At 37.2% G+C, this 144,179-nt stretch overlaps 3 protein-coding genes across 9 annotated transcripts; 2 read left to right on the top strand and 1 right to left on the bottom strand.

The window, feature by feature from the left end:
• The first annotated feature begins 13,625 nt into the window (after positions 1–13,625).
• Positions 13,626–71,495, top strand: DMXL2 (Dmx like 2). Of its 7 annotated transcripts, none has more exons than XM_059824037.1 (44): positions 13,626–13,712; positions 22,516–22,641; positions 24,326–24,397; positions 25,115–25,193; positions 25,834–25,990; positions 26,950–27,016; positions 28,907–29,085; positions 29,805–29,988; positions 31,012–31,186; positions 31,959–32,192; positions 33,306–33,583; positions 33,767–34,463; positions 36,260–36,381; positions 37,446–37,535; positions 38,868–38,985; positions 39,745–39,864; positions 40,335–40,562; positions 41,279–42,958; positions 43,284–43,394; positions 44,158–44,327; positions 45,670–45,767; positions 45,928–46,093; positions 47,078–47,342; positions 48,094–49,193; positions 50,266–50,457; positions 52,066–52,142; positions 52,819–52,946; positions 53,626–53,874; positions 55,481–55,662; positions 56,897–57,027; positions 57,976–58,061; positions 58,311–58,512; positions 59,588–59,705; positions 60,517–60,579; positions 60,975–61,061; positions 61,139–61,260; positions 62,021–62,159; positions 62,748–62,808; positions 62,895–63,022; positions 65,084–65,161; positions 65,779–65,870; positions 66,465–66,517; positions 68,657–68,874; positions 70,015–71,495. In XM_059824037.1, exons 1-44 carry the CDS (start codon positions 13,626–13,628, stop codon positions 70,222–70,224), a joined length of 9,219 nt encoding a protein of 3,072 aa, XP_059680020.1. In that variant the 3' UTR covers positions 70,225–71,495. The 7 variants fall into 7 exon arrangements, with proteins under 7 accessions (XP_059680020.1, XP_059680019.1, XP_059680022.1 ...); XM_059824036.1 differs by having other exon boundaries at positions 52,816–52,946; XM_059824039.1 differs by lacking the exon at positions 60,517–60,579.
• A 2,202-nt stretch (positions 71,496–73,697) lies between these two features.
• Positions 73,698–96,321, bottom strand: GLDN (gliomedin). Its single transcript, XM_059824043.1, has 10 exons — positions 96,007–96,321; positions 90,301–90,352; positions 87,977–87,994; positions 86,713–86,820; positions 84,344–84,490; positions 83,632–83,757; positions 78,581–78,661; positions 78,374–78,499; positions 77,555–77,705; positions 73,698–74,157 (listed from the first exon to the last, which is right to left on the bottom strand). The coding sequence occupies exons 1-10, from the start codon at positions 96,319–96,321 to the stop codon at positions 73,698–73,700; spliced, it is 1,584 nt and encodes a 527-aa protein (XP_059680026.1).
• A 31,551-nt stretch (positions 96,322–127,872) lies between these two features.
• On the top strand, positions 127,873–143,074 carry LOC104256103 (aromatase). The gene is made up of 9 exons (XM_009810413.2): positions 127,873–128,237; positions 129,930–130,080; positions 132,675–132,829; positions 134,691–134,867; positions 135,590–135,704; positions 137,214–137,328; positions 137,988–138,150; positions 139,618–139,859; positions 142,823–143,074. Exons 1-9 carry the CDS (start codon positions 128,093–128,095, stop codon positions 143,072–143,074), a joined length of 1,515 nt encoding a protein of 504 aa, XP_009808715.1. The 5' UTR covers positions 127,873–128,092.
• Positions 143,075–144,179: the final 1,105 nt, after the last annotated feature.

The raw sequence follows: 144,179 nt of genomic DNA, 5'->3' as shown, positions 1-144,179 counted from the left end.
ATCTTGTCCCCAAAGAGTTATTTGAAGAAAAGAATCCAACATTTTTCCAGCTTCCCCTCACCCCTTCTTTTTGTTTCTTCTACTAGATATCCTATTCCTGGGCTAATCTTCCTACTGCTTGTTCTAAAATGGGGAGGAGAGAATTTAATGAAAGTGCAAATTGATTTCTGCTTTGATCAGGTAGGGTAAACACAAGGTAAAGAAAAATGTAGTGAATAATTTTCATATTTTTGAGTAGATATTTCAGGTTTTTGAAATAGCAAATTTAACGTCTGCTGAACCCTGAGCTGGAACTACAAGCAAAAACAATTTACAATTGCATCTTATTATGCAAAGTAACCAGGCTGAAAAGTAGTGTCATGAGAAGTTTCCTTTATGTCCAGCGACACATCTGGTGAGACCAGTGGTGGTTTCTACCACTGACTGGACTAACGAGTCTGAAGCTCCTCAGTTGCCATGACAAACATTTTACCAAATGACTCACAGAACTTTCTCACAGCTAACACCATTTGGCAGAGTTCTGAAATGCTGGTGGTCATATTACCTTAAAGATGCAATTCTTTCTAAATATAGCAGCACAGACTATTTCCCTTCCCACTACATCCAGGTAGCAACTGAAGAAATTTTTGACACATGGACAAACAACACTCAAAAAATACTTGTATATTTGTGCTCTTTTCTGCAGTAACTGCTCTGTCCTCCCAAATTAAAAAAAAAAAAAACCAAACCTGAACCCAAAACATAACAACTTAATCACGCTGCCTGTGCTGGCTTGTCATTTTTTCTCCTACTCCCATCTGTTCCGTTTCTCTCCGCTGGAAACAAGAGAAAAAGCCAGCAACATTCAACCACTCTGTTCTCTGGAAGCTGGAGCAGTCAAGAGACCAAAGTTTAGAAATGGACCCATATTGTAAATATGTTTTTTTAGAATGCATTGGCAATTTATGTATATTGCATATATGTCTTATCCACACATATATGCATGTAACAGGATAATTTCCTTAGGCCTTTGGGGTCTATACAGCAAAATACATAAACTCTCTCACCTCTTTTCCCCGTTAAAAAAAATTCTTAAAGTCGCTTTCAGTCTCTGCAGTTGGAACTGGAAAGGATTCTTAGTGCTTTTGCAGCATCAGCTCCCCGGTTTCCCAAGTTACCCACCTTAGGTGGTGGTGGTAGGGAAATCACAATTCAAGCAGCTCAGTGTCCAATACTGCCAAATACTTAAAAGAATTATTACTTCAACATTTCTTTATTTGAGTTTTTGAATTCCTGCTTCATAGTTGTTCTGGTTTATATTTTTTTTCAATAAAATCTGCAGAATTGAACAGAACAAGGATTCTGGTCAACAGCCAGCTCTATAAATTAATCAGAGTTCTTTACTTCATTAGAACAACTGCACAGATGGACACTTAACACAGGTGCTAGAAGTCTAAGCACCCAAGCATCAAATTAAGCTGTATAAACCATAATAAATGACTATATAACTAGATTGCAAAGTAGCTTATTTGTATCTACTGCATTTCTTGGTCATGGCAGGACCAAATAATCCAGTCATTTGCAATGCTGACCCATTTCTCTTAGGCACCTCTCCTTTTCAAAGTTTTATTTATTTATTTAGAGCCAAGACATAATGGGAATAATTAATCATTGTGCTGGCACTGAGCCCGGTTCAAGAACCAAATGGAGAGCACTTGGCTGCTCTTGAGCCTGCCAGCGTTACTTTGGCTCTTTGATACAAAGCATGCCAAATTCAAGGTTGACCTAACCCACTACTCACAGCAACAGCTGAGGTGTGCTGTGGTGCTACTGGTAAAAAGCAGTTGGAGTTCAGCCTGGATGTATCCTGCTCCAGGGATCCCCAGAGAGGAGAGGCAGAAGGTAAGAGGTAGCAACTACTGTTCTTTAGCTAAGTGAAAGCTGATGACTCCAGAACAGGTTAATGAGGCACAAAGAGGTGTTGGGATAGAGAAAACTGGAGACTATTTGAACATCAGAATATGCTGCTTACAGATCCCATATGCTGTACATAAGATCTTTTAGTATGGTTCAGTAATAGAGCACAGCTGGTGTCCAAACATCTATTTGCAGATGGGAAAATAGTCAAAAGATGGTGAATGGTCCTACTCGTACTTGCTATTACACGGCTGGTCTTCTTAATAAAAACTTGTATTTAAGACCAGCTGACCTTACCTTTACAATATAGTATCTGATACTAAAGGCTGGCAGTCTGAGACCCTATACAAACAGACTACCCCACAGCTTTGGTTGGGCTGCACGGTCCGTACTAAAAATAAAACTGTTTTAAAACAGGTTAATTGGCCAAGAATAATGACAAACCTCCATCAGTAACAAATGTGGCAGTGATTGTGATCATTCTATTTGATCTGCTTAAATCCAAAAATCAAAATATATGTACTGTCTGATAAATATGACTACAAGGTCATTGTGAAATGATCCCTTTTGGGTACATTATCAATAAGATACAAAAAAAATATCATATGATCCAAATAACAGACTGCTTGTCCTGCTACCTTAATCACTGGGTTTATATATTTGCTGGAATAGCAAAGCAAAACAAAAAATGTTGATCAGATGCAGGAGAAAATATTATTTCCATAGCTAAGGCTCCTTTACTTAAATTTATAACATCCATGGAAATGTCAAAATATTAAGAATAAAGACACTTGACCTGAATTCAGAGAAAATAAATATCCAGAGAAAAAAAAACAAAAGCAAGTTTTTCCACAAGCTTTAACATAGGGAAAATTATACAAATTTCTGCTCCTCTCAGTGCAGCAAACCTTTGTGAACAGATGGTAGCAGATCTGTGTGGTGCAGTGGGCAGCATTTCCATATCACGCTGCTGGCAGATATCACCATCATTTAACTTGTTTACTCTTGTGCACACGCTCAGAACACATGTACGCATTGCTGACCTGTCAGAGGTGTTTGGCACATACGACTCAACTCAATAGTAACAAGTGCTCAATACTAGCTTCTCCTTATATTGTACACAATGAACAGCTACTTTTTTATTACTCCTTCAACAACTACAAAGTTTACATTTCCCTCTGTTGTTTCAGGCAAAAGCAGATAACACCAATTCACCCATTCTAATTTAGCCAAAAGAAACTGAAGTCGAGGCAGGTCAAGAAACCAGCTGCCACATGCATTTGACTGGTAGCACTAGAGGACCCCGCTTCTGTGAGATGTTACATGAGCAGTGGATCAAATGAAGCCTGCCCATGGGCTGCCACTTCCTCAGTCCCCTTCTTACCGCCCTGCCATGTCCCTTGTGACATCAACCTTCTCTTTAACACCATCAGTTCCTTCCTCTAACCAAAGGTACCGCCATCCATTTTCCTTCTGTGCCAAACAAGTCAGAACTTTCCGCCTCTCACTGCAGCTTTTCCATCAGTGGGGCCTAATTAAAGTCTCCTCTACCCTGTCAAGAATTTCCATAGTATGTACAAGGGACTTCAGCACTTGATTAAACTGAGTTAGGAAATTCAAGAGTTTGGGGAGATGGAGGGGAAAAAAAAAAATGACAGGAAAGGAGAAACTGGAGGTTGGGGGTTGGGCACAAGCTAAGAAAGCACAACAAAACCCCAAAGAAATATACACAAATTAAAGAAAACTTGAAATACTCTTCCCACCAGCCAAGTCACTGGCAAAAACTATTTGTTTATTTAGGCCCAAATTTCACCTTTTATATTGACTTAATTTCAGGTATATGACTGGATAGCCTGAGTGCAGTTTCAGTGAATTTGTTGCATAGCATAATTAATCACGGCTAGCATTCAGTTCATTTCTCACATCCTGTTTGCAGCTGTAGGAACCAAGAGAAAGTTTTTCATAAGCATACATCTTTATTACAATCTCAGAACAGCCTGCAAGATCAGAAGATACAGTTCACATCCCAGAATGATCCTAGAAATTCTCAATGCTATATAAGGAGTCAAGCAAATTTCACTTTAACACATACTGCAGAATTCTGCAGATAAGTTTGAAGACTAATCCACATGTTTCTTACCAATATGTTGACATATGAGTCAACAATTCTTAACTGTCTCTGCATGGAGAATCTCCACAGTTAGAAACCTGTACAGGCTTCTCAGGTTCTTTGGAGAGAAGGTAGAAAGAACTGAGTTGTTCTTTGTACCTTCTGGTACCTTTGTATAATCTTCTGGGAAATATTCTTAGTTTATTGTCAAAGTAACTTGCTTTTTATTATTATGATTAATACAAATCCCACAAAAGAGTAAGTCAGTCACCAGTTCAAAACTATGAAGTCCATAGAGCTTTGCAGATCACGTGTCACCCTTAGACCTACTGCTACCTCTGAGAAACCTTACAAGTCGCACGATTTATTTTAGCAACTGAATATACAGACAGCACTTTGCTCTGGAAATATGCTCCTTAGATGCCACTTCCAGAATTCACAAATATATAGTGCATATACCTTAAATATTAATGCTCTTCATGTATTACTGCAAGAAATTTTCAAAGGCTCTTCTATGGACACAAATTATGAGCAGGTGTTAAACCAAGAAACCTCTGCTGAAGTTCAGTGAATTCCATGGCAGTTATGGCTCACTAACTCCCCCAAGCAAAGATCACAAACCTCTGCCCTCCTGAAAAAGAAATTAGGATAGCAACAGTTTCAGATAAAATACTCTATGACTAAATGGGCTCAGTGAGAAAGGGTATCTGGAGGTCTCAGTTACAGGGCTTTTTAGTACTTTGAAAAAGAAAAAAACACAACACCAAACCACAGAAACAACATCAATCAAGATACCAACCTCAGTTACAAGCTCCCTAGGACATACATTAACGATCTTCCATGTCTGCTGTCAAAAGAGCAAAGAAAAGTAAAATCCCTCTGAGTAAGTCTCTAAGCGCTCTGAGTAAACTGCCCACTTGTGACTTCAGCTACTAGCACATATACAGAAGTAGCATCTAGAAGTCCCATTCATCAGAAGTCATTGAGTCAAACATCAAGCAAATATATCACTTCTTTTCCTAATCAGACAATTCACAATTGACACTGAACACAAGACTCTATGCCTCTAAAATGTTTTTTATCTAAAAAATTCTAAATATTATAATTTGACATTTCTTTCATTAAGAAAATGCCAGTAATTCAAACCTAACTCACTGAAAGACTGCTTATTGGTATTACTGTTGCTTACTACCTCCTAAAGTTTACTTCATGAAGACTTTTTTAAAATGGATAAAAACCAGCTGAATTAATATTCAGTGGAACTGATTCCAATTAATTTAGTTTTCAGCTGAAGAAGCATACCAGTTCTTTGCTTCTTAGGGCTGCAAGGCAGCCAAATTGGAGGTACTTGAAAAAAAATTTTAAAATCCTTAAAAAGAATTTTGAAAAAAAAATTTCCATTTCACAGAACATTTTGCATTTTCAACTTCTTACTCTGATTGATATGGGGGGGAAGAACATCAGACTCTCATACAGTCCCAGTTAGTACTAAATATGTACTCTGTTCTATATCCCCAGCTTTTAAAAAGTCAGTTAGACATGAGAACCTCCCTCAAGTTTTAAAAACAAATTTCATCACTAAGCAGAGTTGGTGAGAGATGCCTCAGAGCTATGTTAGTAAGAAGGAATATTGATAACCATTTTACTTCATTTCAAATGGTTCATATCTGTCCTGACAGGCTCATTTGAAATGCATAAAGCAAATTAAATACTTGTGGTCCCCAAATTACCCACAGTAAACACATTCGTACTGCCTAAGCCATAGCCCATATAGATACATTGCACTACGTTGTTCTCAACACAATGTCATTGGGTTAATTAGCAATGGTTCAGCTCAAGTGTCAACAAGGCCACAAAGTTTATGCTATAGACATGAGTACTTAAGAGTTAATGATTAGACCCTCAAAAAATTACCAAACCAAATTAAACCCCAGCAGTTGACACACAGTACATCAACTACACTGAATCGCGACATGTCGCACAAGAGACAAATTCAGAGTCTTACTTTACACACCTCTTTTCATAATGTATTCCCTGTACAGAAAAGAAACTAGTAAGATGTTCCAGAAGGCAGTCTGAAAGACCTAGCTAGGTACTCTACATGAGCTGTTGCTCACATATGCTCTTCAGAGGCTCTGCTGAGCATATAAAGAAAAAAAACAGTGTGACTACTATTTCCACTCCTCTTCCTCACCCTTTGCAAATATACATTTAGATTGAAAGATAGTGTTTATTGTTTTTTAATATTGCAAACAGAAGAAAATAAGAGGTTCAATGTGACTTTCAAAAGCTAAATCCATAAATGATTGCATACTTTATTTGCATCTGCAGTTCAAAGGAAGCAAAAGTGACAGCTATAATGTTGAGCTCGGTTATTTTTACTTACAACTTAAAAACCCATACTACAATCTTTTGAAGCATAGATAATATTACAATAAGCTTAAGGTAATTAAGGTCTTACCAAAAGCCAGTGAGTCTTAAGAATATGTTGGTTTAGGATACATTCAGGTACCTGTAGAAGATAAGTTAGGCAAAATGACACAGCATGTAACATGCGGATGCACATGTTGTTTTAAAAGTAGTCTACGTAAGTGCCAGTAAAATTCAAGGGTACCACATGGAAAGCAAAATGAAAATAACACAAGAGAAAAATTATTCTCTTACAGATTCTTTTTCTTAGAAGAAGAATAATAGCTGTCTTATAAAGTTAGGATGTATTAGTGACAAGGCACCTTGAAGTTGAAGAAATACACAGTACCAGAGCTACTGAGAAAGCAACAAAAACCTAAGCTGATGACAAGCTTTTCAAATGTCAGTTCAAAATATTTTGGTTTAAGTTCCCCGAAAGGGCTTTTAGTTCAAGTCTTCCTCAGCCTTCACTGTAGAACTGTTCCTGTGGTGCTTATAAAACGGTCGGTGTTGAAGATCTGGTCTGTGCCTGAAAACACTGTCATCAGAAGTTCATAATAAGAATCTTCTTCTGGTGTCCTCCAGTTCCTGGATATGAGCCTGTGCTATAAATAACCCCATGCAACACCTTTAATTATGTCCTTAAGGAGAGAAATGTCTGCCTTTGAGAGCTGCAGAATTGAAATCTTTGCTGCAGCACAATATGACTCAGTATGCATCTGAAAGTTGTTTTGGTTTTTTTTTTCCTCAATAAAAGATGACCAGGAGAAATTCCCAGAACATCTTTCATACACTCCTAGTGCCATCGGAACACTCAGTATTATACAGAATGCTTGTTCATGTGTCAGGAAAGTTATTTGTGTGCAATTGACAATAAAATAATTTGTCATTCTGTTAAATCATCATTTAGAGTAGAAGTTAAGGAACATGTACTTAGAATTAATTGCATGTGGTCATTTGTGACTTCACTAGAGGGATTCTATTTTCCAGATGCTTGAAAGACACAGAAAGGCAAGATACACAGATGATCAGAACTGCAGGAGTAAAAAGTATTAATTCTTCCATCTGAAAAAAAAATATTTCTATTCAAACAACAGTGCCTTCTACCATATATTAGGATCCAGACACTAAGAAAATTATTCTGAACACGTTTGTTCACTAAAAGTTCCACTAAGTTTCTGTATAGCATAAGCATTTAGCAGAGAGCACACAGAGTAAGTTCAGCCAATTGAACTAGTTAATACTTAATCCTATGTCATTAAAGTCCAATGTCATGCCACATATCACTACTAGGAGTAATTTATGTTTATTCTGTCTCTGCTTTCTTAGCATCTGTGGTGGTGCATTCCTTCCTCCTCTCCTCCTGGACCACTCTACAATCTCAGGAATTCCAGCTAGGCCTTGGTCTTTGTGCAATGAGTTGGGCAGTTAAGTGTCCCTTGACCCTACCAGGGACTCTTGCATGACTAAGGTGGGGAGCAGCACTGACCATACCAAGCACTCCTCTTATCTGGCCAAGGCATGTAATGAGAGTGGGAATAATCAGTCATCGCCTGACAGCCCTGGAACCATACTTACCTGGATGTAGTCTAAGTGAAACAGTACCATTTTTACTGAAATTCCAGTAATTTGCGATGACTAAAGCCAATCATCTTGCGAACCTGTACACAGTGGTCCTAAGTGAGGCCCTTTGAGCTCTCCTGGATCACAGCAGGCTGCGACCAACATTTCTCTCTGAGTGGGACACCTCTCGGAATTTGTGAACTCTCCAGCTTGAGAAGTTTGGAGGACTGCCAGTGAAAGCTGATGATGGGACCTGGGCTGAAACCCTTTCCTCCTCAAGGCTCAACCCTCACATGTTGAGAAATGCAGAGACAGTGGAAGTGAATATTTCATGGAACTCAAGGGGAATTTTGAACAGGTATACCTTTGTTCATAAAAATATGTGTGAATCAATTTGAGTACCTGATAGCAAGTATAGTATAAATATTACCATTTCAAATCTGATTAAGCCATTGTTGTGATTGTAGTAAATTCTACTAACTAATCAAATGTCAAACTAATCCATGCTCAAGTGCTGGTGATCTACCTTAAACTGTGAATGAACCTTATATGTATTTAGCAGCAATCTAATCCTTTAGATATAAAACATTGACCAAGTCTGGGACTAGGAGTAGACCCAGCTGGTCTCTGAATCTCGTGACTCAACAGGAGGATTTCTTTGTTCCTTGTACTGTTTCCTTTAGACATGAACCATTGACCAAGTCTGAGACTAAGTCTGGATTCAACCACACCTAAACTCCTCTTTGAGAAGTTCAGAAAGCAAGGGGGTCCATTCTCAACCTCGTGACTCAATGGGAGGGTCCTCTTTACCCTTTTGTTTCTTTGGTCTTTCTGAATAAGTCATTCTGATTTGATTTTCCTTTGTATGTTTTAATAAGTAATAGAGTGAACCTCACCATCGAATTCTGTTAAGTCGCATTTTTATAAATTTCTGTTAAAATCACTTTTATCAATACCCTTGATAGATTCTTTAAGTGGCCTAAACCATTCATTTGTGACAGCATTAAGTACTTACAACTGAATAATCACAAAACAACTCAGTCGTTTCTTAGAAAAATCCTACCCCACTCCCCAAAAACTCTATCAGTCTGGAACTGCCATTGTGATTAGACAGACTAGTAAGAAAACAAAAGCCTTGAAGCTTCTGAAGAGAATTAAGAGACAGCACTCCTAGACATAGCCTTCTCATTAGTCATTGAAAAAGTCAGCAGCTTCAAATAAGTGCCTTAACTCCTCTGTGCTGTTTAAACTATCCATCCTTTTCCCTACCCCACCATTTAATGGATTAGAATTTTTAATCATCAGTTCTTTCCTCCACAAGTACCTGACTGTGGTTTAAAAGAATTCTTGAAAAGTCTCATTTTTGTTGCAATTTTTAATGCTATTGGTTTTTATTTTTTTTATTCTTTAAAATTGGAAGTGTGGGTGATTACTCTACAGGACAGTCAGGGTCCAGACAGCGGGAAATGTTTAGACACCTATGCACTGCCAAAACTGTTCAGCATTTAGATACCCTTGGGGAAGAAAGGCTGTCAGTTTCCTTGAACATGATCTTTTAAAAACATCCAAGCAAAAATTGTGCTGTAGCAAGGTCTTTTCAGGCATGTAGAAGTGACCATCCTTCACATGTGAATGCCTTTGAGATCTTCTATAGAAAAACACAATGAACAACACTTTACAAATTAAGATTGTTACAGGGGCAATCTTGTTCTATCAGTAATAACAAAGGTAGAAAAAACACATTACAGTTCAGAAATTAATAGTAGAGAACAGGTGTTGCGTCTTATGGATTGAAACACATGATTTTCTCCAAGCTAAATTAACAGCTGAATTTGAGTTATAGAGAAATCAAGCAAGTAGCTTTTCTTCAGGGAAGAACACAATTTATTCAAGAACACAGTGAAGATTTGAGACAATCATCATGAATCACAAGGAAAATATTCACAGAATTATAAAAGCATTGTGCTCAGAAGCAATCTGTTTCTTGTGGAAAGGTAAAGGCCTTCAGGAGCACAGAAAACTTGACAGAGTGGTCAAAACAGGGTGTGTTCTTCAGGTTTCAAGATACCAAGGCTGGTGTGCAGCATTTCACCTTTGAAATAAAAGGCAGTCCAGCATAGGTATTTATCTTGTATGATGCCTCTTAGAGTTTTGCTTTCTTTCCCTAGGTTATGTGCAGCACATTTCTTTTGCATGTACTTTGCTGTGTAAATGTCACAGTATAGTCTTTTGAATTTTCTCCCTTCCCATGAAACACTCCACCTTTTGCCAAAAGGCAAAAATTCTTCTATCTTTTACCACTAAGCAAAACTAAAAAAAAAAAAAATAGTTGGATTTGTTATATGTAATCATGTTTTTTATATCAAAACATGGTATTTCCTTCTGATTATTTTATATAATACCACCTTCTTTTGCCAAGTGAAAATACTTCCTCCTACAGCAAATGGAACCAAGTTATTTCTCCATAGCATTTGTGTAGTTCAGTGTCTTTTTTTCTAAATTTGGACCTCTTTCCTTTGCCTCCCTCTCTTTTTGGAAGCAGCAGAAAAGAAAATGAAAGTCTCAACCTTTGAACAGCTATAGATTTATTCTTTCTTTCCTTTCTCTGTAGTGGGAGAAGCAGAAGGCAAACTAGTACAGTCATGCTCATGTATGATGCAGACAAGGTCTTGAGAGGTCATCTAATCCATCCTGCTAGACTGAACCAAGAGCAAAGTACCCTCAACATTCCTAATATGTTCTTAAAACTCCACCTAAGGCAGCTCCAACTGCATCTTATTAGCATAAATTAAACAGACCTTTTGGTTCTATACAGCAGCCACTCTCTTGAGGTAATAGAACTTCCCCTCCCACAACTCAAATTAACTTCAAGCCAAAGCAGGGAATTCCTGGGCAAACAGGCTCCAGCAGAGGTACAGCAGGTACTTTTTCCTCAGTGTTAGGAAGAAAAGAAAGTAATTGAACAAAGCAACAAAGTAGTCAGGAATGAAAGGAAAAATGAAGGGAATGAAGGCCCCTCAGATTTTTTATACATATATATAAAAGAGAGAAAGAGAGAGATTGCTTCATGCTCTTAGGCATAGAAATCACTGTTACATGCACTGAAAATTACGTCTGTGTGAGGTATTTAAGTGACTAATAAGAAGAATTAATTAAGGTAAATAAAGCAATCTGTCAGCAAAAGTCAGGTGAAAGTATTTGTTTTCAGGAAGAATGTGAAGGCCTTATCTGCAGATACTTGCAGAATTATTCTTGCCCAAAGCGCTAAGCACAGAGCTGACCATGTCTATAGGTTTCTAAAGTCAAAGACTGTGAAAAGTTTCTTACCAACCCAAGCAATAAGATGGAAGTCTTTCTATCAGTTGGTATGCCCAAGTCTTACTCTGATTAGGTAACAGAAGACTGGGCTGAAAACCAAAACTCTTCCTCATCATGTCTGTTACCCAGGAGGATTGAACTGATCCTGCAGGTACTCTGCTTTCACTTAAGACTTTTTGCCATCAAAACCAGATAGAAAGGAAAATGCTTTCCTTTAGACCATACTGTTCTCCTATCATCCTACTTAATATTATGACTGCCTGTGCCAATTCAAAAGCCAGCTGTCTTTTCAGACATTAGTTGGACTTTGTTCCACTGATTTAAAAAAAACAACAACCAAACAAACAAAAAACCCCACACTGCTTTTGCCTCTAAGTCTTGTTGCATGCATTTGAAAAAAACCCAAAATTAAAATCAGTTGTAAGTTAGCATACGTTTTACATGGAAGAGCCTTCAATCAGAAAAGTTATGGGATAGTAAGTATCAGTGGAAGCATATAAACATTACATAGTTGTGTCATATGTAACCAGGTCAACTGAAGATCAAAATGTTTTTTCCCCCCCTTTCACCCCAGCTAGAGATACTATTCCTTTTAAAAAGAGATTGCCTTTAACAAGCGTGGGAGTAGATAAAATCTTAAGTGTTATGATAACAATGTTTTTTCCATTCAAAGATAATTTGATTATGTTCTTCATTTACCTCTACATTCCAAGTAAACTCATTTATTCAGTAAGAGATGTACACTTTCAAGAAGCAGTATAAGGCAAGAGAAATCTTGCAGTCCTGCCTCAGGCAAAATGGCCACAAACTTTAAAGGAGATTGAGCTTTGCAGTTTCAATCATTATCACCAGTAGTACAACTGCAAGACTACCATATTGACCTAGTAAAAGAAAATGGAGAATTTGCCTTATATCACAACACACTGTATACAGAGTATTTTTTTTCCCTTTCAGAGTTTAGAATCCCTTCCAACCAACTTTCAGGGTCCAGCCTTCTTCACACCTCTGAGACAGAAAAGGATAGGCACATTTAAAGGCTTTTGGTTTCAACAGTGTTTGGCAGTTATTACAAACAAAGCAGCAAAAGCCTCACCGTATTTTCTGTGAGGTCACGTAACGTGCATATAATGCAACCAAACACCTTAATCAAACAATGTGGTCCCCCATCTCATATTGTCCTGTTAGAATCAAGTACTGGTAATTTTCTCACCAACCTCCTGTAGATGTATACTACAACGACCATGAAGCACTGTCTCTTTCTCTCTGACACAAAGCAGTTCTGACGTGTAATGTTGGCCCTGTTCTTGAATCAATAACTAAGTATAACCCCTCAAAGATCAACTATGGGCTGCACAGCCAGCACACTGGTCAGCTGCTGCTGGTGGGCTCCGTGTACCCGCTGTAGGCAGTATCACTGGCAGCTATAGGGACGGTCATGGATTCCCGAGAACTTCACAAGCTCTTTGAGATAGGACCAACCGTGAGGATCGTTAATGGAAAAAAAAAAAACCACCCAAACCAAACCTCAGAAGCACTATATATAACTAATAAAAGGCCGAAGTGCGAGACGGGCAGCACACTGCCCGCACCTGCGGCGCACAGAGCACCTGGCCAGCTGAGGACACCCCCTCACAGCCCGCCGTGCTGGCGCGGCTCGCCGGTGCAGCTGCGGACTTCCAGCCTTTCCTTTAACGGGAGACACTTCCCCCTCAGCACACTTACCGCTCCTGATTCGGGAGACACGCCTCCCCAGTCCGCCTCACGGCCGGAACGCTGCAGCAGCAGATAAATCCCCCCCCGCCCAACTCCTCTTTCTCCTCCCTCCCTCCCCCGTGAGGCGCCCTGCCAACGTCTCACCTCGAGGTGTCAGCCAAGCGCACCGCATCCCCCGGCTCCTCAGCCGTCCCTCCCTTTTCTCTTTTAAACTTAGCGCTCTTCTCTTCCCCCGCTACGCTGCCCGCCTCAGGCTGCCGGCTGCGGGGAGCAGCCGGGCCGACCCCCGCGCACTGACAGGCTGGGCTGTGCCGCCCCCCCGCCCTTTAACTGCCTCGCCGGCGCGCGCACAGCGGCTCTCATCAACGGCCGCTGCTCGCGCAGAGGCGGTGCCTGCGCGTGCCTCAGCCGATTCAGGCGCTGCCGAGCGCGTGCGCCGCCTCCCCTCCCTCCCTCCCTCCCTCGCGCGCGCGCTCGCGGCGGCAGCACGCAGGGCCTCGGCCCGCGAGGCGGGCGGGAGCGCGGAGCCATCCGGGTCTCGTCCGCTCGTTGCCGGCGGAGGCGGCGGTCGCGGCGCTGCCGTCTCCAGGAGAGCGGGGGGTGGGGGGGTGCCGCGATGCATCTCCACCAGGTGCTCACCGGGGCCGTCAACCCCGGGGACAACTGCTACTCGGTGGGCAGCGTTGAGGACATCCCCTTCACGGTAATGGTGGCGATGCGAGGGGAGAGGCGGGGGCGGCTGGGCTGAGGCGGGTGGGGGAAGGGGAGGGTGTTTTGTAGGCCCGAGGAGAGCGGTGGGAGGGGATGGAGGGGATTAACCTGCCGGGGCGGGGGGGTACGGGCAGGGTGTTTTGCGGGCCCTCGTCCCGGGGCCAGAAATACCGGGGTAGTTAAGGCGGGGATTACGAGCGGGGGCCGCGGGGCGGGGCGGTGAGGTGAGGGCGCGTGGGTGGGAGCCGGCATGTTTGCAGGTGGGGTGGGAGCGCTCCTCTGGGGCATGGGGGCGCTCCCGGGCAGCACCGGCCGGGAGAAGCCAGGCCTGGCCCCGCCGCGGAGCGTCGCCGCCTTCCACGTCCTTCGCGAGGGATCTCGCCGCTCGCTCTTCCCGGGGTGCAGCTGCGGATGGAGGCTGGGATCCGCGGAGGCACCCCTCACCTCTAGCGAGTCCTCCGTGGATCGCTGAATTCGGGCAGGGAGCCAGGGAAACCCCCAAATTGTGCGTCCCCAAATTTTGTTGGGTGGTTTTTCTGTGTGTGTGCGCGTATGTGCTCCTGCAAGGAGAAAATAGTCTGTTGCACCAGGCTTCTTAAGAAGCCTATCCACTATTGATGAGCGTTTGGCTTCAATTACTGTGGTTAATAAACCGCAAATTTGTCAAATGCACCCCTTCAACTAGAGGAGAACATAAATGGAAAGAGACACACTAAGTAAATTTCAAGAGTCCAGTAGTTCATATAACAAAACCTGTTTATCATCCACAGGCTATTTTTGTCAATTCTAATGTCAATTTCCACTTCTTTAGCTTATTATATGCTCTGATTTTAATGAGTGATCAGCTTCTGCAGTGTTTTGCATACTATCATCTAATCAGTATGTTATTATTTGGGAATAAATAGTCTCATTAGATTCTGTATTAACATTTACAAGATTATATGCCAGGCACAAACCAAGTCCAAGCTAAATGATACAGAGCATCATTTTTAGTCTAAGATAACTGTCAGCAGACTTGTCAAACATTTAAAGCTTACTTGAGATTATCACAGATGTCTGATTTCAGTAATGAATGCTTGAAAGTCTTAAGAAATAAAAGGTGCCATGTCTGTCTTTATTTTCCTTGTTCTGCTGCTACGCAGCCATACTGCTATTAAAGGGACCTCTGTTACTTTTGATATTTGAGAGTTGTTTACTCATTCATATTCTAATGTGTTTCTTTTTACTGTGACAGTTTGAAAAGTCAATCAACTGGTATTATAAAAGACAACTTCATGCTAATTCTCATAATAGTTTTGATAACATAAAAAATTAATAACAATATGTATTATGCTTTATACAAGACTTTTCCAAGAACAAAAGTCACGTTTCACAAAAAAATGCAGAATCATTTGGTAGCATGTTAACTATGGAACTGCATAGATACAACAGATCTCACTGTCTTCTCTGGCTGCTGCATCCAATCTTTTATAATACAGTAAAGATAAGTATGTATCTTTTGGCCTTCCACAGCTGTAACTTTCTTCCCTTTTTCTCCTTTCTCTGTATTCATGGTATTATTTCCTGCTGTTCTAGGCCTTGATCCTATAGTAAATGGCATAGTTAAAAATACCTGCTTGCAAACAGTTTGGAGTCTTGTATCCAGATTCTTAGGAAATTAATCACCCTTGTGACTCTCAGTAGCATCATAGTCTACCATCCAGTGCAGCTGTCACTTTTGGTAGTGCCTAACCTTAAATTCTGTTGGTCAACATCAGTAACACTGTATTGACATAGGTCTGTCCCCCCGAACCATTAAGCTGTTTGGAGTCATAACTTTAACTCAGATCCTGAAGCAGGATTTGCAGTTTAGGCAAGAGATTATGTGTATTCGTGACAGAGCCTGACTCTGTAGACATGCTCTTAAGACCCAATACCTGTCAGCCTCTTGAACACAGCAGAAGCAGAGCAGTAAAAGGCAAGAGGTTAAGGGAGATCTACACAGTATGTGCTGTACTATATGAATCTATATGGAGTTAGGCTGTGGCAGAGGAGCCATTGTTTGTGTGCACGTGTGCTTGCTTATGTTTTGGTTGATGTTAGGGCATTCGTTTAAGATGTGTGAAAACTAGTTCAAAATTGCTACAACTGATTCATCATAAGGACTTGAAAATACGGCTTTTTTGTGTGCAGAAATGTATCATTCATGTTCAAGTTACTCCACTTAACAGTAGAATAATGGCTTGGGTACTTGTATATATGTATTCATTAGTTAATAGTTTTGGAGCTATTTCCTTTTTTTTTTTTTTTTTTGAGGAAGAGGAGGAGAAATGTCCTCTTAAGATGATCTTGCTTTAGATGCCAGCAGTCTTAGGATTCTGAGAGAAGGAACACATTTTCTTCTGATGTGATTAGGGATGTTGAAACTCTCAGGTTCTTTTTCATCCTTCTTTTCCTCTGTGGTTTGCTCTTGGCTTGTTTATATGACCCCTTGCTGGGGATAAGGGTAAGCTTTTAATTTCCAAGTCAGTGTAGCTAGAGCTAAGATGCTAACATGTTCTGCCTCAACTGTACTTTTTTAAAGCTTTCATGAAAGTCATCTAGTTATTCTGAGAATAAGAAAGGGAAAAGAAATTATTTTGCCATTAATTTTTCTTTACCTGCTAAAAAACAAGTATTAGTGACTCCATAAAGCAAAACAAATCCAAAGAAACAGAGACAAGATCAGACAGTTGCTGTAGGTTGGCTACAAAGGGTTTGTCAGTCCTTTATCTGAAAAGTGCATGGTGTTCTTTCCTCCCTACGCTCCCACATCTGCCTGCAGAAATCCTGACATATATCTAGCATTTCCCAAATAAGGGATGAAGCACAGAGATATTTGGTTAGCAAACTGGCTTGTAGATGTTGTAGCTGTATTGCGCCCAGTCTAGTAGAACAGGTAATACCCAGGGAAAACTTTTTGTAGGGTGATTAGAAGCAAAATAGTTTCATAATGCTGTTTTCTACCAGCCAGTCTCCTCAGTCTCCCTTTACTTGAGCTTGAAAAAGGACACTGCATAAGTAAAGGGTTTAAGTACTAAATGACAGAAGTTCTGGTTTTGTCATTTCTGGTAATAATTCTGTGCACTGTTCAACTTGCTGTTCCTTCACGTTCTCATTTCAGCAAATATTGTTAACCGTGTTTCACAAATGAGTTTACAGAAGGTCAGAGTTGAGCTTTATACAGAAGGGCCTTACAGCACAGACCTTGCCTAGGCAGAAGGTCTGTATGTTATTTGAACCTCATTGTGTAACAGGCAGCTAATAAGTTTTTAAAGGTAGTAAACTGCATTTTTCAAACCATGGTTGATTTAACTTAGTTTTTGTTGTTAAGCAGCTGTTTCATGTTAAGCCAATTTCAGTCACGGACTTTAATTCTGAGTGGGATTTATGTTACCAACCTGACTTTCCATGATGTGGAAGTAAGGTGGTTTCAAATAAAGAAGACGAGCTGTTCTGATTCTGGTTATATGGCTTCTGCCCTTTGTCCAAGCTCAGGGTTGGTTTTTTCCCCCCAAAACTCTGAACAGAATGTAGTTGTTTCTGAGGTCAGTCTAGGTTTAAAAAAAAAAAAAAAAATACCTAAAGGCTAGATTCTATAAGTAGAAAAATTCCAAGCTCTGGCTAGTGTAATACAAACATAAGATAATGAATATTTACTTCTTGCAAGAGGTGTCACTAAATGCACAAAATACAGAATTCTAAACATTATTAATGAAAACCCAGAATATCAGATTTTAGGCGTATCTGTACATAAGAACTTTTCTGATCGAAGTGAAAAAAATTTAATTTATTATTTGTCATTTTTGAAAAGAACAAGCTGCTTGGCATCTTCCATGCCAGTACTGACAGCTGGCCTGGAACTGTGTGTAATGAATTTCAGAAGCTGTCGCAGATGAAGGTCTCCCACACCCATGTAAACTTTTTTTTACCTCATTGAAAACAGCAAAATCTTAATCTACGCCATTATGTCCACAAGATACAGCAACTGAGAATAGGTTTCCTCTGCTCTATAGGGTTCTACTCTACTTCATCCTTCTTGAAAAATTACTTGTTAAAACTCATTTGCAAATCCCTCTCAGTTATTTATTACTACTTACATAGACTTATATGTTCTCCAGTGTGTCATGTTTATGTGAACTGGACGCTTAACATCTGAATCCTTACTATGTCCTTTTTTCTCTGAAGCTCTGTGTGTAAGCATATTGTAAAGTATTTAATCATGAATTTGTCTCAAATGTCAATTTAGGAAAGCCTGTTCTATAGGCCACAGGCTAGTAGTGGGTTGGGTTTTTTTCAGTTATTTTGCTAGTTTGCATTAAGTGTATTGTAATTCTACTAGTACTTAACTGGGGGAGGAGGGAAGTGTAAATGTTGTGTCTGTTGATGGGAGTTTGGAAATGTTTCAGAATTCAGGTGTCCTCATCACTAATAGGAAGGTGGAGGAGTTTCTGCATCTTATATGTTTACTATCCATAGCCAAAAACTTAAGGATAAGTGTTGTTATTCTGGAAGAGTACTATAAGGCCAACACAGGCTTTAATTCAGGTTTTAATACAAATTTTAACTAATTTATGTAATTTTAGAAGTTTATGAAAATTTTTTTTAATACCACTGCGGGCTGATTCTGTTTCTTCCATATCATTTACTAGCTTGAAATGCCCCTGTACCCCTAATAGTACACACTAGAGCTTGAGGACTTCTGGTCTATTTCACTTATGCCAAATTTGTAGAGTTGCGCATTATAGAAAGAGAAGAATCAATTTTTATACAGAGAAAAACATTCATATAAAGAAAAACCAAGGTGAGAATGTGAGGGAATAATTGTTTCCCTGTCTGTTAGTTCCAATGTTCAACATTAAAATTAGAGAACCAAACCAGCAAATACGGGCAGCTGAAAGAGAGATGTACGTGTTACTTTCGTATTATCTGAAAATTGAGGATATAGCATAAACTCTTACAGTAGGACAGAATGTCCTACTTCTGTCTGGTGCTCCTGCATTCAATTAAAGCTTTGTCATTGTTCATTTCAGTGTTCCCAGATCTTGACAGTTAAAGCAGACATTGGCAAACTACAGCTTATTAGTTGCTTATGGATCCTGCAAGTCATCCTTGCATTCTGACGGTTTTGCAACTCCATTTAATTTTCTCTTTGAAGTTATCAGTGACATTAGAAATGGAGGTTGGCAGATAGTCCATGTGGGTGGTTTTTACTGCATTTGTTTCATTCACTGACTGCTTATAATTCTGTTTATTTAAGACCTCTGTGCTGGTCTCATCCATTACAGTATCTCAGCATCTTATTTTCCATCTTTCCTTTCTGTATGGCTTATAAATTTTCCATTCCTTTTATCAGGCTATACAGATCATTAGTCTGTTGCCACAAATGTTGTGGCCACTGTTATTCTGGCAGGAGAGACCTGTGGTGGCTTGAATGATCTCCCTGAAGATGTTGTCAGCTGAATCCTTAAGGAACTACTGATGATACATATGATACTTCCCTATTCTTTGACAACATAGGGTGCTTCTACTGCATTACCAGCTTAAGGAGTGAAAGGACAAAATAAAAAGAGGATTTAAAAGAAGTGTATTCTGTTCAAGTATAAACTTGTTAATGTATTGAGTGTATTAGAAAAGCCTCATAAAAGTATTCAAATGGAAAAATTCTATTTAGACGTATAATGTGAAATATGGAAATATCTTTCAGTACAGGAAAGTATATTGACCTTTTCTGTTTTGAGACATTTGGAGACTATAAATGTGAAAAAGTGAACACTTCTTTTGAAATGAGGGGACACATTTTCTCAAAGATGGGGTTATAGTAAATGTACTTCTTAAAGTAAATTTAAGATTTAAGGTAAATATACTTTAATACACTTTCAAGAAATGAGAGATGTTCTCAGAATAAATTTTCACTGAGAAAATGACCCCAGAACCAAGAGGTAGCTCTTGCTCAAAGAACCTAGAGCTGAAGGCTGATACCCTGCTGTTGGGAATGTGGTCCAGCTAAGGTCTCTAATGGACTAGATCCTCTCTGTTGGCACAGGACACTTAGGTGTGCTGAGTCACTTGTTGGTGCAGTGCCAAATAGAGGCAAAGAGTAGGAAGGATATGGGTGACAGTAATAAGATTTCACTGAGGAAAGAGATCTCTACATCTTGATGATTCTTTAAGAAAAAACAAATTTTCTGTTGTAAACCACCCTTTAAATTCACAACCATCTTTCACTTAACTTTGTAAATACATGCTAAATAGTATGATTAGCCAGAAAAATACTGTTTTGTTGCTATAATAAGAAGTGCGGATAGGGGACAGGAGAAAGAGAAACTAAAACATTTAAAAAGGAAGGCACTGAATTCTTTTGCTTCACAGAGTCAACAGGCATACCCAAGTATAAAATATTTTGTTTCATGCATTATCAACTATACACACACATACAAACGTGCATTTTTAAGAACAGTAAGCATAAGGAAATTAAAGCTGAGAAGTCTTTTCCTTTCCCTGTATCATATCTGAGGCACATGTCCATATCTCCTGCTAACAGGATTGCAACTAGTGATAAATCATGTTTAATTTAGTTTGAAATTTGCAAATCAAGTTATCAATACTGACAATGAAAAAATGCGGTATCCAAAAGGTTTAAGTCCTTGTTTGAAGTGGATCAGTACCTTTTTTTACTGTATTAGATAACAATTTAAATCATGTCTTTTAGTAGGTTTGTATGAGTAGTTATGAGACAGACTGTTGAAAAGAAGGTGAGTCTTTCAATATTTTCTGTTTTAATTGCTCGTCCTTTGAAGTAAATAGTAGGCAAATCAATTGCTTGTGAACATTAGAATTCTGAATAAATTACTGGAACAAGAGGACCTACTTTTATTTTCCTGTCTACTTAGGGGCATTCACATCCTGGTCTCCATCCTCTTCCTGCCTACTTGTGAACATTTGCTGGCCTGTCCAGCATTCCACACTGCTGGTGGAGTTTGTTTTGCAACAAATTGTGATATAAAAAATAGGAAAACAACAAAACTTATCTCAGAATCTCATCTTTCTTTCTCTTACTTTCTGGAAATAATCCTATTCCATTTTATTAATAACTTACTCCCTTCCAGACTGGGTCTAATAATTGCATAGCTTAGTCATCAGGGAGCTATGATATTGTTACATAGATAAAATCCCTCAAACAACCTTTTAGTAGATGGTTTTTCTTCCCCTCTTCTGCTTACATTGCAAGTTACTCCAGTATCAGTTCCTCAGAGCTTCCCAGAAAAACGGCTGTGGGCTTGAGGACCCAGACAACACTGTGTCACTTTATTTTTGTGAGAGGACCTTGGAAATCTTTTAGATGATATATGTTTTGTACAGAGTTTTCATTTTTGTGTGTGCAATTGTATGATGTGTTAATTTCTGAGGCCTGAGTTTCTGCTTTGCTGCTTGTATTGCTTTCATTCCTTTCTTCTTTTTAGCAGTGACTGTTACTTTCACTAAATTAAGCCTTTTTCTTCAGACTTTCTCACTTGTTGCTCCTTCCGAGGAGGATCAGAATAGAGGATCTAGACATAGAAGGTCATGAGACCTAAATTGTCCGTTCTAATTCCAGTCGTTATCTTGCACTATTATCTTAGCATGCCCATCAATGGGCATTGATCTTGTAAATCTATAGAAATACTCACAACTTCTCATACACTTCTCAAAAATAATACAGGTAGCCTTTAAACTGATTGACCTCAAAGAAGACGGCTAGGACTCAGCAATTTGGAAATTATTGTGAAAGAAACAGGGGACAAGTTAAAATGACAAAGTAACTTTGTACCATCTGAAATTGACTATTGAGGACTTGCACACTCTGCTTAATTCAGCGGTTGTAATGCCTGCTCTATTGGAATATGTGGAAAACTTACTTTAAGGAAAGAGACTTCTAGCTATAACTGCTTACTTTAAAAAGGCTTATTGGTAGATTGATGCTAGGGAGGGATTTCTGTGCCTGGGTGTGGGAGTTGAGCGGAACGGATCATCTGGAGTGATTAAACTTTTTAGAATACTCTGGCACACTAGGACAGGTGAAAGGTTGGCAGACAAATATATATTTATCCTGCCAATAAAAAGTGCTGCAACCTATCATTGTTTTATAACTTATTATTAAACACATTATTTAGACTGCAGTGTGTATTGCACAAGATACAATATATCCAAGACAAATCTTTGTTGTTTTACAGTCTTATAGTAATGTGCACTTCTTAAAACTCAGAAAAGCCCAGATATTGGATTCTTATAGAAAAGACTCACTTAATATTCTTTAAAAAAATAAGGGGGAGGGCATGACACACACATATGTAAGAAATTTATATGCAAATTCAGTAAGTGCACCTGAATAGTAAACTCTTGGCTGCCTTGCTCTAAGAGGCAACAAGAATTAGAAGGGAGAAAAAAAAACAACTAAAACCTAAAATAACTCCACAAAACAAACAAAAGTGGAAGTACACACAGAGCTTAAGTTCTAGAGTAAGTTTCGGGTTTGTTTTGGGGTTGTTTTTTGTTACTGTTTCTGTTTGTTGTGATTTAAACCCTGGAAGATGTAAGGTCTCGTTTGCTACTTTGTTTTCACTTGTTGCTTATTCTGATGGTGCTACTGAATTGGCGAGGAATAAACCCGCTACATAATACCATCTTGTTTCAATGGAGATTTTCACAGCTCTCTCAAAAACCTAAGTCATCTAATAAGTATTCAGTTAGTTTTTAAAATACATTTTTAATTGTATTTCTTTTTAAAAATATTTCAGGCATATGGCTCTGGTTGTGACATTGTTATTCTGGCAAATGACTTTGAATGTGTGCAGATTATTCCTGGTGCTAAACATGGAAACATCCAGGTCAGTTGTGTGGAGTGCTCCCAACGACAAGGCAGGGTAAGGATTTTAATGAATTTGTGTAGAACTTTAAAAAAATTGGAATACTCTAAATGAAATAATTAAACAGCAACATAATACATCAATGGTATTAACTGATCTGTAACTTTGAGTAACACCTATTGTGTTACTCAGAGAATTGTTTCAATGTAATAGTAATTTATTTGGGGGGGGGGGGGAAGGGGCAGCAGGACGCATCTTGTTACAATGGCTTTTATTCCTTTCCAGGACCTGCAATAACTGGTATCACAAAATGTGGAAATATATATTAGTTACAGTATAGTATCAGAACTGGAATGGTACTAAAATTATTGTTGTTGTCTCCATTATTGTATGCTTTCATGTAGCTAAAGAAGACATGGATAAATCATTCATGTATACATACATATACACACATATGTGCATATGTGTTTTTGTGTGTCCTGCAAAGTAATGAATTAGAAATACTTAATTTTTCAGAAAAGCTAGGAATGTTCAATGTGTTTAGAAGTGCTGCAGTATAAGCTGTCATAACTGCATGGCCCCTTGACTGGCTATGTGGTTTTATTTTCAATCCCTAAACAATGCTAAAGAGAGAGTTTAGATTGCTGAGAAAAAACTACTTTCTATGAGTTATGGTAGTGCACTGAGCAAATTTTGTTTGTCAGTTGTCACTGCCTACTAATATTAGCTAGTTAAAAATTGGTTGCAGTATTGAGAAAACCCTAGTTAGGATTCAGGCAGGTTTAGCTGGCAAGGCCCCTGCACTGCAGCAGTGCCATCCCAGGAGGACTGGAAGAGAGATTCCAGCTGCACAGATGGCCCCCGCAAGATCACCATGAACCCCTGAGTGGTTCTGCATTCAGGACTCTGAACTCACGGGTCTGTTCTTTTCTTTGGAAGAGTGTTTTTGCAACCTTCCCCCCACTCCCCTCCCCCCAAAGAGGAAATAAGATTTCATAATAAATGTCGTGAAACTTTTACATCATTTCTGTATTGAGGAAACCAGATCCTGAATGGGAAGAACTTAAACAGTTTCTCTTTTAAAAATCTTTTAAGGAAGAAAAAGGAATTTTAAAGATAGTCAGAAGTACTCATGAGTATTAGGAACATGACCAGATAAATTCCTAACAAAGACCATTTTGTGTATGGAGTTTTCTGTGGAATAAGTGGGTGAAAGAGATTGAGGTGTAAGTGCTTCAGTTTTTATTTACCATTTGTCTTCCCTCAAAATGTATTTAACTGCTCAAAATAGAACTACATTTCCTCCTGTTTGTTGTAATTATTATTTAGTGGTACAAAATGGAATCTGGGAACACACTGAGACCCAGACACTAATAATTAATTTATTAGTTAGCTGTGACGTAGACAGAATGTGCGCATAAGTAGTGAAGGCATCAGCTTTTCCTTGTGCATTAACAGTAGTTACCCTGGAAGAATATATTCGATCTGATTGACAGTGTTTATCCCACTGAACAAGTTAAAATCTTAAAGATGGACTTGTTCAGAAGTATGTATTTCTCAACTTCCTTAAGAAGGTATACCTACAACACAATTAATGACATTTGTATTAATTTCACTTTTGTTGAACAATGGCACATAGAAGAGGTACTGGAAATTCTTTAGCTACTTTGGAATACTGAGGAGTGGTTACAGTTATCTCCTAACCTTACATTCTGCGTCTTTAATTTTGTTTTTTTTCCAGATTGCAGCATCATATGGAAATGCTGTTTGTATTTTTGAACCACTTGGTATAAATTCTCATAAAAGAAATTGTGTAAGTATGTATTTCATGATTGCAATTTGGTTTAGGTTCTTAGAAGAGGCAAAAAAGTCTGTCTGCCAGTTGTTGTTATTATTATTATTATATTACATTGGCACACAAAAGACAAATGGATAAACGTTTTCCAGCATCCATAATAAAATTGGATGGGTAGAATTTTCCACTGCATGAATTGAACTGGGGACTGCGCTCCTCCTAATTTCACAACAACATCTTGTTCTTGAATCTCATACTAGAATGACATGGTGACAACTTGGTGTTTCTTTAACGTCAAGAGGTTGTCAGATCTATGGTACAGAAGTATGACTTAGACTTGTATACGTGTACCCAGGCTTGTTTTAACAGCACAGCCATGGCCGAGCACACGAGCATTAAATATGTTCTCAAGCAGGTTTCACAGTCTTTGTTGCATCTCTACTGCCATCCCTTATGTTGTTTTAAAGGTATGACCTAACTAGTTTAAAGTAATCTACAGATATATTTGTATGTGTGACAGGTCCAGATCTGCTTCACTGGGCGCTCTGTGATGCATTTAATTTTTATAAAACAATTAAAGAAATTATTAAAACTAGATTCAGCAATCTACCACTGGGCCCTGAATGTTTTTGAAACAGGCTTAATAGAAATTTCATAGAGAAAGAAAGAAATAACAATATCTTTGTATTTTGCTGTTGATGTGGGAATTAATCCTTTACTATTTTTAAACTACAGCAACTAAAGTGTCAGTGGCTTAAAACTGGGCAATTCTTCCTCAGTTCTATGACTTACAACCTGGCATGGGATCCTCAAGGTAATGTGAAGTTTGTGAAGTATTTGTCCAACATTTGTAGTTAGGAGAACTTGAACACAAATTATTTTTATTGTAATAAAGTGAGAGCATGAATATGGAAATTTTAGATTATGTGTTCTCAGGCAGTGTTGCGTAAAACATGAGTCTACAGTTAGCATTTGTGAAGATTCTGTGCCAAGCATTTGAGTCTCTTATGTGAGATCTTAGTTTGGGAATCAAAGTGTTAAGTTGCTACCTGACTTAAGTTACCACTAATAATCATTTAAATAGAATTTTATCACAATTAAAGTCAGCAATGTACCTGGACACAGATATTTATAAGATGTCTAACAATGTGTGTTTATTTGAGATGTCAATGGCTATTTAGCATCTGCAACATTCATTATTAAATATGATTTATTATCTGAAGTCACCAAAAAAGCCTTGATGTTCTTTCTTAAAAGGTATTATGAATTCAATATGTTTTAATAAAAACAGCTGTATAATATGATTGAATATCCTATCATATTTGAAATGGACTTTATAAAGTTGAGTTTTCAACCTGTTTTGTATAATTCTCAACAAAATATGATGACAGGCTTAATATTTCAATCTACATGCATGATCTTGGTTTCATAGCTTTGATATTACCCACTTTCAGGTAATAGGCTGCTGACAGCAACTGACTTTTTGCAACTGTGGGCCCCTCCATCTAGTGACATTCTAGAAGAAGATGAAGATGATGATCCTGACAATCAGATCAAAGATGATAAAGTTGTCCCAGTACTAAATGACTGGAAATGTGTCTGGCAGTGCAGGTGAGTAAGATAATTTCTATTTTAAGACAAATTGCAGTGCCACGTGATATATCAACCCTATCTTCTCTTCAAAATGTATTTTAAAATGTGCTTTTAAATCAGCTTAAAATACCATAAATAGCATAAAATGCAAACAGTGTAAGTTACTCCAAATAAAAATTCCTCACTTTTTCAAGTGACCTATCACCAGATAACCTAGTCAAAGCCTCACCCAAACTATAGCTCTGGCAATGTATCAAAATTGTCCCCATTTTCTCATCTTTGAAAGTAGTGCTGAGATATTGGCTGAGAGTGAACAGAGGATCAGTAGCAGGCAGATGTGCTACACTGATAAAGATGAGAGCTGCTTGCTGAATCTTAGGAATAGGGTCCTGAAACTCTTTCTACGCAGTTCTATTTGAGATCCATGTTACAAAAGTGCTTCATGATCAGCCATTTCTATATATATGCAGACTTGGGAAGCAGCTGCCTATGAACCTGTTTTCTCTTGACTTTTTTGAAGCCATTTTAGATTTTGTGCCCACAAAGTACTGTATAGGCTGCTTTCCTCTTTCAGACAGCTGTAGTCACAGACAAATAGTATCACAAATTATCTAACAGATCTTCCCTTTCATTTCTTCCTACTATTTGTCTTGGTTTCACTGGGAGTAGAGGAGCAGGTGGGACAAATTTCACATCTGTGATGTCATCAGATCTAGCCTAGGCTTGCCGTACTTAAAACAATTTATTTTATGGGCTGGTTTTCTGTAAAACTGTGAAAATACTAAATATTTTGTTTCATTGTAGCAAATACTTTTTATGCCTCTGCTATTTCTAAAGTATGCTTAAAACAACAGCTATAAAATATTAATACATTTCATTTAAATAATGAACAGTAATACTTAATCAACTGAATACATATGAAATAATACTATAGAATAAATAGACTTTACTTACAACTTTACTCTCATGTTCTTTAGGACTGCAGTATCAGTACATTTGATGGCATGGTCTCCTGATGGTGAATACTTTGCAACAGCTGGGAAGGTAAGGACAAAAAGAGAATAATTAAATAAGTGTTTGCAATGTTTTGCATTTGTTTGACAAAAGTAAATAAGTAATATAGAATAGTCCTGGACCATACATTCTATTGTAGTCTGAGCTAAGTTAAATTATCATCTCATGTATAATGCTGTCTTTTTGTGTAATTCCATGAATTTTAGCAACAAAAAATTGGATTTAGCTATGTACTCTTACTGAATACTTGAGAATCAACCTGGAAATACAGTGACAATGATACAGACTTGTGTGTGTGTATATATATATATTTTTTAGATAAAGTATACTTAGATGAACTTTCAGATATGCATAAACATTTTTCTATTTCTGCTGGAAATAATGAGGATAAATATTAGATTGTTATGACAGAACACATACACATTTAAACTGGTAGGATATGTACATCTGAGAGGATAAATTAGAAAATATGTTCTATTCAGTGAATTCTGGGCTCAGTTATCAGTTCTTAACATCTGTTTCACTTTGGCATATTTTTTGTCAAATTGCTATTCAAGCTAAGTTTTCAATTAATAAATCTCTTTAATGTCACCCTCTCATTTGAGTGATTCCCTTTGGTTTTCAAGTCTGGATAGGTAAGCATTCATTGCTTGCACTTAACGTTGGTTGAACAATGAGATGAATTTTAGGAACTTTTGTTTTCTTACACTTACTAAAGAGGACAAACGAATTGTGAGCTGCATTGTTTTATGGCTAAAAACATACTTACAACACCTTAATAAATATTACATTTAGAATCATAGTGGTTAGAAAATTATCAAAAGATGTGCTTCATTCCATATTTCTATTTCCCATTAATATACTTTTATATAACTAAGAATTTGACTAAGTAGATGAGGCAGATGGTTCCAGAAGTCATTTTCTGTCTGTAGGACAGCTCTTAGTTGTTTCATGAGATACACAGCTTTGATCATGATTCTTAACAGGGTTGCCTGTCAGACTTTGTTCTTGCATAATCTGTGGTCAGATACTGTACTTTTTGATGCTTGTCAGGAAATACTATCTTTTATCTACACTCTCAGAGGTTTGTAATTTATTAATTTATTTACTTTATTATGTATCTCCACTCCAGCAGCAATTCCTGAAATCCAAGGATGTGGCATCCAGCTGTGTGCAATGTACTGTTGTCATACTAGTAATGTTGTCCTTAGCTCACATCAGTATAGTCATACTCCACCTATAGTCATACTCTCACTTACCAGTGTTTGTAGTATTGCTGTATTAGCGTTTCAGTTTTGTTTCTATTAATTAAGTTAGTGGTGCCCAACCATTCAAACCAGGAAGGTAGCATAGGTTGTGCTGGTGGAGGGGAAGGTTGTAATATGCATCTACTCCTCTATTGTGTGTCTGTGCTCAGTAGGTACAATGCTTTCCGTGAGAGTCAGGCTTCCTGTGCATGGGAACCAACAGGGACTTACAGCATGACTTGTCTCAGTGGAGAAACTGACTCTTAATGAGCTTAATATTGTAGTGTGAGTGGCAGCCTATTTCTGGCTTCTATCTTTGCAGGGAAATGGACATGGGATTTAAGCATGTGCACATGCTATGCAGAAAACGCATAGAGAACCAAGAGGAAAGTAGGGGGGCAACTGGACTGGAAGAAAAATTCTTATGGGCGTGGAGTGTTGCTAGCAGAATATGAATATTTCTTCAGTCCTGTAACTCATTCCAGGATGACCATCAATGAAATAGGTGGTCTCAGAAATGGGTTGTCTGAAAAACTGCAAATAGTCCTGGGCCACAGATCAAGTTTTCATGAAAGATACCAGAACAGCAGTTTCCTTATTATTTGGGATTTTCTTTTTGTGACATTTTTAATTATAGCTAGCTAACCCCATGGTTTTTTACTGCTTTACCTAGGATGACTGCCTCTTAAAGGTTTGGTATCCTATGACTGGTTGGAAGTCATCTCTTCTGCCCCAAGAGAATGAAGAAAAGAAAAAGTGCTATGGGGTTGTCCACTTCTCATTTGTTTATTTGGCACATCCTCGAGCAGTGACAGGATTTTCATGGCGTAACATTAGCAAGTACATGCCCAGGTTCGAAAGTTTTCTTTTTAAAAAAAAAAAAACAAGCAAGCCTTTTACCAAGTATTTTTAAACACTCTGCTTAAAGAATGGCCATCAAGAACATGATTAGACTTCTCTGCTTATGCTTTCAAGAAATAAAACATATCAACATCTTCCCATAAGCTTCTGTATTACCTAGTACAACAATGATAGTCATGTTAACAGGTGAGATTTATTCTAAAATATGGTCTAAATTCCAGTGCCTTCTCAAGTTGTTCCAGGAGGCATAGATGTAAGGCTTTGTCTTCGCCAAATGGTGCTATGACATTGGAAATAAAATATTTATTTAAATAATTAGTGTTTAGTAAGCATTTTTCTGCACCTTGTTGTATATACTGGTGTTTAATTAGTTGTTCAATTTCACTTTTCATTATTTAGTAAAATTTATGCATTGTTGACATAGTCCAGTAAGTCAGATAGTTTAGGCAGTTTCATAACTGCAGTTTTATAATAACTGTTACATTTATCAAATAATAACCATTCCATGTTTACATGCACTTTTGCCAATAATCTATGGGTTTATCAGCATGCCAAAAATCACTACTCATTTAAAACCTTTAGTTAGGGGAGAGGCAGAAATTTGGATCAAACAATACCTACCAAATACTTGTGTACTCCCCTAATTTCTGCTGTGTCTGTATAACTAATTTAATTACATTGGGTAGTAACCTTGATACATCTATTGTTAGGGGTTTGGTCTGTAATGTGTTACTCACATCATGTCTTGATGGCATCTGTCGGCTGTGGGCAGAGACGTTGTTACCAGAAGATACTCTTCTCGGTGAGCAGATCTGTGAAACTAGCACTTCCAGCATTAGCAGCACCATCTCTCAATCTGGAAAGCAAAAGGACAAAATACAGCATGCACTAGAGGTACAAGTAAATACTTATTTTGTCAATTTTTTTTATTTCAAGATTCTTAAAACTTAAATATTTAAAGGATGTAGAACTCTGAGAATGCGTATTATCTACTTCCTATAAGCATAACAGAATAGTCTGAATTATTTCATATCAGTTTTTGAAGGCTATTACTAAATACTGAAGAATTCAGAGATCTTGCAACTCTGCACCCAAGCTCCGTGTTCTTAAAACACAATCTAATGTTTCTATAGCTAACTAATAGTGATGGGAAGAGACAATGTTTAATATGGAATAGTAAGTGGTGTTTTAATTCTGATTGGCTCTGAAAGTCTGTAATTATAAAAACAGTAGAAGCAGTAAATAAACTATTTTAATTTCTAGTTATCTGATTTGATAATTGCATTTCCAAAAGGTGGTATTATGGGGCTCTACATTTCAGTGGCAGTCGTATCAAGTCTATTAAGTTTACAGTAAGAGAAAACCTATCAATATAAAAACAGGAAAACAAAACAAAAAAACCCAACCACCCCACCACTCATTTGTAGACTATTACAATCAGACCAAGTTTTTTTCTTACGTATCATGACCATCAACAAATAGGGAGAGTGAAACCAAGTATGCTTTGGGCTGCTGAATCAGTTGTGCTTTCCACGGGCTCTCAGCAATTTTCAGTTACACAAAAATATTTAGTTATAAAATTATATTGCAAAGGTTACTGCAAAATTTTTGTAATATTACTTATGAACGTTATGCAAAATAGTATGTATTTTTATGTTGTTGCTGGAGCAGATATTAAAGGAACTTTCAGAAGACTGTTAGAAGAACTTTGCCATTTGCCAAAACTAATGTACATAAGTGTTACTACTAATGTACATAAGTGTTACTAATCTCTGTTGAAATCTATTTAAAATAATCCTTTTGAAATTAGTCTTCTTACATAGAAGGAAGTTAAAAAGCTTTAGGCTTTATGTAAGTGTGAATTATTACCTTACAGTTTTTTAGTATTTCTTAATTTATTTTTTATAACTATACCAGACAATCCACCATTTGAAAAATATGAGAAAAGGACAAAGGAGATCTTCAGTTCTTGTTACCCACACAGATGTATTGCCAGATCAACAGGGTACTCATGAAGTTCAGCGTCACATTTCACATCACGCAAATGCACTTTGTCACTTCCATATAGCAGCCAGCATCAACCCTACTACAGGTGAAATACAACAATTTATTAAACTGTAATAATATATTTGCACAAAATGAAAAAAATAAAGGGGGTTAAGATGCACATTCTTTGCTTTGCCTAATTGAATATGGGGAATCTGTAGGAAGACTGTTGCTTCACAAGTCTCTTATGTGGCATAGAGTTTTGTAAGACAAATGAGGCTGAATTTATTCTGAATACCTTCAGCACTTTTAAAAGCCAATTAAAATCACTTTGCGCATCAGAAAGCAAAAGAAACCTAAATTTCAAGTCTGCTTGACATTTGATTGTTGGGCTTTGGGAGGCAATGGTATATGATGAATAGAGTATTTGCATCCTACAGAATATATAGTGAATGAAAAAAAGCTCTACCAGATTTTTTGGCAGGATACCAGCTTCTTTTTATAGAATAATGCAGAATATTTTAAACAAGGAAAATATTAAAGAGCAATCATGTGCCTTACCTAAAATTTGTACATGAAATGACAACACTGCAACATATGAAACTGAGCAATTAGAACTGTTGAGTATCGTTTATCATTCACATAAGAATCAATTTTCATGTAAGTTTATTGATATTAAAATATCTTCACTTTTTTTATTACAACTGCATGTAGAAACTTAATCTGCATCTTACCTTTTCTAATCTTACAGGGACAAATTATGTTCTACCCATAATAAGTAAAGTGTCTTAATTAAGAAATCTCTGTGTGTATGTACATATATATAAAAATATAAGCAGTTTAATACAGCTTTTTTGTTTGTTTAAAAATGTCCACAGATATTCCGTCAGTCTTGGCCGGAACAGCTTTTAATATAGATGAAGGAAATGGAGGCTTCGTTGTTCACTGGTTGAATAACAAAGAATTTAATTTCACATCCTCTATTGAAGTATTTATGCAGCATCTAAGAAAAATTTCTGAACAACAACTAGAACAAGATTTTGATGTTGAGGTTGAAGAGGAAGAAGAAATGGAAGAAAAAGAGAGAGGTTTACACATGAAATTAGATCATGGTTAGTAATACTGAGATACGGAACACAAGAATTATTTTGAAGCACATTAATGCAACAATTAATGCAGTTATTCAGCACAAGAATTATAAGTGCTAACATTTTATCATTAAAATAAATATACATTTACAGCTGAAATTTCGGCTGCTGTAATTGTAGGCGTGAAAAATTCGATGATGTACTACTCTCTGTTGGAATGCAATAGTGATATACACAGTGAAAAAGAAAGGTAGCTTTTGTCTTTCATTTCCGTTTTGGATATATTCCACTGAGCTATGAAATTATGACTAAGACCTGCTCTCTATTTACCTTACAATCTGATTGTCAGTAATGACGTACGAATTTATGACAAGCTTTCAGAAGTGTTGGACATAGCTCCATTTTAATGCAACTGCACTGTTTCCAGTACTGGTAAGATTTACATCTTAAACCTTAGATCACCTGATGATCCCAACTGTAGCTGTTCACAAAGGAACAGAGACACATATTTTGAAATTAATGATGGAATATATGTCCTAACAGAAATACTTTACATTGCTGTGGGAGAGTCACTTAGCCAGTAAGAATGTGTAAAAATCAAAATCTGTCTACAGAAACCAGTAAGACCAATTTGTGACAGTAAACTGATGATACATTGTGTCATCTATAATGCTTAGGTTCTTAAAATCTAGGTTACCAATGCAGTAAACTGTGTGATAATTCTTACTGAACATGCAATACATACTACTTCATCAATGATCATATACCATATATTTAATGATTACCTTCTAAATACAAAAAAACCCCCATGTTAATTTGGAACGAGCATTCATATAAAATGTGTGGGTTTATATAGCTGACCAGAATAATCTTAGGCAGGGTGTTACTCTAAGTATCTGGATTTCTACAGTTATATTTATTACTACTTGTATTGCATAGTTAGAAGCAATAGTCAAAGGCCAGAGCCTCATATTTATGTACAGACAGACCAAAGAAATATATTTCTACCCTCAATGTGCATGACTGTTCTTATCAGATAGTACTATTAGCAGATTAAAAATATTGTGTTGTTTTGAATAGAAACTGATAGGGAAATCTTTGCAATGGATAAAATGGCACATTTCTTTTCTGTTGCAGACTTGTCTATAGATAGAGAATCAGAGACAGGGACTGGTACAGGCTCTTCAGAACATGAAGATGGAGAAAGAGAGGGGAGCCCCAAAACATCTCTACTAGCAGGCCCATGCATGCCTCTTCCAACAGTTTTGTTAGATCGGAAAATTGAGTTGCTTCTAACTGAATGGAACAGAAATCCAGATATGCTTTTTACTATCCATCCTATCGATGGTACCTTTTTGGTGTGGCATGTGAAATATTTAGATGAATACACTCCAGGCATCTTTCGACAAGTTCAGGTATTGTATATTTGAAATTGGTATATTATTTATGATCTTAATCAACAATCATTGAGTCCTTTCTTTTGTATCTGAACATCAGTATGAATTTAACTTTAAATACTTCCTGTGAAACAGCTAACATTTATTCAGACTTAAATTGGGTTGTTATATTCTAATTTTTCTTCTTTTTTGTTTTTTTAGGTTTCGTTTTCTTCTAGGATTCCTGTTGCATTTCCTTCAGGAGATGCTAGTTCCCTTAGCAAAAATATTATGATGTATGCTTGCCCTGTCTTTGTAAAAGATAACAGTAATGCTGTACATCAGAAGACAATGGACTTTCCAGATAAGACTCTAGCAAATAAACGACCAAGCTTTGCCCAGGACAGTGCAAATGTGAATATAATTTCCCCCATAGTAATGATGATTTCCAAACATATAGATGGCTCTCTAAATCAGTGGGCAGTTACTTTTGCTGATAAATCAGCTTTCACTACTGTGCTAACTGTATCACATAAATTTAGGTACTGTGGTCACCGTTTTCATCTCAATGATCTAGCTTGCCATTCTGTTTTACCATTACTGCTAACATCTTCTCATCATAATGCTCTATTAACTCCTGAATCAGACAGTTCCTGGGACTCTGACAGGATAAACAGAAGAATGGATCCTATTAAACATGTGAAAGGTTCTTCTAGACAGCAACTTAAAAATGCAGCAACCCGTACATTCCATGACCCAAATGCAATCTATAGTGAGCTCATTCTGTGGCGTGTAGACCCTATAGGACCTTTGTCATACACTGGAGGAGTATCTGAACTGGCTCGAATTAACTCTCTTCATACCTCTGCTTTCTCTAATGTGGCCTGGCTTCCAACACTTATTCCCAGCTATTGCCTTGGTGAGTATACTTAGCACATTTCCATATAGACTTAACACTGCGAGTCATAGAATTAATTTGTTAAAATAAATTACTGTTGTGTTTGGAGTATATTTATATTAACTTTTCAGCAATTTTCTTGTATTATGCAAATTAAGCATTTTTATTTCATTTGAGGCTAAGCTATTTCAAAACATTTCATCTGGTATGAGTATGTCTGTAGTTACTGTGGATCAGCTGACATTCAGTAACTTCTTTGTATGAGTAAGCAATCATCACTCTCACAAAGAACATGACAGTCCCTTTCCTCAGTGCTTCACTGAGTGGTCTCTGCATTGACATGGTGTTAATAATGCACATGTTCTGATAACTTAGGCTTCTGGGTTGTTGGCCACATAGAGCTGCAGGAGGCAGTGGTAGGTTGAACAGAACTAGTATTTGGACCACTTGAACATCTGAATTATTAGGAAAGATTTTCAGCCAAAAATTACAATATCAAAATCTTTTAGCATGATGGCGAAGAACTCTGCTTAGAAGATCCTGAAACAGTAATGAAATTCTTCAGGCCATCAGTAGTTTACAAAAGCCCAGTTAGAGCAGAGAATATTTTTTAAGAAATAGACTACATTAACTTTACAGAACTGCAAACAATACTTTTTCAGACATCAGGCGGTACAACATCTGATGTGTAATGCCCTAGGACAATTCTTTAGTTTTTGTATTTAATTTTAGGGCTTTCTAGTGCAGTTAGCAAAATTGTGTCTACAAATGTTACTCTATTTAGCCACTCAGATACTTATTTTTGAATTATCATAAAGATGCTGTTGTATTAGTTGTTATCTTTGTATACAGTACTAAAAATGTCATTTGTGCTGTGGATGTAACATTAAATTTTATACTAATAATGCCAGGTTATTTTATTATGCTAAGGCCAGTCTGACCTTTGCAATGATTAAACGGGTGTCAAAGATTCTGTACAACCTCAAAAATCCTAAATATGCTTAATAAATGCATAACATATCTTTGATATAAAATAAAATAAATCCATTTTCTCTGCTCACATAGTAACATTCTGTTCTGTCTGAATCCCACAGTCTTCTAAACACAAATAACTAGCTGCTTCCCTCTTATAATGTAAGAGGAAAACATATATCAGAATAGAAAACCTTATGTCAAGCCTGTTCTATATACTGTAGAGAAGCAAAAAAGACACTCTGTTACAGTTTTTCATTCACAACTGCAGATATATTTCTCCCTCCACTTTTATATCTGCACTTTTAACTGGAGGGTAGAAAGGAATATTCATAGAGGTTAATTTTATCCAAAGAGCCTAGAGACAGTAAACAAGGAAAAAAGCTATAGCTAATATAGCTTTTCTGAACAGTTTGCCTTAGACTACTACTCTAAATTGTCTCTGACAAGCTAGGGAAGCTAGACTTAGCCCTTCCGAGCACTTCCTTAGAGGTGGCAGTGAAGAGAACATAACCATTTTAAGGAATGACAGCGTTCCCTTAGGTGTACTGCATACTGGGTTTTGCATGTGTAAACGATGTTTGTAAACATATATGAATTCTGCTTAAATCATTCAACTTTTATAAGGAGTTTCAGTTACATAAATGAGCAGAAAGGGAGTTATTTCAAAGTTCAAATAATGGTGTTTTAAGGCGTGCATTGGCTTGGGTTTTTTGCTTCAGTACTCTATGAAAATTATATTAGAAACATATTCAAATATTGTGAAGTGGATTGTAATAGACTACCTGATACCATTTGACTGCCATTTTTTTCTTTAACTATTAAATTTTTGTGTTTTCTATTAGGTACATACTGCAACTCTGCTAGTGCTTGCTTTGTTGCATCTGATGGCAAAAACCTGAGACTTTATCAAGCTGTTGTAGATGCACGAAAACTTCTAGATGAATTATCAGACCCTGAATCATCGGTAAGTTTTATGTAGCAATGGTTTGAAAGTATTAAAATAAAACTAATTAATGTAACTTTTTTTTTCCCCTCCAGTGGTTTGTCTTCACTTAGTTCTGTATAATTTTGTGCCATTCCATGTATAGGATCTTATTCATTATACCTTCCATAATTACATGTTTTACAGCTGTCTGTAAACATTAGCAGACAGAAATGCAGCTATTACTACTAAAAGTGGCTGGACTGAAACAAAATTTCCCTGACAAGTTTCTGCAACCTGTAGCAGGTGGGGAAGGGAAAAATAGGATTTCTTTCTTTGTTTTCCCAAAAGAGGGGTGTCAATAGCAAGTGGGAAGGTGAAGACAAAAGAGCAAGACTTAAGTGGATACACCTATGTTACATGTATACATGAGGAAGGGCAGAGACAGTGCAATAGCAGGTTATTGCTAAGGGTAATATTAGCTCTTACTTTTTCTGTAATAAGCAATTTTTTCATCCTTTTTTATCTTTCATTTCTGTGACTTTAAGCAAAGTAAAGCCTGACCTTGCACTGTTATTGTATAAAGAAGCACATCTTTCCTTTTTTTCCATTATTCTGTTACTTTATAAACTGTCCTGCGAGATAGAGCGTATTCAGGTCAGTCTGAGGAATCTGTTCTAGGAGCAATGATTGAGAACATTCCAGGAAAAAAATCAATAGAGGCTTCGGCTTATATATAAGGTGTACTGATTCATTTTTTTACATGTTGTGACAAAATCTGAAGCTTTAAACAAAAGTGAAGCAGTGTATTTGAGTTTCTCATGGCACAGATACTAAGTTATGTTATGAAAGGATAAATCTTCAAATAAACAACACATAACAACATAAAAACTGGTGTGCTATCGCCATGAATAGCTGCAGACTCACAACAGTGCAAAGGTCTTGATAAACACATTATTCATAAGTGCCAAAATGAAAACAGGAAGAAGTCTGTTACAGTTTATGCCAACAAGGAAAATTAAAGCATCAGTTTATTGTAAATGACGGCAATTTCCTTCAGTCTGATGGAAAAATATACTAACTCTTCTTATTTTGCTCTGTTTCAGAAACTTATTGGGGAAGTGTTTAACATTGTGAGCCAACAATCTACTGCTCGACCAGGATGCATTATTGAACTCGATGCAATAACTAACAAAGTAAATAAATGGTTAACTCTTTAAGGGTATCACATAAAGGTGTTTAATAGCTTTGTTAATTAACATAATCTGTTGAAAATAGGTAAAAGAGATGGCATTTCTCTATGGTGATGACTGCCTTGAATTTTTGTGAATATTAAGATACCTTGAATGTTTTAGTCAGACCACTTTCTTTTAGCTGTTAGGAGCTCAAAGCCTGTTGTTAGAGTGTAACAATATTTTCTAAGCATAAATCTTGATGAAAACAAAACTTAACTAAAGACTGGTTTACAAACCATCATAATTTGAAGGACAAAAAATAAAAATCCCCCCCAAACCTAAACAAACAAAAAGATGAACCCCAAACCTAAAAACTAGACCTAACTATTCCAAAATGTAGGAATCATAGCCAGGTATGACTTTAATTTTTTTTGTCTGTTAACAAATACAGCTATACATTTCAATCAATGAGGAGGTAGTATAATTACACCTTGTTCTTACTCACAGTTATTTTGATCATACATGTTCCAGTGCTGTTTTCTGTTAGGAAGCAGCCTGGGAAAACAGTGTGTTTTACCATTTCTTAATTAGACATCTGGATGTTTTTGACATATATAAAGAAATATTTCTTTATTTGTCAATAAATTTCCATGGTTTTTCAGTATTAATCACATAGGAACTTCAATTTTAAGTTCAGATTTACAAAATATTTTTCTAGAATTTTTATAGATGACTACTCTCTTTCCATGTTTCTCTGGAAAAAGAGGGTGTTTTGCAACATGAAAACTTTGCCATCGCTGTCTTTGGGAGACATATTTTTCATTGCCTGCAGGAAAGGATTTCACTGCCAGCAGCCTCCTTTGTAGAGAGGTGGAGGTACTGCAAAGAAATCTGTTGCTGTCGGGAAGGAGAGATAACCAAGAGAAGGAAAATCTGCAGTTCATTCCCTTTTTTAGATTTCCCAAGCAATTCACTGCAGACATGTCTTCCCACTGAAGAGGAATAAAAGTCTAAGAGTTTTTGCCACTGTCATTTATTCAACACCTAAAGAAATAAAAACTAATCAGATAATAATTCATCTGTCAATAACTGCCACAAAAATGTTATTACAGAATTTGTCTAGCATGGTAGATCTCAGTGAAATTATTTCAATATACAAACAATAGGTTCTAGAATATGCTGTTCTTAATGTAAGAAGAAAATGTTTATTTTTTCTGATGCATTAAAATAGTTTTCAACATTATAAAAGAAAGTGATCCTCATCAGTAGCTAGATTGCACAAAAGAAATAATTGCATTAGTACAAAATGTTGCTGTACTGTTCCGGAAGCGTAACTATTGCTTAATGTTTCAGTGTGGCTCAAACACACAATTGCTTCATGTTTTTCAAGAAGACTTCATTTTGGGTTACAAACCACATAAGGAAGATGTGGAAGAGAAGGAAACTGAGATATTTTTCCAGCCATCACAAGGTATAGCATAAAAATAACTAATATGAATGAAGTAGGTACCAAAAATGTTCTTAAAGAATACTGAAATCTAGCTGGCATATGCTAGTTTCCTTTTTAATGAGAATCTGTAGAATTAAGTAAAATGGCTGTTTCATGTTGCTCCTATGAATTGCTGTTTACATGGTAATGTTATTAAACAAAGGCATTCTAATTTGCTTAAAGTGAAACATTTTAACTTATATGACAAAGTCCATTTTTCAAAATGCCATATGTTTATATATAAAAATGTGTACAAAATAGAACAGAAGTGTATTTTCTGCATCAGTATGTGGTTCTAGGTGATAAGGTGAATATATCTGACTTCCAAGTTAATACAATAGAAAGTAACTGGGAATTTGGTAGTAGACTTAAAACTTTAAAAGAAAAATGAAGAAAGCAGGCAGGTGGAAAAGAGTGTGTACAATCTAGCAAAATAGTTCAAACTGATTGGGAAGGCAAATATATCTAATAAATTAGATTTGCCACTAGTATTCATGTTGTCTGTAAGTCAGCCTCCCTCTCTATTGTCATAATTCTTCTGTAGCCATGAGCAAACAAAATGTCGATTAAAAAAAGGTTATTAATGGTACTTTTGAATATTTTGTTTTATAATCAAGCAATTTCTTTCAAAGAGGAAAACAGGTTTTTTAGTATCAATAATTTTTAGAGAGTCTTCTGTTATTGAAAATTATTTATGTTGAACATAAACTTCATGATAGTGATAATATGTTTAAATTACAGGGTATCGTCCACCACCTTTCTCAGAAAAGTTCTATCTAGTAGTAATTGAAAAAGATAGTAATGGCTGCTCTGTTCTTCAGATGTGGCATCTTCATCTCAAATCTGTGCAAGCCTGTTTGGGTGAGTGAGTCTAATTTTCTTAGAGACAGACATTTCTTTCATATTATTTAAAATAAAACTTAAAGCTTGGTGGTTTATTTTAAAACAAATTGTGTCATCTTTGTCAAGCAGAAGCCTCAAAGTCAGGAATCTTCGGAATAATTTATTAATGCAATAGAAGCAGTAAGATTCCTTACAAACATTGGTTGCATTCTACACCAATAGCAATATAAAAATTTGTTTATAGGGTGAGTAATATACTTAAGCACTGGATTCTTTATTTTAAACTATCAGTATTTCAGAATGTTATGGGTATCTTAAAACAAATAGTCACAGCATGCAATAAAACTAATGCAGCCTCCACACATCATATAATTATTTTCTGTGTAACTTAAGCACTGCTAAAAAAATAGATCTGATTATAGGATATTTATGCCTTGTCCTACTTATAACCAAATTTTTTAACACTGTTGGCAATTTTTTTTATATAGCAAAATCAACTGAAGCTACTTTATCAGAGAATAAGCTTAATGTACCTGAGCAAAAGACTGTGGATTCTTCTCCAGATATATCACCTGGCATAAGTCCCATTCCACGATCTTCATCAATTGCTAATCTTCAGACTGCTAGTAAACTCATTCTGAGCTCCAAACTTGTGTATAGCCAACCTCTGGATCTTCCTGTTGGTGTAGAAGTAATAAGAGCAACTCCTTCAGCAGGTAAACTGAACATTTTTTTTCTATCCAGTTGCTCCACTAGTTTACCTCCTAGTTTATAGGATTGTATCTCCTCAGCCTATCACAATCTGATTTACTGATACAGGGAACATGGGACTACAAAGGCTCTCTCAAATAATTGTGTCCATGTCATGTTACCCTTTCATAAATGTATCGAGTCCCTACAGGAAAGCTGTTCCTGAAACTTACTGCTCTAATAGTTGGAAACTTAACTTCTAGTCTTAATTTATTAATAAACAATTTATACCCGCTTGTTCATCTGCCAGCATTAATGTGTTGGGTATATAGTGCTTTTTCTGCCTGATGCACCTATACCTTCTTCTGTTTGTCTGCGTCTCTCCGGTCTACCCCCCTCAGGTTTCATTTTGGTAGGCTATATGAACCTAATCTTAACTTCCTTCATCTTATCTGATTAAGGCTTTGTATTCCTCACATTATTCTAACAACCCTTCTCTGAATTAGTTCAGTTCCAGCTTACCTTCTTTGAATAGTGACCAGAAATGCAGATGATTAGTAATGTTCAATCTGCAAGACTGTTATCAGTCTTAATACATTTGCCCTTACCAAACTCCAAATTAGAAAAATAATACCAGGTTGTAAAGTTCTCTATCAGTAGTTAGACAGCGTTATGTCAGCCTTATTCATACAGGCATTCTACTTTATATTACTAAAAGTAAATATGTTTGTTCTAATTTCAGGTCACCTGAGTTCTTCATCAATATACCCAGTCTGTCTTGCACCTTATTTAATAGTAACATCATGTTCAGACAACAGAGTGCGGTTCTGGAGATGTACTGTAGAGACAGACCTAAACAGCAAAAATGAAGAAAGGGAAACATACCATTGGAGAAAATGGCCTTTAATGAATGATGAGGGAGAAGACAACAGCAGTACAGTGAGCATAGTAGGAAGGCCAGTTGCCGTTAGCTGTTCTTACACAGGACGTCTTGCAGTAGCATACAAACAACCCATACAGCATAATGGTTTTGTTTCCAAAGAATTTTCCATGCATGTTTGTATACTTGAATGTGAGTCTACTGGAGGATCAGAATGGGTTTTGGAACAGACAATTCACCTGGATGATTTAGTTAAGGTTGGAAATGTACTTGATTCAAGGGTCAGTGTAGATAGTAATTTATTTGTTTACAGTAAATCAGATGCTTTTTTGAATAAGGACAAATACCTGGTGCCCAATATCAAGCATTTGGTACATTTGGACTGGGTATCAAAAGAAGATGGTTCACATATATTGACAGTTGGAGTTGGTGCCAACATCTTCATGTACGGAAGACTTTCGGGAATTGTAACAGATCAAATTAGCAGCAAAGAAGGAGTAGCTGTCATTACTTTACCACTAGGTGGTAGCATAAAACAAGGTATAAAGTCAAAGTGGGTGTTGCTTAGATCAATTGATTTGCTGTCATCTGTAGATGGCACGCCTTCACTGCCTGTTTCTCTGTCCTGGGTGAGAGATGGTATACTGGTAGTGGGAATGGACTGTGAAATGCATGTTTATGCCCAGTGGAAACATGCTGTCAAGTTTGGTGATGGAGAAAGTGATGTTTTTACTACTGAAGACTCAACAACACAAGATCCACTCAAAACAAGCTTGATAGCGAAGAAGACCAGTGTAATTGATGGGGCAGGTATTGTGGACGATGTTTTTGGCACTCCAACTGTAATTCAGGATGGTGGCCTTTTTGAAGCTGCTCATGTTCTTTCACCTACTCTACCCCAGTATCATCCAACCCAATTATTAGAACTTATGGATCTGGGTAAAGTTCGCCGAGCCAAAGCCATTCTATCACATTTAGTTAAATGTATTGCAGGAGAAGTTGCAATAGTTAAAGACACGGAAGCTGGAGAAGGAACTGGTCCTAAACGCCATCTTTCTCGCACCATTAGTGTAAGTGGTAGTACTGCAAAGGATACCATCACAGCTGGAAAAGATGGTACACGAGACTACACAGAGATAGACTCAATTCCCCCACTGCCATTGTATGCGCTGCTTGCTGCAGATCAAGATGCCACTTATGTTTCTGAAGAAACTCCTAAAATACCTCAGGGCTCTAAAGATCATGCTAAGAGAAAAACAGAGGATCAGTACTCAGATCTATTCCAGATTCAGCCTGTTACAACTGAAGACTTTATTGATTTCGAGCCTGAAAAGAAGGAGAGTAAATCCAAAGTTATCAATCTGTCACAATACGGTCCGACTTACTTTGGCCGAGAACATGCTAGTGTCCTTTCAAGCCACCTGATGCACTCAAGTCTGCCAGGCCTCACTCGACTGGAGCAGATGTTCCTTGTAGCTTTGGCAGACACTGTAGCCACGACAAGCACTGAACTAGATGAGAACAGAGATAAGAATTACTCAGGTAATATTGTTATTATGATATATTATTGAATTAACATTCTTGTTCTTCTCAGCAAAGGGGAACTTAGTCCTTGGGTATTTTGGGATAACAAAGCTGAAATTTAGCATCAGTCATTCAGACTAGATACAGTAAGAAAGAAAAACACTTAAATATACTCTGCTTATATTAACACTCTACTTATATTTCATACATAATAAATAACTTGTAGTTCAGGTTCTCAGCAAGTTTAGAAACATACATTCCTCACACGCTGTATATGATAAGCTGTATATATGCCTCTTGTAGTCACCTGCACATTCAAAAGTCAGTATTGTATATTTCACAGGAAGAGATACCTTAGATGAATGTGGCTTACGATATTTGTTGGCTATGCGCTTGCACACCTGCCTTCTGACATCACTCCCACCTCTGTATCGAGTTCAGCTGCTTCACCAAGGTAATGCTTAGCGTAAAGTATTGCTTTCATTTGATCCACTTGAGCTGACAGGATCTGGTCATGTTTGATTTATAGTATTGTGATATTTCTTTTATCTGCATAGTCATTTTAGATTTTATCTATTCCATTAAGGCCCTTATCTTGCAAAGGCTTAGTATAGGCTTCCCTACATGCACTGTGAATAGCAAAAAAAGTATAGCTCTGGAACAGAAGAAAGATTCTGCCAATTCAGACTGAGGCACGAGTAAGTTCTCCAACCAGATAACATATGGATGGAACATACATATTTCATTGTTTCTGCTGGAGGAATGAAGATATTGCTTTACATGAGCATGGCTATATCTTACCTTAAAGATTATTTTATTGGTTTCATCACAGCATGTTTTTTCCCTTGCTCAATGTGAGTAAACGCTGTTGTGAAATACAGGAAAGAAAAGGAGGTACCACCTAAACAGCAGACAGGAGGGTTTCTGGCCCAGAATGGGTCTGCCTCTGTGATAACAGGGTATTTTTCCTTCAGTCTTTCACCATATAACTCTAGTACATATATGAATGGGGTACTGAAAAGTGATGGAAGAAGCACTGAGGAGAGGACATCCCTAGTGAGCAAAAAGATATTTCAGCTGTTCCTTTAGCAGCTTTACTTCCTGTTGAAGGAAACAGTCTCTCTCGGATCTACCTAACTCTTGGGTTGGAGATCCCACTTTGCATCTCTGACGTACTCCATTTGCTTATTAACAAGTCTTAATCTTCTGAATTTTAGGCCTATCTACTTGCCATTTTGCATGGGCTTTTCATTCTGAGGCTGAGGAGGAGTTGATCAATATGATTCCTGCTATCCAGAAAGGAGACCCACAGTGGTCTGAATTAAGAGCCATGGGTATTGGTTGGTGGGTCAGGAATATCAACACACTCCGAAGGTGCATTGAGAAGGTACTTTTTATTGCTTACAAATTATACTTACATGCTGTTAGGTATGCCTTAACAGATACGCACGGTGACTTGTATATAGCAGATTCCTTTATACTCCAGCCCAGCCAGGAGACTGCATAACTAGTTTTTTCTATGCCAACTGATGTTGGCAGTCCTGGCTTACAAATCTCGTTATTCAATAGTAAGATATAATACAATTGGTCTAGGGAAAAGCCATTTCTGAAGCACCTAATTTCTCTCCCCACATATTTTACAGTATGTTAAAGATCATACTAAGTACTCTATTTTAGGAAGAATCTTGTTTTCAATTATGTGAGACAGTATGTATCTGTAGATTAAACAGCAAATTATGTTTTGAGTTCAGTGGTGGGTTTTATTTAAGAAGTAAATATATCTAAAAATATTAGTCAATAAAAACTATATAAAGCGTCTGTTTGCAAATTTTGTATTTTTTATAATGGAGTACTATAGAACATAAAAGATCTGAACTGCAAATAAATGCAGGTTTTATTCTTCTGAAGAGTCGCAAAATAACAGTTTTATAGAAATATGCACCTGTACTATGTAAAAACAAAATAACACCAAATCTCATTTGCACGCAGAGTTTTCTTATGGGAGGTCTAATAATGGATAAAATGCAATATACTTTTGAGATAATATCTAAAACTGTTTCCCATAGTTAACAATGAGATTTAAATCCTTGCTTTAATAAGAATTTCAGCTTTCTTGTAACTTGAAGTTTGATAGATTTGAATAATTACTAGCATTTGCTTTGAATACAACAAATAATGCAATCTCTGAAATGTCTGTGGAAAGAAGTACTTACTAGTTTACTAAATTTCCAAGTCATCTGTTGTAAAAATACATTTTAAAAAGTTACAGGATACTCAAAGAATCCAGGAGGAAAACTTAATTATCCTAGTACTCCAAATCAAATGCAATTATATCTGAGTCCTATACAAAAACCAAGCAGTGCTCATTAAAGAAATACTTGCATTAGCTTAAGTATATGTAAATAATGGATTGCAAGAGGAATTTCACGTAATAGTATGAGTTACTGTAACACTTTTAAAGAAAAGATTTTTATTTGCACATTTGTAATGTCCCACTGTAGTTGAGAGAGAGGTTAATATCTGCACTAGTGCTGTTTTTTCTGACCCTTAAGAACATTTACAGTGTAATGAGAGCTGTCACATGAGTAAAACATTCTGATAGAAATTACTGTTGCTCTGTAGAAATAATCCAGTCACCTAGACCATCCTCCCTGACAGAGAACATATGTTATTTAGCTAAAAGCAGCCTTTATATTTTCAGTAATAATAGTAGATTTTGTTTACTACAGGTTGCAAAAGCTTCATTCCAGAGGAATAATGATGCCTTAGATGCTGCACTTTTTTACCTTGCCATGAAGAAAAAGGCAGTGGTGTGGGGTCTGTTTAGGTGAGTTCTGCTATCTGTAAGTTTGATTAAACCTTAATTGAACCAGGAATGCAAAGCAGAACTCATTCAAGATTAGAGTTTAATTTAAAGTGATGTTGTTTAAGTCTGTATGCTAAGGTTATATAATAAGTAGTTGTATACATTGCATTTCTTTATGCAGGTCCCAGCATGATGAAAAGATGACTGCCTTTTTCAGCCACAACTTCCGTGAAGATAGATGGCGCAAAGCTGCTTTAAAAAACGCTTTTGCTTTGTTGGGAAAACAACGCTTTGAACAATCAGCTGCATTTTTCTTGCTAGCAGGTTCACTGAAAGATGCTATAGAGGTATCCACTTTTGAGAAATTAAGTTTCAGTTTCTAATTTGACCTACGTAACTGCATCCTTACAAGCTGTTCTCTGCTGATGTTTTCACAAAATGTGGCAGCACAAATAGTATGGTATGTCCACACATGACCCCGTTGTGCCCTGCAGACATACCATTTACCTCCATACTACTGTGAAAAGCAGCTTGGAAGCTGATCTGAAGGCCAGAATAATTGTTCAGATGCATCAGTGCCCAGTGGAAGCACTCTTGGAAATACCAGTCATGACCCTTCTGGCAAAACTTTGTTTGATCAGCACAGTTAAGTTGTAGCACTCTGTTGAGCCTCCAGCTATTCTCCATGACCTATTGTTACAACATTAAGTAAAAAAAGAAGTCAGAGTTCTCTTCTGAAGCAGCCCTAGGATCCCTTTTTATTGGAGCTGTGATGTTGCCTGCCACAAGCGAGGTCAGAGCTGTAAGCAGGATCATAACCTAAGCAGTGCTTCTCAGGAGAGAATGAGAATTAGAGAACCTTTAGTTATCCTGCCTATTTATATGCAGTATGTTTGTCTTTAGCTGAAAATATAAAGGATTTTCCTCAGAGATATAATCCTGCAGATGAGACAGTGTGAAGAATATCTTACCAGTGTTGTATTGACATTCAAGTTCAAAGTTATGTTTATTCTACTAGGTAGACTAAAACCAAACATCTTTATCTTTACTTCTGCCATATTAATTTCTGACATGCTGATATACTGCTATGCATATCATAATTCCTGAAATAGAAGAAAGTACCCCCTTCCCAAACACAGAAGACAATATGTTACTTAGATATATATCACTTACCACATTTTTGACCCAAAGATGAATATATACTTTAAAGAACAGATAAGATGAGAAAAAAATTGTCTGTTCTGTAAACATATATTGCTATTCACTTCATTGTGATTTTAAGGAACTACCTTTCCCTCATAAAGCAACCTTTTCCCCATTTCTTATCGTAGGTGTGCCTTGAGAAAATGGAAGACATCCAGTTGGCTATGGTTATTGCTCGTTTATATGAATCAGAGTTTGAAACCTCTGTCACATACACCTCCATTCTTTATGAAAAGATTTTGGGTTGCAGTAAGGATGGAGCTGGGTTCAGCTGTACTAAATTGCATTCTGATCCATTTCTGAGAAGCATTGCATACTGGATAATGAAAGATTATACTAGAGCACTGGACACGTTATTGGAACAAACACCTAAAGATGATGATGAAAACCCAGGTAAGGGAAAAACATTAGTCCGATGGGATAAACTTATTAAGACAAAGTAGAGAAGGAAAAATACTTTCTGTATATGTATGCAGTCCCTTTCCTGAGATGCCATTATGCTGAAATCATTAATTGGCTTATGTACTGGCCTGCTCAATTTCTACTTCTTCTTTAAAAAAAAAAAAAAAAAAAAAAAAATTTTCCATTTTCTTCCAAGCACTTGTCTCCAACGCCCCAATACTGAACTTAGTTCTGCTGTCAGATAAGCTCAGAAGGGCCTTCTTTGTTTGGTACTTCCCTACAGTACCTCTCTACTACTGAATGCTGGCTAGTCTTTATTCCAATGGATGTAAATTCTCATTCTTGCTTCTAGGAATTAGCAGTGTTCTAGCAGGATTTCCTATCCTGTCTCTTCTGAGATTAATGTAAGTGACAGGTGGCTACATAGGTTTCTGTGGCATATTCCCTCCCTTGGGGAAATCTCTACCTGGCTGATCATCTAAGGTTTTTTTTAGGCTTATCTGAGTGGAATATAACAGTGAGGCAAATGAGAGAATTTAATATCTTTCTACTCATCCAGCTAATACCTTTAATCTTTTTGTGGGGAATAAGTAATTATTTCATTTTGGTTTGGCAACTAGACCCAAAACTGCCTTTGTTTTTGTGTTTTGACAAATCTCTGTAATGCAGGAAATACTGCAAAACAGAATAATACCATTTTAAAGCCATTTTCAATAGATGTCGTATCTGTTTAATTCCTTAGTTATCGTCAAGTCATGCAATCCTGTGGTATTCAGTTTTTACAATTATCTTCGGACCCACCCATTGCTCATCCGAAGATACTTCAGCTCGCCAGAAGGGACTTTGGCCACCTTAGGTCTAAAAACTGAGAAAAGCTTTGTTGATAAAATTAATCTTATAGAAAGAAAATTATTCTTCACTACTGCAAATGCTCATTTTAAAGTGGGCTGCCCTGTACTAGCTCTTGAAGTCCTTTCCAAAATTCCTAAAGTAAGAAAAAAGTCTACTGTAGCTGCAGAGAAAGATTCATCTAGTCCTCCAATACAGGCTGGTGTTTCAGATTCCAAAGCTCTAAGAGATGGTGCTGGAAGTGGTGATACAGACTGGTCAAAGCCAATTTCGACTTCCTTTGCTTTGGAGAATACTGTTGAATCTTCAGCACAATTTGACTGGAGTCAACCAGCAGTAAAATTTGATGATGAGCCACTTACTCTTGATTGGGGTGAAGACAAAAATGGGTCAGACGAGGAGGACAAGGATGTTGGTATAATGATGAAAAACTCAAAATCTGATTCTAAGAATGAAGAAGATGACGAAAGAACCTCAGACACTAACATCCCACAAACACCACATGGGGAGATTTGTGATGCAGGAGACACTGAGGTTGATGTTATTGCTGAACAACTGAAGTTCAGAGCCTGTTTGAAGATACTTATGACTGAACTGAGGACTTTGGCTACAGGTTATGAAGTAGATGGAGGAAAGCTAAGATTTCAGCTGTACAACTGGCTTGAAAAAGAGATTGCTGCTATGCATGAAATATGCAACCATGATGCAGGGGGCAAAGACTATTGTAAAACATATACCAAAGTAAATGGGGATCTACTTGATCACGATGATATTATGGATAAGCCAGATATTTGTTCGTATGAACGGCACCAGATAGAAAGACGTAGGTTACAAGCAAAACGAGAACATGCTGAAAGACGAAAGTGGTGGCTGCAGAAGAACCAAGCTCTTCTAAGAGTTTTTCTGAGTTATTGTAGTCTTCATGGGGCACAAGGTGGTGGTTTAGCATCTGTAAGAATGGAGCTGAAGTTCTTGCTGCAAGAGTCACAGCAGGTAAAACAAATTCAACTAATTTCTATTCACAGTGAACAGTTCTAGGCTGCCAGTTTTGTCAAATGCTTAAGTTTGTGCCTAGATAGATGCTTATGTTCTGCAAGTCTAATGGTCAAGATTGTTTTAATGTTCTTGGAGAAAGAACGTGGTATTTAAGTGTGCTGCTTTTCCACATCCTGATTATTTGGTTCTTAAGAATCTGTCATATAACACTGAGGATTTGGCTACCTATAATTATGGAATATAAATGTTGCTGTTTATATTATAGCTGCAGCATTATATGTGTGTTCCAATGAAATTATAATTTTGATCACAATATTCTGGGTACCTACATAATAAATTAAATTCACAGTTGCTGAAATACGACAAAATCTCATTCCCTACGCCTCTGCAAATCATGCAAGGGAGCTACAAGGAATGGGATCTTAGCTGCCAGGCTCAATAAATACTACGAAGTCAGACAGGGTAGTGCTCCCTTTTACTATAGTATGGCATTTTCTACATTTATTTCATACAAAAAGAGATATTTTCCAGCAAATGTTAATGACTAACCTGAGCTGCAGCAGATAATCTGATACTAGGCAAGTCATTTAACTTGCTCTACTCCTAGATTTCTCACATTTCAAATAGGAGCACTAGTGTTTTGGTGGTACTAGGCTTAGCACATACTTGTAAGAATAAATAAAAATTCTGTTTATTGAGAAACTCAGGTTAGTGCAAATTTGACTTTTGTTATTAAACTCAGACCACTTATGCTACTACAAGTACATTTTTAGTTAGTGTTTCTTAATAGACAATCCCAACACTTCCTAATGAACTACAGAAAAATACTCTTCCTGTACTAAATCAAAAAGTATTCCAACAAACTTGGCTATGAGGTCTGATGCATGTTATTATAGTAAAGAAGAACTTACTTTTGACATCAGTCACAGTAAAATCTTGTCTGTACTGGGTAGACAGCAGTGGAAGAGGATAAAGAACCCTGGAAAAACATTTAAGATGTAAAATTATCATTTCTTAAATTGTTTTTCTCAAAGCAATGATTTTAAATACAATCTTTTCTTTTAAACAGGAAACTACTGTAAAACAACTTCAGTCTCCACTTCCATTACCCACAACACTACCGTTGCTTTCTGCAAGCATAGCATCCACAAAAACTGTGATAGCTAATCCTGTGCTGTATTTAAACAACCACATCCATGATATTCTTTACACTATTGTGCAGATGAAATCACCACCACATCCTAATATTGAAGATGTCAAGGTAATAAAAAGATTTCAGGAAATGCTAAATGATTTTTTATAAAATGGGGCGTGAGCATGTGAAAAATGGGGTGTTTGAGTTAACTTTTCAACACTTACCCTTTCTCAGTACTGATCTTCTGCCTTAAGTCTGGTGAACTGAAAATGATGGTTAACCACTTGCTCTCTGACATCTTTTTGAATCTGGTTAATTCCCTTTCATCCAAATTCTGGTCATTCTCAGGAAACTTCCAAATGTGAATGTTCACTAAAATACTGAATTCTTGGCTCTTAAAACAACGTGATCATGTAACTTAACTCATTATTATCATTCTGGTCAAATTCTATAGGGAGATTAAGGAAAGTAGAGATGGGAGACTGTAAGTTACGTTATAACATTCTATTAACATAGATATTATAAACCTTACCGTAGCGTGAATTTCCTCAAGTGTACTGGTTTTTAAGGAATTGTGGTGAATTACTTTATCTGACTCCATACTCGGGGGTGAATAAATTCTGTTCAGATTCAGTAAATAGAGTAGGGAAAAAAGCCAAAGAGCCTGAGACTATGACACAGTTAATTAGTAAGAAGTTAAATCATTATTTTGTATGTTTAGATTAGTATTCATATTCATTAAATTAATTCAAATTGCTATCGACTAAATGGAAGTAGGGAAAAATCAGGTAACTAAATGGGTTGTCCCACTGCAAGGCAGTTAAGGTCTAAAACTGTAACCCAAGCTCATTTACATCTCATTTTCTCATATCAGTTTACTCCTTTTCCGTCCTGCATTATGCTACAGCAAGCACCCTTTCCTACTCTAAAAACTCACACTTGACATGCATTTTCTTTTAAAAGAGAATTCAGAAAGAAGAGCTGACACTTCCTAACTGGAAAACAACTACTTAGATAATTCACAGCTTTAATCTAAGGTCTAGCATTTGATTAAATGGAAATATGGTAGGAAAAGATGGAAATTAACACAGGGTGGGTTTAAAAAAGTTTACATCCTTAATAGTTTGACAGCACCATTTTCTTCAAACCGTCGATTTCATTGGACTTTCCAAGAAATACTTGCATTTATTCTGTTTAAGAACTGGAGCGTTTCTGTTGCGTTGTAAGACAATAACAGAGAATTATTCTTGTAACTCCTGGAGACTTCTGGAAACTTATAAGCACATAACTGAGGTAAAAAAGAGATTATATATAAAAAAATCATACAATGATCGCACAAATTTGTATTTTATGCATATTGAGCAACTACTACTACATCGAACTGTGATGTTATATAGTACGGCTTCCAGGATACATTCTATCAAATTCATTATCATAACAGGACATACTTAATCACTTATTCATTGCGGCAGTTCTATATTAGAATAAAGTTAATTGTCTTGACTTAATATTAGAAGGTTTTGACTGCAAATCAAATGATCTTGAACAAGCAGCTGTGGTTTTCAAAGTACTGTATTGTAAACTTAAAGTAACGTTCAGTGACTATTTCCTGCACTTGGTTTAAAACTAGGACATTCCTACATAACACATTTCCAATGCTGTTTAGAAAGAATTGTAGTTTACTCACCTTTTATATATAACTTCTGTAGAGCTTATTGGTTCTTTTTATTTTAGGTGTACACACTTCATTCTTTAGCAGCTTCACTTTCTGCATCCATTTATCAAGCACTATGTGACAGCCACAGCTACAGGTAAAAACAGAAGTTTTCTTACAGTCCTACATTTGGAGTATACTTTATGTATCCAAAGTGGAATTTCTTCATGCATGTGTCTAAAAAAGGGATTAAATATCTGTGTATGAGTATAGATAATTATACAGTGTACACATTGCTAGCTTTGATGTGCCAGATCAGTTTTACACAGATAAAATAAAACCAATCATTCAGATTTTTCCAAGAAATAGTGGGAAAATCTGGTGTCACTCTCACTTGGGATGCTTCTGAAAAATATTTGAGTGCTGTTTTCCACAGCACATTCATTGCTGAATAGGGGTGCAGGGGAAACATTTGAGCCTAACTGAAGTCAGGTTTCAGGCAGTTTATATTCCAAACTGGGACTGGAAGTGAATGCTGTAAAAACATTTAAAAAAAATTCTTCAGAACAAATATATTATTAAAATTTTTGAAAAAGCCTTTTTCATATCTGGAGCTACGCACATAACATTAAAATTGACAATGCTACATGGAATCATTTCAATTTTTAATGAAAAAAATACCATGAAATTCTAAAATTATTGACTTAGTCCTATAGAATTTTACATGTTGCATTTTCTGATTAAAATGAGAAGCATGTATATATACTATAGTTTATTACAAAAATATTCCAAAATCCTTTCTCATCAGAAAAAAATTAATTTGTATTTAGCAGTCAAACAGAAGCAAATCAGTTTACAGGGATGGTTTATCAAGGACTGCTTTTGAGTGATCGACGCAGACTGAGGACAGAAAGTATTGAAGAGCATGCAACTCCAAACTCATCACCTGCTCAGTGGCCTGGTGAGACAAAAATAAGGTTTACTTTTAGCACCTCTGGACCAGCTCCACATTTCAAAATTATTTCACTGTCCTGTAATATGATGGCTGAAATGATGGATGATCAATGAAGGATAAATGTTTCTGATTTATTTCTCAAATTAATAACAGCCTTTAACTTTTTCACGTATCGAAACAAATAAAAATAAACATTCCATATGGCAAACATCTTGCTTGAAGAGACTACGAGCTTTAGGATAAACTCAATTAGCTGATAATTTGTCATCCTAAAATGTTTTCCTCCAGTCTGCCTCACCCTCTAGCAAAGCTATTTCTGTTAGCTGTTTCTACAGTACTGTCTTACATCTATGCTTTGGTATAGCTATCAAAACAACTACTCCCAATGTACGAGCATAAATTTAGTATTTTGAGGCCAACTGTGGAAACAGTGCAGAAATTTCATAGGCAAGCTGAACTGCCCATAATATTTGCAGAGAAGTACAATGCAGAAGTCCCAGACCCAAGAAGGCTTTTTTTAATTTTGACCTTTATGATTTTAAGAAAAATATTAATAGTATGTTTCATCTGAATAGAAGTAACATGTGGCTATGTATATGTTTAACATAAATTATAGAGGTGAAACATTTCCTTTTTTTCCATTTGTACTCGCACTCATTTAACTTTTCCTCTTTTCTCTTTGCAGGTGTAAGTTCACTTATAAATCTGTTAAGTTCAGCTCAGGATGAAGATCAACCAAAGTTAAACATCTTACTTTGTGAAGCTGTTGTAGCTGTCTACCTGAGTCTCCTTATACACGCCCTTGCAACCAATTCATGTAATGAATTATTTCGACTAGCAGCCCATCCTTTGAACAGTCGAATGTGGGCTGCTGTTTTTGGTGGAGGAGTGAAACTTCTTGTAAAACCTCGAAGGCAGTCAGAAAATATTCCAGGTACTTTGTTCTCTAAAGGTCATACTAATGATTTGAATTTTATACCTTTTAGTAACATAGTAGGAGAGATTTCCTTCCTTTTAAAGACAAAAACCAAGCAAGCAGAATTTAAGTATCTACTGGCAAGAAAACTGTTATATTAATTAAAAAGCAGAAAAAAAATTAGTCTGCAGTTGTCCTTTGTAATGGCACCCAGCACATTTTGAATTTGCCATAAAAACTGTACAGTTATTATATTGCTAATATTACTATTAGCTGCTTGCTTATAACACTTTTCAGGACTTTCAATCATTATTTTTCAGTGAAAAAACAGATGGTATAAATTAGTGTTAATACCTATGCTTTTCTGTATGTGGGAGATGAGTGTTATTGTTTAATAACTGCAGTAAACTGAAAACAGTATTTCTGAAACCAATTTCTATTGCAAGATATGATTTCACCTTGCACAAGACCACAGAGAAGAAGTATCAACTTTGCCTGTCAGAAAAGTAGTTCATGCATATGTAAGCTCCAACTAAAACCAGGAATTTTGCAAAGACAAATGAGCGTGTCTTAATATACTACATGAGGAAAAGCAAAAGTGGAGGTTGAATTCAGGCTCTGGAGACAAAGGCAAATACAACCATTTGTCATAGACTTCACACTGCAACAATACTGAAAATCACGTCACATAGACTTTCAAAACAACGATAAGCTTGAAACTTATGCAAAAACTAGATGTTCCGTATCTGAAATATAAAACAAAACAGTAATAAGGCAATGCACCATTATAAGTATGCACAACAGATATTTGTCATTCATGGAATAACTTAAGCTCATTTAGGGCAGTTATTTTCACAAGATGTTAATATGAATAACTTTTTATAAAGTCATGTCTTCATTTGAGATGTATTTTGTTTTCCTTTAACCTACAAGCTGCTACAGCTTCTGATGGTTCAGAGGATGGTAATGAAGGTTTGTAAAAACTTGCAGTGTAGATGAATGTTAGTAGTGGCTTTTTAAAACAAAAAGTTTTTAAATATCTAGCTCCTTTGTAATAAAGTAAGTGTGATCTTCAATGTTTCCTGGCCAATAACACTTTGAAAAACAAATTCCACATTAATAGTTTGATAACTATTGAGACATTCTAAATCATACGCTTAAAAACAGACTTCAGTTGTCAAAAAGCCTGCCTCTTTTTAGCAAATTTTCTTTGCTATCTTAAGAGTTCCTTAGCTTATATTTTGAATAACTACTACTACTTATGCAGTTTACAGTTTAGTGAAATTTTACGTATTACTTTTATTTCTCAACAAAATTTCTTAATTTCTTTCTTGAGAGATTTTTCAGCTAAAAGCTTTTTACTTAAAAGCTATATCTCCCAAGAACTTAATCCAGATAATAAAATGTATTTCTCATGATATATCCAATATATAAATGCTAGTTATTGAATTTATCTTAAGTGAACTTTTTGTATGATTACACTTACTTTATTTAGGCTGGCTTTAATTTTTGAATCAGTAGAAATTAGTACCAATAACAATGGTTTTAGTTGCTTCAGTTATAAAATACAGCCATTTCTAAAGAGGCAATATTAATATCAGCTTTTCAAATTACCTGAATTTAGCACCACCTCTTCCATCAGAAGAAATGGATAAACATCGCCGTCGTTTTAATATGAGAATGCTAGTGCCAGGAAGACCCGTAAAAGATAGCACTGTACCACCACCTGTACCTGCGGAAAGACCCTCTTACAAAGAAAAGTTTATCCCTCCAGAACTCAGCATGTGGGACTATTTTATGGCAAAGGTAATTTAAAATGGCAAGTGTACGTTACAGTTCATAAAAGCATATTTCTTCTCTGTTAAGTTTTAAAGGACAAAAATAATGTGAAAATTTTGAATGCTTTTCATAGAAAGCTGCAGAATATTATCCTCATAATAAAAGATGAAGAGCCTACAAATGTATTACTTAACTTTCAAAATACATCTTTTGCCAATAATAGAGATTAAAAATTTTCCCCTTGCCACTTGTTCATGTTTTAGGGACACTCAGAATCACAGAATCACTAAGGTTGGAAAAGACCTGTAAAATCATCAAGTCCAACCATTACAAAAAAAAATAAAACAACAAAACACAACACACACAAACCACCACACACACACACAAAAAAAAAAAAAAACACACACCACCCACAACACACAGCACCATCCCCATCAAGCCACGTCCCACAATGCCACATCCACACGCTCCTTGAACACCTCCAGTGATGGTGACTCCACCACTTCCCTGGGCAGCCTGTTCCAGTGTCTCACCACTCTCTCAGTAAAGAAATTTTTCCTAATCTCGAGTCTAAACCTCCCCTGGCACAACTTGAGGCCATTTCCTCTTGTCATGTCACTAGTCACTTGGGAGAAGAGACCAACACCCACCTCTCTGCAACCTCCTTTCAGGTAGTTGTAGAGAGCAATGAGGTCTCCCCTCAGCCTCCTCTTTTCCAGACTGAACAACCCCAGCTCCCTCAGCCGCTCCTCATAAGACTTGTGCTCCAGACCCCTCACCAGCTTCGTCGCCCTTCTCTGGACACACTCCAGCACCTCAATGTCCTTCTTGTAGTGAGGGGCCCAAAACTGAACACAGGATTCGAGGTGCGGCCTCACCAGTGCCGAGTACAGAGGCATGATCACCTCCCTGCTCCTGCTGGCCACACTATTTCTGATACAGACCAGGATGCCATTGGCCTTCTTGGCCACCTGGGCACACTGCTGGCTCATTTTCAGCCAGCTGTCAATCAACACCCCCAGGTCCTTTTCTGCTGGGGAGCTTTCCAGCCACTGGTCCCCAGGCCTGTAGCGTTGTCTGGGGTTGTTGTGGCCAAAGTGTAGAACCCGGCACTTGGCCTTGTTGAACTTCATCCAATTGGCCTCAATTATAGGTGAAGTTGTTGTCATTTAAACTCTATGACAGTGGTAATTAAAGTAAGAGTTGACTATTAAGAGATCAGAAAATTGCTTTTATAGCAGACTTTTATTTTGCGTTGCAGCCATTTCTTCCTTTATCAGACAGCGGTGTTATATATGATTCTGATGAAAGCATTCACAGCGATGAGGAAGAGGATGATGCTTTCCTCTCTGATGTACAGATCCAGGAACACAAAGATGCCAATTCTTACAGGTTAGCAGAAATTGCCACTATTTTAGAATAATTATGTCATGTGCTTGCCTTTGCTTCCAAGTTAAAATAAAGGTCCTCTGCACCGTCCAGTTTAAGTCAAATAATTTTAGTACTGTGGATGGAGTTACCTGTGGCAATGGGATCAGAGAAGTGATAAATTCTCATCACAGTAACATTTCCCCATTTACTTGTCTAAAAAAAATGGGATTAGGAAGTCAAAGCTGTGTGGTTTGCATTTTTTGGGGAGGGGGGAAAAAACAAATGAAAACCCCCCATCTTCATTTTTAAGACACAACGAACATGAGGTGCCACAATACAAGCTCTAGAATGATGTTTTAAACTACTGATTCAAGCATGATCTTTAGTTTTTGAATGAGGGACAGATTAAATAGAACACTTAAAAGACAAAATATTGCAAAATAAGATGAAATAAAGTGGATGACCTCAGTGTTATAATAATGGAGAAAAATTATGGCGCTTTTATGTGGTCTTACAGCTATACTGTATAGGATTTGTATCTTTAATATCTGTGAGACTCTTTCAGTGTGTGCGAAAGCTTCTACCATGAAGGCCAAACTCCAGTAATGTCTTGTCTGTATTCATCGTGATTTCCTGGAGAATTTCAGGAGGTGTTTCGGGGGCTTGTACTTAATTCTCAGTATTGCAGAGGCTCATGCATTCACACTTTTTTATCTGGGGGAAAAGTACAATAATCTGGGATTTGTAAAAGAGAGAAGGAGATACTATTTGTTATAGCGAGGTGCCCTCAGAGGCACCCTTATGTTGCATAATTGATATATAAGTAGCTTTTGCTAGGTGTCTGGTAAACCTTAGCGAACCATCTACACTGTTTTTCTAATCCGTGTAATTGGTAGAAGGAGAAAAATATTCTGCACGTAACTGTGTTAATGTTGTTTTAATACAACTAAATCTATTGGTTTTATACAGCTGGGCTCTTCTGCATCTGACAATGGTAAAATTAGTTCTGCACAATGTTAAGAACTTCTTTCCCATTGCTGGTCTGGAATTCACTGGTATGTTAAATTCTGCTCTACATTTCAGTTTTCTGTGTAAGTGGCTGTCTGTCAGACTTTGCTTTTAATTTTCATCTTTAAACTTTAAATAATTTAATACATTATTTTTTACAATTGCCAACAAGTACATTACCTTTCAAGATTTTTTTTTTTCTTCAATAGTTGTATTATTCTGGGGTTTTATACACACTGTAACTTAAATGATTTTTTTTTTTCTCTAAGCCTTACTTTATTAATATTTCTGTTTAGATCTGCCTGTAACATCACCATTGGGCATTGCTGTAATAAAAAATTTGGAACACTGGGAGCAGATTCTTCAAGATAGAATGGACCAGTTTGAAGGCCCACCACCAAACTACATCAATACTTATCCTAGTGACCTTGGTGTAGGTACAGGACCAGCTATTCTCCGCAATAAAGCAATGATTGAACCTGAAAACACACCATTCAAGTAAGTAGTTTTTTCCTAGCAAAACCCCATTCTTTGATCATAGAAATACTAAAGAGTATTTCCACCTGAAATTAAACAGCCAAATGAAGGTTGACTACATCTTAGTTCTAGCCAATGCTTTACAGAAACCACTTTCCCATGTCCCTTTGTTCCTTCTTATGCAGCTGTCTCCTGCAGCAGCCTTTACTTATTCTGCTGCACGTTTCACAACTGCAGCAAGAATGAAAAACCAGAAGGCAAGAGTGGAGCTTGGAAAGACTACAAATCAAGGGCAACAGCTGCTGCTGGGAAGACCCTATTCAACCTCTTTTACTATTCCTCCAGTAGCAGCTGTCTCCAACCCTAATTCAGCAACAAAAGAGTTATATAATACATGCAGATGTCAGGAAGAGGAGAGAAAGAAAGTTGTAGTACGGTCCCTGTTAAGCCAATCCTCCTGTGTTTAGACCAATATCATGCTTGCAGGTATCTTTAAATGCAGATAGTGAACCATGTTTTCAACTCAAAAATAGCATGCTTTTCTCAATATACTAAAATACAACTTTAGGTTTGCTCTCTATATGTGTCTTTGGATTTGCATGGTTGATACTGCTATAGCATTTTATATTAAAGTATTCTTACAAACATGCACTGCTTCTTTAGAAATATTTGTCCTCAAATCTGAGGCAATGAATTTTATCTAGCTCATATATGAGCTAAATATTTGTGAATGCTTTTGAATACCGAAAGAAATACATAAGGAAATTCTGTAGGGCCAGCATAATTCCAACATAAAAGCAGTTTTAGTAGAGTGCAAATATATACATAAATGCAAGTCAGCAGATTAAACTGTAGTTCGTGGAAGTTAGTAACATAACACAGATTTTTAAAAAATGCAAGAAAAAAGTATCTCTTGATATTTGCCTTGAACAAATTAGAGCTTCAACTTTCAATGTTTTTTTTTTTTCTTCAAATTGGAATTTCATCTAAAGTCATTCAGAGTCTTTCTTTAGATTTATGTTTTTTGTCCACCTTTAATTACATTGAAGCTTTTCCTTTTTTTTACTTTTTTCTTTTCTTCTTCTGTTTTGTCCAGATCAAAGGATTATTCAGCTCTTCCAGCAAAAAGGCTCTGGCACTTTCTTGTGAAGCAAGAACTTCTTCAGGAGACTTTCATAAGATATATATTCACAAAGAAAAGAAAGCAAAGTGAGGTAAACAAAGAATGTAACTTTTTTTTTAAAAAGAAAGCTCAATTATAACTGTTCCTCAGTCTCTTCAGTATTTCTTTTAATTTTTCTTTCCATTTTTTCGTTGGCATTTCAATTTCCTTTCTTTCATTTAACAGTGTTTGGATTTTTTTTAAAATCAACATGACTGTCATGTTGTTTACTGAAATTTCAACTGAACTGAGTATTTTTAGACAAGACATATCTCACCTTACCTTTATGTATTTGAATACTGTCCTAATAAAGAAACAGAACATTTGCGATAATGGTAATAGGTAAATAAATTTGAGTATTCATATAATATTTTTTGTGTGTCCTACTGAAAAAGAAATTTAAATGAGCTATTACTTTGTGTATATGTATATATGCATGAGTAATATATACATATAAAAGTAATATTATATAGTAATATATAATATGGGGCTGTACAAATTGTACCAGTTACAACTGTAATGAGTTCTAACTGAAAATTTAAACCAACACAAAAGTACCATGGGAAATAAGTATACTATTTAATATCTTTAAGAATTCCTGTAAGTATGGAGTTTGTGTGTGTATTACTCCTCCATTTATTTACTATGTCATACATTTTGTGTTCATCTAGGAGGCATTACATTTTAAGTGAGTTTGTTTAGATTCCTGTCCTAGTTTCTGTGCCTTTTATAAGAAGTTAAAAATACATTTGTCATCATTTACTGACAGAGTGGCCTTTAAAATCTAGTTTGGAATGTTTCATTCTTTTTTTATATTTGTTTGTGCATGTGTTTTGTGTTTGTGACTGTGTGATGTTATGTAGTCTGTAGAAGATCGTGTGGAGCAGGTCAAACAAAACTGCGTAGCAGAAGATCACAAAAACAAGGTAGTATCCCTTCTCCCAAACCTCTAGCACATTCTTAAAAGTTCTGTGGAACTGGCTTTTCTTTCTCTACTGTGACTAACAGAAGCTATATGTTCTGTGTAGTCTGTGTGGCAGGCTTTTAATCAGTGAATTAACTTTGGATGTCCTGATAATTGGGATGAGTGAACACCTTGTAAATAGTGTTGCACACACAACTTTGTGTTTCTTACACTCAAATGTAACTTTTGGCTTCTAGAACACCAAAGAGTATGAGAAGTCTAAAGTTTAGCTTCCTAAACAACGCTGAGGCCACTGAACTTTTCTTGCATGAATTTTGTATTGATTTTTGCAGTCTGAATGTACCTCTACAAAATGGATTTTCACACTAATTGAAATTTCTTATAAATGTTTTGTAGGTTGAAGCAGATCTTGGCTACCCTGGAGGAAAAGCAAAAATCATTCACAAAGAATCAGATATGATAATGGCATTTGCCATTAATAAGGTAAGCCTCAAATACTACAATAAGTGTAATAAAAAGATCTTTATAGTTAGTATAAATTTTCTATTTGTGCTGCATAGGCAAACAGCAATGAAATTGTTTTGGCATCCACACATGATGTTCAAGAACTTGATATTTCAGCTCTACTGGCTGCTCAGTCATTTATATGGATCGGGGAAGAATATGACAGAGAGTCCAAAAGGTAGGATTGTTTCTTTGTGGTTATATTAAGAGTATTGGTTTACTGTGAGGCTGCATATATAATACCTGTGTAAGCACAAGTGGATCATACAAAAAAAGTTTATTACTCTTCTTCTGTAGATTTCAGATTGCTTTACAAAGGAGTGAGGGAAGGCAAAAGAATAACTTCTGTCTTTGTTTTACACATGGAGAAACTAAGGTTTCGAGGTGTTTAAGTATTTTGGGCACGTCTGCACTGCACACTGAAGTAAAATCCCATGGTGCATAAGCTAATAAAGGAAGTGCTACCTTAAAAACACTGCAGTTGTATCATTGCAGTGTTGAGGCTAGTTGCAGTAGCTGATGCTAGTTGCATAATGCAATGGCCTGAATTACTGTCTCCTCCACTATTGTGCTGAGAACCATGAATGTATCAGCTGCAGCAAGCACTCATCTGTACCACACTCCATTGCACAGAACAGATATACGTATAGACACACAGATCAGGAATATTCCAACAATATTCTTCTCAAGAGAGCTTATATTCCCAATGCCTGTCTACCACAGTTAGGATCATCTGTCAAGGTTAAACACCAATAGCTTTAGAGCACATGGAAAGCGTTTGTACAGTGTAAGTCCAGGAATTACTGCTTTATAGTTTCATTATAATCACTTTCTCTACCCACTGCCATGAGGCTGTTGACTATGAGATAAGGAAAGAGCATTGGTAGCAAAGAAACATTTTGTTTTTTTTAAAGCAGAACACTGCTGTTCTTTTACAGTTCTGATGATATTGACTTCTGTGGTTCTACCACAACACTAACTCAGTCAACTGCACCGTCTTTTGGAATGAATCAGATACAACCATCTTCATCTATGCCATGGTTAGGCAGTGGTCAAACTAGCACTGGAGCTGGCGTGGTAAGTACTTTTGTTGCATGCAGCTCAGGAGACTGTCACTTTTTTTAGTGTATTATTTAGTAGAGACCTAGTGTAATTAGTCATCATACTGTTATGCAATGTTGACATAAAAGGTCTGCAGTGACAAAGACCTGGCCAAAAAGAAGGCCAAACTAAGCATTTTCTTGTGTATTGTAGCATAGAATTATTGTGACATAGAAAATAATGGGACAATCAGGTTTTTCTTTCTTATGAGAACTTTGAGGTAGGACCTGGATTCTGGGGACAAAACAAAACAAACAAAAAAAGCCAACCAAAACTAGAACAATCCCAAACTTCAATATCAAAAGTGTACATATCAGCATGTGCTTAAGTTCTTTGTATAATAGAGGATAATATTAATACTATTTGAACTTTCATGTCTAGCTGTCATAAACAGGCTTTAATTACTATACTGCAACCAAACATAATTAGATGCAAATAATGTTAGCTTAACAGGCTTTTTTTAACGGGGGGACGCTCACCATGTAGTAGTATAAACAAAACAGAAGAGTATGTTTGTGTCTTTTTTTTCAAAATTATTTTAATTTTTATTTGTTTTATATGAAGCTTATTAAAAGAAATCTGAATAACGTCAAGAGAATGGCTTCACATCCAGTCCATCAGTATTGTAAGTGAATCACACTTACTAGTACAGAGTAGATAATTTCCTATAAAATATGGTAGTATTAATGAACACCTATCTTTTAATCGTAGATCTTACAGGAGCACAAGATGGTAGTGTTCGAATGTTTGAATGGACAAGGCCACAGCAATTGGTATGCTTCCAGCAGGCTGGGAACGCCAGGGTTACAAGAATGTATTTCAATTCCCAGGGCAATAAGGTAAGTACAACATTTAGGATTTTTCCTATTTTTTTATTCATAAGGAAACATTTGGTTGTGCTGTGACCTCTAAAAACAGTTAAAACTGGTGTCACAAAACTGTTAGGATGTACTAGAATGATGGCATAAGCAGTATCATATCATTCACTTTGGCTGCATGTGGAAGCTTGGTAATAAACGCTGATCCTTATTTTCCTTTCTCTTCTGTCAGCTTCACGCTGCTATCCCACATCCCGTTTGCCACATTTTCAGACTTTTTGTTCTCCCTGTTCTGAAATCTGTGTTCCCATGTGGTGATCTTTTTAAACTAAACATTTAAAAAAAAAAATTGAGCTTACTTATTTTGTAGACGCAAACTTGTATCAATCTAGGTGCGGGTCTTCAAGAAGTGCTTCACACTTTGTATTCTGGCCAAGATAAAGTTTTGACAGAATGCTTTACCTAGAAGATATATATAATACAACCCATTAGTTGAAGAATGTCAGTATACTCCAGTACAGAGGAGAGCAGAGAGTACAAGAGACCCATACACTTTGGCCAGAAATGGCTCTGTGAGATATGTGAGATGCAGAAAACAGTGGACAAAGAAAGAAATCTGGAGGAATACCCATCTCTTCAGTTTTTCATGTTGCCCGTTCTGTTATTTTAGCAGGTCTTGTCTGCATTTTATTGACAAACTATTTAACTTCATTATAGTTAAAATCCATAAAAAGTCAATTAAAGGAGTTTGGGTATAAATGTAAGATAACTATAAAACAGCAAAGGTCAACTTTTAGAAATAGCTGAAAATATAAATTATGTCCCAGCATACCTATTTTCAGGTAGCATAAAATCTCATTTAAACATTTTCTTAAAAATTAGTGTTTTGAGATATTGCAATCTAAACATCATATTCGCACCTCGAATCCTTTGTTCAGTTTTGGGCCCCTCACTACAAGAAGGACATTGAGGTGCTGGAGCGTGTCCAGAGAAGGGCAACAAAGCTGGTGAGGAGTCTGGAGCACAAGTCTTATGAGGAGCGGCTGAGGGAACTGGGGTTGTTTAGTCTGGAGAAGAGGAGGCTGAGGGGAGACCTCATCGCTCTCTACAATTACCTGAAAGGGGGTTGCAGAGAGGTGGGTGTTGGTCTCTTCTCCCAAGTGACTAGTGACAGGACAAGAGGAAATGGCCTCAAGTTGTGCCAGGGGAGGTTTAGGCTGGATATTAGGAAAAATTTCTTTACTGAGAGAGGGGTGAGGCACTGGAATAAGCGGCCCAGGGAAGTGGTGGAGTCACCCTCACTGGAGGTGTTCAAGGAATGTGTGGACAAGGCATTGTGGGACATGGTTTAATGGGCATGGTGGTGTTGGGTTGATGGTTGGACTCTATGATCTTACAGGTCTTTTCCAACCTTAGTGATTCTGTGATCACATGGGAATCAATTTAAGTAAGAAGATGTACTAGTTGTCCCCACTGCTTCACATAAAGGGCACTCAGGCAGAACTCATGAAACCTGACTAAAAGGAGAAAATATAAAAATAATTCTAGGTATTTTTAAAAACATTTTGTAAAATACTTATAGAATATGCTGTATAGAATATACAGTATTAATTGTTATGCATTTTGATTAACTCAGTCATTTTACCATTCATGATATAGTACAGTCCTTCCATAATTGTTCTTATCATGCTTTTATGGCATGCTGTCATACATCTTACTTTACTAAGCGTTTTCAAGTAGAGTGATGGAGTAATGATGCCTCTGTAAGCTTTAGCATTTAACATTAGTATTTGAAAGATAAGCTTCCATACATTAAAAAGCCTCCATTTCCAGAAGAGAGTTAGGTCCGTAGGAGAGCATCAATCATTGAATAATCATTAAACAATCAGCACTGAACTCACTAGGCTTCTAAACTACTTTTTTGTACCTGACAATCACTGATCACTGCTGTTGATATTTAATGTGCAGGCTATGGTTTGGTGGTTTAGGTGGGTTTTTTCTTGAAGTCAGCTCTTGACTGTCATGAATTAAGCAGCCAGTAACCAGTATGTTATGCTAATAAATGCAGTTCATCCCTTGCAGTGCGGTGTTGCTGATGGTGAAGGATTTCTAAGTATTTGGCAAGTAAACCAAACCACCTCAAATCCTAAGCCCTATCTGGTAAGTAAACGGAAATTTTTATTTTTATTTTTTTCTTTTTATAGAGAAAAGTTAAGTCTTTGAGACTTCAGACAGGCCAAGAACGTAAGAGTTTCACTGAGTTGTTTTTGATTTTGCTGCTTTTTAATTGGCATGCTTCATCAAAACATCTGTAGCGTTTCAATGATACATCTTTGGAAAACTAGTTGTACAATGACCATAAGCTGCAATGTAATTACAAATACTACTTCAGCATTACTCTTGATTAGCCTTGAAAAATCGGAGCTGACAGTAATGACTTTACAACCCCAAGACTTAGTAAAAATACCCTCTTCAATTCTTTTCACTGCTTCTTAACAGTACATGAAGACTGTGCTTGATTTGAAATTCAGGCTATTGTGAAACACTATATTGTGGATTTGTTATAGTTCACTTATTTTAGTATCTTTTTATTTTGTACTGGATTTTTAATTCATTGCTCCATTCTCTGAGGTTTCAAACTGCATTGCCTGTCAGTTTTTAAACTGTTTAAAAGACTGCTTGTGTTATGCTATCAGCAACATTGGACTGATAGTAACTTTTGATGCAGACTACAACTGGTAAGATTGCATCTTTTTTGTTTGTTTTGTTTTTAATAGAGTTGGCAGTGCCACAGTAAAACCACAAGTGACTTTGCATTTATAACCTCTTCGAGTCTAGTTGCTACATCGGGACAGTCCAATGATAACAGGTGTGTTTAAAGAAACAACGAGGAGTTTCACTAGAGCTACCTATTCATCTCCATTAACTTGCTAGCTCTTGTGCATTAATGTGTGGCTGACATTTTATGGCTCGGTGTTCTAAGCTTTGTTACAGCTTGAACTTGCCAGATCATTTCTTTGAATATCATTCCTTCAGTCGCTTGTTTCCCAAATATAGTTTTTGTGAGGAGTAGTCAACAGTTAAAACCAGTTTTTTTCAAGGTGTATTCCAAATGCAACTAGTTTGACATGATGCTGTTGCTGGGGGAAGACACATGTTCAGCAAAGGCAAGATAATTCTTTTTCTCTGAAAAGAACAACTTCTATAATTTCTTGGTACAACCTAGGATTAGTACACATCTTAAAGGTAGAAAGTATAGTTTCACTAAGAAGCAAAAAAGAGCATAGAAAGAGTTAAAGCTCTTAACTCTTTGCATATGCTCTCCAATGACTGCAGAGAGTCAAGGGTTCCTTGTTCAGTTCTACCTTCTAGGCTTTGACATCAAATGTGAACACTTTCTGAGTCATGTCACCCCATGAATCACTTAGCAACAGGCCATAATGACTTTTTTTTTTCCCCTCAGAAACGTGTGCCTCTGGGACACTTTGGTTTCATCTGGTAACAGTCTTATACACGGTAAGTACTGCAGTGAAAATGAAACCTCTACTTCTTACTGACTAAGGAAATACAGCATGTGTATGCATTTCGGGCAAGGGGGAACATTTGCGCTGGGGAACTGGTCTAAATGTGTTGCACACTAATGCATGCACCAGAACTGGTACTATATAGTCTCTAGCATGATGTTAATCTGCTCTATGTAGAAAAGTATGAAGAAAGAAAGTCATGTACAAAGCTGGTTTTGTGACAGTATTAATAAAGTCTAAAATATCTGAATACAGTTCTGAAAAAAAAAAATTAACAGCTGACTAATTAAGGCTGCATTATTGAACTCTTATGTGTATGCAGCCTTTCAACTTAAACTGGCACGTAATTAATATATCCAGTACTCTGTTGAAGCACAGGCAAAGAGACAACTGTAGGTAATAGTAGAAGCAACTCCTGTCTACAGCACTTGGACTGGATTCTTAAAAAGATGTTTGTGTCTATTTGACAAAGTTCAATAATTTCATCTTTAGGTAACGAACTAAAGCAAAATTCTTTCATGTTGTGCCATGAAAGAAAGATACATACAAATCCAAATATAATATCTTGGGCTTTTAAAAGAGCAAATTCAACCATTATAAACAACTGCAAACAACTCTAGTACTTGAATAAGCAATAGGTGCATTCTGAGATTCATATTTTAAAACTAGCAGATTGCACAGAAGTTCAGCCTCATTTTAAATAAATTGAGTCAGGGCTCCTATGAAAAATGGGTTAGGAAATTAGCATATAATAATACATATGTATAAGGTAATTAATACTTTAAATTTTTAGTTCAGCTACATTATTTTTTTAGCTCAGGAATTTAATTGAGTTTAATAGAGTGAATTTCATCTCATAAATTCAGGTATGTGCCTGTATTCACAGTATCACAGGGTTATGATTAGTGGCACGGAGTCTAGTTGAAGGTCTGTAACAAGTGGTATTCCCCAGGGGTCAGTACTGGGTCCAGCCCTGTTCAATGTATTCATCAGTGACCTGGATGAAGGGATAGAGTGTGCCCTCGGCAAGTTTGCTGATGACACAAAACTGGGAGGAGTGGCGGACACACCGGAAGGCTGCGCTGCCATTCCGCATGACCTGGACAGGCTGGAGAGTTGGGCAGAGAGGAACCTTATGAAATTCAACAAAGGCACGTGTAGGGTACTGCACCTGGGGAGGAATAACCCCACGCACCAGTACAGGTGAGGGGCTGAGCTGCTGGAGAGCAGCTCTGTGGAAAGGGACCTGGGAGTCCTGGGGGACAACAGGATGGCCACGAGCCAGCAACGTGCCCTTGTGGCCAAGAAGGCCAATGGCATCCTGGGGTGCATCCAGAAGAGTGTGGCTAGCAGGGCGAGGGAGCTTATCCTCCCCCTCTACTCTGCCCTGGTGAGGCCGCATCTGGAGGACTGTGTCCAGTTCTGGGCTCCCCGGTTCAAGAAGGACAGGGAGCTGCTGGAGAGGGTATGGCAAAGGGCTACGCAGATGATTAGGGGACTGGAACGTCTTTCTTGTGAGGAAAGGCTGAGGGACTTGGGTCTTTTTAGTCTGGAGAAGAGAAGACTGAAGGGGGATCTTACTAGTGCTTCTAAATACTTGAGGGGTGGGTGCCAGGAGGATGGGGCCAGTCTTTTTTCAGTGGTGCCCAGTGACAGGACGAGAGGTAACGGGCACAAACTTGGCCATAGGAATTTCCATCTAACCATGAGGAGGAACCACTTTACCTTGAGGGTGGTAGAGCACTGGAACAGGCTGCCCAGAGAGGTTGTGGAGTCTCCTTCTCTGGAGATATTCAAAACTTACCTGGACGCATTCCTGTGCAATCTGCTCTAGGTGGCCCTGCTCTGGCAGGGGGGTTGGACTAGATGATCTCCAGAGGTCCCTTCCAACCCCTATCATTCTGTGATTCTAAAATAAATTAGACTACATATCACGCTTTCTTGTGCATTAGATCTATATAGCTCTTATGAGAGCAAAAATCTGTCAGCTGATACAACATTACCCATATGAAGGAATCTATCTGTTAAGTTAGAAAATATTCAGACAACAATTTATAGAAGAAATGCATTTTAAGATTGAAAGCTACTTACAATTTCAAATCTATTGAATTCTGACATCCTTCTTCTTCAGCCTTCACTTGTCATGATCACGGTGCCACAGTACTTCAGTATGCACCTAAACATCAACTGCTAATTTCTGGAGGTAGGAAAGGATGTATCTGCATCTTTGACATCAGACAGAGGCAGATCCTTTACAACTTCCAAGCACATGAATCAGCTGTTAAGGCCCTTGCACTGGATCCTTCTGAGGACTATTTTGTTACAGGGTCAGCAGAAGGTAACATGAAGGTAAGGTATCAAAGGAGCTGATAGGAGGGTATTTAGCTGAAGTAGTGTATTGACATACATTGATCAGTATGCTGTAAATAGCCAGGTGAATGCGGTAACAAAACAAAAACAAACCCAAAAACCCCAAACCTACATTTGATATACAGGATGCTTACCTTATATTTGTAATGTAAACTTAAATATACTAATATCCTTCTAAAGGAAGTAGGTTTTGTTCTCCGCTGAACAAGATTAAAGTCTTTTTTTAAGTTGTGTGACTGAATTTTAAGTGGATAAAGCAAAGTGCATGATTCTGAAGTCTTAGCTTTATTTTTCTCTCTCAAAAAATGTTCTGGTTTTGCCTTTGGATATATCTGTTTGTAGTACAGGGGGCGCTCAGTAATTTCAACATTGTGTAAAGTTTCTGTAACACAAAGTTCTGGGTTTGTTCTCTATGCTGTAGCCCCAGACAGCTACTGAGATGTCATAGTAGTAAAAAACAAACAACAAGAAAAACAACCCAAAACAGAAATACAGTCCCTGTTTTGATGGGCTTATTTCCTGAATACTAAAAGAAGGAAAGACAAGAACATGGTACAAAGAAGGAGAATACAGTTTCTATCCTTTTAGCTGGATTGCATACTGTTTAATGTGCTTTCTTTGCCTCCGCACACTTTGTGGCCTGGTCCTGATGAGGGCTTCTGCAACTTAGGACACAACAGACAGCGGTGCTACCACTCTGCATGCTTATTAATTATGCAGCTTACTCCCTGCAGCATTCCTTAGCAGAAAAGCACTTCCAGCTCCTGGAAAGCTGACAATAGCCATCTTGGATTAAAATGCAGCCTGTCCATTTCTGCAGTTTTCATGGGGGGGAAGCTGTGAGGGGCACTACTGATCAGGTAACGCAGGGCAGCTTCACCTTGCCGAGTAACCAGCTGGTCCACATTAAGGGAGCCTTACACTGTCTTGCCTTACGCTTCATCAGGAGCCTCTCAAGACTCTTGGACTTGTTGTAGCTGTTGCTAAATAAGACAACAAAAAATACTCTTTATCTTTGCTGAATAGGGTTTAGAACAGCCAGGAATCTGAAACATTGGGGGAAAAAAACCAAATACTAATTTTAATCTTCTTTTGTCATTTGTCATTCTTTTGATACAGGTGTGGAGACTGACTGGCTATAATTTAATTCATTCATTTAAAAATGAACATGCTAAGCAGTCCATTTTCAGAAATATTGGTGCTGGTGTCACCCAGATTGAAACTGTGCAAGGCAATCGTATCTTCTCCTGTGGAGCAGATGGCACGCTGAAAATGAGGGTTCTTCCCAATGCTTTCAATGTACCTTCAGGCATTTTTGACATTCTGTAGCATTATGTGAGCTAATCCTGTTTTTATACAATGTCCCTTTAAGTAGCTAAAAACACAGTGATATGCACTGTGGAAAGGAAATACTCTGTTTCCTTTCAGAGCAATTACTGCAGCATTAAGTATTATGGGGGAGAAAAAATTAAAAAAAAAAAACTTTCACAACAGGTATATTTTGAGTATGTCCATAAAGATCACTGGGTTGGAAATGCATGTACTGTATTGTAAAAGCAAAGAATTAAACCCAGTACAGTCAGTCATAGGTGGGGTTATTGCTCAGTAACCCACAAGTTGCATTAGTAAGCTTATTGTAAAGATTCTGACAATTGTCAGTCACTTAACAAGCACTGTGGCTCTACTAGTCAGTAAGCATTTCTGATGTGATTCTGATTATTTTTATTCCAGTTTTTCCCCACTAATTGAAGCATGTGTACAACTTTTCATTGTAAAATAGTTTAGTTTTAATTAAGGGTACTCAGTGTATTTGATTTTTGCAAGAAAGTGTAATGGATGCAAATGCCATGGAACATGTGCAATCAAGAACGTACTGTGAGACATGTATCATTTTATGCTGAGATTTTTTTTTTCCCCAGTTAGTATTAATACACAGTTGATACTGTAACTTGCACATCAACACATTTTTAAATGTGATTGTTTTTAATTTGCACACTATTTTCCTTTCTTTCTGAAAGCTATGTTTTCTATTTGACACCTGCCTTTACTTTAGGAATGTATTGTAAGTACTAAATGTTTATAGTGAAGACATCCATGATTCTAGTCAGCTTTTAGTTTTAAAATTAATATGTCCAGAAAATATTTCATTAATTGAAGCTGTTAAGAGAATACCAATAGAAAGTATAATGCCACATTTCAGATGAATGTCAGGTTTTATGTGGCCAGCTAGTCAATAGTGGATAAAACTGGTAATTAAATTATTACCACAGTATATTGTATAAACTATGCAGAGTTCAATATTGTTTGCTTGTAATATAACTAGCTACTGTTGTCAGATGTATTTTTCTGTTATAAACAAAAAACATGTTCTTAAGAGACTGGAACGGATGTCTGCGTATTTAAATGTTAACAAACTGTCTTATTCCTCCAATCCAAATTTTGATGTCTGTGCTGTATTGTAAAATATACTAGAATAAAAAGCACCTTTCTCCAAAGGTGATTTTAAATTGCAGGCTGGGAATTATGAAAAGAAAGAAGGGTAAATGTCATTGTTTAGTTTTCCCTTTGGAAGTTAAATAAATTTCTTTTATTTCATGGAACAGTCCATTCCAGAACTCTTCCTTATATTTAAATAGTTTAACTAAACCTCCAGCAGATTGACTGGATACTGCCTGAGATAGCTTTAACTTGACCTCAGACTGTACTGAGATAGAAAAGATTAGCTGTTCGCATTTTATTTTCAGCTGTCCTAGAAAAGCATAAGGTTAACAGAATTCTGTTCTTCATCTCCAACAAAAGCAGCTGCAAGAAACACACCCTGATTCTGTCACTGAGAAAAGAGGCAGAATTTACTGGCCCTCCTTCTCCAGGAGGTTGATCTGAGTGGTTCAACAATGCCATTCAGAAATTTAACATGATTTAAGAGATGTACATTATCTAGATACTGTCACATCTGGCATGAAGTGTATTTGTCCAAGTATATTGCCAAGCTTTTTTTTTTTTAATTAGCTAAAAAGTCAACTTTATTAGTACCATAATTCGATTTTTAAAAAAACAACACCACAACAACAACAAAAACCCCCACCCAATTGAAAAAAAAAAGAAACCCACACCCTACAAAAATCAAAAGTTCACATACACAAAACCATAGCTCTGGACTGTGACGTTTTGCACTCTTTATAGGTATAGATAGAATTCTTGGTATATGAGTTTGATGTATGTATACTAGTTCAAAGTATTAATTATGCTTTTTTGTTTCCCTCTGCATCTCTCTCCTTAGCATGCAAGGCCTGAATCTTGGCCTTAGTGAAACCAGCAAGTGTGCTGAGAAGAGAGGATGCAGCCCAGGCCCAACCATCCCTGTATCACACACTGAAGTTTAGCTGCAGCAGAGGTATTTTTCCAGCACATTTGCTAGACAAAGTTCTGCAGGCACAGACATTCCCAAATTCATTAATCCCTTTGACTGTACTGGATGTCACATAGGTATTCAACAGCTCAATGCAGTTCAGAGTTTAAGTGATACTTTGCTTCTAAATATTTGGATGAGCTCCATGACCTTTACCAATATACACAGGGAGCTTAGAAATTCAGGTAGGTGTTTTCTGAGAGCACAATTTTGAATTTAGATACACAAAGCAACAGTAGGGATTTATGTTTCAATGTTAAATTTAGAACTCTGAAATACCAGAACAAAATTAGAATCAAAAAGTTCCTACTATTTCTCACCTCTGCTTTCCAAAATTTGAATGTGAATGGGCAATCTCTGAATTAAAATTAACAACAAATTCAGTCACTAAGCATGAAGATGAATACATGCATTTCTGCTCCAACTATTTTATTTTTCTAAGAATAGCAGCAAAAAAGTATACCCTTCATTTTATGACTTCATTTGTACAGATGAATGTGGGGAAATTTTTTTTTTTTTAAGAAATATACCTTCCTATAATTAAGTATAGTTATAAACAAGTTACAGTGGTATAGTTTATGTGGCAGTGAGGGGCACAGAAAAGTCTGCAGCAACACAAGAAACTCAAACACTGTTAAAAAGGGAATTTTAATCACAAATTTTACATCTTTTCTTCAATTTCATACCTTGTCACTTTTCTTCCCATGCTCCATTTACTAAACACAATTTCATGGATATTCAATGTTTAATAATGCCATTTTTCCCATTTTCCTTGTACTTGGGCTGGATTTTGCTTTTGACTATGTAACAGTTGACTGGACTTGTCAAATGTGAAGCTTTCTGCTTTTTTTTCTATTTAAACAACTATTTCCATCCCCATTATTTTTAACAGTTGTATATCTTTGTCAAAAAAAAAAAAGTTCCTAGAGAATCAGGGGAAAGTATTAAGTAAAAATGACAAAGGTATTTGTATACAAAAGTTCATTATTTAGACATTTATACTAGACCCTAATCCCTGACTAGAAAATGATTGCAGATGAGATGATTGCAACAGAAAGTTATAAATAGCCTCTGCTGAGCACATGACCATGGAATAATCAATGTACATTAGATATAATTATCAGCTGAATAACAGGGGAAAAACAAAAGCAAGTCTGTGCTGTGTGCCAGCTGCAATAATGAACAGCTATTCTTTTAAAAAGACAAGAATGGCCTATATAATTGAAGTGTGTTTATACAAAGGCGTCTGATCTCCATTTTATGCACGCTCACAAACCACCCTCACTGAACAGAAAATTATACCAAGTGAAGAGACCCCCATGTGAATATCATATAGCTTTAAATAATCTGTTTAGTCAAACATGGCTCCCATATGTGACATATTAAAATATATTCATCTGCCAAAATGTACAGGGTATACCATTAAGCTCCCATTTTCCCATGTATACAAATTCTTATCTCTTAGACTGTATGAAAGCATAGCAAGAACAGACTGTGAAGACCGTAACTCAAACCTTGCATCAATCTGCTTCTCTTTCAGCAAATCAAAAGCAAAACTTACTGTCACATCCTTAGTATCAGTAACATACATAATGCCACATGCTATGAATGCGTTCCCAGCCTTGGACTTAGGATATGTAGTATTGATATGCCGAATCACTGAAAATGTTTCTTCATCAATATGTGCTACTATTATATTTTCATCAGTACTTGAGGCATATATAATCCAAAGACCTTTCTCATCCACTGCTACGTTGAAATACGTCTTCGAGTTAGAAAAGAGGTAGTTACGACCATGATATAAGGCATTTTCAATTAGCAGCGTGCCCAGCGATGCTTTATCAAGCCCAAGTCTGAAATGAGATAAAGTAAGTATTCAGTATGTTGTGTTAAAAATTCATTTTTATACACACTGCTTGGCTGAATCAATTCAGAGTGCATTATTACTGATAGAAGCATTGTTGAAAATACTTGAGTTCAAGGACCATTCTGATGTCTTTTAAGATGAAGTACTCCATTCAAAGCACCTTCCAAAACACTAGGAGAAAATTCCAAAGTAATAACCAATCTAAAAGGTGGGTTTGGTAGGTTTCACTTTATTTAGTCTATGAGCTTTATTATCACTAGGATGAAAGAAGCAACTAAAAGGAATGGGTATGAAAAAGAATTAGATACCAAGTGAAGGCCCAAACTTGTGAAGTGAAATCTGTACAGAAGTTTGCTTTCTACTAGGTGGGAATTAAAGGGAGAAAAAATGTGATTGACCAAACCAGCATGAATTCTGGGCAGGTTCACCTAGTCTTAGAGTTCCTCTTTTGAAAACAGTTCAGATAATGCAGTGATTTGCTCAAGTAAACATCAAAGGAATAAAAATTCTACTTTTGCAGAGCCAAAATTCTGACCTCATGCTGGCCTCCAACAGGACAGCCTGAATGTCTCATCTCTGATGTATAAAATTGTTTTTATTCCTTGAAATTCCTTAATAGGATGATAATCTGAGGACAGCAGCATTGAGCAGCTAAATTGAGTTCCTCTACTAGTTTAAGAGGGTAATCAGCTACTATCAAGACACATTTGCAGTTAGCATTTAATCACTGAATAACACAGTGCTTTAGCAAAGGCAGAGAGAGTACGCTTTATCCTTTTAAGTAATGCCTTCTGTAATGAAGCACGTTTCATTGTCTGACTTTCATCTAACTGTATAGCTCCGTTCCTCAAATAGAGGAAAAACATCACTCAATACAGGAATCTGCTACAGTTACAGAAGTTTTCTCAGAAGACAGGCTTAATGACAGGAACATTTCAGATCCAGGAACTTACAATAGAAGGAAAAATATTGGAAGAATAATTTTTGTGTGGAAGAGGCGTTGATAGCATATACTGGAAAAATCATCCTAAATCAAGAATGACTAACTAGATGATTCCCCTCAGCTTTTGTAAAACTCCTATCTCCAGCAACTCTATATTCCAGCAGCATATATGTGCAATAAAAAATGGCTTCAAGGCTGGAGAAGATTTCTGAGAAACATGTGTGTCAACCCAGTTAATCTCGTTAGTTGTTTCACATTTGTAAATAACCTCATACAAGGGCAAGGGCTAGAAGGACAGCCCTTAGCAGGAAGTGTCACATAGAAATGCAGATTTTCTTCACGATTTTTTTTTCTACAAAGAGCCAACAAGATAAAAAGCATCTCAAGATTCATTAGAAATGTGCAAGATCCACAACACAGAACACCCTGTCTTTTCTTCTTTTATGTGAAAATCCTGAAGGGAGCACAAAAGTGAGGTTTCATTCCTGAGGTTCTCTTCCGCTCCCCCAGTCAAGAACAGTCTAGTCTAGAACTCCAAATGGTTCAGAAATTCCTTAATCTTCTGGCACCTTGGTAAATGACAAGTTATAGTGTAATATTTTCACAACCACAGGGAATTCAAGCTACAAACACTTTTCTGATCGCTAAGATGAATGAAGTCAACCAAAAATAACAGAGGTGGGAAAGCACGTTGCAAAACAAAGGAAGAAAGGATAAAGCAATCATAATGTCAGGGATGTGACCATCATGAGAAAACCTGCCACAGGTTAGATAAACCTAGTTTTACCAGCTTTTAAATATGACAGGAAACTACTTTTAAATATTTTTTCAACATTTTCAAAATGGACCAACCAGGTCCTCACCTGTTCTTTGCATTAAATCAATACAATACTCCCAGAAGCTTTTCTGCAGCCCCAAATCAAGGACTTCACTGTCACAGAATTCATAGCGCCTCATTCTGTCTGTGCTGAAAGTAAATAATCTTAGAGTGAATAACTGAACAGAAAGGCCATCTCTCAGCAACTTCTTGAAGAGGTTTTGAAGATTCCACAAATAGCTGGTGTTCATCTGTACGTGAAGGTATTTCCCAGTTAATGGTACCCAAGCAAAGGTGAGGAACTTCTGTCCTATCACTGTGTATTGCTTAGACAGAGATGGTCTTTTACAGATGTATAAACAAAAAGCCTTAAAGATATTGAAAGGAGGTTGCCAAAAAGTGGACTTGTCTTTGGCAGGATAAATATTATAGAATTCAAGCAACTTGCTCACATTCCTTGGCATCCAAATGAATATAGGAAGGCAGCACTCACACCTGCTCGGGAATAGACATCAAAGTATAGCAATGTTCTTGGCTCAAACATCAGAGTCATGTAAGAGAACTTGAAAGCAGATGCAATCTTTCACTTGCCCTTGGACTGTCTTTCTTTGGCTCTTCCCACAAGATGAGATTTTGTTTTTGATCTGTATTGTCTGTCTCTGTCCTCAGTAGAAACTAAAGAAATAGAGATGTAATTCCCAGTTCCAATTCAGGGAGATACATTGGGAGAGTTGTAGGAACTTCTTATTACAAGGAAATCAAACAGTGGAGCCACTCCTCCACAATGGAATGTGCAATTCACTGGGTCGCCATGTCCTCAGCTGGTGCCTTATTGCATTCCTCTGCACTAGCAGCATTAACTCAACCCCTACCAGCTAAGAACAGTGCTATCCATGAGCAAAGCATGTGCATCAACCCAGCAAGAAGGTCTGGAAAGCCACATTCCACAAGTGGGCTACAATCATATAACCACTCATCTGTGTCCCCGAAACTGCAGCTGAACCAGTTCTTACTCTGATGCAGGTAGATGCACAGCTTATTTTTTTAAATCAAATACTTTTTTCTGACCCCCAAATCCCTTAGTCAGTTCCCATTTCTTTCTCACAATTATGAACACAGCAACGAATCCAAGTGCAAGAACACCCACAGCAATGTAATGTACTACAGAAACCTGTCAGGCCCCAGGGTAGCTAAAAGAAAAAATCTGTAGTCACCTCTGCTCATGGCATCTTGTTAATCTGGAGGCCCATGCAGTAACTACTCAGGTTAACCACTTAGACACAGAGCTGAGCAATGCTTAAAGAACTGACTGTCACAGCAAAGTAATGGACCTGGACTACCCTCCCAGCTCCTCTCCTCCCACAGCATCTGCACACACAGATGGAAGGTCGTGGCCCACATTCTAGGTACAGATTGGAAAGAATTAGTTGTTCTGTTCTGGAAAGAATTCTGAACCATTCCTCCCCATTCTTCCTGTTCTAGAAAGGAATAAAAAGAAACATAAAACGGTACAAGGGAAGTGGTCTGCTTTTCTTGCTTTTCTGAGGCTCACCTCTGTCACTCTAACCCATTGCTACTCCTTCCACAACATCACTTGCCTTAAGCCAACTATGTTTGACTTACTTCAGAATGACATTGGTTCCTCCCTTTTGATAATATAGATGATTGTTTTGTACTGCATGACCACATCCATAAAAGAATCCTGTGATGTTAATGATCCTGTAGCTGTCATTCAGCAAGGCATTGGAATTCTCATATTCTTTTATTGAGTTTCCTAAATGAAGGGGAAAACATGAAAAAAGGACCATCATTTGGTTCATCTAATTTTGAAATCTCTACCCTAAAATTCAATCTCTACTGAAAGTCAATCTCAATCAAATATCTGACAGACAACTATTGTATTTGTGTTTTCAATAGTGATTCAACTTACTGGATAAAATAATCTAGAGACAAACACAAAAAAAAAAAAAAAAATCTATAGAGATGGTGTTCAGGGGCCTGCTTCCCACAGACCTGATGGGCCCTAATTCTGAACACAGTTGGTAAATATACAGAAAACATTTCCTTTTTCCACTTAGGTCCTGGAAGTTCTCCTGCATTAAATGTAGCTCATGCAGCATCAGATTCATTTTCATGCCTAGCTAAATGAAAAGGCAAAACTCCTAACTACAATATTTAAAGTTGGATTGGTTAAAAAAAAACCTCCAAATCCTCAAACTATTTTCAAAATCTGATGTTGACTCTGAAAATGTCTAAAGATACTACAAATGTCTATAACCATATGTATAGTCGAGTATTACACAGGTAATATGGAAAAGATTCCGAAAAAGATGTGGGTAAAAAACCCATCATACTTGATTAGAAATATCAGTTTAGGTTGAAGGAATTAAGAAAGCAATGTGAGTATAACAACTGATTTTTGATCAGCAACTACTAGTGTACCTGAAAAATGCATGGTAAGCCAAATCCTTTCATCGCTTATATTTGCAGGTTCCCGCATCCAAGTTCCAAATGTTTGCTGTACACTGACAAAGTGAACAGGACTTCCTACAGATGTTATGACACATTCTAGTAGGGAAAAAGCACACGTCCATTATCTGTGACGTTAACACAGTAAGTAGCAGTTAGTCGCACTCTGTAGCAGGTTACCAGCTTTTTTTGAAGAACCAGGGGTTCTGTCTTCAGCTTTTCCAGCCAGGGTATCATCATTTGGTACAGCACATGTCTCACCTAGAGTTTAGAAAGAAAGGGTAAAACATGTCATTTCTCTATATTTGGCATGACAGATGTGCACATCAGTGACTCCACTAAAATAAAGGAGTGACAACTGGGATGTTGTTTCATCTGGGAAAAAAAGCTTAGGTTGGTCTGGTCAAAAAATAAGATAAAAAAAGACTTGCTCTCACTTCTGCCAAGGAGATGAAGTGTTTGGGCTGGTTTGTTTCCTTAAAGTTGTCAGGCTGACAGTCAGCTTTGCGGAGTAACTAATTTTGCTCAACAGATTTAATTTCTTAGCTGTGAATTTCTGAGTAGCTGCTTAGAAAGACAGAGTTGCCCCCTTCCTTAGATAACTTTAGACAACTCATGCAGCTGGCAGCTGGCTGATTTAGCAGTAATACCAGAAGCGCTTCATGGGGAATAAGTGACGGCTAAACTCAAAAGCTTCATGCCCAAATCTACATACACCAGCAGAGGGGGTGTATTCTGTAGGCAACACTGGAAGTTTTGCTCGTGCTGTTAATGCCCGAGATGGTAGTAAAGTACTAACACATACACTGCGCACATGATGCATAAGAATGCAGGTCACTCACCTATGCCGTTAAAGAAGCAATATGAAAGACTAAGGGAAATTATACACTATATTCCTTACACACATAGAAATAGTTCACATCAGAAACAAATAAACAACTGGAAACATTCTTCCCCACCCCTCAACAAATTAAAGAGTAACTGGTTGGGGTTTCTTTTAGCATTTACTGTTAAAACAATGCCTGAATGAAATTATTTAGAGACCTTTTTCTATAAACCCAGATACTCTTCTGCCTTTAAAACAATGCAACACATTTCAGTTTGCTTAGAATGAATAACCACAGAGAACAGCTCTCAGCTCTTTGCTGAAGATACCCTGATTTCATTGTAGCCTTGTTTTCTAATTCCATTCTTAACTTTCAATCTCCTTACACACTTCACAGTGCTTGACATGCAGGCTGGAAATTCTTTTGGACATACGTTTTCGTTGTTGCTTTCCAATATATTTCCAGTATGTACAGGGTGGTGATGAAGTTTAAATGAGAAAGATAGTAAAAATATGAAATAACTATAAAGTAACGCTGAAAGTGTGCTGTGACATTCAGGAAAGAAAGGACATATTATACTGCATTGTTGTTTTCTCCTTTAGGTTATATCCTCTCTTTTTGTTCATGCAGAAGGAAACTACTCCAAGATAGAGCAAGAACAATACATACTTCTACTATCCATTTATCTAGGACGTTTGGTGATATGCCAGTGAAAGTTTGTAAGTGGTCACAGCATATCTCCAAAATAAAGCACAGTCAGTCAGTCCAACCATGGGAAGATGAATGCCTAAAGCTAGAATCTAGCAATCCGTCTAGATCACTTTCCAGCTTCTGATCTCAAAATATCTCAAAAAAGGAACCCACTCAGTGGAAATTATAAGTTGCAATGCACAAGTTAATTTTCTTGGGCTGAGTCTAATAGAGACAGTTAAGTGAATGAGCACTTCCTTATACAGTAGCTTATCTAAGACTATAGATTAGTCAAGGACCAGGTCAGTGTTTGTATTGAAGCTGAGTGCACTATTTGCATTTGAGAATATTTGCAATACTCTCTGAGGACCTTCAGCTGCATGAAACAGAAAGCAACTAAGATTAAAAAAACAGTTTTCAATCAGAGACACTTATGTGAAATTTTCACTGCTTTCTTTCCACCAAAAAAAGATGAATATCCTACTGATTCCTATCATAAAATAGTCTGCCTGAGAGTTAATGGAGTTTACAAGACATTATTGATTTGGTCTGTCTGGGGAGGGTGGGAAGGATGGAGCGAGGGAGTGTGGAGCAGGGATGTTTTGTTTCTTTTAGAATTAGCTAACAGTACCATTGAGAATAAATACATCTGAGCTTCCAACTAATTATTCTGTTCTCTTAAAGAAATAAAGTTTTACCTGATTCAAAATTTAATTTAGGACTACAAGAATGGTTTCTTTACGTAATAAGTTAATTACAGTTGTAAATCAGCATGTGTATTCTCTTTTCTTCAAAGGGATATGAATATTTAATGACAAAAGCTGGTTTATTCTTTGAATTTTGGTAATAAGATCTCACAGCCTACTGACTCATAAAACATAAATATCTTTGCAAAGCTATTTGAGTATAACTCCTATTTGCACACTGGGATTTAAAATCCATCAGAAATCTATCAGATAGCTTATCCTCCAAAGCACTTCAGTCTGTTTCAACACTTGAAAAGAGGCTACCTGAGAAAATGGTCCAATTGTATCTTGTACAACAGTTCATGCATTTCTGAATTTCAAATAGGATGAGATTTCTGCTCCAGCTATCTACTTTCCATTGTAAGGAGGCTTTCTGGGCTCTGTTCTGATACTTCAATACCCAGAATCTCCTGATTGAGGTTCTTACATGCTACTACAATTACAATTACATGCTATATTAAAAATAAGAGGCAGAAATAATTGATACATGTTCCACCCAGTCTTAAATATTCACTGGTTAATAGCATTTATAATAATAAATTAAAATAAGATTTTTCATCTCAGCAAACTGTGCAGAATGATGGTGACATAAAAACATATCACCCTATTAATGGTGAGACATACAAATTGGTCTGCCTATCAAGAAACTACATTCCCAATTACAAAAGAAACCCCACTTTACCAAACGCTGTCACAGCTAACTCTCCTCTTTTCCAGAAATGTGAAAGATTAGTAACTGAGACACCCTTTGCTATTCTTTTATAGGATCACTCTGACCTCCCTGAAAACAGGCATCTCAGCTGGGAGGAAAATTCATCCCACAACTGTAGGGGTAGCAACAGTCACTGAAAGGTGCAACCATCTCAAATGCAATACCTTCCAGGGGTGAAGGACAAGAACAGCCAGATCCAGTACGTAGAACCAAACCCAAAAGTTTGCTTCCATTCTCAAGCTGGAGTAAGCTAGAAATACAATGCTATTCTTGCACCAGCTTCTCTTTGCTTTCCATAATGAGCTAATACCTTGAACCAAAATTTTCCAGCTATCACAATACCACAATGTTTGTATAACCCATGTTCCTGAGCATCTTCCTCATCTTCTACTGCTAATTCTGCACTGGCCAAAAAAAAGGTTCTCCTCTTCCAGTATGTAGAAATGATTTGAAATACAAGTCTCAAAAACAGATTTTTTTTTTGAGAGAGAGTTTTCAGGAATATATGATAACATTTTTGGCCAAAATTTCCAAAAGTCCAGCAACTTCAGAAATCCATCTTGAAATACTTTTAAAACATGGCTGCTGATTTTCACAACAAAATTAGTAAGAACATCCTTGATTTCCAAGCACCAGCCTTCCCAACCACACCCACTCCCCCTGCTCCCATGTGCCTGAACTGGCACCGAAAAGCGTTAGAAAAATCAAACCCTCATTTAATACTTCTAATTCAAAACAGAATTGTTTAGAGCATTAGAGAGATCAAAAATCACAGAGATTACATTTTGTTTTCAATGTTGTTGAAAATAAAGTTGATTACAAAACTTGCAAATACTTTCACAGAGAGTCTCAATATCCCTCTTAACCTCTAAGAAGCTATTCCCACTCAAAGGTACAAAATGAAATTCAAGCCTATCTGAAAAATCCAGTTTAAAATGAAATTTTTCTATGATAAATATAAATATCTGTAAAAATACAGTCAGAAATGTGTTTGCTATAGAAGGTTTTTAGAATATTAATATAGTCTTTGGTATCAGGTTGACACCAACACTTTCTTCCACAAAGTATTTAGCTATTATTAATACGATTAAATCCATATAAACGTCAGGCATGGAAAAATATGCTCAGTACGCTAGATCTGTCAATGTATTTACAAAATACACTGTTTAAGACAGCAGAGTACTTCCAACCAGCCACCTGCTGGAGGAGGAGATATATGCCAACTCACTTTCTCTATGTGCTCCAGAGGCAGCGCTTTACTCATTAAAAAACACACATGGGCACATGCACACACACACACGTGGATCTTATTTGAGGCACAACTTCAATTTTTCAACAACCCACAATATCAAGTTCAATCCATGAGGATTTACTGGTATCCAGCACACCTGGAAATCATGCCAGAGATACGTCATGGCAAACTCTTAATTATCTCAGCACCCTAATCAGTGACTTAAAAAAAAAAAGTGCAGCAGCTGCTACACTTCAGCATACAGTCTGTGACCTGGCAATCTGGATACTCGTATTTTGGTTCTAGCAGTATCTGCTGTGCAATTTGCAGCCACAGTTTGAAGGGGATCTCCTCTGTCTTTAATTTTTCCTTTCTGAATATTAGATGTATAGCCATACATCTCAGCAACATAGCTACAGTAAAGGAAATAAAAGGGACTCATGATCCACCTGTCATTCGGGATACAATAATGATAAATAGCAACAATGGAAAAGAACTCAAGATCACCCTGCTCCAAAACTTACATATTCAAATGGACACAAAGTCTCAGAGAATCCTTTTGTATTCCTCCAGCTTTTAAAAGTCTTAGCTAGTTCAAGCTTGCTTCAGTTCTGCCAATGACCAAGCAATTTCTTTTTGTAGAATACACTGAAATGTAGCCTGCCTAACAGGTGTTACATTTACATGTAAAATTAAAAATTCAGCATTTAAAAGCTTAAAATTTCAACTGCATTGCTCTTACTTTCCAAAGATACCTCACCTAACAGAAAACACCACGTGTAAATACTTTGCCTGAGCATTAGCATAGCACAATTAAAAGACTAATATTATACTGGAAATAGCTCGCTGCCTTATCCAAATTATATTTCAGCAAAACACCTAAACACATGCTCAGCTTTAAGTTTGTGCAGTTTTACTCATGCCAGCAAAATTAAACACATGCTTACTGTTTTGTTAGACTTCAAGCAATGAGTTTAATCTTGAACCTGTTTATAATACTAAAAAGAACACTGAAAAGAACTAACCTGTGCATTTGCTGCTGTTTATGTTCTCCTGAAGCTGTGCTTTACCTTTGCCTTTACGTTTTCCTGGAGGGCCTGGGGGTCCAGGTGGTCCAGGGGGCCCTGGAGGTCCAGGTTCACCTTTTGCACCTACGTACAAAACAGAGCACAATGTCGCAGGCCCTGTAGGCAACAGGCAACTTGCCGAGAACTGTACGTGTCCGCATGATGGATTTTGAAAGATCTCCAAAACAGCCTCTCTCTTCTTAAGAGGTTTCTGCATACAGAAATACGGTGCAATAAATTCACTGGGATGCTGTTTGTTAGAAGGTGAACCATACAGAACTTCAGAAGTTGTAGGACATCAATGCAATTTACCTATCTGGATTACAGGCACATTAGAGAGTTATAAAGCACTGTTGTCTTTTACTTACTGTATTCCAAGACCTCAACTTCAGAGGCTACAGTGCTGTCATTTTACACAGCTTATATTTGTGGCTGCTTCATGTATTCCTGAGTGGAAATCTGCCCCTCATTTTCCAACAGAAAATAAAACTACACTGCAAGAAAGAGCAGGAGGAGGTAAATTGTCTAGAAGCGTACTGGAAAGAATGGAATCCAGGTACACCTCAACCCAAAGCCCGAGCAGAATCACATTCATGCTTCAGAAGCACAGTGTATCTTTTTCTGTCAAGTACACTGTTGCAAGAGAGCTCCTAAGAGCATTTCTTCCTACCTTCTAATATCACACCATTGTTTGCATCCCCCTTTTCACCCTTTGCTCCTCTTGCACCTTTTCCTCCTGGCATACCATCCTTGCCAGGTAAACCCATTTCTCCAGGTTCTCCTTTCTGTCCTTGATCACCTTTTGGTCCTGGTAGACCTAGAAATAAAAAGCATTTCAGTACCAAGAACACTGTTCCACTATTAAGCATCAATCAATACATTTTTTTAATACAAAACATATCCACTCTAGTCGGTTTATTCACCTGGGTATTAACTGGGTAGCTGTAATTTGTTCTGATTTCAAAACAACGTTGTAACCTAACATGAAGGGAGACAGTATCCAGTCCATTAGCTGCAAGTAATACATTCTTTACCTAGTGATCTCTGAGTTTTGAACATGAAATATACAGACCTGGGCCTTGTTAACACTGGCTGGAGAATTTCGGGGTAAGTAGGAATACTAAGGAAAGATGTGAAGTAATATATTTATTTCACAGTTGTAAGGCATTAAAGAAGGGCATTTTCATGGTTCCTCTAGACTTTTTGTTAAAGTAATTGCGCACTAACATTAGAACACAGTAACATTACAACACTTCTAACATTTCCCACTGTCCCAACAGAGCATAGATACAGCTACCTAGTAACATTTTCACATGGCTACTATAACCCTCCCTCTACACGTGTTAGAAGTATGATCAGTCCACATACTTCTTGTGCTTGATCATGTAGTAAAGTAACACAGTTAACAAGATATTCCTTTGTCCTGTGTGATTTAGTTTTGTAATAAGGAAAACAATGGTGTGTTTGTACAACTGACACATCAAAAGCTTGCACCCTCTACTTTTGTGGCAGTTACTATTTTCTTGCTTTAGGAGAGAGAAACATAATAGTTGTACAAATAGAAATGCCAGTGTTCTTGCAGGCATCGGTTTCAAATAAACTACATTTGTTAATACTTGAGAAGAAAATTCTTGTTTTTCTACTTACGGTTTTATTATTTAATTGATTTTGTGAAATCAGAAACAGAATTAGTTTGGGGGTGAAATCTGAAATGTGTCTTTGGCACAATTGCCACCTGACTCTCTGAAGACTGGTTCTCACTTTCATTTCCAATTCTAAAAAAATTGTTGAGAATACTAAAGCAACAGACCATGTAGTGTCTCAAGATATAGTAGACAATTGTTCCATTTGTACATGCCAGCAAGCCCACACAGCTAGGTGCAAAAGCCATAATAATAGCTGGGCCACTATAAATACCAACCTGCTGACATCAGCCTGTCTGCTCATCAACACACCCTTCCTCTTCTCTACCCCCCCTCAAATCTACCACTCTGATGCCCTTTTGTCTCCTTACCCTTCTACCATGCACAGCCTGCTGCCTTCTCACTCTGCCTCAAAGACACCGATTATCCATCACTGCTCGCACACAGCTATTGTGCATCAGGTAAGTCAGTAGATAACCTAATTACTGCTTTACAACTTTACAATAGTTTTACAGGCTCTGAGCACAGTAACTGCCTACCTGCCATTTCAGCTACGGTGCAGTGGTCTGTTGACTCTAGCATGCCAGGGCTACTACTCTTCTCTGTGGTCAGCCTTTGTCCCGCCCCATTTCCCGATGAGCTGGACAGCTAAGAGGCAACAGCAGCCCTTCTGCTGCTGGTTCCCTCTGTTCTTAGCAGAAATATGTCATGGTGAAATCAATAAGTTAGGTCTAACATTTTCCTCGACCAGCATGGAAAATTGCTTGTGGGCTACACACAGCCTACGGGCTATTTAGCAGAGCTGCTCTATCTGTGTCAGCTACATTAAAATAGTACCTAGAGACCCTGCTGTGTTACAAAGTTTATGCGAGACCGAAAAAAAAAAAGCTGCTCCAAGAGTCTGCAGCCTAACTGGACCATACAGAAAAAAAGAAAAATACGGAACTATACTGCTCCTGCCATAGATGTTATGAATCTGGACTCAAAACTGTGGTGACATATAACAATTTCCACCCCCAAACTCTGGTTCTCTTTTTTCAAGACATCTGAAATTAAAAGGCCATTATGTTAGCAGGTTGTGGGAATGGAAATAGTCTTACAATAACTGTATTTACAAGCAAGTTCAGAATACTGAGATTCAGTTAAATGTATTCAATAGCTTTAATTTGCAATATTCTGTAGCGTATGTATACCATCTTCCTCACTGTGGAGTAAGTCTGAAGTAATCTACCAAAGCTTAGTGTAAGACAATGAATGCCACAGAATTCTGTAACATGCATCTTCTTTGTAAACAGTGAAACCCTTCTCCTTGTACAAAGGTCTAAAAGTAACTACATCTGAATATAACAGTAAAAAAAGGATTTCTTTTTTAAACAACCACCAAAAAAAAAATTACCAATTTTTCCTCTTTTTCCATTTATTCCTGGTTCTCCCTTTTGTCCTGGTATACCTGGGACTCCATCTGATCCATTGTAGCCAGGCAGTCCATCAAGTCCAGGAGGCCCTGAACAAACCAAACAGTGTAACTGAATTTTCACTGTTAAATGCAATTTATCCTTAAATCTACCATATTTACTCATAGTATGTTTATATATATATTCCTTAGACATACAAAATCCAGTAACTGGCAATTATGTTCTCCATGCCAATAGAGTATGCTCCTTAAAAGAAAAAAACCAAACAAACAAAACCCCCAACCACCACCAAAAATCCCACTGCCAAACCAAAGCAAATGATACAAAAAAATCCACCCACCCACAACAAACAAACAAACAGAAAACTATGAAACCAAACTTAAAGGTAAGGTGCTTGTCTGCCCTGGCCCTAGCATAAGAAAACTGACTGAAATGAATACTGCACACATTTTGCACTAAGGCCAGCAGCAATCAGCCTCTTGGATTCCACTTCAAGGACAAATACAGTGGAACCCACCCTATTCCTGAATTTAACAGTGACTATAACATATTTCACAAGCCACATAAGCTTTAGTGTTGCTTATGATATTGGCCCGACCAATCTAACACAAGAAGAGCATTCACCATCTTGTCCACCGTAGTGCCAAACCACGATTGGGTGAGACAGAAGACATCACTCCCTCATTGTCGCTATTTGAACACCCACAAACAAAAAGTACCTGATATTTTTCTGATACAGAGAATTATTCTAACCATTCATAAAGCCTAGCAACTACATGAGTGAGAGCAGAAAGAGGTAATTAAATAAGAAAGGAGGAAAAGTTATGGGTGAGGTGGGAGGGTGGAATCAGTAACCAACATTTTTTTAAAGAGATGTTTTTAGTGTTGAATTATAATATCAGTTTACTCGGGGCGGGGGGGTTATATATATACACACACTCATCTCTTCAGCTGAATGCTACTTAAACACTCTTAATTGCATCTGGTTTTGATCAAGTATGTTTTAGTGAATGTGAAACTATTCTATTCCCTCCACTAGAAAAGCATAATGTCTAAAACCTCCCCCCTCTGAGAAGGGCACGAGTTGACCTAAATACAAAAATTACAAAGGCAGGCAGTCATTCAACCCTCCCTCATTCTAATTAGCAAAGGAAGACTATTCTATAAAAGATACATTTCAACATTTTGCCCCAGCAACTGTTTCAATTACCCAAAAATGCCACTGCAATTGTCCAAGTATCTTACCTGGGGGACCTGGGGGGCCTACAACAAAGGCAAGCAAAAGAACAAAAGAAAGAAGAAATGGTGAGTTTAACCTAGCAAGAAAATGAAAAGCAATTCCAAATTGAATTGATTAGCATTAGATAAGAACACTAAAAGGGGAGGAAAGCCCCTCAAAATTTCAAAACGAAGATCTATGGATTTAACTGCTTTGTACTAAAAATAACTATTTGAGCATTAGCAGAAACTCAGACTTACTGAAAGACTGTCCTTAAAAGCAATTACATATATACATACGTTTTGGGTTTTGCAAATTTCAGTTGATAAAGGTTTGACAACCAGCCAGCTCTACAATGTAATCTCTCTGTCAGGGGCTTAGGTGCCTTTACAATGCCATGGATGCAAGGCATCTAACAATCATTACATTTCCTTTATATAAGTGTTCTCCAAGATCCTGTTATAGTAGAACAACAACAGCTTTACAATACTGATGAATGTCACAACTAAAAATCCTGTTGAAAATATACATGAAAAATACATGCTACACTTCTCTGTGTTATATGGATATTTCATTGCAGTTCAGGATTCAGACTACTTAAATAGGAAGAAAAAAAGGTCTTGTCAATCCTATTAACTACATCTAAATCACAATCAGACTTTTCACATGTAGTTGTTCTCCAGACTGGACCAAGCTCCCCACAGAACCAGGTTGGTGTATTAGAAATTGAACTAGCTTCAGTTATTCCGCAACACGTAATACAATAAAATCTGTCTCACCTTCTGACTTAGTTCAAGTATAGGGTCTTAATGAGAAGAAAGCATAGCAGGCAAGAATAAACCAGAAAATATTTCTGTAACAAGATTTATCTTATGTGAGCCCCAATACATATTTAAAAAAACAAAACCCAAACCCAGACACAAAACACAAACACGAATAGCAGGTCAGGAGAATACAAAGAAAGGTGGTAGTTGCAATTAAAGAACCAAATTAGTTCTGTGAACATTTTTATCCAGCCAACGAAGTACTGTCTTGTTTCAACAAAACTCTCTACAACAGAAAATAACAGTAATTACCAGATTTCCCTAAAGATGACAATTTTCAGCATTAATTAGAAAGCATTACGAGTAAAGTGAAAACCATTTTATACCACCATGACAGCAATTATCCCTTTTAATCAGTATAGGCAGTAACATCAGTTAACATCTTTCTGCCAATTTTCCAGTACATGACCATTTTTTCCATGCTATAGTGTTATGTCCGTTAGTGTGTTCAATTACTTCCTCATCTCAAAAACTTGAGGATCTTGATTACCCTTGTATAAGCGTAAGACAAATAAGAAAGGCGCTTGAGAAGTAGCGAATGTCACAGAGGTCTATAGCAGAGAAAGCCAGTAATAGAGACAAAATTTAATAGCGTCAAGAGAGCAAAAAGGTGCACAAGGCACTAAGTACCATGAATTCAGAAGTCTAGAACCCAAAGAAACAAACTTTTAGGTTGTCTGTGGTTCAGCCTCAGTTGCAATCAGAACTGATCTACAATTTCAGAAGTAGTATTTAACATCTGTGTGTAGTATGGTAATTCTCATTTGTGTTGAAAACAGTTGAGCCAAATGGACTGTAGAGCCATTTGAAAATACAAACCAGACAGCAAGTGAAGCGTTTTCTTAAACTCATAAAAAGTGGCTTATTTCTAATCTTATCATTTCCAGAAAGAACACGACTCAGCCTGTGATAGACTTCAAAGCTGGACCATAGCCCTTAAATTGGCTACTACCTGCCATCCTCTTCACCAAATCACATAGAAACTTCCCACATCTTCTCTTGTCCCAGCCATCAGCTGTTCCAGCTCCTCACTGGTAACACGGGAAACCCAGCGTCTTGTAACCGTGGTCCAAGGCAGGGGAGGCAAACAGGGGAGGCTCATCTAAATCCACTACTCCACTGCAGTTACAACAACAGAAGCAAGTTTCTACAGCCTATATGTTCATTCCATGTTAGCCTTGAAGCGTGGGGACATACACAAAAATGCAGAGACTAAACCTCAACTAGTATTTTAAACACCCAAGTCTGTAAGATTTGCTTATGAAAATTACATGGGAAAGAAATAGCTCCAAGTAACATCTACTGAGCTCCTGAAATTCCAGGATTTTTAGTAAGCAGGTATAGATAAGTCCCAAAGTAGCACCTATTATCTTTTTTAAAATAAATAACCCAACTGACATGTAAATTCTGATGGAGTAAATAGCATAGTTCTTTGACGTAATGATTGACCTCAAGTTCTCTGAAAACATTGTAATTCTGTATTTCTGAAGGTAAAATAGGTGTAATGCTTAAGGCAATAAACATACCTGTTAAGCATACGCCTTTTGTGCTGTTACATAAATCCACCATCACTCGGACCTAATATTGCAAAGAAAGTAAAGTTGAAAACAATGCCTACCATAGAAGTATCTAGTTTACTTTGCCTACAGAAATAATCCCAAAAACAGAGATACAACTGTCCACTCTGTGCTTACAAGAATAAACTATTTAGATCTGCCTTAACACTGTGACACCATCCATCCCTTCAGGCAGTGATTCTCTCGTAGGAATCTGTTCAATATACCTCATTTTAAACCTCACTGGAAGTATGAAGAAAATATTGAGCAGATAACTCCAAACATCATCTAGGCATTAAAGTTCACACATTACTGTAAAGCATTTGTGGTTGTCCATGCGTTGACTCTATCAGTGGAACGTATTAAAAGACAACATCAGCCAATAAAAATTACATTCAATTTTATTTTGTATTCCTATCAAATGATGGATACTTTTCCAACATAGCATATCCACTGAGAAAGATGACTTATGTTCCAAGTAAGTGATTTCTTATCTTGGAATAACCAAGATCTGCAAATTTGTAATGGACCTTTGTCCATTCAAAAGACTTCATCCCAACAATGACAGACTTCATAAAAACCAAGCTGGAAGAGACATTCATACAGATGCTTTTAATCTAGGGTAGACTAAAATTTATCAATTAAAAAGTCATCTTTACAAAATATATGGGGTTTGGCTGGCCAAACATTCACGTTACATGTCCTGCATGCTGAGAGTCAACACTCTAAAAAGTTTCGCAACTCATCAAAACATCCAGCAGAACTGAGGGTATTACAAACATGAGCACTGGAAGTGCCTCAACCCTTTATGGGAAAGTCTAATGTTTATAGTCAGAAAAGAAAAGGATTATGATTTCAGGGATGTGCAATATATGATAATTTATGAACATATTTACCCAGAGTTGCACATATATTCATCTTCATACAATTGCTCTATTTGCAAATAATGAATGCACCAGTGCCAAAAGACAGAACAAACAAGTGCAAGTCAATCTGATGTTTAATCCTAGCAAGGTTATTTGCCCCTGACAATCTTTATTTTTAAAATGAATGCATCATTAGCTTCAAGTGACAAATCTCACAGACTCAAACAAAGGTGTGACGGGTGCACTCGACCCCTTGACCAGACTGGCGGTGGTTTGGTGCCGACTCCAGAGGAGGTAAAGGCCTGAGCCATAGCCGGGCCACGAACTCTTCTAGTTTCAATCTGTTCTCTGAAAACCCCCAAAGGAGCAGAGTGACACAGTGAGCATCGATGCATATGAGCTTGGAACACCAATCATGCAATTAACACATGAATAGCAGGTGGCTTTTCCAAGACTCATTTATCAAGGAACAAAGAAAGTTGTGGGTACGAGGAGTCTCATGCATACCTTTCCCATCTCATGTAGTTTGACTAAAAGCCAACCACTTTATTCCATAAATATGACAGCCTAAGTGAGCCTTCTTTGAGCTCTCCCTGCTAGCCAGCCTGGCTGCATGGCGGTGATATCCCTCTGAGCTGGGATGCCTCTCAAGGTTGCTCCTCGAGGCAGAGAGACCTTTTACCAACAGCGGATCTTTGGTAAACGACCGATATCGCGCATAACCTTGTACGGTAACTTTGATTTGTGCCTTGGTAACTTTGATTGCACGCTGAATTGATGCTAATGAAACATTACATAAACTTTGCATGTATAATCATTCAGACACAAACCACTGACCAAGTCTGAGACTAGGTTTGGACCTAGCTGCACCTACACTCCTCTCTGAGAAGGAGTTTAGAAAGCAAAGGGGTCCACTCTAAACCTTGTGACTCAACAGCAGGGTCCTCCTTACCCTCTGCATCCCCAGTCTCTCTGTGAATCATTTTAACTCAAGTGTAACTCAATCCTCCTTCGTATGTTTTTCCATGCAGTAATTAATAGAGTGAACTTTATCATCAAACTTTGTTAAGTTGCACTTTTACAACATCGTATTAAAATTGCTTTTGCTAATAGGTTTGATGGTGATTCTTTAAGAGATCTGAATCACTCATTCGCGACAGATTGGCATAGTCGGCAGAATCCTAAATCAGGATTTGCAACAAAAGGACAGTTATTTTGATGACAAGTATTTTTGCTGCAAAATTCAACTATATTTGACTATAGATTTCAATTCTGTCAGATACCTACTGAGGGTTTACGGGATTCCAGGCTGTACTGGAACAGCTCTTGCATTTAAAAGTTTTAGACTCAATTTAAATTAGCTGAGAAGAGCTAACTGGTTTTGAACGTCAGAGTTTGTTCTCTTTCCCCTCACACTCCTCAAAAACACTTGGCTTCTACCCTGTAATTTGTAAAATACACGTTGTCCATGTGCGCTCTAATTCAAACTGCATTTTAATCTAAATGGTTTTGTTGAGGTTGCTGAAGTGATTACAACTTGCTTTGGGGCCCTCCAATTATCTCAGCAGCATTATTTTTGCCAATCAGTGCATTTCAGATGACAATTAAAAAACATGGCACTCGAGAAGTGAGCGTGTATTAGCAAGCAGCCTACAACAGAACCGCCAGCTTACTAAGAGATGAGTACACCAGTCATCTGATCAGCCACTATTACCTTTGCCATGAAGAAAAGTATCTTATTTAAATGCTAAAAGCTTAGTTTTCTCGTGAAGAAAGGGTGAAAAAAGAAAGACAAACAACCTACACTATGAAGCAACTACTCACATAATTAGATATCCATAGGCCGCCACTTCTTGCACTGTTTTAAATCTGACTTTCAAACTTACTGCTCACAAACTTATTGGACTGTTACCCCCTCATCAGCCTTTCTACAGCAGCAGATTTGCCAATTTTCTATTTTCATTCTGTTACAAAATAAATATCTATATTTATAAATACATAAATAAATAAAACAAAAGGCACAGAATCAAAAATATACTCACACTATTAAAGCTAAAATACCATTTTTGATGCCTAAAGTTATTTGAAAGATTCTCAGACAGTGGCCACAACAGATCTCCCCTGACCAGCAGCTGTGCAGAGCAGTAGGATATTGACACCTGTGGTACCAATCTGCAGAAATCTGTGCCTCCACGACAAGAGAAAGCCTGCTCAGGCAAAACCTCCATTCAGGGCCCACATTCAACAGGGGCTGCAACATCATTCTAAGGCCCACCAATGCAGTAGGGATCATCTCACCAACCATAAGGAACTTTGTCTCATGCTACAAAAGTATTCAGGTCTTCATATTAGATTAGTGGGAGTTGGATACAAAATACAAAAATGAAGGGGTGGGAGGGGAGTGCCTGACAACTTTTCTAAGGACTTTTTTCCCCTTGAGCAAGTGCGTCTGCACACAGTTACACACTCTTCTGAGCAGCAGGCAGGATGAAAAATATTTCACTGAAATTTTGTAAGAACAAAAAGGCATAAAACCCCCCAAGCAGCTCCCTGCAGGATACATACATTTAAATGAAGCACATCGCACAGAGCAGTAGTCACAGTGGTGATTTAAATGGAGGAGCTGCTCAAGTGAACAGTCTTGCCACACACTGTTAAAATATACACCATGTCACTTGGTGCTATTTGGAGAGGGCAATAAAACTCACTTAATCCATACGTGCTACCTTATGACAGCAGAGCAGCATATTTAACTGCCACTGTCAAAGTTATCTAGACATCCAACTGCCACTAATGACATATGTCTGAGCACCTAACAGTAAATGGCATTAACAGCGTTCAACCCCTGTCAGGATCTTAATCTTTTCTCCACCAGTTTAATTTGTGGATCCCTGAGACTCAAAGCAGCAATTCATACTGGATGAAGCAAAATGAGCCGTAGCTGCCAAACACAAAGATGATTTCTTAAAAGAAACAGGAAGACGTTTTGAGTGAATGTTTTGATGAAAAGCTTAGGTAGGTACCGCACACAAAAATACTTCACTGGGGCAGCAATTTTTTTAACATTACCTGATCCAAAAAAATCTAAAGAAAACATACTGGCTTTTTCCAATTTTTTTTTGGTATGTGTTTCTGGAAAGTCATTTCAGCTTTTGGATTGGAAATAACCCTGCTCAGTAACAGTAACTTGAGAATTATGGTTCAAAAAATAATGATTTACATTCTACTTTGACCTAAAATAATGTTTAATTTTTTTTCTGAATTGACAAAGAGCTGAAATGTGTATTATTCATGTTATTTTTAAGACCATTTTGAGTACAAAACTGTATGATTTTAAGACTTCAGGAAATTAAACAGTCTGGTAAGATGCACAGGATCCAGTGAAAAATGTTGCTACTTTGGTTAAGTGGAATTAGAAACTAAAACCGAATATCCAATATCCTTCAGTTTTGCCTCTCAATAGAAAAGACCTTCTTTGAATTGCAGAAGTCTTGTAGTGCAAATTCTAAATTCAAAGCACAAGACTTAAATGTCCTTAGCTAAAAAAAAAAATAAATTATTTATTCAAAAACCCCAAACAATTGCGTTATCAAAACTCTATGCCATGAACATCTGCAGTCTACAATCTCATTAGCTCTAATATTAATGGAGATGTTATCCCTGTAAGATCATCATAGCAATGATTTATTAGTAAAAATGCCAGTGGAACATTACTGAAAATGTATTTTCTGCAAGTCATTCTTTAAACCAGTTATGTTAGTTACATCAGTAAGAGCTTGAGTTAGCCTTTCCCGCTTTTTTGGGGGCCTAGGCCTGCAGTCCTTACTGGGACAGAATTTCCACTAACATTCCCTCAATAGTAATATTTTTCTTGCATTTCTTCTGACTCAGACCTTAAAACCTTTTCAATCTATTCAAAATTTTTCAACTATATGACGCGTATGATTTTTCAACTACATGACCTAGTTCCTACCGCGCCAGGATAATCTTTCCACTGAAGTGCAAAAACCTATGCTGTTTTGCCAGAGAGAGGACATACAGGTCTCCTCTTCTGACCCATCAAACACCACCTCGTATTTAACCCTCAGTGAAAGGGCACGATCAATTTCAAAGAGAAGTGATGGTAAAGCAATACCCAGCACCCCACGGTGAGATGCTGAACAGCAGAAAACACACGGAGGGTTCCGTGGTGCAGAGATTTAAAAATGGTCTTGTACCATTTTTGGTACAAGTGCAGAGATTTAAAAACCTGAAACCGTGGAAACTGGAAGGCTGACTTTGTACTGTGACTAAAGTCTTGAGGTTTCATTAAATCCCTGCTACTAACAAACGACTTGACTGCATTTGTCTACCAAACTACCGTTTTAGAAGTTTAATCGCAACCTGTGAGCTATATGGCCCATCAACTCAGCGTTTACGGATGACAGCGGGCAACCACCGCTCCTTCGGCACTACGCTCCTCAAAGCATCGAGCAGGTATTTTGCCCAACCCAACCCCTGCAGCAGCAGGAGCGGGGCCAGACCCGCCGCCTCAGACGAAACCGGCAGCACCGCGGGGTCGGCGGAGGCTTCGGGCCGAAGCTGGGACAAGCCTCAGCTCGACTATCCCCAAGGCCCCCGGGGCCGCAGGCAGGCACCGAGGGCCAACGCCGCCGCCGCCGGGCCCCCGCCCTCCCAGCCGGGCCCCGGCGCTGCGCAGGGGCGCCCCGCCGCCGCCCTCGGCCCGGGGGGAGCCTTCCGTGGGCAGGGCCCCACGGCGGGCAGCCGCCCGCGCCCCCCAGCCCCGCCGGGACGGGCGCCTCCGCCCTACCGGCACCATGGAGTAGGTCATCAGCATGAGCATCTCGTCGTTCTCGGCGCGCACGTGTCCGCGGGCGCGCTCCCCGCGGCGGCTCCGCTTGCTGCGGGCGGCCGCGGGGGGCGCCGGGCCGGGGCCGGCGGCGCCCAGCAGGTCCCGCAGGGAGCCGTTGCCCGCGGCGGGCCGCGCCGCCTCCAGCTCCCGCAGCGCCGCGCCCAGCTCCCGCCACTGCGCCAGGAGGAAGAGCGTCCCGGCGGCGCTGAGCGCCGAGAGCAGCCCCACGGCGGCCAGCAGGTACCGCAGCGCCCGGCCGCCCGCCGCCTCCATCGCCGCGGACGGGCGCGCCGCCGCCGCCGCCGGCGGGGAGGGATTTATGCCCCCCGGCGCCGCGGGACGCTGGCTGGGCGGAGGGGAGTGGCGGCGGGCCGGGAGCCGCCGGAGCGGAGGGACGGGGTGCGGAGCGGGGCGGGGGAAGAGGCGAGGCAGGGGCTGGGGGCGAGGGGAGGGAGCAGGGACCGCGGCCCGGGCAGCGCGGCCGCCGCCTCCTCCCCGCTCCCCGCGCGGGGCTGGGCACCCCGGGGCGCGTCGCCCCCTCCCAGCACAGCGGGCAGGACGGGCAAGCCGCCGTTAGTCATTTCCAGAGGGGGATGCCCGGGACAGCCTGCAGCTGCCTCTGCCTGGAGCCACGGCATACTTCGAAGCGACTCGGATTGCACGTGCCTTTTTGCAGGTATCAAGATTCTCGTTAACTTCGGTTCCCCAAAGCTGCGATGCAAGCAGCCAATGATACCGCACAGTAAAAATCCCTCCTTTAGACACGCGCTGTCATTCTGCAGCTCATACGAGCACTTTCACTAATAACAGTCTACCTGTTGCTTTAGATGTTCAAGCACAGACTTTTCCCAAATGAGTCCTGCCAACCCTCTGTGACACGGGCTTATCTCTAATATAACAATTTTTGCTCCCAATTAATTCATAGTAAAGATAAGAAAATGAATTAGCCAGAATTTCACTGTTGTGAAGAACAGCAGAATTTGACCAAATAGGAAGACTTCATGAAGAATATGAAAGTCACTAAACTCAGAACATTTTTAGAAAAGTTATCTAAAAAGGTGACATTTTAATCTCAAAGATAAAGCCGTTGTTGCTACTTCAAATCGATCAAGAAATTCACAGCTTTTGAATGCCAAGTTTCCTACAATAGAGGGTTCTTGATCCTGACTTTATCAAAGTGACAGTTCTTTGCAACTGATCAGGTGGCAACATTTTGTCTCCGTTCTAACTATGCCATTGACCTGCGATTCGTGCTAATTCCACAGTGCGCTGAAAGGGAACTATTAGGTCAAATCAAATCTGAATTTAATACATGCAGTTCTGCTGCAGTCAGTTAAACACAGTAGAGAAGCCAAGACAGGAAAACAACTCCATCATGTTAAAGTTCTCATCTCTCTGAAATAAAAAATCACTGCAAAAAGCATTGGTATCCTCAGGCATCGCATTGGAGACTCTTTCCTTCTGAAACTGTCATGATAGGTTTAGGTAGAGCAGGGTGAAAGTAGAGGGGACAAACATCATTCCATCTCATTCTGTAATGACAGATGAGACAAGAAAATCATCATACATCCAAAGGCGTAAGGCTCACCAGCATAGAATCATAGAATAGCTTGGGTTGGAAGGGACCTTTAAAGGTCGTCTAGTCCAACCGCCCTGCAGTGAGCAGGGACATCTTCAACTAGATCAGGTTGCTCAGAGCTCCGACCAACCTGACCTCGAATGTTTCCAGCGATGGGGCACCTACCACCTCTCTGGGCAACCTGTTCCAGTGTTCACCAGCCTCGTTGTAAAAAATTTCTTATATCTAATCTGCATCTACCCTCTTTTAGTTTAAAGCCGTTACCCCTTGTCCTATTGCTACAGGCCCTGCTAAAAAGTCCCTCTCCAGTTTTCTTCTTAAGCCCCCTTTAAGTACTGAAAGGCCGCAATGAGGTCTCCCCGGAGCCTTCTCTTCTCCAGGCTGAACAGCCCCAACTCTCTCAGCCTGTCTTCATAGGAGAGGTGTTCCATCCCTCTGATCATTTCTGTGGCCTCCTCTGGGCCCACTCCAACAATGCTGATATCTTTCTCAAAATTCTGAACAGCTGTCCTGTACCATCACTGTACAATCTTAAAAGCCTATTCTTGTGTGTGCTGTAATACAGGATCATGGGGATCTCTTTGGTAGCTCATACGTATTGCAAATATATACAAAATGCCTTTTTTACCCTGTACAACAGACAAATTTGGAAAAAAAAAAATTTCACTGTATTGTGCAAATACTTCCTACTTTATGGTCTAGGAACCAGTTACACTATCCCAGAACTGTTCTGCTCAACTTCTGCCATATCACAGTAAGTTTTCCAGCTTTCTATATTTTACAAAACAAGATCAGGAATCTAATGCCTCAACTGGTAGTTTTGGAAGCCAGTATGCTACTTAAAACTTAATTTGGCTATTAAAAAAACACAATCAAACAAACAACCAACCCCCCCCAAACATTAACAGAACTGCAACTTCATTTTCTATTTATATTCCCACCACTAGCCTCCAATGAAATGTTCACCAAAAAAAGAATCTCACAGAAGCTTAAATTACTGCTTGAGCTCTTTACCATATTGTTGCAGATAATCTATTTTATGTAAGACTACTAACATCATACAGATGTGCATATCTTTCTGCAAGATGAACAGTCTTAGAATGTGTTCCACCAGTAAAATATTGACATTCTAAGGAAAAATAATAAAACCAAACATGTAAAAAACCTCCTGAAAAATCACTTCTGAGGCCTTGGAAGACTATTCTGAAGCTATCACAAAGTTCTACTTATATGTGAATAGTCTTTCTGATGCCAATGAAGATTACAAGAAAAACTGGTTACTCTACAGTTGATACCCTAGCTTATCACAGAAGTGCATATTTGAGTTTTGCTTATAGTATTAATCTTGTGAAGGAAAAAAAAAAAAAGGAAATATGACCTTGCATAGAAATTTCCAGAAGACATTATATCTTAAGCAAGCTTAGTTTATAATTATACAGATGTAATAAAACTAGTAAGTATCTATCATAACAGCAAACTAAAGCTTTCTTTCTGAGAACATAAATAGAACTGCACTCCAGAGACCATATAGTGTAACAAACAGCAATTCTTCATCTTTATTGTCCATTTCAGAGCATAATGATTGAGTAAAAAGAGGATAATATTCATGAGCTACCACTTGGAGAATAACAGAAGCAATACAGCACTCCTGTTTCCCCATCTGTCTAATCTTACAGGATTTTCTCTGCATTACAATCAAAAAGAAGTTGAACATTGTTCATTAAAAAAAATGGGCCACTGGATCACTGTGAACATCCTATCCAAGGCTGTGGTATGGAACCTGCTTAGTTGGCAGAGTTGTAGGATTCTTCCCCAGGCTGTTAATTGCTCCAAAGCTGCTACCTATACCACAGATTATATGGCAGTCTGTGCAGTACTGTGCTTAGTTTGCTAGGACACAGAGTTTCACATCTGTCAAGAAATTGCCCTATTTTCCAAAGTCAGGAATCATTTGACAGCACAGTTTTGTGGTAAAGGGGTTCACAAGCTCAGACTGCTTAAGAAAGTCCTATTAGCTATTCCAGTGGCAGAAGCAGCTGTCTTACTGGGCTGTGGACATGCCTTTCCCAGCTTTCTACTGAGTCTCTCCCCATACCATATAACTAGGACCTCATCCAAATGTCTCCATATCCTCTCATCTTCTGCTACCTCTCTATAATCCTATGACTCCTTCTAGATCTCTTGTCCCTGTGTAACACACCTGAAATTTTGGTCCATCCATACAGCACTTGTCATCAACTGCAGTGCAGCTTCATGCTCGATGGCTCCGTTCCTTCTCCATGATGAAAACCAAAGGCCCCAATGGCAGACTGGTGATCAGCAAAGCAGAATGGAGGGTTGGGAATGCTGCTGATAAGTTCTGGAAACCTTACTCCTATTTTCTTACCAAAAGGACAGAAAAAATATGCTCAGTAGCAGTCTAAGCCAATGTGAGAAAACTGTTACCCATATACCCATCGGTCTTTTTTTCAGGTAGGCAGAATGCCAGCAAGGAGCACTTCAATTATTTCCTGGCATTTCAGAATTTGTTTCTCTAAAACATGTCCTAACGCAAATGTGCATCGTAACTGTCATGCAGTGAAGCATGGCATACAAAGATGATGTAAATCTGCCCAAGTTATATGGGAACTAGAAAGAAATAATCAATATATATATATGCAAACTGCAGATACAACATCACATTTATGCTTTTCACAATTCCAGCTTAGTCGTACAGTGGAAATAAATTGTTAGGAGATAAAAACATAGCTTTACCACAAGAGGTATTTTTGTATCCAAATTACACACTACGTGTATAATAAAGAATATCACTTGATTATTCTGAGGCTGAGAATGTATTCAGATGGTGTCACATTTAACTAATGCTCCCACTGGTGTTTTACTTTGCAAAAATTGTTATTACTGAAATCTCATCTATTTAGGCAGCTGTTCCAGTGAAAAAGCACACTGGAGATTGGCATGGTGTTTCCACTTGTATAATTAATGCTCAAAGATGGACTGAGTTGCTGAGGGTGATGCTCTTACAAGACAGATAACCAAACTTCCTCCGATGATGCCATTAAAAGATTATACAGATTATAATCTTTATGAATGCTATTAAAAAGAAGGTAACCCCTTTTCCTGAACTAGTTAAAGTGAAAAAAGGTCTTAACCTTTCATAACCTCCCATGATAACTGACAGATTTTTTTCAATCCCCTTCTCAGGAAATATGACAGAGCTTTAATATAGTTGTTTTAGGATTCCAAATCCACTCTAGTCTCCAAACCTACAAAGTAGAAGGGGAAGATCGTTCTTTGGACTCTCAAACTGATGAACAGTTAATGCTTTTCAGTACATTTCTCCCGCTTTCCTTTCCAACAGTTGATACTGGTAACTGTTGCAACTATATGTTCATCATGGGTGTACTCCGGAAGGCAAGCCACAGTAAGAGCTATAAATGCCCTTTCTCTTCATCTCTGTTATCACTGCTCAAACCATGTGACACATTAGCAGCCCAGCAGCTGCAGAGTTCCTCCATCCAAATCGCAGTTGCAATTCAATATTGGCACTGAAACCAACATTGTTTCTATAGTAAAAGCTTAGCTTTAAAATGTTAAAAGGCTTCTGACCACATGCAAAAAGAAATGCTTGATTTTGAAATTCATATTAGGTCCTAGTCTATTCATGTTTGGAAAAAATGGAATACGTAGGTTTGAAATGTCTTTGCAATAACTGTAGGTCAGCTATAATAGCAGACTTAGAGTGATTCAGACTACACCAAGCTCCACGATTAACCTCACCCCACAGAATTACTTCAGGCTTGTATCAGCGAGAGACAACAGAATGCAACCCACTCCATTTCTGCACATGCATTCCACACAGATTATAGCATATTGGATACACAGGCCTGCTTTTCAAGAAAGAAAGAAAAAAAAGAAGTATTTTTAAGAGTTAGAGGAAAATAAAATATACAGAAAATAGTAGAATTCTGATCATTTTGTATCAGAGGAGGAAGGTTTTTTTCCTTGGAATAAGCCTTGGATGCTCCTGTAGAATACTGCAGAAAGGCTAATGCAAGTAGTTTTGTATATCAACCTGGGGTGGAAGGTATTAATAGGAAGAAATGTGTGTGGAATTATTTTTTCACTGCTATACTTTGATAGGAAGACTTAATCTTTAATTCAGTTCCAGAAAATGGATGGGCCTTAAACAAATGTATGTTATTACCAAAACAGCAGCCAATCCAGTACAGATTGAACAGTACTGGAATAAGTGAAATTAATGATAGGAATATTTAATTAGATAGGATAACATCCTTTCAAGCAATATTTTACAGGCAAATAAAAATTCTGTATAGAAAGAGTTGGAATTGCTAGAGAATGGTGAACAAGTTACTGTCTGCAAAAGCTGGAGCCATACCCCAAACCCTTTAAGCTTCCATTGTGTATTTCACTGGCACAAGGATATAAAGCTCCTTAAGGAATCAGCAACATATACCTTAAGAAGTACCTCTGACTTCAGGAAATTCCTACTTAATACAGAGTTGCAAGAATAAATAAATTTATGCAGAGCAAAGGATGTACCAGCTGTTATTTTGGAATATCCAGTCTTAATGATAAATCATAAATTAAGAATGAATATTAAAAAAACACAATTTCTTACTAGATAAGTCAAGCTGCTGTTTAAAATTCAAAATAAAACCCATAAATATCTGCAAGTAGTGCAGCACAAAGAGTACTATTCAATGGCATCAGCAGAATGTTTCATTGTCTTTGAATGAACATTCAATAATCTTGGAGGAAGATGCCTTAGAGATGCATCACTAGGGCACTGGCAGCTAAAGACTATTTTCCCAGAAAACTGCTCAGAATTCCTCCAACACATGTTAGAAAAAAATCAAAGCTGAATCACAGAGAAAGATGACTTAAGGAGCAAAGTCAAACAGAGCAATTCAAACACCATGGCTACAACCACCCATTCATAATTTAAACTACGGGAATAAAAGCAACTGATGAAAACACATGACAAATGATAAGCAGCTCGACAGATCTATCACATCTTTGTAGCACCACTGGAATCTGAAAACCATGAATAGAACTGGAGAAATCCACAGATAGCTGCCCTTGAAAAACAGTCCTTGCTTTTTGCAAAGGCTCATGCAGTTCGGGAAGGAATCAAAAGAAGAAGAGGACGCTCCTCCAACCACCTCAAAACCCAGCCAGGAATTAGATACTGAATATTCATTATCAAACAAATTATCAAACCTAAATTGTCTCTATATTGACAGTCGCACACGAAACAACAAAGAACGTTTTTTGATAAAGATATTCCAACAACAGAGGAAAAATTCGGAGTTTGTATACTATGGGAACTCTGTTACATCATCCACTTTCCAGAAATCTGTCCAAGGAGGAAGTGTGGATGTCGTTGTGGCCCAAGGATACCAGACTGGCAGAAGAAAAATAGCTGGATATAAAGTAGAGCAGTATTAAGGTTGCCTCTCTACTTCAGAAATTTCTCCTCTCCACATTATATCAGGTGTACATTGCATCCATCCCTCTTTACAGCTGGTATTGCACGTAGCTTTAATCAGCTCTTTGTTAGATTGTACTATCTGTAGCTCTTGGTAATTTTCAATCAGAAAGTATTGAATACAAACAGTATTTCAGCTTGTTTCCCCTCAACTTTCTGTCATTCATTTTATTTACCATCGTGATTCACGGGGAATTAAAACGATGTTTGCCTATTTGAGCACTTTTAACATATTAATCTGATATATCACTACACACACCACAAATATCTATCATAAGACTATTTATGAAGCCAAGAGAAAGAAATAGCATTATATAATCTGTTTAACAAATCATACAGAAGGAATTTCAAATAATGAATTTACTACGGTTATCTACAACTTTCAGAAAACTGAACACAATAGCCACAAAGACAAAAGTAATGCACCAACTGCACTGGGATAATTTATAAACGGAGAAGATGGCAATGTGATCTCAGAACATTCACAAGAAAAAGAGAACTGCTAGCCTTATTAGACAGATTATTCTAGGCACTATATATAAACTCAAGCCAAAACCACAGAACGTGTTCTTTGAGGTCCTGATAGTAAAACACACTGTAATTTTAAAGATACAGAGGGATAACTGAAAGGTAACTAAAAGACTGTATTAAAGACAGCAGTAAAATCATGCATTAGAATGACATTAAAACCAACTATATTAAAGCAATTTAAATTAATCTGCCATTTTCATCTTTAAAGTCTACTAATAACCTAGAATTGGATCTTCTTCAGTCAGAAGAGTTATCGTTTCCATTAGTAACCTATTTAACCATAACCAGTGTAAAAATCACATATACTCTGGATTAACTAAAAAGGAACCTTAAATAAACTTATCCATGACACCTCAGTGCCTCTTACGGACAGGCACGGAAACCGAGTGACCACGTGGATTTCTGCCTGAGAACAAGACGAATCACATCCTAGAAACGACCACTTCTCCTCCACTGCTAACAAAGCAAGTCCAGAAGACAGATTTAGACATATATGTCTGAACTTAAGGAAAATTAATCTTATCCGTAGCAGTATTACCACTCAGGGAAAGTGAGATACTAAGATAGACCTTATTCAGAAAAAGATTGTCTCTATTTCAAAGACTTTATAATCTCAGCTCAAGTAATCACACAACAGGAATAGGAACCAAGAAAAGAAGCAAGAGATGGAGTCCTTATATATTAGATTTTTATTATTAGATTAGACTTTAAGTAGGTTTTATATAAATTACCTAGATGCACAATTTTCAGGCAAGCTGCACATGTAACTCAATAATAGAATGTACCCACAAAAAAAACGTATTTTGAATATTTTGCCTTATTTAGGGAGAAAGCGTGGAAGGCACTGAGGTTTTTCCAGGGGGAAGAAGGGGCACATTCCCTCCCCCCCCCCCAAACACCCTTGTTTCAGAGATGCGTACATCTTAATTTGCAGAGTAGAAAATGTGCAAGTCTGTGCAGATCTCAAAACGGCACATCGCTATGACACAACATCCAAATTGTTCTGGGAATACAGGATGGAGGGGGCACTCTGGCAGAATACTTAGTTCCTTTACAGGCACTGTAGCCACAGCCCACGTCAACAAGCAAGCAATTTGGCACATTTCATGGCTGGGAAGAACCCCTTCAGATTGCACTGTCTGAATTTATGTTCCTTGTCTACACATTAAAAGATCTGAAGATACCAGAAAAAGATATGGAATGCCACAAATCATGACTCAAAAAATTAATAATTTTCTAAACAAGTAGACCAAGTCAGAAAGACTTTAAGAAGAGAGTAATTTTGTCGGACTTTTGAAAGTGCATGACAGACTGTATGCTATGGGACTGCAGTCTCAAAGGTGCTGAACATCTACACCTTCTGCAGGTGCAGAGGTTGTCTTATGAGGAAGAGATTGGGAATAATATTCAGATCTAACAATATTCTCGATAGCAGTAAGAGGTTGTATTGGCAAGTACATTTTATATTACAGACCATAGCAACAGAATATTTGGACAGCTGAGCTCAAACTTCTCTGCTATACAGCCTTTTTTACTGTATGGTCTTTTAGCCTTAAGCTAACATTTTTTGCTGTGTAACCTATACTATGCTATTCAGCGTTTCCATAAAAGAGGAACCAGAGTATAGTTGCCAGTCTTAGTTCAGCATCTCAACAACCAAGATGTAAAATGAATGTATTTAAAGTTTGACAAAAAATTATAAACTAAGGATTTAATTACAGGATAAAGGCAACTGGCATAGCAACACAATTTATGTTGATTTCTACCTGTGTACTACCCTTATATTTTCTAATGTAACAGCCAATTAGTAGGTCATTCAGGAAATACTTTAGTGGAGATCACTGCAAAGTAAGTTTATGGTTCTCAGAAGCATATTGGTAACTTGCCTTTTCTTCTTCGACAGTTTTTGTCACTATGGTATACAATTGCACACTCTTTCCACTTTTGTTCTTACTTGTAAATCAAGATTTGGATCTTTGTGTCAACAATGACAAATAGACCTGAAGAAAAATTATTTTTCTCTCAGAAACACACTCTTTAATTTCCCAAGCTCTTTTTTATTGCTTGCCTTTTATCAAGGGTTTTCTCTTGAAGAAAGAAAAAGAAATTGCATCACAAGCAAGAGGTGCCCAGGGCATTCATGCCTTCTATTTGTTTCCTCTGTTCCCCCAGTTTTATTATTGTGTGGTTATTTTCACATTGTCACTTTGAAAATTTTGCATTGTTCCTGCATAAGCTAGTTTATACACATATTTCAATAAAATCTTCTTTAGTATGAGCATGCCCCCCTCCACTCTTTTTGTATTTCTTGTTTGTTTAAACAAAATATATCTATAGGATGATACTGACTTTTTGTCTTATCAAAGCAACATTACCAAGAATACAGAAAAACGGTACTTACACCAACCCAGGGCCTTGTATTTGTACCCTGTATTTTATAAAGAAAGCAATGTGAACTGCCTATTCAGACAGAAAGTTTCTTTTTAGAACCCTGCAGTTTTTTGTCGGCTATACTGAGAGAAGAGTTTAAGAGTTCATCTTTGGCAATGAAAAGGACTGTTAGGAAACCAGACCAGATATCTATAACCAGGGAGAACAAGGAGGAGGTTTTGCTTAATGTATTATACCATGTCATTCATTTGCACTCTCAGTTATGATTCAACTCCAAATAATATCAACAGATAGACCATTATCTTGATTCAGAATTGACTGACCTAACCATAGGGCAAAAAAGCTTCCCATCTCTCTATATATCTATAGATAAATACAATGAAAAAGTAAAATGGGAGTTTAACTTCTACCAGATATTGACCTCTATTTTCATATAACAGCGCTCATTGTGTTTTCTATTTTTATTTTTTCCTCAGTTTCAGATTATGTCCTACTTGTCACTTCCTACACACACAGATTAAAGTAGAAGAAAAAAGAGAAAATCACTGCATTTCCTTAAAAAAGTTTTAGCCTTTCCTCCATAACAGAAATGAGCACAGAATTTAGTGTATTTCATATCTATATGTAGATACAGATTTTACAACTAATATTAGGATAGGTTTAATATCAGTACAATTAAACATGACTATACAGTTCCATCAGGTGGAAAAGCTGGTTATCAGTACTTAAGTTACTAGGTAAAGGAAATTCAGCAGTGAGGAAGAACTGTAGCGTCTCTCCAGCCAAATCAGCTACTTAAAAAAAGAAATAAATTTGGCAGTTCTAGAGTGGTTCACCACGATACGTTACTCTTCCAAGCAAAGATCAGATGCAGCTTGATCGTGGGCGATTCCTGGGATTTTTTTTTTTTTTTAATATTTTTCTATTGATACAATTTGGAGGCTGCTGAGTGTTTTTGAATAGCTAACTGACTATGAAAAGCTGCCTGGTTTGTCTATTTAGATACTAATTTTAAAATTAATGCTCTTATGCATGAGTGATTATCATTTATGTCTTACAGAATTAGATCAGAGTCTATTAAAGGTATGTAGGGACTCTGCTGGCAAGCAGAGCTGAAGATTACTGAACATAATTTTTATATGAAGCAAAGCCACAATGACTGGTTTGGTTATTCATTAAAAAAGAACATTCGTAATCTAGAACATTCTAACCTGATTTTTACTGCTTATCACTCAAGCCTTTGATCAATTATTTACTTAGCTTTTATAGAAGATCTAGTGGACCTGGCATCTCTTGAGCCTAAAAATATAACTTAAATCATTAAGAAATATGGACCAGGAGATTTCCTCATGATTACATATACCAGCCATTTCATCCTGAACAGCAAAACCAGTGGTTTCAGTCACCCAACCGCAGCAGAGAAACTTCCATCTGAGAACATTTACTAAAAAGCAGAGTGAATTATCATAGGCAGAGTGTCAAACTAACATGGTCATTCTGCTAGCAGCCACCAAGGTATTTCCTTCAGAGTTAGCTTAAGTATCACTGTGGAGTACTGCACTGCGCAGTGACGTTGTAAGACTATTCGCAAAAGCTTCATTTTAGAATTGCTAATAATCCTGAGTGTTTCAGGTATTAAAATTGACTGGATTCTACCAAACACTGAGTCTGCAGGGAGGATTTTGCACTATTTCCATTATGCTGCTGCCTTACACATAACCTTCAGCAAACGTGTTTCTTCAGGGGAATACATTTCAGTACTGCTTCTTCAATTTGAGTTTAGCTTGTTATAACCAGATTTTTAGAAAACACATTGTGTTTTACTTGTGTACACACACCAGTGTGAGCAATTTTGTAATGGTAAAGCTAACATTTCGTTACAGGACTAGCTGATAAATGTGATTACAGATGAATCAGAAGTCTTACCTGTGCAGGCTATGATAAATTCTGCTTTGTTTGCATTTTGTAGCTCATCAGAAAGGACCCAGATTAAGCATACTTACCTCATGTAACTTTAAAGTAAAAAAAAATTTTTTACAGATCACAGCATTTGGGATATATTCTAGGTCACATGCTAGATTCCCTTAGAGCTCATGAATTCTGAGCTCATAACCAAAGGGCAATTTTGGTTGTTTTGGTACATAATCACCTGTAACTATTTTGGTTTTGTCAGCAGCTTCTTCTGCAGAAAATTACAATTATTACACAGTGTTGTATAGCATGAAGTTGTAATATTCCATCAAACACTTGCATGAGGGGACCTAAACATACAACATGTGTGTTTCTACAAACCTGACTTTTAGCCTTTACAAGGTGAAGGTAATACCGAAGCTTAGAACAATATATTTCAACACAGAGGGAATTATTTCAAAGGAACATTTTCAACCTGAAATTCTACACAGCTTTAAGTTGGTTTCGTTAACATTTATGGTATATTTTTCTCCATAGACCACTTCAAAACATTTGCTTCTTGTATTTGCCAAAACAGCACAAATGGAAAAAACCAGCATTTTATGAGAAACTGATCAGTCACAAAATACTTTATAACTTAGACTGATGTACAGGCAAATTTATGTAACAGTAAAAAACCCACTTTCTGAAAAACCCTCTTATATAAGCAATAAGTCCTGTGCACAGAAAATGCTTTTGCAAACCTGCTGTGCCTTCAAGCAGTACAACGGTTAGAAAGCAGGTGCAGAGAGGCTTCTCTGAACCCTGCCCACTTTAGAGCTTGTGCAACCAAGGCTGTCTTGACAGAGACAGCGGTACCATTAGCAAAATAACCAACAGCACTTGAAGCAGCAGTTTAGAGGATTCAGAACAACTAGAAGTGGTTAGTAGCATTTTCATTTGATTATTTTGTACCTTCTTTCCAAGCTAAACTTGAGTATTGTGTATTTTAATTCTACTAAGGAAATGCCTGCAGCACCTTCAGTGTTGAAAATGTTTTGTTCTGAAAGCACTCTTATAATGACTGCTTTCACTGGTTTGGATTATATGCACTAGAGGTTTGGCTATACTTCCCTTTTAGCAAAAGTTTAATATTTTTGTTTTGAACTTCTGGTGGAAAGCATCCCTATTTGTTGAAAAAACACCTGAAACATCCCACAATATATCCAAGTGACCATTAGAAAGAATTCTATATGATACAACATAAGTACAGTGGACTCCTGTTCCCACTGATAATGACCAAATAACAGAAATTTGCTTGGGAAAATTAAGTGGATACTGGAGCATTTTTCTAAAAGTGGTACCAATAGACAGCAAGTGTATTCAAGCTGCTGAAGTCATCCCCACAAGAAGAACATGAAAGTCCAGTGGCCTTAGTGGACCCATTGCCTCCTACCATACCTGGAATGGTCCCAAGGAGTAGGAGGGTAGTGCCAGCATCTGGCCAATACACAGTGATTATCCGGCCAAACAGCAAGAAACTACAGGAGGTTTGTTCACAAGTCCATCAAGTAGGAATAGTTAGAGCAACAAAAACACTGCTTAGCAATTTAAACTTTTTAAGTGGTAAGCAGCAATAGACAAGCTCCAGAAGTAAGAAAAATCTCAACAATGGAAAAAAGAGATACCTAACAGCACTGTGTATTATCTCTTCGGGAATTTTGCCTCAAAGAAAGAGAGAAGAACCTGAATCCATATTAATGTAACACAGATAGGCTTTTAATCATGTATGTTCTCACATACATGCATACCATTTTATAAATAAAAAAGTTGACTAAAAGTTCTAATAAAAGTTTTTTCAACTCTTACCTTTCCCAACTCACTGATGAAAAATTATTTTAAACCTCATGTTGTGCAAAAGAGGAATTTACTGGCATGAACTACTCAGGCATTCAAGCAGTTACAGTGTAAAGTAGATAACACTAACATTGAATCAGTATGATAAAATCCTGAGTAAATTGAGTTGTTATAAACAATAATAAATACTTGTATAGCATGCATATTACTTGAAAGAAAGTAAAATGGAAAAAATGGGGGAAGTGGCTTAAAAAAGAATGTACTCTGCCTCTGCGGCTACACATTCAAGTACAAGTTCTGTATCACTTTTATTGCAGTCATCCCATATGAGAATGCTGCACAAGACTTGCAGAGATAGTCACTCAACTGTGGCAGCAGAGCTTACTCAAAAAAAAAAAAAAAAAGGGGGGGGGAGGAGTATTTAGCTGTCAAAGAAACCTGTGGCAATCTGAAGATTCATCCTAAACTACTCTGAATAGCCTGCACATTTTTCCATGACAAGGGAACAGATTGTCTCTCAAAGCACATTTCCCAACAACCCAAAGAACTACTCTCAAATTAATCTTACATCCATGGACAAAGAGAGAAAATCTGAAATAGTCCTCACTAGTTCCTGCACATCAAGGACAAAGAAATCTTCACACACCTCTTCCTTTTTCTCACCAGCTGCAATACCAATTTGGGAGAAGCAAAAAAAAAAAAAAATGTAAACAAGTTGAACAGGTAAACAAGCTGAAACTGTAGATTCTCAGATCTTAATACAAAGTTAGTTTTAGATAGCATGTCTGTGACCTGTTCCTATAATAATTCATTACAGCTGCTTCTGCCTGCAACAAGAACACAGTGTCCCCATCTTCAAAATAAGTAGTACTTCTTGAGTTAACAAGTGTAGTCTACCATAGTCTGAAGATCTGAACTTATGTAGGCAGACTAACAGAAGAAAAATATCCATACTGTTAACTCTTTCCATTTTGACTTTCCTTAGGAGGTTTTAATGCTGTTCTACCAACCTGATGTGGACAGAATGAGAAGAGTGATTTTGGGGGGAGTCACCAAGAAAATACAGCTTAATTTTATTACAAGGTTTAAATCCTCTTAATGAGGAAGAACAGTGCTGCATAACAGCTATCTAATGCCTATCTTCAAAAGGCAATAGCAACATAACCCTGCAATACTCCTTTTTTTCCCCCCCTTTTTTTTTTCCTTTTAAGGATCTCAAAGCCCAATATATCTATTCAGCCCTAGGGCCCCTTTGATCATTAAAAAAATAATAACCTTATTTGATATATTTGGAAAACATAGCAGATAAGTGAAATTGTTTTCTAGATAACCATGAATTAGTATGAAGGATAAGTTATTAATACATACCACTAGCACATGCCTGATTTCTGAGAGAAAATTTTGAGGTAAAAATAGGCAGAGATAGGTTAAGCCTTAACAATCAAACTCCAAAATCCGTTTTCTGGAGTCTTTCCTTATCATCTCTCCACATACTTTTAAAGGACACCTTATCCTATTCCAACTGAAGTTAGGATGAAAATCCCATTGTTTCAGTTGGAAACTCCATTGAACTTGACCATCTTTTTAGTGTTCCTCTGAGTATAGAGCCTTTTATATTCAATATAGGGAAAACTATAACTACAGAGCCAACAGCATTATACCCTACATATGCCTTAGCAGAGAGAGACATTTTACCACACCCTTCAGTCACGTTTTGCTTGAGTGCTGCAGCAAAATGCTTTAAGAATGGTAGACAGGCACCATAGTAGCGTAACTACTTACAAATACATAACCTTTCCATTCTCCATCCCTTCCCTCTTTCCTACTGTATAATTTCTCCTAAAAAGCTTTCCATTATTTTTTTAGTCTTCTCTAAATTACAACGTATGTTTAGTGTTAAGAAAAAGCTATTTTGCCGTCAAATGCCATAAGCATGAGGAATATAAAAAAAAAAAAAATACTATTGAAAGTTACCAAAAAGTCAAGCTCTCAAAAGTTAGAAGAAATGTCAAAATGACCTTCTCATTCATCAAACAAAAGACTCCATTATTCCGGTAGTCAAACGGTACACCAAAACAACTTTCATAGGTCAGAATCTGGTATTTTTATATGGACTAGCATCTTGCCCTGATCAAATACTGGGGAAACAGCCTGCCATCTCCTTGTCATTATACTGTAGCTTCAGAAAGGTTTTTATGTTTTTGGAGGGCTGACAATAGGTTTATCACCACCTCCCACACATAATTACTACCAAGCAAAGAGCCAGTTTTTCTTTACAAGTATTTCAAAAAGACTTATCAATGAATGCCATCACTACTCCCTTCACAGAAGTACTGTTCAATATTTAAATATTTTTCAAAATCTAGTCAAAGTATTCCAAAGTACAGTCCAAAATAGTAATCACTTCATGCAGTAGCAGTTGAGGCAGACAATTCTCAAGTAACAGTTAACGTTCTGATATTAATACAATGCCACAGTGAATTACATATTGTTATCGATAACTTAAATATCTATTCAACAAAACCACAATGTGGTGTGTGCAGCTCCTCCTTTAAGCTAAGCGATACAGGTTTGAGGTGAAAACGACCCGCAAAAGAAAAGCTGAACTAGTCCAGTCTCCTGTGCAGCTATACGCATACGTATTATTCATATTCAGGGAAAGAATGGTTGTAATGAAGCACAGAACACACAAACACCAAGTGAGACCTGTTTTTAAGAAAATAAACACACATGCATACAAACAGCTCCTAAAGAAGCTGCATTCAGCCATACTGCTGACAGTTTTTCCTGCATCTGCACCTGTTCCAGACAAAGAAATTACTGAAGTGATCTTTTTGAGTGTTCAAGCCCACATAGAACTTCTTTTATAAAGCTCTTTCCATCAACAACAAAAGCAACCAAGAAAAGCCAACAAAAAACATAAACACCAAATCCCAAGTCCCCAGAGGTGATAATCTCTGAAGACTTGTACCCATCTCAACGCAGTACAGGCAGAAAGGATTTCGAGAGGCACTTATTGACTGTTTTGTACCTGACGGTATAATAAGCTTCTCCCAAAGTTTTTCTTTCTTTTGGTACTCTTAAAATATTTCTAAAGAATTTTCAGCAAGCGGAGATTCTGAGGAAGTACCCTGTAGCTAGTGGAAGCACGTGGGAAGGCCTGCTTAAGAACACTACACTGAACACACAGATATTTTGATTTTTATGTGTAATATATTAACAGAGTAGCAACCACCACAAATATTGAGCTGCTAAGCACAGCAATGTTACAGCAAGCTTATGCAGAAATTTTCTCTTTGTGAATTAAAGAGGAAGGAGTAGGAGATGGCAGTCAAAGTTCTTAACTAAGTAGAGTCCTGGATTATGGATGACAGAAAAATGGGATCTAAAAAACGTTTCATTTCTAAGCCACTAGTATAAGCTTGAGACAGGTTGGATAGGGACCAGAGAAGCAGATACACTGCCGGAAAGATGTCAGCTGAATAGGATCACAGAAAAATTAAGGGTGAAATGGACCTCAGGAGGTCATCTAGCTCAACCCCTCCTACTTAATGCAGGGGCAGCTATTGTCTGAGAAAAAGTTGGTCACTCTAGGATAATTTTACATGGAGAAGTGTTCGCTTCGCAGAACCCACTGCGGTATAGAGTGACTTCATCAGATCAAGGAGCAAAAGGGAACAGATTCTGGATTGCCTTCTTGTTCCAATATGGTGGTCTTTCCATGCCATGGTGGATGCAGATCACTTGGGGGGGCTGCAGAGAATTATTTATTATTCTTCAAGGGGAGACACAGTATTATCTGACTTTTTTGGCTGATCTGGGCTTTTTTCCAACTTGTTTAAATGCAAAATAGAAACATAAATGGCAGAAAGCAGTTTTGGCTTAGATGTTATGGAAATAACTAGACCTCCATGGAAAGAGCAGAAACAAGTGGCTTATGGCGTGCGTCTAGCCCATTCTTTGTTAAACTCATTTACAAGGTAGACTACTTTTATTTTACTACAATTAGTAGATTGTATAAACCTGTCTACCAATCACCACACAACAAATCCATTGTGTCTAGTTAGGCTAGACCAAATGATGAGCCAGTTACCCACCTGTCATTACTTTCTTAATTAAATTCTATAAGAACTTCACATTCTGCATTCCCACCAAAAAGCTTATTTGCCCAGAAGGCCAGATAGGAGATAATGACAGGTGACTCACTCACAGCTAGTTTAGTAAGCCAGGCAGAGAAATTCTACCAGCAGTGTTTTCCAGCAGAATTTCTCAGTCAACATTAAAGCAGATGGTTTGATTTTGATCAAGCTTGACAAAACAAGAGGAACTGTGCTGGCTTCCCACCATATCACCTGCTCTCCTTCTCAGGAATTGATCTTGTGGGTTGAAGTGAAGTGATATAATTTCCTGCTCTATAGTAAACTACCACACAAACAGTTCTGGATTTAGAGACCCTAATTCTTTTCAGCAGAGCCCCAACTAGGGATTTTAGAGTTTATTGGGAGAAACAATTCCCTACATAACTACATTTTGCTTTAAAGCATGTGTATTTTCTGCCATTATTACTCTGTTCACCCAGCACTAAAAAATAAACAAACCCCCTCAAAGAAATAAATAAAATTCATTTCCTAGCATCCAACATCCAGAATTACAGCTAATGTATTTACTGAACCAGACAGGCCACCACGGCACTCTAGATGTTGAACATCCACATAGAACACTTTCCAACACCCTCTAAAGTTTGGGGGTTTTGGAAGACACCCTAGAAAGCAAGTTGTGAAGATTTGAGAAACAGAATTGCCAAATCAGTCTGGTGTTAGAACTGCAAGCAATATAGATCTTCTAAAGCTAGGCATAGAAGAAAAACAGTGGGCGATATAAATGGATTTCAGCCAATCCCATGATATAAGAGTCCTTAGGTGATCTTTTTAAAATGGCATTAGCTAGAGAAGCCAAACTCTAATTTGCATTAAGAAAACTTTGCTGGGGAGGCAAAAAAGGAGATCATGTCTGCACTGAGTATAATGTTAGAAAAGCCAAATAGGCCAGCTCCTTCCAAGACACTGCAGAAGAAAAATTCATGCACAAAATGTCAAGTGGGTAATTTCCAATATTGTGTGCTACTAACTCCCTCAAAATACACCTGCATATGTACACAGTTATTTGAAAGGGTGAATTTATGACAATGAATAGATGTGTTATTGTGAAAGGATGGAAGATTAACTCACAGAAATGCTGATGGAGAGATATAAACAGGTTTCAGAGTGCAGTAGATGCTGGCCAAATGAAGGAGCTGCTTAGAAGAAGCACTCAGGCACCTACCAAGACAGCGCTGCAAGTCTTGACTGGAAATGGAAGACAATGGCTAAAAGCAGATTGCCTGCAAACATTCTGCTGTACTTTGCACTTTACTAGTACTTATTACTTCAACAGTGGACTGAAACAGAATCAAAACAAACAAAATTTTCAAGCAGTTCACCCAATACAATTTTAAGGGAAATACAAGCTTTGACATATCCACTGTATGTTTTGTTGAACAACTTTGCTTGCCAGTGAGAAAACCTGACGGTTTTAACATTAGCTATTCCCATGACTGATACACACTTCTAAATCATAAAGTAGCACAGGAAGTATTTGAATACAGATACTTGCAGTAGTCTCAGCTCTCTTAGTACTTGACAACTGACTTGTTTAGGATATGGGAAATTAAGAGAAAAGGCAGAAGTAAAGTGCCTGGTTAAATTACTATGATGTCTTTCTTGAAGTTCCTAGAAAAGACAGGTAGCTGTTACTGCAAACATAGGGATGGCTAAGACTGTCACTTTAAATTCCTTTATCCTTAAATAGTGGAGGGAAGGCAGGGAGAGGAATGTATATGTATTTGCCCAATGCTTATACTCTCTGGTTTTGGCCAATATCTGAGATGGAGCAACAAGCTAGATGGATGTTTAGCATGACCTTGTGCTGACAGTCTATGTTCATACAGATGTCTTTGTTTCCTTTTATCCTAAAACAACATGGATTATATTAGGGACAGATTTACCAGTGGCTATCCAACCTTGGGGTAAGGTGAGCATTTATGTCATACCCTAATGACTGCAGTGAAACCATCAGGACATAGAAAGAATTAAGATCTGAGCCTGATCCTATCCTACTAGTTTCACAATATGATTCTTACATTAGTGATTTCATTTCCACTGATTTAATTGAAGTTATTTTCTTTCTACATAGTTACTAGATCAGATTCAAGCCCTCATTACTAAAACAGAACTCTAATCAATTTTATCATATGAGCCACAGGGTCCCTACAGGGTTGCATACCCTTCTGCTCAACTATGAAGAGCATTTTGCATCCTTTTTCCTCAAAAGTCTATTGTAAAATATTTAGGAAAAAAAAAACCTGCCTTATTTTTAATGGTATAAAAAAGAACTTTGTTAATTCAGTGAATGCCTACTCAGGCTCTGAAGAATTTGTAGTATTCAACCATAGATCTTTGTAGTGAACAACAAGTCCAATCATTCTGGTTGCATTATACAAAGTTCCAGGAATTCTTTGGCATGAAAGAACTTAAATACATTTTCTCTGGTATATGGAAATAATATTTGATTTAAAGATATATCCCGCAGAAGTCGGTCTTGACAAAACCTAATTTAACTATAAACAAGTATTTTCACATTATTTAACCTCTTTTGTGACTTCTCCATGACCAGTTCAACTGGCTTCTTGCCCCTGAATTACAATTCATGCACAAATTCTTTATATCAGTAAGTAGATACATAACACTGACAGAAGAAGCAGCCCCAACAAAAACTTTACCAGATTTTTCATTTTTGGAAATCAGTACTTTTGATTAAATACATGATCATGGAGCAAGGAATCAAAATGTGTTTGTGTGGGAAACTGGCCAGATCGTTCTTGGACTCCCCTAGACCTCAAGCAACACATGCTGACAAAGAAAGAAATTGTAATGGTTTCGCATTCCTTTTATTAACTTCTTATGTCACCAAAGTCCTCATTCTGAGGCTTTTAAAAATAATATGAGTAATTAAGTAGTTTATTCTTACCATTTGCATGTATAATAAAGAATATCTAAGGATATCGTGCCCCTGTACTCGGCGCTGGTGAGGCCGCACCTCGAATCTTGTATTCAGTTTCGGGCCCCTCACTCCAAGAAGGACATTGAGGTGCTGGAGCGTGTCCAGAGAAGGGCGACGAAGCTGGTGGGGGGTCTGGAGCACAAGTCTTATGAGGAGCGGCTGAGGGAGCTGGGGTTGTTCAGTCTGCAGAAGAGGAGGCTGAGGGGAGACCTCATAGCTCTCTACAACTACCTGAAAGGAGGTTGCAGAGAGTTGGGTCTTGGTCTGTTCTCCCAAGTGACAGGACAAGAGGAAATAGCCTCAAGTTGCGCCAGGGGAGGTTTAGGCTGGATATTAGGAAAAATTTCTTTACTGAGAGAGTGGTGAAATACTGGAACAGGCTGCCCAGGGAGGTGGTGGAGTCACCCTCACTGGAGGTGTTCAAGGAACGTGTGGACGAGGCATTGTGGGACATGGTTTAATGGGCATGGTGATGTTAGTTGATGGTTGGACTTGATGATCTTACAGGTCTTTTCCAACCTTAGTGATTCTGTGATATAGGTGCTTCCAAATTAAGCGAGTATTTGTCTAAATTGCAGTTCAGCAATAATGAAAGTAATGCCTCCCAGAGCTCTTTTTCCAATAATCATGTTGCTCTCTAATAATACAGCCTGACCCAACACCTATAAAACAATATACCATCTCCAAAGTCAGTGAGTGACAGCTGCAACCACCCAAGGGTTTGAGGTATCATAACTTCCCCTTATATCCTAGACAGACCACAAAAGCAATTATGTGTATGCAGTGGCAACAAATACTGAGTTTGACTTTTGATAAAAATATTTGGGAACACAAAGAAAAACACAAGAAAACTAGCAAGCAAAGTTCAACACAAGATGTTATTCTTCTCAGCAGCTGAAGCCAAAGTAATACTAAGTGCAGTAAACCAGTCAAATCATGGGAAAGAGCTGGAAACTTTCTATGGTAACTTTCTTATACTGCTACATAAAGCTTTCTTAATTTGGTATCCATGGAACAATTATCCATTACTTCAGAACTGATCATTCATATTAGTTTGTCCACATTAACAATCTATAAGAAATATACCATGAAATGGACCAAAACCAGCCTCAAAGTCTAGCTCCTCCAGAATGTAAATATCCCTAGTCTACAAGCAGTAAAAACATACAGCTGGCTTGTTAAAACAAAAAATATTAATGCATTACTTCCCCCAAAATTCTTAGGTAGGCTTAAAAATTAAAAAAAGCTATAATCTTTTTTTGAAATAAAACAAAGTCATGTTAACACTTTCAGAACATGAGACACTATGCAACAGGTTTTAACCATTATTGTGACCAGCTCTAAATACAGGACACAACAGAATTGTTCACTAAAGTTCTGCCCATTTCTGCTTGTACTGTAAACAAGTCTCTGCATAATAAATAGATATGGAAAAGTGTGTGCACATGGAAAAAGAACAAGAGTTCAATTTTCAGACTGAAATTATGCTGGCTTCTTGTTGTGTAAGCTGTGTATCTTCAATGAGGTTGCAGTAATGCTGGAGCATTTCCGCATTAATTCAGTCCTTATTGTCCCCAAACTGTCTGCATTATTTATTTACTTACTTAAAGAACGACTTCTCAAAAGGGATTTCACATTCAATAAAATTCTAGGCCTCTTCCATCCTTCCCCAAGTTAAAAATATTCCATCACTGGAACTATTGTACGTAACTCTTAAATACCTTTTGTTCCAAGCAAGATCGCAGTCCTTTAGATATAAGACCCTTTTACCCATTAAATGGGTTTTCTTATTAAAAGTGTTCTAATTTGTTTTATTTTTTCCTTTTAAACGCTAATGCTAAAGCCTTGAGTGAATTCAGAAAAAGAAGAATGAAAACATTTTATGGGAATCTTTACATTTGTGGCCTGACAGTGAAAGACAAGGATGCATAGTGTCTTACTGCCAGAGGACGTAACACGGCCTTCCTGAAAACAGACTTGAGTGACCGGATTTTCTGAACTTGAGAGCACTAAGCAAAAAAAGATGATTTTGACCTATTTCACAAAACAGTCTATTTGGATTCACACGGGTAAATTTACAGAAGAGGCAGCTGAGTCAGCTAAGGGTTTCCCATAGCAGAAATTCAGAAAATTCGGACTTCCATTGGTGTTTCAAAACAGTAAGTAACATCCTTCTGTGTTAGTCTCATCTTTTAATAATATCACCACCTTTTCATATAGATCTTTGGTCATTATTTTAATGTCTCCTGTAATTGCTTAATGCAGTTCTTGAAAACATTTGGATTTTCGTAAATTAAGTTTGTTCAAGTTGCCCAAGGTTACAGCAAAAAAGAGAAGCATCACAAAGCAGAGAAACAAGCCTTTAGTTGGTATAGTAATTCTGAAGAGTTATCAAACCAACTGAGAACATAAAGGAAACAGTACATACAAAAATATATAGGACAGTCAGTAAGACCTTTCCAATATCAGTGCAGGATTGTATCTTAAAAAACGTTAGACAACTTTGTGCATCCCAATTTTAGAATAAAACTTTCGGACTTTTCTTCCTTTCTGTTGGAAATTAAAAATACATTTGGATATGCTAGGCAAAGAATTAAAATTTCTGCCAGCTGCACCTCCAGTTAAAGGACAAATCTCTTTCCTTGATATTCGGAGCCATCAAACATAATTATAAACTTTTTTTACTTTTCTGTTTTACTCTCCAGTTACAGTTCTAATCAGCATTAGGCATGTGTATCTCTATCATCGGCTATTTTGCAGCAGATACATTGAGCTGTAGAGGTAAAATTACAAAATTTTCTTTTCAATAGCAGTGGCCCCTGATCTATTACAAAAAACAAACTTCCATCTCTAAGCAACTGATCTCTTAGCAACAAGAAGCACCTGCATAAAAGATGCCACAGAGAGTGATCACCAGAAAACCTATTCAGATCTTTAAAAGGAGCACATCAGTAACAAAGATAGCACTCTTCACTGGTAAAAATCAAGAACTAACAAGAGGACACAGGTAAATTTTTAATTCATATTCTAGCATTTTTCTTCAAACAGTGTGAATAGGACATTACAGAAATGTTTTTTATTTTGTTTTTGAGTAGGAAGTATGCCTTCTGGAGCTGCATTGATCTGAGTTACTGTAATTAACTTTCTGTAAATTATATGTTGTCACTATCTAAATAGAGATTTTTTTTTTTTTAGTAGAAAATCTCCAGGTTTTAAACCAAATTCTTTGTATTAAAATAACAGTAACGTGTTATGCATTTTGTAAGTATTCTACAAAGTTTCTTTTTAAAAAAATGGCACAATGTTCTTGCAGAAGAGTCATCCTTAGAAAGTGTTCACTTCATTCAACCTTTCAAACTGTTTATATTACATCAAGGAATACTAAAACTTTTTAGGTTTTATAGATACAGGCTCCATTGATTTAAAAAAAACAAACCTGTTTAGTGTTTCTGTAGTCTGTGATTTCATTCTATCTACTCTGAAGTGGATTTTGTTCCATTCACTACATTTCATGCAAAGATGTTTACCATGACAAAGTTAAGGTAGAATACATAGCATGGAATGGACACTGCCAACTGGTGAGGATGTATAGCAATGTAGAGTTAGTTGGAAAGTGAGTGAATTTGGACAAACCAACACTTCCAAGCATCATTGTCACAGCAGGGAAAAAATGGATTATGAGTGAGGTTAAAAAAGGGTCATCAGGTAGAACAAGTCTGGAACTGACCCAGAGAATTTGTATATTCTAGCATGGCTTGATCTCTCTTGGTTGGCGCTTGCTGGGGAAAAGTGCTATCTTTCTTGAAGCTACTACATCTTAGTTAATAATTATTTCTGATTACTAGAGTCATTTCCAGGAAGAATCGTTTGAGAATAGTCATGCATTCTTCCTTGGTCTTGTTTTTTCAAATACCCTGATAAATTTTCTCCAGGATTAATTTCCATACTTTGATAGAATACTTGGTATTTATAGCCAGAAAACAAGTCAAAAATTTCAATTTACGTTTCTTACAGAGCAGTCCCTTCTGTGTCAACTAACTTTTTGCTTACGTTGGTCAAAGTATTTGCTAGCAATAAAAGTACTACAGCAGAGACATAATTATGGCAGAGAGAGGCACCTTCTGTCTGCCAAATTAGAAACAAAACCAGCCACCCAGTAGTAATATCAAACTGATACTAGCTACTTACAAAAACCCCTCCTCATATAGATCTGCTTTTCCATAGTCATAACAAGGAAGTCTGATAAAAAGCATGTTAGAGAGAAATTTCAGTTGTCTATCCACAACTCATTTTCTGGTTAGTTTTGAGTTAATTAAAGCTTATGGTGTCCTAAGGAATCTCTACACAGGCAGTAAAATATATTTTTACCAATACTGCACAAGTTTGCATATCTCCATAGCTCTTTTTGGTGGCTTACAAGCACTGACATACCTATTCTGCTTCAGGAGACGTATGTTTCAGATGAAACCCTTTTACCATCTAATGTGGATAGTACTTTTCATGGACATTATGTTGGTTCCTAAGCAACAGTAAGACCTTTTGTGAAAGGTACTAAAACTGGCAAGTTATTTTTCCAAATCATACATCAGACTGCAATTAAAACCTCAGAAGAGGACATAGTGAGATCATTATTCTTCTGAAAGAAAAATCACCATATAATTACAGATTATTCAGAAAGCAGAAACCCTTATTGTACAGTCATTTGGGAAGCACAGAGCGTACCTTGCCTCACACATTCATGTTGTATAAATAGCTACAAGAAAATAGTACAGACACTGTCCAGAAAGGAAAGAGATGACTACCAAATTTTCAGTTACACAGAGCAGGCTATCACTCCAAGTCTTGCTCACGACAAGCAATCGTGGTTTTATGACTGGCTAGTTATTTTGATGGCTTAACACTCTAGTGGAAAGTGATTTTTCAGGGTGTGAACATTCATCCTCTGAAGATCAATTTAGACATCTAAAGTAACTAGCAATTTCTAGAACGATACATTTGAATCAAGACTTTCAGAATATCAGAACTTTCACTGGCTAGTCCCAAAGACAATATCCAAACCAACCTGACAGTATATTACAAATACTTTATTTTGGAAGCTCACTAAGCTCCATGATCAACAGTAACATAAAAAGCTGATTTAGACATTTCAGCAATAATTTATCATCTTGGTCAGTACTTGGTTGTATTTCGGCAACGTCAGCTCTTTGGCATTAAGGATCACTAAAAGGATCCAATAACTTCTTTGGAATGTTTAAAGGCAGGACTTACAGATCCATTGTACCAGAAAAATCATTTACATAAATCACAAGGAGACCAGCCTGTAGGATACCTATTTGACTATCACCTTGCAGAAATTACAGCTCCAAGCTCATTACAATGGCTTCAAATGGCTCCTCCATGATACCTAAACGTGTGTGTAAATGACTCCCTGTTTGATATGTGAGAAATTCTGATTTAACCCAAAAGATATCTCAGTAGATGACCTGGAATGACAGGCATAAAGATGGTAAATTCACAAAATGAAGGTTGCAACCACCATGTAAAGGCACAGAAAAGAGACATTGCCTTTACTACAATTATCCAAACAAACAGTAATATCCAAATAGAGTCCTACATTCATAGAAGATATTTTTAATGCATTTGTTTCCCTGTCAATGGGTTCAATCTGCATTGACCGGTTAAGTCCTAGACACATGCCAGTATTAGCTGGTGCTCAGAAAACTAATTGACCAAACAGACTCCAAACAACAGGAATGTCAGCATTTACAACAGTACTGCAACTCAAACCTTCTCTGCACCTTCCTTCCCTCTTCCTCTGACCTAAACAACAGACAAATTTATAAGTGCCATTTAGATTAGATTTCATAGCAAGCAAGTGGTACAGGATTATTCTACAAGGCTCTAATAATAATTCAACATTGCTAGAATACATTTCCAGAGTAATTAGATGTGATAGACCTCTACAACTACACAAATTCTAGCCTACTGACTTGAACTCTAGAAATGACTGAAAAAGATAGCTATATGCAGTGTATTCATTCCCTAATGTTCACATTTTGCCATAATTATCTTCCTTTTGCATTGCAGAGGATTGAATTAAAGGTAGGAAACAGACCTAAAACAAGCCACAGTGCTTTCAAAAGCAGAGTAATATAAACACCTAACTTTAAAAAGGCTGCTCTGCACATTGTAATTGCAAATTAAACCATCTATAATAAGACAGATATCATCTGGAGCAAAGGATCAGATCACTAAAGCACAGATTCAGAGCAAGTGAAAAATGAGTAAGAAAAACATATTATAAATGAAGACAAAGAATGTCACAAAAAGAGTAATGCAATATCAGATGACCAATAAATTGTGATGGAAATCTCTCAGTGACATCCCCATTGCATCCTCAGAGAATTACAGCATTAGAAGAGACCACAGAATATCAGTAAGCAATTTCTGGTGACGCTAAATAAACATGCAATCTGATGCTTACAGGATAATTGTATAGCTCAGTTTACAAGGAATGGTAAGCACTCTCAAGTTTAAAAAAGTCTTTTGATGCGTTCTCAACTTTAGACCCCATAGAGTTTCAAGGGAACAAGACAATTCCTATATCAAGGCTTATGTGACATATGCTGTACTCCTGACAATAATTATCCACTTCAAATTAATTACTTCTTTAAAAGGTATGTAACAATGTAACAAAAAAGTAGATTCTTTTTAGTGGTTCTTACAATAGGTTCCACCCAAATGCAACTAATTTTACAGTAGTTCAACATATGACTTCTTATTCAACAGCTGGGAAAAGAACTTCTGACTTTGCAATAAAATCCACAATTTCAAGGCAATGTTAAAATAGTTGTATATAGGAACTCCTTCAGCATGAGCTCTATTAAAGAGATCTGACACGCAGTTAAGAGTCAGAGACAATTCTCATCCTATGTTAAGTGCTATAGTCACAATACAGCAAGATAGTTACATGCCTAAAACTAATTAAAAACAACCATTTTATTTGTCAAAAGGTACTGTGTTCCTTTTAGGCTATATCAGTATTGGCAAACACAGTGGTACAACAGGAGCAGATCTGTAAAACAAAACAGTTAGTGATGATCCACTCCCTACACTACACATGTTTCATGGGAGTTCACTTCAGTATAGAACTAAACTGGTTTTGTCATTTGAATCTCCATTAAGAGCTGGTGTGCATGAGACAGGAGTACATTACCTGATTTGTTTTCATGCAAAAAGATCCCAGTCTGCATGCTTTTAGATTGCATTGTGATATGTACTGAAGCATGGGAACGGGAATAATCTATCTGCAGGTTTGCTATCAAAGCATACCCCTGATAGAAACTAAAACACCACTGCAGACACCATGAGCCACTGTTCTCCTGGGCTATTGCACATTCAGGCAGCATCCACAGAACAAATACAAGAAAACCACTACCTACCTAGCTAGACATTAGCCTTCTAGTTGTGAAATGCACAACAAAAACTATCTACATACTTACACGTAGAAGGCTGAACCTTTACAGTCTGCATGAAACCGTCAATCTTAATTGAGTGAAAACAGGCAATATGTAGAATCAGCTTCTAGAAAGAGAGGAAGGCTACAACATTTTATCTGGAAAAATAAAGACTTACTAGGTTTATATAAGCCAACAGTTTTATTTTTGTGTTAAATCAGTCTATTTAAAATTTTATTTTTCCAAACTATTTAGTTAAACCTAGGTCAGTTGCTTCAGATGCTGCTAATATTGGTCACTAATGTTTGGGGATTTATAACAAGTAGCAGATTTTTTTCCCCTCCTGACAGATGAACCACTACAGAGGAAAGAATTCCAGCACTCCAGAATGCTTCTTCAAGAGTTTTCAGGCAGTTTTATGAGCTCCTTCTCAAAATTATCAAAAATCTTCAGCTCCAATTCTATAATTCGATACATAATTTGCTTTTTTTACTGACACAGTAATTAAGTATAAAGCACTAGCTGGAAGAAAAGGGGTCAACACCGTTGTCCTTTAGATATATACGGACTCTTTTATTTACTGTGGACCCTGTCATCATTCACCATATCACCTTTTGCAAGAAAACGTTTAACAGAACCTAGAATTTTCTCACAGTGCTTTACAGTCAAGATTTAAAGATCCGTAATCTAACGGGCTCTCTGCTGGCAGGTGCTTTCCCAGCGGTGAAGATCCGCAACTGCAGTCAGGTCAGGCAGCCTGTGCACATCCACCTACTTTGTCACAAAAGCACTTCCTTATCGTAAGTCTCTTTCCTCCCACTATTTGATTTTAAAAGCTTTTTTGCCCCATCCCCCCCCCCGCCACATAAGTAACAATCAGAACCAAGAAATCCTCTGATCAGACACATACCTCAACCAGCTGCAAGGAAAGGAAAATTACCTATACAAGATTCCAAGACAAAATGAGCAAGAAGAGTGAAAGCTGCTTTCATGCACAATGGGCACTCTAGCTTTGTTCCATTTCTGAACTTCTTCAGTCTATTCAGTGACTACTTACTATCAAAATTTACTTGGCTGAGTTTTTATTGGGAGCGATTTACCTCATGGACCATTCTTAAGAAAATACAATGGGTACAAGCAGGACAAGCAGTTTAGCCAAAATATTTTTCAAGTGAATTTTGCATTGTCCAGTTGGCTTTTGCCAAACATTAGAAAATCAAAAAAGCATTAGAAGTACAAACCCTGAAAGTCTGCTTGGATCATACTCATTGAACTTCTCAATACAAGAAATGTCAATTGTTTGCCTTAAGAGCTTGAGGAGCCACTTTGTCTACAAATAAGGCTGCTTCAGATCAGTTCAAGAGTATAAAAAGGATTCAAATTTAATACAGTGCCTTTAATACCTTTTACCTATACGATAGCATGATCCAGAATATAAAAATTATAAATCTAACAGCAAGGTGCACACTGATGTGTTGGATATCATATCACAGCAAAAAAGATTTTATTCTTTTACTAAAAAATTATAAAATTATGAAGTTGGGGTAACCTAGAACCTAAAACCCAATCCATTGCAATCTGTATATTTTGAAAAGGTAGAAACCTGCCTCCATTTCTCTGTCAATACAAAGATAAGCTGTGAATAACTAAGCAAGTTTTCACCTGAGCAAGGTGAAAACTCGGGGTTGATTTTTAGAAAATAAAAGGGGGACACTCATGCTTGCAAAGTACACCATGCAAACATATCAGCATCTTGAACTCTAGCAGGGCTTAACCTACAGATATAATATTCATAGATACACATTTGTACATATAGGTGTGTTTATTTCATACCACCCGAATGGAGAACCACCTAAATACTTCTCTTCGGAGGGAATATGAGGCAGAGAAACCACTGTACAGACACACCAGAATATGTTGGAGATGAAAAAACCAACAAAAGCCAACATATATCAGAGCCTATCTGTGGCAATGGAGTACAAAGATGAAGTTCATCCAGATCCTTCTATAATGCTGTAAGCTCATATACTGAAAGGGACTGAAACTAATAAAATATTTATGTATACATGCAGGCATGCTTTTATCGTGGTAACAAATAGCACTCAAGGAAATTTAAAGCTAGCATTTTTACTGGCACTGAACAAACATCATTAGTGTGCAACAGTACATTAGTGAAACTAATAAATACCACTACATGATAAAAAATGCTTGTGATTACAAAAACACTTTTCACAACATGTTCAACAGTACACCAATCGAATGCGTACAAGATGCGTTATTACACGGACACTCTCGTAAGAGGTGCACTGCTAGCTACTGGAATAGCACGCATGTTTCTGAAAGGTCACCTGGCATATTGTGTCATGGTCATTTTGGATCACAACAATACCAGAAGCCTAGCATAGCAGTCACCCAAAATACTAGAGCACTGCATGCACCTGCAACGTTTTGAGCCACTGCTTGCTCCCCTCCCCAGTGTTTTGCCTGTACTCTATACATTTTCTACTTCGACTATAAATACTGATCTTCTTACTATCTAGAAAGCATCTATCACATTCTTGGCTTAGTTTAATATAATTATAGCACTGACAGTTACTACAAAGTAAGCTGTGTTTTCTTCTGCAACGTGAGCCCAAAGCATGAAATAAACAAGAAAGCACTTGATGAAAAGTAAACGGTAACAAAAAGCTTCCCATTAAGTAAATATATCCTTCAATTTTGAAATATTGTTGCAGGAAGGAACAAATCAAATCTATTCTTAATTATTGTCAGAGCAGGATTAAGAAGGTGTTTTATTAATAAATTACTGTTCAGATACATCCAGTATCTTTCTGTGGTTATGAGTGTTCTCATTCATAGAATAACATCTTCCTTCTCAGGTACAATCACCTCTCATATTTTATGACTTAAAGTCCAAAACAACTTCAGAGGAATCCTTCTATTCCCCCTAGGCATAACAGACCTGTCCATTTGTTTGCTTTTTCTTTCCTGTGCCAAGTGCTGGTTATTGCCTGAGGAAAAATATGGTACCAGACAATCCATGATCATGTTTGGTATGGCATACACTGTATTTTTCACAGTATTTAGCAGAAGAACCATAAAGAAATGCAATGTGTTATACTACCCTCAAAGGTTGACAATTAAAAAAAAAAAAAAGCCCATAATACATTGTTTTAAACAAAAACCTGGGGTACACTCTATCTGCATCATGAAAAACTAATGTAGTTATTCTGGAAATTCAAGGACTCTGGCACTACAGACATGCAGGAAGGAAAAAGGCTAAATAACAGAGATAAAAGCTTGTGAGTGAACTCATTCAAATGCTTCCATGTGTGCTGGAAGTTTAACTTCTTGTGTTTTGGTTAGAAATTTGCAAGGAGTAAACCTCAGTATTGGCCAGCCAAGTCAATATCAGAGATAAGAGGTCTGTCAGCCAAAGTATCTGAAACTGTGCTTCACTATCAAGGTCAGAAAAGCTTTGTTATTTCCAAGCAAAGAGTGTCTGCTGCATGTCTGTTTCGACTTGTGATGTAGCTTGTCCTGGCAAGCAGTCCAGGCAGTCACTCTCATTATAAAACAAAGCTACCTCAAGAGCTAATTTGCTCATTTACAAGACCTACAAAGGGGTTGAGAGGTACCAACTAAAGCTGAATATATATTTGAGCTTTGAAAAACTCTGCCTCTTTCCCTTTCTCTCTCTCTAAAGCAAAGCTGAATCTCTTGGAAAAGATGATACTGGAAACTCTGAATCCAACGCACTACAACATTACCAGCCTAGTACCAGATACGATGCCAGTGGCCACAGTGCCCATACTCATTCTCATGTGCTTTCTGTTTCTAATATGGAATCACGAAGAAACTTCATCAATACCAGGTAAATTAGCTTTAGCTATAGTATCACCTAAAAGCTGTCAGAGGTTTTTTTTTTTTTTGCTTGTTTCTCAAATTTAAGTGAGAAAGTAATGCCAAATAATGATTGTATACCAACAAAATTTACTAAGAGTCAGTTTAAATAATACAGCTTTTTTAAAATAACTGACAAAAAACCCAGGCTCTATTTAACCTCAGAACTTCCTTAATAAACCTGGCTTGGCTGCATAACTATATGACATTTAGTTTTCTGCTTTATCATGTATATGCTAGAAAGATATAATACCATTTTGCAAACTCTAGATGTTCATATTTTCATGTGCATTATAAACCACTTTTTCCATGTTTTAAGTTTAAAGCTTTCTAAATTGTCTTTACTAAAAACAATTATCTAGGAAATTATTCAGATTTTAGTAGATTATCAATTTTTCTCTCCATGTTTGGCACTGAAGACCCCCCAGAACAGAACAACATCAAATGACTTGCCTTTCAGAGGGCCCCTTCTGTAATGTTTTGGGGGCTTATGGTAGATATTACTGATTCAGCTATTTTTCATTAGATGCAATGCAATGACCCTACTGCATGAATGAGAACAGTGTACACATCTTACAAAGGTGTTTGACAGGAATAATCCTAAACCAATACAGTGGCATCCGAATGAAATTCTGAGGAAAGATCCTTGCCAAACATCCTTCAATACGCTAAAACTCTTCGAAAGTTAGGTAACAGGGGAAAGCATTCACAGTAGGTTATACATTCTATTCAAATGCTTGAATGGATCAACAAGAAGATTGAACTAAATTAATATACTTTAAGTTTACAAGTATTTAAATAACCTGGATTCTTGCAATTCCTATTAGTAAATAGTAGACCTGGAAGCAACTTTTACATTTTTAAACAGTATACAAAGTTTTGCAAGTACTTGATTTGTTTTGTTTTACAGAGTTAGATTTATGTTTTACTGACAAAAGGGGAAAATTAAGCTTTCCCTGAAGAAGCAAACTTCCTTCTAAAAGTAATTAAAGGCAAATTCTCTCCTGCTGTCTCCACTTTCTCCTTTTTGTTTTAAGAGGGAAATTTGGTGCTGAGTTTAGTTGAGAACTTTGTTGACTAAATGCTTATTAATCCTTTCTTAGCTCCTACTTAAGCATGTTTTCATAAGTTCATAGCAGCAAAAGTACTTTTTCCTTTAAATATCTGTTTTCTCACTCTAGTATTAATGACTTTAAGAGAAATTAATTAATTACATTTAATTATGTCAAAAAGATATTGACTTTTGTAGGTGTTACTATGACACTTCAACACAAAATTCACTCAAAGGATTTAAAATCACTAATTCATAAACCATACGCATTTTTTCTAGATAATTTCTTCTTTTCCATATCTAGCCATTGTCCCTTCAAATGTAAGCAATCTCAAAGCAGCAATTTGAAGTGGTACAAAGAAGTAATGAATGCCATTAGTTGCATGTACACTCAAAGGACTATAGGCTTCCATAGATACTAAGTAAGGCTTCAACAACGTAGATGCAAGTTTCTCTAAGACAGAACTTCAGAACGGGATTGTATATGTGAACGGCCCTATGCAGACCTTGACTGTCATGTTAAAAAGCTCATTTCAAAACAGCGATGGCTCAGAAGTATATTCTTGTCAGTGAGTACTGCTGAGACCAAACTTTTCTTACCCTATTTCTTAGGGCCAGGATACTGTATGGGAATCGGTCCCCTCATTTCACATGGGAGATTTCTCTGGATGGGAGTAGGTAATGCCTGCAACTACTACAATAAGACATATGGAGAATTTGTGAGAGTTTGGATCAGCGGTGAAGAAACATTTATAATTAGCAAGTAAATCCTTATTTTCTATCCTTAATAATATGAAAAGCTTTTTCATATTTTTACAACCTCTTTGCTACTTTTTTTTCTAAAGTAGAATTGAAGTTATTATTTTCAAAAATTATCCTAAACCTTTTACTTCCTGCTGTTCACAGACCTTTTTCTAATCTTTTGTTTCTTTAAAGATGCTACTGTGGAAGTCTATGTAAATTCTCTCATTTTCTTCGTGGAAGGGAAGGTTAAGCACTGTGGCTCAATCCTAACAAATGTTTACCGTCTCTTTTACTATTCCATTTAATATTAGGATTACATACTATACAGGAACCTAGACTGACTACAATGCGGTATTAAGCCAAATTTTAGTTTACTGTGTTCTTAAGTTTCTCCTTAAAATGGGAGTAAGGCTTGAAGATTATGGCTCCAATTTAGCAAGTTAATTAAGCAAATGCAGCGTTATCAGATTATGAGTAATCCCACTCCAATTAATGGGATTACTCAGAGACTTTGATAATACACAGTATTAAACATAATGCTAAACTTCAGTCTATCATTTTATTAGCTCCAGTGGATGGTTGCTTTCTTCTTGCATTGGATCTTCTGCATGTTTATGAGTTATGCCATGAAAAATAAAAAAGTAGTAAAATGTTTACCATGTGTAATCGATAAAGAATCACAACCTTTTTATTAGCCACATCAATCAATCCAAACTCAGCTTTCATTACGTAAAACCTTTTGAAAGACAACGTAGTATAGAGGACTATCACAGGATTTGCCATGTGAAGCAAGTCAGCTTCATCTCTCTCTGGTTTTACTGCTTTAAAAAGAGGTAATCATGACAGGGAAACTACATTCCTATCCTGCATAGGTGTTGTAAATGTCAACTAATGTGCTATAATGTTTTGATAATGTAAAATGCTATGGACTTTTATTGCTGTCTTCCATTTTCTGTACTACCACTTCATCAGGAACAAATCAGGAGTGATGATAAACAATGCCACAGCTGCATTAGACTTTACAGTCAATACATCACTTTTCTTCAGACATATATTTTACTTAAAAGAATTGACAGTACATAGAGCACTAGCACTTATTTTTTTAAAAAAAACAGTAATGGAGAATAAAGTTTTCAGTGGATCATAAACTCACTGCAAAACTAAACATAACCTGAATTCTGTAAAAGTATACTATTTCTACCAATGTAATCTGAATTTTTACCACCAAATCTAATCACACTGAGATGCTAATGCACAGAGAGAAGAACTTACAGTTTTGGTTACAACATATGTTATCTTTTGGGGGACTTCATTAGATAATTTCATAAGGAAAACCTGCTTATACAAGGTCATATGTCAAAAATCCTTCCTTAAAACATTATTATGTGTCTCCTGTGTAGATGTGTGGAATGGAAGCAAGCAAAATGAGCCTCCTGCACCTTTCCATTCCTGGGGACAGCTGTCATAATTCAACACCATCTTTTAATGTTTATGAAAATACAGATGATGTTCCTTGATGTGCAAAAAGCCTTTAAGGAAATTAGAAGAGAAAGCATATGTGAGGAAGTGTAGGAAAGAGAGAATATACTGAGTTCCTTGGAAGGCTGGACCTGCAGACACACTCCTCCCTGTTTTTACTCCAGTCCTTAATCCATGTTTGTCTATTGGTACCATATAGCTTCTCACTGTTAACTTTACCTCTGATCATGCAAAACTATGGTGAAAACCCAGCACTGCTAAAGACAATAGCAAAAGACCTATTTACTTTGCCAGACTGAAAAAAATGAACTAACCCATGAAGGAAGCCTGGAATTTGGTCCATAGAGTATGCAACATGGTAAAGAAAGTAGCATATTGTTTCATTTCAATCTCTGTTCTCATTTTCTTTCTTTTTGTCGGATTTCATTTGATCAGGTTTCCATCACATCAACATTTCTAAAATGCTAGCTCCCTCTAAAGGAAATTATATCTTAAAGCAATAATGCTGGTCACAACCTGTTTGCCAGCATGTGTAAATAAACCTTCTCAACTGTAAAAAGAATTATACACATCACGGATTTCCCTAACATTTCTATTTAGGAATATTTATCCCACACATATCATCACATTATGATGCTGCATATTTAGATGATGCATGTATGTTTATGCTTTCTGTATGCATCTGGGAATGACCAAATAGACACAGTATAGCTGTAATATAACACATATCATGATGAAATTATCAATTGTTGACTATTTTACACCTCATCTTCTAAAATATCTGACATCAGTCATTGCCTGAGTGTATGTTATATATCTATAGGTTTCTATGTATACACACTATTCAGATTAAAATCTTTTGGTAACCATTTTTATTTTAACTGAAAAATAGTTTCAAATCTGAACAGAATACATTATTGCTCTAATATACATTCTGAAGGCATTTATCATCATGTTTTTAAATTATGTAAAAGGAACAACTTTTAATGCCAAGCATTGTATTTCCTGCTAAATTGAGAATGGAAGTCAGCACTTCAGAGCAACTGTAAAATGTCGGAATAAAAATTCTATGTACAATCTATGAAACAGTATTTTTGTTTTGGGCTTTTTTCTCTCCCTGTTTCTCTTTCCCAGATCCTCAAGTGTGTTCCATGTAATGAAACATTGGCATTATGTTTCTCGATTTGGGAGCAAGCTTGGATTACAGTGCATTGGCATGTATGAAAATGGGATCATATTTAATAACAACCCAGCACACTGGAAAGAAATTCGACCCTTTTTCACCAAAGGTAAATCAGTGTGCATTAATATACTGCATCACTGTAGCACACATTCTATCTTTTCTGAAATGCTGTTTGTCCTTTGCATACTTAAATTACAGAAATCAGTTCTATATATATACACCATAGAAATACTTTATTGCACATGTTCTTTCACACTTATCTACTGCTTGGTATGCTATTTGAAATGGTCCTGAAGTAGTTTTGTGGATACTTAATCTCATCCAATTAAAACAAAATTAAATAATGCCCACAAGCCATGTTTCTAAGTGCTTTTATGTTTCAAGTCCTGCATTTACATTAGCTCAACTGGCACTCCCATAAATATAGTTGGCTGTTATTATCCCAGCCTCCACTGAGTTCAAAGACCTTTCTGCCTTGTTCTAATGGAAAAAAAAAAAAGTGCTTTAGTTTCAGAATTAATTTAGAAGATCTGCACAGCAGAACTATTTATTAATCCCTTTAATATGCTAGGAATCAATGTAGTAACAGAGAAAAAGATTGAAGCAATTAATATCACCAGGTTGAAATCAAATAGGAAATTACATAAATAAATTCTAGTGTTACTATTTTATGAGTCTGCAATTTTCTGATTCACCTTCTTTCCACAGATTGAAAATTTTCAGTATTTGCATATCATTAGAATTATCTACTTCCAATGGTCTTACAGCATTCCTAACAAAACCGCCATGCTTGTTCTGCAAGCTCCACAGTTCAGAAAATATTCTCACCAGCTAAGACTGCAGTAGTTTACGACAGTGATTCCAGAACCTGAAAATCAAAGTAAAGCAGCACCTAGAAGAAGTAAATTATCTATTGGTTTAAATTTTCTATATTATTTTGTTGCTATATCTGTGCTCCTATATGACACTTGGGCCTTTCCTACGTGATTTTGCTATCGAAAAATATCAGCAACTTTGTACTGGTTGAAGATAGCAGGAAAAAATATTTATTTTTCTACCAATTCCTGGAACTATCAGTTCTCTCCATTACAAAACAGACCTCCTCTCTTCTCAATTACAAACATACAATCCCTCTCAACATATATTTGACAAAATAATGTCCTTGAGGCAATTACTGCAATTCTTGTATGGAAAAGTAATTTAAATAGAGTACTTAGGGCAAGATTTCCAAAGTCATTCAAAAATTACCTGAATCCATTCTAGCTGGAGCCTATCAAAATCCCACCAAATTACATAGCAATGGAACTGAGCACTGCTTTTTGATTGCTTTTGAGTTGTTAAAATGCAATAAATCCATCATGACACTATCTCTACTCTTCATAGGCAGACAGACTAAGGCAGGCTAACACACAGCATACTGTCAGGCTAGGCTTCAGTATGTCCACAGTGACATTAGAGGCTACCAGCAGCTTACTGCAAAGCTACCATGCTGTTTAAGAGCACCCAGGAGTTACATTTTCAGAAATTCCCGTCATCCTCCCCATGAATCCCCAAGTTATCTTCCCTGCTCACTGTCATTGCAAGCAAATGAAATAGGATGTCCACAGTGCCTGTAATGCAGATGAGGATATGGATATCCTCCCACACAGAAAGGTAGCACAAATGATGCCAAGTATCTTTCCTTAACATGGTATGAACCTAGCATAAAATGTGTATCTGAGATACAAAGTGGCTGGATGCAAGGAAAGTTTGGGCTTTGAGTGGCAAAATGGCAAAAGATTGCCATTTTAACTCAACAGGCTTACATTTTTCTTCCAAAAGATGACAAAGCAGTAAGTTTCAGAACAATTCTACACGCTCACATGATAATGTTTTACATGTTATTGCCATCATTATCACCAACTGATAAGTTATAAATAAGGTATGAAAGTTAACGATCTTTTGATCATTTTGCACATCTATTTCAGCTCTGTCTGGTCCTGGTCTTGTGCGTATGATAGCAATTTGTGTTGAATCAACAGTTGATCACCTGGACAAACTAGAGGAAGTAACCACTGAAGTAGGAAACATCAACGTGCTGAATCTTATGAGACGGATCATGCTTGACACATCTAACAAGCTTTTTCTCGGGATACCTTTGGATGGTACTAACAGCTTTATTTTTATACCTTATGATGGACCTAAAGTGTGTGTCCAAGGAAAACTCATTGACATCACCCAGCAGTTTTGTTTCAGAAAACAGAGCAAGAATAGACTCTTAGATCACCGTATAATTAATCGAAATTGATTTATGAGTGATTTTAGTTATAAAAGAGAATTTTATATGACCAAAAATATGCATTTAGCTTGTCACACTCACCTTATTAAACAGTACCATTTAAAGAGATTGTTATGCACTGAGTTGGTACAATCTCAATATTATATGCGTGTAAGAATCTGAAATCTTTCCACCCCACTAAATGATTGCCTTGAAAAGTTCACCAGACAATTTGTCTTCTGTGATTTTTTCACCCTCAAAAGCATATGACAGAAATAACACTATCGTGATGTATAAGTTACCCCTTTTCAATATGCTGCAAGAGTTCTGCTTCTGCTCTCCTGTGGGAGACTGTTTGACTCTGGTTGACACACCACTATCTCCTTTTAGCTAGCTACCAAGAGTTTTTACAAAGATCTATAACTTTTCTACAGTGTGCTACGAATGTTTCCTAATGCTTCTACCACATATCAAATCCAATTGTTTATCAAATTCCTGTGAACTCAGAGTAGGGAACAGGGCCTTACTATTAATTTTTCTGAAGCATTTGTGTTATTTGGCTATTGAGGTTTATATTTTATACTGCTTTTTGTTAACGTTTATTTTCAGAAAGTGCCATTGTACTTAAGATTCAGAACTACTTTGATGCTTGGCAAGCACTTTTATTAAAGCCTGACATCTTTTTTAAGATTTCTTGGCTGAGCAAGAAACACGAAGAGGCAGTGTAAGTATCAACAGTTTTACAAACCATTTGCATAAGATTATTTCTTTCTAAGAAGGAGATCTTCCTTGATATTTCCCTCTGCCTTTTAGAAAATAGGTGGCTGGCTGAAGTCTCCTATCTGCAGACCCAAGATAGCAACAGAACAAGATTTGCTACTGATGCTACTAGTGGAACAAATACGTTTTGCCATCTTCCTCTCTCCAAAAATACAAAATTCCTCTTCTATTTTTATGATCTCATTTGCCGTCTTCTGCCAAAAGAGGACTGGCTATAAAAAGAACTGGCAATCAGTTTGTTAATTTTGGATTTGGATTCCATCTAGTGAGAAAAAACTACTGCTTATGAAGCATGTGTAATAAATTGTTTTGATAGTGCTATATAACATAAAGGCTTTAAGGGACAGATGGAGGTTCATCTAAAGTAACTGACAACTCTCTTATGGGCTAGACACAAGATTTACCTTCTCTAACATTTGCCTGCCAGTTTTATTATAGCACTGATTAGTGCTTTATTCTGTGATTCTAATAATAGTTAATGTGGTGACCCAGTTATTGCTACAAAGTTGCTGCAGGCAAATACTGATGTTTCAAAAGCAATCCCTTTAAAATGGACATATTCATAAATTTCTATGGAAAAAAAATAATGATAAAGATTGCTGGACTTAAAGCAATGTGAAGAACCACCACGGGATATGATGACTTCCAATATTGTTCCGATAAAGTTGGCCAAAAGGACCATTTGCTATTTCTAATACAAAAAAAAAAGTTGTAAGTAATGAGAACTTTACCAGGTTTGAAGTTTTAAATGCATTTACCCCTACAAACCCACTCAAATTTTCTATCCCAACAACAACAAACACAAATAGAAAGCCTGAGGATTTCAGTCAAAAACTTTTCAAAATCCTTTTAAAAAAAGAATTGCCTTCAAATCTATAGCTAATTGAAAATCCCAATTAAAATTATAACAACTGTTGGACTTTTCTTTTTTCCACCACTGAAAAACAAACTGTTGACACAGTACTGTTGACTATTTAACTATAAAAACTTTAGATCAACTCTACCATCAAGATAGTACAATTTTTCTAACATTTATCTACATTCTTCTAACAATTATCCCTCATATTCTCTAAGTTCATTTTATTACTAATAAAACACAGTAGAAAATAGAAGGAAATAAACAAATTCTTTGGAAGTGTTAATAAATCTTTAAAAACTCTATTCATTAATAGGATATACAAACATATTTTCATCCTTTTCAGTCTATCCTATAAAACGAGAATAAGATTTCAGTCCAAACTAGCAAGCAATTACTTAAATAAGAAATAAGAAAATATACCTTCCCTTAGTCTACTGCTTTTGCAGAGAACCATATAACCACTCTTAGGAATACTTAATTTCTGCCATTCTTAGATGGTGTTATTGGTATAATCTCTATGTTTCTAATCATATACTAGTGTACACTAAAAGTCTGTAGATATTTATCAATATGCTGGATTTTATCTGTTTTCAGCAAGGATCTGAAAGGAGCAATGGAAATCTTAATAGAACAGAAACGACAAATGCTTTCCACTGTTGAAAAGCTGGATGAACACATGGATTTTGCATCCCAGTTGATTTTTGCACAGGTATGGAAAATGTACTCAAAATACAGCTAACTTTGATTTTTCTTACCTTCGTCTGTCACTAACACAGGCTTTGCAACTTAATCTTCATGTATCTATCTGAAAGTCATGTCATCATAAAGGGATACAAATTATTGGGTTCTAGGGAGTCCCTAACAGTGGTTCAAGCATTGAATAGCTGCATTTTTGGGAACAGGTGCTTGTCTGATTTTTTTCATGGCTTAAACAACATCCTTAAAACTCTTACATCTATCCCTGAATGTCCTCCAGTGTTCCTCTAACCCCTCTATTTTTTCTTGATGTGTTGCCTTTTGTTTGCAAAGTCTTCAAATGCTATGTAAATCCTATCTTGTATATTCTCTAACAGCTCACAAACCCTGTGAGGAAAGGCAATAAAATCAATAAGAATCTGAGCTAAGAACAAACTCTTGCTTTTCTGTAAGATAATACACACCCATCAAAATATGAGTTTTCTGTTTTTCTCTGAAAGACAAAAAATAAATGCTATTTAGCATATGAGACAGAAAGACCACCGTCAAGATTTTTACTTTTGTATAAAGCAGATATTCTAGGTCCTTCCTATTCTACTGCTATAGAGCCTTTTTGTTAGCATCAGAGTTCAGCAGTCAACATTTTCCCCAAAATTTCCAACTTTTTTTCAGAACAGAGGGGATCTGACTGCTGAGAATGTGAACCAGTGTGTGCTGGAGATGATGATTGCTGCTCCTGATACTCTGTCTGTGACTCTCTTCTTTATGCTAATACTGATTGCAGAGCACCCCACAGTGGAAGAGGAGATGATGCGAGAAATTGAAACTGTTATGGGTAAGCAGGAGCTGCAAAGTCATTGATGTGGGAATATAATTTTGCTTCAGCAGTGATCTAATTTTGATTATTCAAAGGCTGAAAATTCTAAGTATTTTCTTCTAATGGAAGCATTTGCTGTAAAATATATGAACTATCATTATATGTAAAAGATTTTATTCAAGATCAAATGAAAGAAGATGAGCAATTTGTAAGATAAATTCAAATAGGAATCATCAGAATTGACAATCTATTAAAAAGAATGTGCTATATTCACTCCTCAGCAACAGCAGTGCAAATCAGCACTCACCCCACAAGTTCCATTGCAATTATTTTCTATTTACCTTGAAATAGCAAAAGGGACACTCATTTCAAATGCTTCTAATCACCAATATTTCTCTGTGTGTATATAGAACCTGTCTAAGCTTCTCTATAACTGCAGAAGAGAAAGATTAGAGAAAATTAAAATTATATTCTGCTGTCATCCTTTTTGATATCAAACTGGTCTCCTCTTTAAGTACTAATTACTAACTATTCAAAACACAATCAAGATATTCCAAATTCGTATTCTTCCCTTTCTCTAGACTTCATTCAAAGCGTGACACTGAACTAATATAGAAACTAATTTCATCCACTCTTATTCAACATTTACTTCTGGTCAGGTAAACACTGGGAAGTGTGTAACAAATTCTTTACTCTTTTTCTAAGGTACTTTTAATAAACCTTATTTTATTGTTCTCATGAGAGTTGAGTACTCACTTATTCATCTTCCCTACTCCTTTCTGATAGCCTTGATTTTTAAATGCAGTAGAATGTTGTTGCCTTTTCCTTACGCAAATGGCCACCTGGGGCAGTAAAGCTGCCTTTTATCTTTAAAACCTACCACTGCAGTTGTCAGCCTGTACTTCTTGAACTGCTTGTGGCTTGAGAATTATACTAAGGATCCCCCTGGCAGTATGTTGTGGCGTTGATACTGTTGCTGATGGAATCAAGCTAGGAGGAAGTTACTCGTGGTAACTGAAATAGTCAGGCTACAGTAGGACCTAGCTATACATCCAGCAAAACTCAATCACATGGTGAAAATTCAAGGTCCCTACAAAGTTATCTCCCATCTGCAGACTATTCCTGAATTTCGTTTGCTGTCAGCTCTCAAAAGATATCTTTGTTGTGTCTTGTTGGTCTCAGTCATACAAAAGTCAGGGAAGGACTTTCAGAGTTTTGTCATTGACAAGAAAGCAGAACAAAGACTCATAATGTATTAAGAAGATAAGGGGAGAAGATCATAAATTAATAAACTAGGGTTTATCTTATGCTGATGAACAATACACCAGATTTCCCAAATATAAGGCTGCATAAAACTACTTCGAAGCTGTTGGATCCTTTCTACCATTTCAGGAAGTGTGAATCTTCCAAAAATGTCTTTTTATTTGTGCGATGAAGCTATTAAATTCATAACCAACTTCTTCACCATCTGTTTTATTCCTCAAGGTGACAGAGACATACAGAGTGATGACATGCCAAACTTAAAAATTGTAGAGAATTTTATTTATGAGAGCATGAGATACCAGCCAGTTGTGGACTTGATCATGCGAAAAGCTTTACAAGATGATGTAATTGATGGCTATCCTGTAAAAAAGGGGACAAACATTATTCTCAATATCGGACGTATGCATAAGCTTGAATTCTTCCCAAAACCGAATGAGTTTTCTCTTGAAAATTTTGAGAAAAAAGTAAGTTTTTTATCTTATTTCTTACAGGAAGTTGGATATTATTTGTTGACAATGTATCTTCCTCTTATTTTGATCAAGAACTTTGTGACCATAAGACTGTTCTCCCTTTGTTTAAGTGCCTAGTTAGCTACACATCCTGCTTATTACTATTATTATCATTAAAACTGGGCAGGTATTTTCCTATCAAAGTTACTTTTAACTAAAAAATAATTATTATATTGAAAACAAAGTTTTCCCAGACATCTTAATTTTGATTTAAAATTTCTGATTAATTTTGTTCAAGACACACATAGTTCCCATTATATCCCCCGATGTTGGACAAAATAAAGAAGCTTTAGGGAGCTAGAGCCGTGCAAGCAGTACAACACAGAGCTGAGGCCGCACAAGGATTCTCTGGAGAGGTGAAGCAGTGTAGTAACTCCTGAGAGACTGAAAATCTAGCACCCATTTTATTGTCTTTTTTTAAATTCCTAAATAAAAATAAACACCTTTTATAGACCAAAATGGAAATCTTAAGTTGTAACCAACTCAATACTGCAAATGCAGAGTAATTCAGTCCCAGTTCAGCACAGCATTTCAATTTAAGTTATATTCTAACTCCAAAAGAACTAGAATTTTCTTTAGTCTACATTACTGAGTCCTATATCAAAAGCAATGTGAACTTTTTTCCTACTTGTAATCCCCTACTATTATAAATCATCCTTCAGATTATTTACTTTATTTAATTTAGACCTCTGCTCTTCTGATTACTGATTAAACCAATTGTTTTGCAAAACTGTATTTGTTCAGCAACAATTATCTGTAGAGATTAAAACTGTGTTGAAAGAAAATAGGCTGATTCTATGGCACATTTAACTCCTTGTTTTTGACTGTTAACCAGTGCAGATGGAAGTGGAAGATACTGTGACAGAGAGCTCAAAATATGAAATGTTAAGGTTTGGTTAGCACTCCCGTGAGGGAATTAGAAAGATCTCTGGAATAAATAGCAATGCAAGAGTGGAGGGCATAATCAACTTAGTTCTATGAAGGGAATCTCAACTGCAGAATGTTAGCCTTACTATCATAGATACACACATTTTCCTGGTAGGCAAGCTTTCTCTTACATTTTTCTAGTGGCTTGTCAAATACTAAGGTTGAATGGGGTTGAAGCTGAAGGGTTAATGTTTTCTACAGCTGTCATAGTTCTCATTTTGTCTAACTAAAAAAAGTTAGGAAATAATGTTATTACCTGGCAAAACGTTTTTCTTTTGAGATGTTAGCAGCTGCACACATAACCATCCACAGACAGTAATTTCAGTTTTAAAGAAATAAATTACCTACTTTGATACACCAAAAATGGGCTTACTAGTAGAAACACCTGAAGAAATAATTAAGAAAATAAAGAAATAAAAGATATTAATGTTCAAGCCAGAAACACACCTCTAAGTTTTACATTTTTCCTATCAAAAATCTAGGAGTACCATGTATGGCACACACACAAATGAGCTCTGGACAACCTGGTTAACATTTCTAAACTGCTGGTTGATTACCCATAGCAAACTCTACACAGAGTATTAAAAAATAACAGCTCAAGAAAAAAGTCATTGTAGAAAATTCAAGAGAGAAAGTGATTAAGTTTATTGAAATAACTACTCACTGTGAATAGTTTCTATTTTGCCACCCATTATTTTCATTCTAAGTATTTCCACCAAAACGGATTTCTTGCTTATTTTATAAGTACACTTTGCTACTAAAAATATTTCCCCTTGACCAAATATTTAACCACACATTTTCTATCTGACTTGATGCATTCTGTTTGCCACATAATTATTATAGCAGGCACAATTTTCACACAGTTCTCCAAGTGAATAGCAATCCACAGCATTATTTATGATAAGATGGCATTGTTAGAATCTAAACATTTTTCCATTTTCCCAGGCTGCGCATTTGCTATTGTGGTGTACTGCCAGCTGCTGTACTTGCTCTGTATTATAAGCACTTGTATTTACCTATCATTTTTCAAAAAGTACAGCTCAGTTTATTTGAAAAAATTTAAACAGAAAACATTTTTCTCAGTCTGAAAATGAAAAAAAAGGACACTTTTTTCCTAGTTAATTTAATATAAAGCAACCTTTTCTACTCTATTCTTTGGTTAAACAGGAAGTCAGAACACAGCCTAGTATCTTACTTTTTAAAAAGAAAGCTACACAGATGAAGAAAAATAATTTATTTGTAGCCAGACTTGCTTTTTACTCATAACGAGTACCTTGGTACTTCATTAGCAGTACTATTCATGCTGTTGGGACTGTTTTAGGTAACTGATGTATTCAATGTCAATAAAAGTAGCAGAAGCTGACTGTGCGTTCTTCAACAGTTCTGGGAATCCTGCATTTCATATTTTAGTTGATAGGACAGGAGACAATCATTTTATAAGTGTTATCTCTCTATTAGATATCAAATAAAATTTTCAACATTGTATTTTATGACAAATAAATTCTCAGGAACACTAGCTTTTTAATTACAACTGTAGTAGGTGTAGGGCTTGATCATTATCTGTAGACAAGGCAACAGCCTGTATCTCAGACATTCATGAGCTTTATAATGAACATTTTCTGAAAAAGTTTTTAAACAAACTTTAATGTAATTAAAGACCAAAAGCTTCATTCCATTTCACAGCTTATGGTAAAATCTCTGTAGTTCACAGGATGAACAGACTGAAATACATGGGCAGAATTCAACTGCTCAACTTTACATTCCCTGCTATCTTAGCATTTAAAATGGCATACCTTCTGTAGGTGTCTCTGTATTTCAGCCTGACTTGGCTGGGAGGGCTGTTCAGTGTAAAGGAAAGAAGTAATTGCTCCTAAGTGATTCTGTCCACAAGTTTTTCAGAATATATTTACTACCAATTTCCATCATAATTTTGGCTACTTTTATGAAGAAAAATTTGTCTTAAAGTTTATTCCTCATGTTATTCTGTGCAGGTTCCTTCACGCTATTTCCAACCATTTGGATTCGGCCCTCGGGGCTGCGTAGGAAAATTTATTGCCATGGTGATGATGAAAGCAATTCTGGTGACTCTTCTGAGACGGTGCAGAGTACAGACAATGAAAGGAAAAGGCCTTAACAACATCCAGAAAAACAATGACTTATCCATGCACCCAATAGAAAGGCAGCCTCAGCTGGAGATGGTTTTCACACCAAGAAGAAACACAAACAAGAATCAGGGTGACTAAAATGGATCAGCATCAGCATTAAAGTTACAGGGCTTTCCAGCCACAGCCACTAAGAAATACCCATCATTCCTAGGTAAAGATATAGAGTAAAACTTTTTGTGGCCCCTAAATCACTACGGCTTCAGATGACAACTTGTTCTGCCTGCACAATAGAACTGAGTTCTGGCCACAACTTCAACATAATAAAGTAAGACTAAAATTACAAAATAGTCCTGTTACTAGTTGATGCCGCACTATATGCAGAATTCCTGGCTACTTTTTAAAACTATCAAGTTCAGATGAAGTTATGCTTACTTTTCAAACAGTGCAAGTTCAGAGGTTTGGGGGTCAACAAAAGAACACTCCTGATGTGTGCTTAATTCCAGGACGACATGTGTCCCCCTTCCTCCCACCTCCCCAAAGTTGAACCTAGCAGTATTTAACTACTGCAAAAGCTCCAATTATCTGTTTTTTAAAATATCTGAATAAATAATATTAAAGTTGATTTTAAGACTATGAAACAACTTAAAATATTTAGGACATATATAAGTTATAAAAAATGTTTGTACAAGAAGTCATTCAAGCATTTTTCTTTACCATATTTTGCTGTCATATTAAACAGATACCAAAGACTTAGAGTGTCAGATAGATTTTACTGATGGTAGTAGTTTTCAGAGTACTAGGTAATATGACAGCTAACTGTTCTATGTTTTTAAAATCCAGAGTTCTGCTATAGAGTATGCTACAAAAGATCTGTAAACATCTTAGTAATGACCAGCTGAGAATAAGGTAATGAATATGAAATATTACCACTACTATTACACATGGTGGGGGAGGCAACACTCAGCTCCACCTCATCTGGTTAACTGTAAAAATTTCCCATCTCACCTCAGTTTGGTGAAGAAGTTCGAATTCTCTTTAAGCTGCTTAAGCAGTACCAAATCCTGTTTCAATCTGATTTTAATTGCTCAATTCTACTTCAGAGAGTAAGATTTGGAGTTGTTGCCTGTCTTCCCACACCACAGCAGGGCAGAAAGTCCCTCCCTAATTATCCACATAGCTTTTATTGCTTCTCCTGAAAGAGCACTGGGCTGTATCCTGCTCTCAAGCATCTTGCTTCACACCC

This window comes from Gavia stellata, chromosome 13, assembly GCF_030936135.1.
Source record: "Gavia stellata isolate bGavSte3 chromosome 13, bGavSte3.hap2, whole genome shotgun sequence".
Lineage (NCBI taxonomy): Eukaryota > Metazoa > Chordata > Aves > Gaviiformes > Gaviidae > Gavia > Gavia stellata.
The sequence above is the reverse complement of the archived record's forward strand: the minus strand, read 5'-3'. Positions and strand labels throughout refer to the sequence as shown.

What these genes read in the sequence shown, in the direction of transcription:
- GLDN (XM_059824043.1), bottom strand. Translation starts at nt 96,321, where the DNA reads ATGGAGGCGGCGGGCGGCCGGGCGCTGCGGTACCTGCTGGCCGCCGTG. An exon ending in TGACCTACTCCATGGTGCCG is followed by an intron (nt 90,353 to 96,006) that starts GTAGGGCGGAGG and finishes TTGCAATATTAG; the next exon opens with GTCCGAGTGATGGTGGATTT. An exon ending in TGGTTCTTCAAAAAAAGCTG is followed by an intron (nt 78,500 to 78,580) that starts GTAACCTGCTAC and finishes TTTCCCTACTAG; the next exon opens with AATGTGTCATAACATCTGTA.
- LOC104256103 (XM_009810413.2), top strand. Translation starts at nt 128,093, where the DNA reads ATGATACTGGAAACTCTGAATCCAACGCACTACAACATTACCAGCCTA. An exon ending in AGAAACTTCATCAATACCAG is followed by an intron (nt 128,238 to 129,929) that starts GTAAATTAGCTT and finishes CCTATTTCTTAG; the next exon opens with GGCCAGGATACTGTATGGGA. An exon ending in GAAACATTTATAATTAGCAA is followed by an intron (nt 130,081 to 132,674) that starts GTAAATCCTTAT and finishes TCTCTTTCCCAG; the next exon opens with ATCCTCAAGTGTGTTCCATG.
- DMXL2 (XM_059824036.1), top strand. Translation starts at nt 13,626, where the DNA reads ATGCATCTCCACCAGGTGCTCACCGGGGCCGTCAACCCCGGGGACAAC. An exon ending in AAATGTGTCTGGCAGTGCAG is followed by an intron (nt 25,991 to 26,949) that starts GTGAGTAAGATA and finishes CATGTTCTTTAG; the next exon opens with GACTGCAGTATCAGTACATT. An exon ending in AGATGATGATGAAAACCCAG is followed by an intron (nt 47,343 to 48,093) that starts GTAAGGGAAAAA and finishes TTAATTCCTTAG; the next exon opens with TTATCGTCAAGTCATGCAAT.